General features: G+C 44.1%; 4 protein-coding genes and 1 non-coding gene across 11 annotated transcripts in view; all 5 read right to left on the reverse strand.

The window, feature by feature from the left end:
* Nucleotides 1–7,286: 7,286 nt before the first annotated feature.
* On the reverse strand, nucleotides 7,287–14,632 carry LOC100194682 (40S ribosomal protein S17). Its single transcript, XM_014176246.2, has 5 exons — nucleotides 14,537–14,632; nucleotides 13,573–13,724; nucleotides 11,709–11,814; nucleotides 11,120–11,185; nucleotides 7,287–7,407 (listed from the first exon to the last, which is right to left on the reverse strand). Exons 1-5 carry the CDS (start codon nucleotides 14,537–14,539, stop codon nucleotides 7,330–7,332), a joined length of 405 nt encoding a protein of 134 aa, XP_014031721.1. The 5' UTR covers nucleotides 14,540–14,632; the 3' UTR covers nucleotides 7,287–7,329.
* LOC123725297 (small nucleolar RNA SNORA71) lies at nucleotides 11,277–11,404 on the reverse strand. Its single transcript, XR_006757795.1, has one exon. It is a non-coding gene; the product is annotated as a small nucleolar RNA SNORA71 (small nucleolar RNA).
* Nucleotides 14,633–15,494: 862 nt separating the features above from the next.
* Nucleotides 15,495–65,868, reverse strand: LOC106587660 (casein kinase I). 5 transcript variants are annotated; one of them, XM_045689530.1, is made up of 14 exons: nucleotides 65,641–65,868; nucleotides 49,945–50,309; nucleotides 47,385–47,425; nucleotides 44,753–44,822; nucleotides 30,904–31,055; nucleotides 30,316–30,550; nucleotides 29,839–29,924; nucleotides 29,669–29,753; nucleotides 29,291–29,439; nucleotides 29,083–29,190; nucleotides 25,936–26,043; nucleotides 23,696–23,802; nucleotides 21,540–21,563; nucleotides 15,495–19,715 (listed from the first exon to the last, which is right to left on the reverse strand). In XM_045689530.1, the coding sequence occupies exons 2-14, from the start codon at nucleotides 50,117–50,119 to the stop codon at nucleotides 19,661–19,663; spliced, it is 1,395 nt and encodes a 464-aa protein (XP_045545486.1). In that variant the 5' UTR covers nucleotides 50,120–50,309; nucleotides 65,641–65,868; the 3' UTR covers nucleotides 15,495–19,660. The 5 variants fall into 5 exon arrangements, with proteins under 5 accessions (XP_045545486.1, XP_045545488.1, XP_045545487.1 ...); XM_045689532.1 differs by lacking the exon at nucleotides 25,936–26,043; XM_045689531.1 differs by lacking the exon at nucleotides 21,540–21,563.
* A 283-nt stretch (nucleotides 65,869–66,151) lies between these two features.
* Nucleotides 66,152–78,912, reverse strand: LOC100380673 (sorting nexin-1). Of its 3 annotated transcripts, none has more exons than XM_045689535.1 (15): nucleotides 78,760–78,912; nucleotides 72,867–73,026; nucleotides 72,123–72,772; nucleotides 71,763–71,829; nucleotides 71,073–71,116; nucleotides 70,688–70,829; nucleotides 70,443–70,521; nucleotides 70,145–70,220; nucleotides 69,927–70,040; nucleotides 69,566–69,659; nucleotides 69,239–69,444; nucleotides 68,460–68,603; nucleotides 68,274–68,354; nucleotides 68,094–68,165; nucleotides 66,152–67,952 (listed from the first exon to the last, which is right to left on the reverse strand). In XM_045689535.1, the coding sequence occupies exons 1-15, from the start codon at nucleotides 78,874–78,876 to the stop codon at nucleotides 67,902–67,904; spliced, it is 2,097 nt and encodes a 698-aa protein (XP_045545491.1). In that variant the 5' UTR covers nucleotides 78,877–78,912; the 3' UTR covers nucleotides 66,152–67,901. The 3 variants fall into 3 exon arrangements, with proteins under 3 accessions (XP_045545491.1, XP_045545493.1, XP_045545492.1); XM_045689537.1 differs by having other exon boundaries at nucleotides 72,651–72,772; nucleotides 78,760–78,894; XM_045689536.1 differs by having other exon boundaries at nucleotides 72,507–72,772; nucleotides 78,760–78,894.
* Nucleotides 78,913–81,952: 3,040 nt separating this feature from the next.
* LOC106568778 (neogenin-like) overlaps nucleotides 81,953–144,179 on the reverse strand; it is a gene marked incomplete at its 5' end in the record, with an annotated part of 185,749 nt that continues 123,522 nt past the window's right edge. The window contains 20 exon segments of the mRNA XM_045688863.1: nucleotides 81,953–84,341; nucleotides 85,156–85,286; nucleotides 86,571–86,849; nucleotides 88,965–89,138; nucleotides 89,740–89,832; nucleotides 90,138–90,376; nucleotides 91,991–92,129; nucleotides 94,629–94,697; nucleotides 94,882–94,914; nucleotides 95,672–95,866; nucleotides 96,509–96,616; nucleotides 97,153–97,291; nucleotides 102,242–102,474; nucleotides 109,623–109,718; nucleotides 110,307–110,501; nucleotides 118,430–118,540; nucleotides 120,058–120,202; nucleotides 132,659–132,708; nucleotides 132,873–133,011; nucleotides 139,433–139,581. Of these exon segments, the coding sequence (XP_045544819.1) occupies nucleotides 84,192–84,341; nucleotides 85,156–85,286; nucleotides 86,571–86,849; nucleotides 88,965–89,138; nucleotides 89,740–89,832; nucleotides 90,138–90,376; nucleotides 91,991–92,129; nucleotides 94,629–94,697; nucleotides 94,882–94,914; nucleotides 95,672–95,866; nucleotides 96,509–96,616; nucleotides 97,153–97,291; nucleotides 102,242–102,474; nucleotides 109,623–109,718; nucleotides 110,307–110,501; nucleotides 118,430–118,540; nucleotides 120,058–120,202; nucleotides 132,659–132,708; nucleotides 132,873–133,011; nucleotides 139,433–139,581 (2,867 nt within the window).

Raw genomic sequence — 144,179 nt, forward strand, 5'->3', positions numbered from 1 at the left:
TGCAGAAAAGCATCCCCATAGCATGATGCTGCCACCACCATGCTTCAGGGTAGGGATGGTGTTAGATGGGTGAGCTGTGCAGTAGCGGTGCGTGGGTAAAATACTGAGGAAGCCAAGGCTCCCCCCCCAAAAAAGCCATATAATCTGTGTTGTGATAATTGTGTTTGCTCGAACCTGTTCATGTGCCTTGTGATGGCATATATGCCTCTACAGCCAGAGATGTGGCAGAATTGTTTGTGTAAAGTATTTGGCCACAAGAATAAATAAAAAAATCACTCATTTCAATGGTCTTAACATTGCAATAGTAACATATCCTTAATTTAAAAAATATGGGCAGTGTTCATAATGGGAAATAAGCATTTTGCAAGGTTTTTCCAGAATTCTGACCCAAATTTACATTCAAAGAACAAATGAGACAGATTCTCACCGTTTTCACAGAATGCAGATATCAATAGCCACAAATTTGGATATCATAGAATTACATGGATATATCTTATGTAAAATTTTAAAGTGCACTTAACTGTTTGGTATACAATATTTGTAAGGCCTTAACCATGCATTTTTTCCATTAAATGTCAGGAATAAGCATGTTCCAGAAAAATGTTGGTTTTGTGAAGGAAGAATGAATGCAACAAGATTTCTCCTTCCAATCTGAGTTCTGGATAAACTTTGATCTTAACTCATCTTAGCTTTGGTATTCATTCGTGTCGTTAGACCACTGGGAAGGGCTTTGATCACAGAAATAAACTCTCTGAAAGGTATTGGAAACTCTTTAAATGTTATAAATTGTTCATATGTGAAAATATTACCCTTGTCAAACAAGAACAAAGTCAATATTCATGACAGCTGGGGTAGAACAATGACTTATTCCTTCAAGTTATGCCTGAATTATTCCACAAAAGAGCTTTGTGGGGAGAAATTGTGCAGGAAACATATTATCCAGGCCATTGAAGCTTGTTGGTGAAACCTTGCCAATATAGCGGGTAATCTTTAGGGAATATAATTATATTTCAGTAAAAATTGAAGACCTCCCAAATTATTAAACGCATTACTTGGAATGAAATACCATATTGAATCAGTATTCATCAAACATCTTTTCCACCAGTTGATCTTGAGTGTTATGTCAAAGTCCAACACTTCCAGACCGCCTTCAGCTCTTTTATTAGAGAGGACTGACTTAGTTTGAGACTCATTTTTCCAGATGACGTCAAAGGTCTTATTGATCTCTTTACAAGTAGCAGGATTAACAAATAATGATGAGCGGTACACAAAACGAGACAGTCCTTCTGCCTTGGACAGAAGTACTCTCCCAAGTATAGAAATCTGTTTTGTAGCCAATTAAATGTATTTTTGGTTTTCTTAATTTTAGGAGAGAAATTCATATGTTGTCAGTGTATTTTGACAGATGTATTTCTTTATCATCAGTCAAATAAACATAAGATTTGACATTTAGAAACATTCAGTTTTAATCCTGATGCAATAGAAAATGCAGTTATAGCATTAAGGGCGACCTGGTCTTTGTCTCTTAAAAGAATAGTATCATCAGCCAGTTGGAAATTCTGATTTCTTTGTTAAAAATGGTTAAGCCATATACATTTACATTATTCAGAATATCTAGAGAGAAGTTCCACAACCAAAATGGTGAAATTGGGCAACCCTGTCGTACACTTCTGTTGATACTGAATCTTTTCAAAGTATTAAGGTTTAGTAACACACAACTATTTATCTTTGTAAAACATGCGAATGGCTTTGATAAACTTCTTGGATTTGGTGAAAATGTTGAGTGACCTAAAGAGATTCATGTTCAATTGTGTCAAAGGCTTTACAGAAGTCAGCAATAAGACAACCGCATCTGAGTCAATTGCATCTGAATAATCTATAGGGTCTAAGACTAAACAAATGTTAGACCTTCTGTGACGACCCTTCATAAATCCTGTTTGAGTCTCATATAATGGTATCTATTCCTTTAATAGTTTGGCATAAACCAGAGCAATCAATTTGTAATCAATATTTAATAAAGTAATTGTTCTCCAATTGTCAATGAGAGAGGGGTCTTTATCGGCCTTCGGAATCAATGAAATAAGGCCGTTTCATAGTGGAGACCATTTCCCCACTTTTGATGCATTCTTGAAACATCAAAAATCGGGTCTTCTAGTAACTCAAACTGTGTATAGAATTAAACTGATAGGCCATCGGGGCCAGGTGATTTCCCTTTTTTCATTGAATTCAGAGCCTCTAATTTCTTCAATTGACACAGGTGAATCGCAAACTGAGTGGAAATCATCCTCAATTACAGGGACATAATTCCGAATGTAGCTTTTACAACCATCTTCCTGAAATTGAGAGCTGTAAATGTTTTCATAAAAGGAATTGACAAAGGATGTTATTGTAATGGGATCTTTGCATAAAACATTGTTAATTTTGAGTGCAGTTCTAGATTTTCTTTTGTTGTTTCTCTTTTCAAGTGCAAAAAAGTAGTGTTTCTTTCCCCCTCTTCAATCCATTTTGCTCTTGACCTTACAAAGGCACCCTTTGATCTGTGTAAAGCTGTTGTAATTCTAGTTGTAAAGACTTGAACACTCTTCTTCAGACAGATTCTTTCTTTAGAAAACTGTCAAGCTTGCTCATCTCTTTTTCTCTAAGGTTCTTTAAGTGTATCAGCTCTCTGGCACGTTTAATGGCTACAACTCTGACTTTATATTTGAAAAATTCCCATCTACTTCCATGACCCAAGTCTTGTTTCCAATGAGAGTAGGATCTTTGAGAAGTGTTTAATTTCCAATATCCTCGAGTACCTTTTGATTTTCTAGTAGCTTGTGAATTCAGGAAAATCAAGTGGTGATCAGAAAGGGGAGCCAACTGATTATCTACATCTATAACAAACTAACAAAATGGGGGAAATTAGGAATAAATCTATTCTAGATTTACCTGACATAGTTTTGTTGGTCCGGGTATAGCCCTTTGCATCCGGATTGAAATAACGCCAGGCATCATCAACACAGAGATCCTTGCATAATGTAGTGATGATAATGCTATTTTGAAGGCTTTGACTCGTTCTAGGAGGAAAACGATCAGCAGATGCATCAGGTGTTTCATTAAAATCCCCTGAAATAATTAGAAAAGCCTCTGATTATTTGTTGCTTAAATCCTGTACTTTCCTGGTAAATTGGGTAAAAAGGGTCTAATTTGGTGCATGTGGGTTATGTCCATATACATTACAAATGATGAAAATAGCATTGTCAAGTTTAACAGTTACTATGACCCATCTCCCATCTTGTGAAGATGTGGATTCTAGAATGTCACCTTTAAACTTGTGAATAAGTGTCAAAAGACCAACAGAATGGTTTGATCCATGACTGAAATAGGCTGTCTCCCCATTGTGATTTCCAAAATGTCAAATCACTTTCACCCGAATGAGTTTCCTGAAGGACAAAATCTGCATTACTGCGTTTACAATATAACAATAAGGCTTTCCTTTTTGTAAGATCTCTCAAACTCCTAGCATTCAGACTAACGATATTGAGTGAGTTGAAAACGAACTCCTGCATTAAAAAAGAAAGAACACAAATTAGATAACAGAAGTAGTAACGTGAACAATAAAACAGTGAACCTTGAGAGGGTTACTCCGACGGAAAACTACGCTCAGCTGAGGTAGCGGTGGTTAACACTATAACACATCTATTTCTTTTTTTTGTTGGCAAGTGTTCATCAGTTGTAGTTCGAACTGTACATTTACTCGTGGCAGTACATTACTCTTGGCAGTACTCACAGTTCCAGTTTGGTTAATGTCAACAGTGTTACCCAGTAATCATTCTTCCTTCGATAAACGCGTGTGGGCCCTTGAACCCAGCCTTCTTTCCCTCTTGTCGAGCCTTCTGTATAAGCGGCCACAGTTTCTCCCTGGCAGTCTGATCCTGCCGTATCAGAGCTGCTTTGATGCGGTGCTTCTTCTCGTCCAGAAACATGTTCCCCTTGCCCATTTTCCAAATGATGTCCCTGTAATGGCGCATAGTTAAGCGCAAAATGATATTGCGAGGGGGTCCATCAGATCTTCGTTTCCAAAGTCGATGTACCACGTCGATCACGTCTCAGCTTGTCTTTGATGCCCGGAGCCACCTTTCCCAGGATATTAATGACTGCTTCCCTAATATCCTCTCCCTCTTTTACACCTTGGATTTTCAGATTCCACCTACGAGAGTACCTTATGAAGTTCAGCTACATTCTCACACAGCTCATTATTTTGGGATTGCAGTTTATTCAACTCATTATCTAGGAACGTCAACTTTTCCTTGTTCTCGCTCACAATTGTGTGTAGCTGACTTAGTTTCTGACAAATTATCGATCTTTGACGTTTCTTCGGTAGCGCGCTCTATGATGGACACTTTGGAGAGCGTGGCGTCTTGTTTAGTAGACAGGGACTGGATTGCAGAGTAAAGTTCAGACATGGAAATGTCATCTCAACAACACAACGAGAAAAATTCAAGTTCTGTCAGTGACGTATGCTCTCAATGGGATTTGATGAGTGACGCCATATCCAATCTGGCTTTCCATTACACTTTTTTTTTATGCCCCAGGACCATTCATAGTTGAGCTCGCTCAGTTTAGCTCCATGCTGATTGGCTTTAAAATATATATATATATATATATATATATATAATCTTTTTGTCAAGTGAGGCCAGATCCTCGCTGGCTTCCCTTGCCTTCAATGTTATAGGTGGCAACAATGTCAGAGTCGTTTGGATCAGATAGCTGGCCAACAAGTAGAGACAGTGGCACTGCTTCTCTCACTCTGACGCTTTCTCCTGTGAGATATTCAGCCTCTTGTGAATTGAAGGAAAATGATGAAACAGAGAGCAAAGAAACATTTTTGGGGAAGCCTGGCATCACTTGGTATCCATGACTACACAAGAGCTGTGCCTGGTTTTGGAGCTTTGCATTGAGGCCTAAGTGTTATATTGGTTGTCTCAGACCAGTCTTTCATGTGCCTTTTTGCAAACCAAGCGTGTGGTCATGTGCCTTTTTCTCAGGAGTGACTTGTCTGGCCACTCTCCTATCAAGCCCAGATTGGTCAAGTGCTGTAGACTTGTTCTCCCATCTCAGTCAAGGAACTCTGTAGTGTTGTCACTGGGTTGTTGGTCACCTCACTGACCAAGATCCTCCTTGCTCAGTTTGGTCGGACGGCTAGGCAGTCTGAGTAGTCCTATTTTTTTCAATTTTCCAATTATGGAGGACACTGCTCTTGGAAACTTTCCCGATATGACTCATCACAATTCTCTCAGATCTAGGGACAGTTCCTTGGACTTCACGGTAGTTTCTGCTCTGACATGTGCTGTCAACTGTGGGACCTTATATTGTACTGACAGGTGTTACTTTATAAATCATGTCAAAACAATTGCATTGGCTACAGGTGGACTCCAATCAAGTTGTAGAAACATCTCAACTATGATCAAAGGCAATTGGATGCTCAATTTGGAGTGTCATAGTAAAGGGGTGTGAAAACATTTCTAAAAACATGTTTTCACTGTCATTATTAGTTAGTGTGTAGATGGGCGAGGCGAAACACTTGTTTAAATTCAGGCTGTAACAATGTGGATTAAGTCTGAAGGCACATCCTCTTCTAGATAATGAGATGGATCCTCTGAGGGTGTTTTCACATAGTCCTCTTCAGAGGACTGAGATCAGTTCTTTTAAAGTGAACTCTTGAGGGGGATTTTTTTGGGGGAAAATAGCTGTTCTCTATTCACACTGCCCTTGAATTTGAATGAGGACTGAACTCTTTTGCCAGTTCACTTTTTTTTTTAGGTCATTCCTCTTTTCATTCACATTGCTATGTTTAGAAAGGAACATTCACTCAATGCACTTGTGGTTTTTACAAAGTGCAGGACAAGTCATTCCATCAGAACGTGTTATCGGACAGCTATATATAAACCTACTTATATGTTGCAAGCTAATAGATTGCATTTAGTTCAGATGCAACAGTAGTAATCAGAAGGTACTGTTAACATTGGCAACAATAAATAGAATAACTGCAGATTCAATAATGCTGTAATTGGGTGTACAATTTAATCTAGGCTACTGCCCCTTTAAGAGCTAGAATTGATTTTGTAACCTATGTTCTGATTCTCACCAAATATGTTGTCTTCTCACACTATTCAAACCCCACAATCTAATCAGTTTATGAAGCTCTCAGCCTATAGATCAAATATTCAAACCATTTTGGCCAACAATTCTGTGTGTGAGGGGTTATGGCAGGGGAAGCAGTGTTGCAGTAGTCTAGTAGGTGGTGCGGGAATAATGACAAGCCAACCTGGGGAGCTTTGTGTTCACATTGCCCTAAAAAAGGGAACTGGACTGAGGAATTCAAGCGAACCGAACTCGAGATGGTCTCAGTTCGGTTCACTTTTGAGAGGTCTGAGTTCCTTTGGCGTGTTCACACTGGACAAAAAATGAAGGGAACTGGCGGAGTTAACAAATTGTCTGAAAGGGACCCAGTGTGAAAACACCCTTAGACAATATTGAGATGGAGGCAGGTAGTGTGATTGTTTTAGCCTGGGATTCAATCCGATCACAGGTAATAAACGCTGCATAGGTCAGTTCAATTGGAAATTGCCTGTAAAAGCTGCAACATCTATTACCCACAATCGGATTGCATCCTGACCCTAGGGGTTTATTCAATCAGATCTGCTTTAGCTGACATCCACATAGCGGTTGTTTTGGCGGTGTCAGAAGTGGAAGTGCTTTAGGGTTGTCAAATCCACACGCGGCTCCTGGCATTACACCTAAAGCGAACATTGCTATTGGCCTGTACGGAGTCGAATTAACAGAAATCCCACGCAGCTCGATAATCTATACCTCGATTATTTAGGATGCTATAAATCCTAATTTTTCAAAGTGAGCGTAATTATTTCTATATATCCTACACTTTCTCGTTCTGAACTTAACGAGAGTGGGGCGAAGCGTGACGATTGTAAGAGCAGCTGCTCAAAGATTTGATGGCTCCAACACTTCTTCCTCCCAACCACTTTATTTGTATTATATTTGAGTCATTTAACAGACACTTATTCTGACCGACTTACAGTAGTGAGTGCATAATGATTTGTTTTCCTTTTTCACACTAGTCCTGCGTGGGAATCAAACCCACAATCCTGGCATGGCAAGCACCATGCTCTACCAACTGAGCCACAAGGGAGGTCTGCTACTGCTGGTTAACATTTGATCTGATTGAATCCCAGCCTTTGTTTAAGATATTGTGTGATTGTGACCTTGCAAAAGAGACCGTTACTGTGTTTCCTTTCCACTTGTCTTTATTGACAGAGATATGAAATGTATCTAGACTCCCCTGGGTGTTTTGAAGTTCATTCCAACGGTAGGCTGGGTGACCTGCAGGTTCGACAGGTTGCCGAAGTCCTAAAAGAGGAAAGATTTCAGATTTAGTCAAACAATTCCTCACCTAGCTCTAATGAGCATTACATTCTGAGGTCCATCATAGGAAGGTAACACTGACTGTGCCCAGCAAAGACGGGAAAGCTACCAATTACTAGGCAGCAGAAGTTGAGCTACAGTAATACAGAGCAATATATGATAAACTATAAGACACTATCAGAGAAACTGATTAACTAAAGTAGTTCACTACATCAAAACTAGTGTGAAAAATGATCATATCTAAATCTGATAGATGCATTTCTATTGGCCACAGACGATCTTGTGAAATCTCCCTTGTAGTGGTGTTAACACAGCAGGAAAAGTACAGAGCTACAACCAAAAATTCAGACAAAGTAGTCTTTAGGTCGGAAGCGACTTATTAACGTTCCAATACTGCACTAATCATTATGACCAGCCCAGTGTGTGTGTTTACATTCTGCTCTGTTAAGTTATGTCCAGTGTGTGTGTTTACATTCTGCTCTGTTAAGTTATGCCCAGTGTGTGTGTTTACATTCTGCTCTGTTAAGGTATGCCCAGTGTGTGTGTTTACATTCTGCTCTGTTAAGGTATGCCCAGTGTGTGTGTTTACATTCTGCTCTGTTAAGTTATGTCCAGTGTGTGTGTTTACATTCTGCTCTGTTAACCTGTTTAGGATAAGGGGCAGTATTTTCACGGCCGGATAAAAAACGTACCCGATTTAATCTGGTTATTACTCCTGCCCAGAAACTAGAATATGCATATAATTGTTTGATTTGGATAGAAAACACCCTAAAGTTTCTAAAACTGTTTGAATGGTGTCTGTGAGTATAACAGAACTCATATGGCAGGCCAAAACCTGAGATTCTATACAGGAAGTGCCCTCTCTGACCATTTCTTGGCCTTCTATAGCCTCTTTATCGAAAACAGAGGATCTCTGCTGTAACGTGACATTTTCTAAGGCTCCCAAACGGGGAATGATGACTCTGCAGTCCCTGAATGAAAAACAGTAGCGCATTTGGATAGTGGTCGATCTGAGAACAATGACACGGGTGCGCGCGAAGAGTCCATTTTACATTTTCAGTCTTTGAAAGAAAACATCTCCCGGTCGGAATATTATCGCTATTTTACGAGAAAAATAGCATAAAAATTGATTTTAAACAGCGTTTGACATGCTTCGAAGTACGGTAATTGAATATTTTGAATTTTTTGGTCACGATACGCGCCGGCGGGTCACCCTTCGGATAGTGTCTTGAATGCAAGAACAAAACGCTGCTATTTGGATATAACTATGGATTATTTGGAACCAAAACAACCTGGGAGTGCATTCTGACGACGAACAGCAAATGTAATCCAATTTTTTTTATAGTAAATCTGAGTTTGGTGAGAGCCAAACTTTGTGGGTGTCAAAATAGCTAGCCATGATGGCCGGGCAATCTACTCAGAATATTGCAAAATGTGCTTTCACCGAAAAACAATTTTAAAATCTGACATAGCGATTGCATAAAGGAGTTCTGTATCTATAATTCTTAAAATAATTGTTTTTTGTGAACGTTTATCGTGAATAATTTTAGTAAATTCACCGGAAGTTTCGGTGGGTATGCTAGTTCTGAACGTCACATGCTAATGTAAAAAGCAGTTTTTTGATATAAATATGAACTTGATTGAACAAAACGTCCTTGGAGTGTCATCTGATGAAGATCATCAAAGGTTAGTGCTACATTTAGCTGTGGTTTTGGTTTTTGTGACATTATATGCTAGCTTGAAAAATGGGTGTGTGATTATTTCTGGCTGGGTACTCTCCTGACATAATCTAATGTTTTGCTTTCGTTGTAAAGCCTTTTTGAAATCGGACAATGTGGTTAGATAAAGGAGAGTCTTGTCTTTAAAATGGTGTAAAATGTTTGAAAAATTGGATTTTTGAGGAGTTTGTAATTCGCGCCACGCCCTATCATTGGATATTGGAGCAGGTGTTCCGCTAGCGGAACATCTAGATGTAAGAGGTTTTAACCTGTTGGGTCTAGGGGGCAGCATTTGCACGTCTGGATAAAAAAAATGTACCCGATTTAATCTGGTTACTAATCCTACCCAGTAACTAGAATATGCATATACTTATTATATATGGATAGAAAACACTCTAAAGTTTCCAAAACTGTTTGAATGGTGTCTGTGAGTATAACAGAACTCATTTGGCAGGCAAAACCCTGAGACATTTTCTGACAGGAAGTGGATACCTGATGTGTTGTATTGACTTTAAACCTATCCCATTGAAAAACACAGGGGTTTAGGAATATTTTGGCACTTCCTATTGCTTCCACTAGATGTCACCAGCCTTTACAAAGTGTTTTGAGTCTTCTGGAGGGAGATCTGACCGAACAAGAGCCATGGAACGATGATGGCCCATTAGACACCTTGCGCCGCGAGTTCATGTTGGGTACCCTCGTTCCAATACGTTATAAAAGAGTATGCATTCGTCCACCTTGAATATTATTCATGTTCTGGTTAAAAAAGGCCCTAATGATTTATGCTATACAACGTTTGACATGTTTGAACGAACGGAAATATATTTTTTCCCCTCGTTCATGACGAAAGTCCGGCTGGCTTACATCATGTGCTAACGAGACGGAGATTTTTGGACATAAATAGCTTTCAAAACTACATTCGTTATGGACCTGTGATACCTGGAAGTGACATCTGATGAAGAGAATCAAAGGTAATGGATTATTTACATAGTATTTTCGATTTTAGATCTCCCCAACATGACGTCTAGTCTGTATCGCAACGCGTATTTTTCTGGGCGCAGTGCTCAGATTATTGCAAAGTGTGATTTCCCAGTAAGGTTATTTTTAAATCTGGCAAGTTGATTGCGTTCAAGAGATGTAAATCTATAATTCTTTAAATGACAATATAATATTTTACCAATGTTTTCTAATTTTAATTATTTAATTTGTTACGCTGACTTGACTGCCGGTTATTGGAGGGAAACGATTTCCTCAACATCAATGCCATAGTAAAACGCTGTTTTTGGATATAAATATGAACTTGATAGAACTAAAAATGCATGCATTGTCTAACATAATGTCCTAGGAGTGTCATCTGATGGAGATTGTAAAAGGTTAGTGCATCATTTTAGCTGGTTTTATGGTTTTGGTGACCCTGTCTTTGACTTGACAAAACATTACACACAACTCTTGTAAATGTACTGTCCTAACATACTCTAAATTTATGCTTTCGCCGTAAAACCTTTTTGAAATCGTAAAACGTGGTTAGATTAAGGAGATGTTTATCTTTCAAATGGTGTAACATAGTTGAATTTTGACATTTATTTGGATTCAAATTTGCCGCTCTTGAAATGCACCTGCTGTTGATGGAGTGCACCACGGGTGGCACGCTAGCGTCCCACCTAGCCCCAAGAGGTTAAGTTATGCCCAGTGTGTGTTTACATTCTGATCTGTTAAGTTATGCCCAGTGTGTGTGTTTACGTTCTGCTCTGTTAAGTTATGCCCAGTGTGTGTGTTTACATTCTGCTCTGTTAAGTTATGTCCAGTGTGTGAGTTTACATTCTGCTCTGTTAAGTTATGTCCAGTGTGAGATAGGCTACATGGTTGCTGGATGAGGTCAGAGTACTCAATCCACAAGCACGTCGTAACAAGAAAACATCACGTTTAGACTAAGACTGTAGGTAGGCAGTGAGATCTAAGAAGTGAGGTTTTGAACATACCAACAGCTTCAGCATCTCCTTGGTGTCGGGATCCACCTCGATGATCTCCTGGTCAAGAGCAGACACCTACAGGCACAAACAAAGACCATCAGCTTTACAGTGGATCTCATAGAAACCTATCAGGAGCCAGTGTTCTCAAGATAGACCCGAGCATGAGTGTCTGAAAGATACAGGGTTTGAGAGGGATAGACGGCCCAACAAACACAGGGAAAATCTGTCAGTTCCATCTTCCTGCATTATCAATGACCTGGCAACAACCATGCCACAGCCACTTTCGATACAGGTAGGCACCAAATTACAACCTTATAGATATCATCACAATCACTTATCAGTCAAGTTATCTGAAGCAAGATGAAGGACCAAACTGCAAGGTAAACCTGAGCCATATATTCAGAGAGTTGGGCCAACTGTTCTTAATTGTAGACATTCAGTTAGATAGTATTGTTTAAACATCCCTCATGTAATATTATTAAATCGGAGGCTAACGTGGAAACCATAGAATGTTGTAGTGTCATGTAAATGCATCGTAACGCAGGAACCTCAATGTCCCAACTCTCTAAATGCACGGCCACCGAGGAACCCCACTGACCTCTGGGACATAGTTGTCCCTCCTCTCCCTCTCCTCCTCCTGCAGCTTGATGGAGATGCCTCTGACGGGGCCCCTCTGGATACGCTTCATCAGATGGGTCACATACCTAGGGAGGGGACACGCATGGGAGAATACAGACGATACAGTGAGAGTTGGGCTCATATATGACTCTTTATGCTTAGGAATACTTGGGAAAAGATATCCTAAATAAAAAAATCACTGAGCTGATTTCCTGGTGATTTTACAGCCTGTTATGTCCAACAATGACAGAGATAAGCACTTGAGGGTGTACTGTACACAGATGGGTACTTAGAACAGTATAGAGTAGACGGAGGTCAGTAAACTAGCGCATGGATTTAGGGAATCTTTTTATTTGACCTTTATTTAACAATAAAGTCAGTTAAGAACAAATTTTTATTTACAATGACGGTCTACCAAAAGACAAAAAAGGGATGGGGGCTGCAGGGATGGGGGCTAGGATAAAAATAAATGTAATAATAATATAGGACAAAACACACATCACGACAAGAGAAACAACACAACACTACATAAAGAGACCTAAGACGACAACACAGCTTACCTCCTGGACTTGAAAACAATACATCTGACTCTAATAATCCCTTAATCATAGTTTGACGAGTGACATAACTAAGACCGAGTCCGTAAAACAACCTGAACATGTTTCATGATGTTTGATTAGACAGGGAGGACTTGCAGTGGTTTACTGACATTGTATCAATCAGCTTTGAAAATGATCTGATGTGAAAAAGACCAATTAGTGGCAAAAAGATCAGAATTGGGTTGCCCAAGTGGGCACCAACACACACTACAATTTGAGCGTCTCTTTCCAATCCCTTTTATTGGTAAGTGGCAAAGATCACTGACTATGGTCAACAACCACTAGGTCTACACCTACAGCACAGGGACAGTTCTCAAGCAGATGACAACCTCTCACCCCAGAAGCAGGCTGGGTCAATTTGAGAGAACAAACAAAACAATGCCACAAACACTAAGATAATCAGAATAAGACTTCAATCAGAAAGGCTTTTACCTACTTGTATATTTGCAACAAGAAAAAAGCCAATTTCTGCATGATGGCTCAGGAAGCAAATAACCTACATTGGGATCAGACAATTATTAAATGTGCAACAAGCCCAATATTGAAACACCACTTGTCTACAGTAAGGTCAAATATCTCTGACTTTGACATGGAGACTAGAGGTCAACTGTCATTGAGAATGAACTGAGCACAAGTGTTCAACTATTGAGCCAATACTAGTCCTTTAAATAATAGGGCTATACTTATAACATCTTAAACCACTGAACATCCGATGTGTTGTGTTCCTGTATGTTTGTGCACATCTATTACAAAGAGTTCTTCAAAGCAGTTCACAAGAAGTATATTATGTTTAAGATATCCATGCAGGAACTGAATCCACAACCTTGACATTGCCAGCGTCACGCTCCAGCTCCAACCAACTGAACCAAGAATAGCAACTTACCCTTTCTTTACATTATTCTGTCTGTAAGACAAAGCAAAAAAAGCCCCTGATTTAACAGACAGGAATGTTGGACGTGGAGCTAAGAAGCCTGCCGTGGTTCAGCAACACAAGCTCCTTGAAGCGACAAAATAGTAAGGCCTCATTTGGTCAGACTTGCACCCTTCCAAAAGTACTGAGACTAGCCGTACTGCACTGGCCTGGTTATGGATACGCCACAGACGCTGGAACCGTGCTGGAAACTACAATGTGTTAAGAAAATATCTGAGCAAGCACAGCACGATCATGTGACAGAGGTATTGGGTGGTTATTGGGTGGTCTGAGGCCTGAAAGTGACCCAAGCTTGTATTGGAGCATTCACTCACCCAGAGATCTTGTTGCGCAGCTTCTTGCTGGGGATGATGGCTATCTCCTCACACACCCTCTTGTTGACGTGGAAGTCACTGCCCAACCGGGTGTAGTACTTCTCAATGATGACCCTGGCGGCCTTTTTTACCGTCTTGGTCCTGACTCGTCCCTGTTAGGAAGACCATCAGCTTGTTAACGGCAGAATCACACCAGTTTCTTGAGACAATACCTCTAAATTGCCAACATTCTCTCACATATCTGTAACTACTACACAACATCACTGCAATTATACATGTTCACTTGGAATTGTTTCAACCTCTGACAACTGGTAGCTTAATGCAAACTACCCCGTAAAGCACAACTACAGGAACAGTATTCAACAGAATATGCATAGCTAGTTAGCTAGATGCATAGCGCCAACTGTTTCTTCTTGACAGCAGATAGCTAGAACTCCTTGAGTGACGAGTAACTGAATTTGACATCAACCAACATTAATTCCTGGCTGGCTAGCAGACCACCACAAGACTATTGACATAAAATAACTGTAGTTAACTACACTGGTCTGTATGGCAAGATAGCTAGCTAAGCAGCTAGTTAGCTAATAACATTTCTAGCCAAACAACCTTAGCTATATCCAGCTAACTCATTCTTACCAGACGCGAGGAACAGATGACCTACGTACAACACGACCCGTAAACACAACTAGCCAGCTAGTTGATATAATGGTCCGCTCGATAGACCAGTGACTAGATTGAAAGATCTTGTGCTAGCTACCGGCAAGCTAGCTTGCCTACATTCACAACATAGCTAGGGAAACGACACAATAAACTGGTAAATAAAATGCAACAAATCACAAATAAATATCTGTGAAAATGTGTCGTATTTTAATTAATATTTGATATGCTTGTAGACGTTTCTGGAACTGATAAGAGACAAAGATTGAAACAGATTGTGATGTATTCAATTTTGTTAAATACCCACCATGTTGGCTTGGGCTGGCGGAAAAGAACTGGGGAAGATGTGACCGGAAGTTAATCTGCGAAGCAGGAAGAAAATGCTGCAGACATTTGTTTTTGTAGCTTTGCAACACTGCCCCTACTGGTTGTCTACCTTTGACACACTAAAAACAAATGTACTGATCCAGTCCACTTCGTTGTACAATAGGCTCCCGAGTGGCGCAGTGGTCTAAGGCACGGCATCTCAGTGCTAGAGGTGTTACAAGACCCTGTTTTGATCCCGGGCTGTATCACAACCGGCCGTTATCGTCAGTCCCATAGGGTGGCGTCCGGGTTAGGGGGAGGGGGTTTGGCAGCGGTAGGATGTCATTGTAAAATAATAATTTGTTCTTAACCGACTTGCCTAGTTAAATCAAATTTGTTTTAATGTAATTTAAGATTCACTGAGTGTAACAATGTATTCTTACTGGTGTGGAAGAAGTAGGCTATACATTATGTTCAACGTTTTGTCAACACTTAATTACGTGAACCACATAAGGTTGTTTTCTCACGTTTAGGCCTACATAGCATGACATTGCAGGAACTGTTGCAAAAATGTATTGTATTAAATTATACAGCTTAGTAGTAATGTATGATCAAGGGTACGGCCCACAAAACTGAAGCAGTGCAGCTGCAACCTAGCAGGGAAAAGTCACAGGGAGATTCAATTGTGAGTCCCCTCACCTCGCCTCCTCAAACCCCATTGGAGAACGTCAGAGGGGATGAACCTCTGGCTCTCTCTCATCCAATGGGCTTTAGAGGAGACGAGGATGTAAGGAGTAGCAATTGAGATTTTCCCAAAGGTTGAAGTGACCTGAGAAGATGCTGTGACCATAAAAATATCATTTTCTATGGGTGACATGCTGTCTCAGCAATTCTTAGATGGCTCATTAGAATGTAATGTGACACTGTACTAGAATAAAAACAGACCCATATTGACAAGAAAAGGTTAAGAGAGATTTTTTTATTTTTACCCCCCCCCCCAAAAAAAGGGCGCAAACTTGAGTTTCCCCTTTAAAGCGTGGAGGGAATAAAAAGTGAATTTGTAAGGATACATGTGACACGTCTCACACGAATCCATAGGAAAATAGGCCTTTCAGATAAAAAGTCTGGTCATTTATCTTTCTGTACTTAAAATTAAATTATAATTAAATCAAATATAATAAAAAGAAATAAATCAAAAGATGGGTCCTTCATTCATGAAGCCCTTAACTAGGTTAAACCATTCAAATAGATTTGAAGTAACATTCATATTTCAACACAATATTCATAATACAGTTGTAGGATTCATTTCTAAAATCATAGCTTTGAAAATAATTGCCAGAGCAAGAGAAGGGGGATAAACTTGTGGTACTGTACAATTCTACTTTCCACAGTTTGAAAGAAAAAACATCTTTATATTCTTTAACAGAATCCAACTGACAAAAACAAAAAAAAATATAATGAACTCTGTAAAACTTAAAAGAATTAAAACATTGCAGTCATGTGTCACACCCAACTTCTCTCCCAGACATATTACACAACCAACCCAAGACAACTCTACAGTACAACGACAGGAAGAAAGTGCCAGAGAACCCCCCCCCTCCCCCCCCAAAAAGACTCCATCTCTTTCCATTCATTCTCCTCTACGCTGCTATAAGGATTTACATGCCATTTGGACATGCAGGAAATAAAATGGTGAATAACACAAGAAACAAGTCAATTGAAAGCAATGAGGTCTGACTGACAGGCAAGATGTAGTACTGTATAAGCAATGACACCTGAAATTGGAATGTGCTCTGGGTAGGACTTATCAAGCCAATGGGAGGACTTTGTAGAGCTCCATTATGACCAGAGAATAACTTTGTACGGGTGGCTTAGCTTCATACATCCACCTCAGGAAGCCTTGCCATTAAAACAGGCAGACATCTGCTCCAGATAAGCCATGCAAATACACACTTATAGCAAATATTCCTCATTCTAGACAGGCTGTGGAAAGGCTTGAGGAAACTAGAATGCACATATCAATTTGTAGTATTCATGTTTATCAGCTGTAAAGCCAAAATTGCAGGAAGGAAATGAATTTCAACAGTGATACAACACCTGCATTAAGACCACTGTTAACAGTAGGATACAGATACATCAAAGTATACAAGTGACGTTCCACTCCAAAATAAAAGTGGTCCACTGAAATGGAAATGTATGGTTGAGGAGTGAAAGTTAATTAAAACAATTAATTGACAAGTGGTTCAATAATTATGGTATTACTCTCAGCCACATTAAGAACACAATATAGACTTTAAATCGCTAGTTCCAAACCTCAATGTTCTCTCAACATTACAGGTGGGTGAAACAAATATAAAAAAAGGGCAGTGGGATACGAGGTGGAATTCCATCAGAGTTCTAGTTGACATTTTCCTGGCACAGGTGACGGATAGTAGTAGTCCATAGGATGGCATTAGGAACAGAAGGAACCATTCAAGGCCATTCTCTGGATGTCTGTCTCACTAGATTCAACAATACCTTACACTTTCAAAGTGAACTTGTATGTCACAGTGTAACTGTAATGGCTAGTCTAATGTGGGTCAATTAAAAGTAGTGCTTCTCAAAACATCCTCAGGAGACAGCCAGAGGATGCACATTATTGTTCCAGCCCTGCACTAACACACAATGACTCCAATATTCAAGGAGTTAGTGATTGGCTGAATGAGGTGTTAGCGCTGGGCTACAACACCCCACCCCAACAGACTGAGCAACACTGGATTGAAGTCCTGACAGAAAAGCCTTCATACACCCAGCAGGTGGAGCCATTCTGCTGACATGCTTGACATGAACCCCGACCCTGTTGTGCAGCAGCGACTGATGTCCCTGAACGACAGAATGCCAATCCAACCCTAGGCTAAATCACTCACCCAGAGACATCCAACAGAGGCAAGCTAGACAGCAATGCCAAACCCCTCCCTCAAAACACCCATTCAAGAGGCACTATGAGGAATTCCCGTCACTCAAAAACACCTTTTCCTCACCAGTTATTCCCTCAAAGACATCTCAGAGGAATACCGTACTGACCTATAAAATGTAAAAGACAACAGAAGACCAATAGATGTATCATATTCGAGTACTCTCAACACAATAACTTAGACCCCAGAGGAACTAGTTCAAGTCACAATGGTGGGAAAAAAGAAAACATAAAAATATACAATATCATTATGCACATACAAGCATGCCTGCTCATAGAGGTCTGTTGAGCCGGTTGGCATCCCCTCAGGCATTGTGCCTCCATATGGGACGACCAACCTGGGTCATGTTCAGCAGGGAGAAAAAAAGTTTCCAAAGCGCAGAGGTACTACCTGACCTTGTACAATAACACAGCTTATTGATTAAAGTTGCAAAATGTTTGGCAACAGTGTGCCCTACTGAACACAACCATGGTCACCAGGACATCAGTATCCAACACCCCACCAGGAGGCGACATCACATCATACATTAATGTCTAGGTTGTGTATGTCTGTGTGGGTTTACATACATCATGGCACAGGGGTTAAACAAGGAGGGGGGTTAAAGCCAGAATTGGTTAAGTGTATTGTTAGAACAGACCTAGCACACAAGGCTGCTACAATTAAGTATATTGAGCACATCCATCAATACAGTACGGGGAAAGCAAGGTCTAATGTCAATAACAGTGGGTCAACAAATGTAGTGCAGTCAAAAGTCTAGCTTTTTGTCCCCCTCTGTCCATTTCTCATACTTCATGGCTATTTGAAAGAGAAAAATACATTTGCTCACATTTGAAATTCACATTAGCTATATATTTAACAAAAAAATCTACATAATTACATAAAACCCAAAATGTCACTCCTATGGAATTAATGCTGTGAAGAGGATAGGCATGGTGACATTGTCAACAGTTTGTTGGTTCAAGGCAATACTCCATGACATTTGCAAGGAAAAACAAAAAGTGATATTGAAAAAAACACCGTAGACAGATTTTCACCAGGTACTTCTTAATATCCTTTTGAGGCAATCCCATGTTTTCCATTTGGGACTTGGCATTTGGGATCAAATCATCATTAATGGTCTCACAGATGATGCTTTGCAGCACAGGGCAAATACACCGGAAACAGAGGGGCAGAAAATGTGAAAGAGCATTCTCTCAACGACACAGAACATGAGATCATTCTAAGAGACCAGGGGCTTACACAGTGTGCTGCAACGTTATGAACATTGCAGATAGAGACTGAATGCACAAAGCTGACATGGCACTGAATTTTACATGACAGTTCACTGACAAACATCCAAATTAACCCTAAAAGTGTTGCCCCTAGTCAACATTATTTCTGAACCACCTATTCTATAGATACTGTACCACCAGTGGGGAACTGAACTCCACATTGGGTGGCATGTTATGTCATTACATTAAGCAGGGACCATAGATATCCTCTCAGTATGGAGAGCCTGGCCTCCTGCGTCACCCTCTCCTGGCTCTGTGGGGTGCTGGTTTGGTTAAGGCATTGGACAGTAGCAGTAAAGACGACAGTCAAGCCACCACCTCCCTCTCTTCTGTCCTTAGCGTGCAGTGTGAAGGAAAGCCCACTCGGTTGCTACCATGTGGACATTGTTATGCTGAAGTCCAAATCGTTTATAGAAGTGTACCAGTTCCAACTGATATTGGTCCATTATTTACATGTAGTCAGTCAGTAGCCAACAAGCTTTCCTCTCCCAGGACTTGTCCCATCTACTAAATTCTCCCATAGACATTTAACTTCCCGCCCATACATTCAGTGTGTGTTTATGAAAGAGCAGGAGGCTGACAGTCTGTTGTGTTTCCATTGTCCAGCCCATCAATCAAGCTTAAACTAATTGCAAAAGCCAAGATCCCAATCCCGGCAACAACGGGGCCTGCCAAATATTCCCAAGCATCGTGGAGGAAAAATGAATCAATTCAAAAAGGAATTCCCATCGACAGACAGCCACACTTGTTTGGGTGTGTGTGTGTGTGTGTGTGTGTGCGCGCACATCGCCTCATCACTCTCCCGTGGTCTTCTTCGTTGGTCTGAATGGGACTTCATTGATTTTCTCGATTAAGAACCTTATCGAGCAAGACTTGTGAGCGATCTAGGCGTGCTGCTGATCATTTGTGTCGCGGGGTGTTCTTCTTCCGTTTTCTTTTGAAGAAGCAACAGCACCTTTAGATGGGGAGAGAGACTGGTTAGAGGCAAGCCAACACCGGATACTATGACTGGGTCATGTCCATTAGGCACCAAACGGAAGAAAACAGACTAAAGCAGTGATGGGTCTAACCTAAACTTGTCCAAAACGTTGTTTTAAAACGTGCCCTAATGAACACCATCCTGGTAAAGTGAGAAGTAATTTCATTTCAACAGCTAGAGGACAAGAGGAGAAATGTGTTACACGATAGCTGTGTTTACACAGGCAGCCCAATTCTGATCTTTTGCCCAATTATTGGCAAAATATCTGATCTGATTGAACAAAAGAGCAATTAGTGGCATAAGATCAGAATTGGGCTACCTGTGTAAAGGCAGCCAATGACAATCAGTGTACACAGATTATACTGGCCTCAAGGGTTAGCAACAATAGCCTGGTCCCATGCCTGTATGTGCAGTCTTCTGACTAGCCTTGCCATGCCTGAATGGAACACTGGAAATGGCATCGCTAGACAGAGGAACTGACCTGAAGCCAGGTTACAAGAACATAGATGAGTGGATGGATGCCATGAGATACATTTAAGTCATTTAGCAGACGCTCTTATCCAGAGCGACTTACAAATTGGTGGATTCACCTTATGATATCCAGTGGAACAACCACTTTACAATAGTGCATCTAAATCTTTAAAGGGGGGGGGGGGTTAGAAGGATTACTTTATCCTATCCTAGGTATTCCTTAAAGAGGAATGAGATGTTAATTTGTTAGATCCATTCCTACTAACCAACATCAGAACATCTCTAGGAGTAGAATCAACATGAAGAGACTGACTCAGAGCATTAGAAGAAATAAGAACTACGGTGATGGTAGAAGAAAAACACACATTATGCCAAGATCCCTGACAGAGTGGAGTCAAAACAGTTCTAAGAAGAACCTACAGAGGGCGTCTGAGGTAAAAGGACAAGTGTGTTTAGTACAGTGGTGTGATTAACAACAGTGGTGGAGACACAGAGCACAGGACAGAGTGAGCCTAATGAGATGATTATTACAGCATGCAGTGAGTGGCCATAGGTCAGCCACAGCTCTACAAACAACACAGTGACTGGCTACAAAGAAAAAACATGAAAGTCTTTTTAAAAGGCACAACGTTGAGATGAACCCTAAGGAAGTCATTTGCTATTCTCAGGTGCCCTGTCAGTAGGTTTTAGTAGATATTAAAAGGTGCCCTGCTAGCTAGTAGGTTTTAGTAGATATTAAAAGGTGCCCTGCTAGCTAGTAGGTTTTAGTAGATATTAAAAGGTGCCCTGCTAGCTAGTAGGTTTTAGTAGTAAATATTTAAGGTGCCCTGCTAGCTAGTAGGTTTTAGTAGTAAATATTTAAGGTGCCCTGCTAGCTAGTAGGTTTTAGTAGATATTAAAAGGTGCCCTGCTAGCTAGTAGGTTTTAGTCGATATTTAAGGCTGCCTCCATAACAGAAAACAAGGAATTGACAGCATTTCCAAATATATATATATACTTTTTTAAAGAAAGTACTCAATAGCCTATATTAAAGTCAATGTATGAAAAGCAGTTTTATTTAAAGAATGATATCATTAGATATTACCTAACTCATACAGCTGATCTGTAGCATCAGTATCAGTGAGAAGACAGATTGCCTGAAAAGGATTTTATAACCCACTGGCCTATATCAGTAGTGGAAATATGGACCATTCTTTTTAATCAGTTTTTCACAGTATAAGAGCAGGGTCCCTTCACAGTGTGTACTCGTCAACTACACTAGCAGCCTAGGCTGGTCCACTCCCTGTCCTGTCCCATGGGTATGGTATGGACTAGGAGAGAGGGACTCACCACAGGTTGAGCATTTTCACGCAGCTACAGAGAAGAAAGAGTGTAGAGAGAAAAGACAGATTAATACAGCAGTCGATGGGACAGAACATGCCACACAGACTACATACACAAGTGGACACAGAGGGCAGGGTTCAAAAGGTTGAAGACTCAATGGCTTAGACTCTTAGGTTCTAGAGCTAACTACACCTGTTTAGTTCTAAGGACACTATTCAACTGATGTATAACCTCACTCTACTTCAACATACTGTATCACGGACGCTCATTACCACAAGCAAGACTTCTAAAATCCTTTCGGAACGGATGCAGAAAGGATTACCAGAGAGCGAGGGAGGGAGAGAAACAAGAGAAAAATAGATCTTTACACCTCATTGCTATGGAAACCCTGTTGTCAGATTAATTGAACTGTCTTCTGGGGCCCTGGCTTTCAACGCAGTGGGATCATATCAAAGAGGAAGTCTATTGATGACAGGAAAATCAAAGGGCCAGCGGAAAACAGATCAAAAGGGTATTAGAATGAACAAGTGGGAGACAAACCAATCCCCTAACAATTTCAAACATATTTTATGAAGCCCTTTATGTCAGCAATGCCAAAGAGCAAGCAATGCAGACGCACGGTGGCTAGGAAAAACTCCATAGAAAGGCAGGAACCTAGGAAGAAACCTAGAGAGGAACCAGGCTGGGGGACAACAGACACTGGTGGATTATATCGAAGGACAAAACACTCAATGTTGGCATTCACTATGCTGAGTATGTTACAGGGATTTCATTCACCAAAAAATATCAGTAGGTCCATCTAATTTTGGGTAATCCTAGAGATGATATTACATGATATGCACTGAGTTTTGATATGCTCATTGCATTCTAGGAGTTTTCATTTGTTCTTCTCTTGCTGCACTGAGCCTATGAGAAGTGAGAGGACATCTGATGGGGGGGGGATAAAGGAGCAGTCCCAACCTTACCAAGACAAAGGATTGTAATAGGGACACGCAGGACACAGGCTTAGAAAGTACACAACCAAGAAGCAACACACACAGAGGGGACAGTGTAGGGAGAGAGGTGAAGCAGAGGGAGTTGGAGAGAGAGATGAGGAAGAGGAGAGGTAAAGCAGAGGGAGTTGGAGAGAGAGATGAGGAAGAGGAGAGGTAAAGCAGAGGGAGTTGGAGAGAGAGATGAGGAAGAGGAGAGGTGAAGCAGAGGGAGTTGGAGAGAGAGATGAGGAAGAGGAGAGGTAAAGCAGAGAGAGATGAGGAAGAGGAGAGGTGAAGCAGAGGGAGTTGGAGAGAGAGATGAGGAAGAGGAGAGGTAAAGCAGAGGGAGTTGGAGAGAGAGATGAGGAAGAGGAGAGGTAAAGCAGAGGGAGTTGGAGAGAGAGATGAGGAAGAGGAGAGGTAAAGCAGAGGGAGTTGGAGAGAGAGAGGTGAGGAAGAGGAGAGGTGAAGCAGAGGGAGTTGGAGAGAGAAAGATGAGGAGGAGGTAAAGCAGAGGGAGTTGGAGAGAGAGATGAGGAAGAGGAGAGGTGAAGCAGAGGGAGTTGGAGAGAGAGATGAGGAAGAGGAGTGGTGAAGCAGAGGGAGTTGGAGAGAGAGAGGTGAAGAAGAGGAGAGGTGAAGCAGAGGGAGTTAGAGAGATGAGGAAGAGGAGAGGTAAAGCAGAGGGAGTTGGAGAGAGAGATGAGGAAGAGGAGTGGTGAAGCAGAGGGAGTTGGAGAGAGAGAGGTGAAGCAGAGGGAGTTGGAGAGAGAGGTGAAGAAGAGGAGAGGTGAAGCAGAGGGAGTTAGAGAGATGAGGAAGAGGAGAGGTAAAGCAGAGGGAGTTGGAGAGAGAGATGAGGAAAAGAGGAGTGGTGAAGCAGAGGGAGTTGGAGAGAGAGAGGTGAGGAAGAGGAGAGGTGAAGCAGAGGGAGTTAGAGAGATGAGGAAGAGGAGAGGTAAAGCAGAGGGAGTTGGAGAGAGAAAGATGAGGAGGAGGTAAAGCAGAGGGAGTTGGAGAGAGAGAGGTGAGGAAGAGGAGAGGTGAAGCAGAGGGAGTTGGAGAGAGAAAGATGAGGAGGAGGTAAAGCAGAGGGAGTTGGAGAGAGAGGTGAGGAAGAGGTAAAGCAGAGGGAGTAGATTTGGAGAGAGATGGAAAAGGGGTGGGGGGGGTTGAGCTGATACATACTTGGCCTCATCCACCACCTCCACCTCAGCCTGGACTGTGATTGGTGCGTTGGAGTGGGTTGCCAGAGGGTCATCGGCATTCAGCTCCCCATTTGTTGAACTGACCACCTGTGGCACACGGAGAGAGGGTTGATTCAGGTGGAGTCAATGACCGTTACCACAACTTCACCGCTCAAAAACTGGGCCAGTCCATGACGCTCGCACGAACACAACCACACACACACGATGTATACTGCAAGTAATACCATCTATTGTGTTCTGTATCAAAATCGTATTTATTGAAATCTTATCAAGCTTTGTCAAGCAGTTTTAGCTTTTCACATTTTAAAGAAATTAATGTACTTTTCAATCTTAAATGAACCTTTCCGAATATTTATCAAGAGGTGTGAGTAAAATGTGCGGCATAAACGTATTAGACCATCCATTAAATCACACTATTCTGAAGCCCTAAAATACAGGGGCATTATTTGATGATGAATTACCCTATTTAGGATTGATTTAATCAAAAACATGCATTGCTAAACCAAGTCAACTCAACCTGCATTCTTATCACTGCACCAAACACAACAAGGATCAACCTGGTTGTATAATGTCAGTTTGTCATGGTTATTAGGTTATTTAGTCATTTCATCTGAGCTCCTAGAGTGTGGCTCTCCTTATCTTTTTCAAGTGTTCTACTCCGCCAGCCAGCACCTCCCCTAAACAGATGTTCTACTCCGCCAGCCAGCGCCTCCCCTAAACAGATGTTCTACTCCGCCAGCCAGCGCCTCACCTAATAAACAGGTGTTCTACTCCGCTAGCCAGCGCCTCACCTAATAAACAGGTGTTCTACTCCGCTAGCCAGCGCCTCACCTAATAAACAGGTGTTCTACTCCGCCAGCCAGCGCCTCACCTAATAAACAGGTGTTCTACTCCGCTAGCCAGCGCCTCACCTAATAAACATGTGTTCTACTCCGCTAGCCAGCGCCTCACCTAATAAACAGGTGTTCTACTCTGCTAGCCAGCACCTCACCTAAACAGATGTTCTACTCCGCCAGCCAGCACCTCACCTAATAAACAGGTGTTCTACTCTGCTAGCCAGCACCTCACCTAAACAGATGTTCTACTCCGCCAGCCAGCACCTCACCTAAACAGATGTTCTACTCCGCCAGCCAGCACCTCACCTAATAAACAGGTGTTCTACTCCGCCAGCCAGCGCCTCACCTAATAAACAGGTGTTCTACTCCGCCAGCCAGCGCCTCACCTAATAAACAGGTGTTCTACTCCGCTAGCCAGCGCCTCACCTAATAAACAGGTGTTCTACTCCGCTAGCCAGCGCCTCACCTAATAAACAGGTGTTCTACTTTGCTAGCCAGCACCTCACCTAATAAACAGGTGTTCTACTCTGCTAGCCAGCGCCTCACCTAATAAACAGGTGTTCTACTCCGCTAGCCAGCACCTCACCTAATAAACAGGTGTTCTACTCCGCTAGCCAGCACCTCACCTAATAAACAGGTGTTCTACTCTGCTAGCCAGCGCCTCACCTAATAAACAGGTGTTCTACTCTGCTAGCCAGCACCTCACCTAATAAACAGGTGTTCTACTCTGCTAGCCAGCGCCTCACCTAATAAACAGGTGTTCTACTCCGCTAGCCAGCGCCTCACCTAATAAACAGGTGTTCTACTCCGCTAGCCAGCGCCTCACCTAATAAACAGGTGTTCTACTTTGCTAGCCAGCACCTCACCTAATAAACAGGTGTTCTACTCCGCTAGCCAGCGCCTCACCTAATAAACAGGTGTTCTACTTTGCTAGCCAGCACCTCACCTAATAAACAGGTGTTCTACTCTGCTAGCCAGCGCCTCACCTAATAAACAGGTGTTCTACTCTGCTAGCCAGCACCTCACCTAATAAACAGGTGTTCTACTCCAGCAGCCAGCGCCTCACCTAATGAACAGGTGTTTGTTTCTTTCGCCTCCAGATTAGTTTGTCATAACCAGTCGTGACCTGTTTCGAAGCTCGTCTTTCCAAAAACACAGGGAAAGAAGACCAAGGGCCATCAGCTTTAGGACAAAAGATGTGTGAGCACACACACACCAAATCTCTAGCTCTCGCACACACACCTCCAGACTCAAGTATGCCACTGATGTGTAACATATGCCATGGACATACTTGTGGTGGACCCCGGCACACCATGTGAGGAAACAGGGGGCGGAGGGGGAAGTGGACAACGGACTGATGGGTCAACGTGGAGTTGTAGTGTACCTGCACTGAGCCCCCGTGCCTGTCCGATGCCAGGTGGGAGGCCATGTAGGAGGAGTTTGTCCGACTGGGCTGCACTTCCCATGCTCCCCTCCGGTCAGAAGCTGCCGTCTGCTCAGGGAGTTGTGGTAGTGATGGAAGGGAAAGGGAGTGAGGGTGGGATGGGTCGTTGCGAGTTTGGGTGGAATGGGTGGGGGCGTGCCCAGGTGTCATGCAAAGCGGCACGAGAAAAGAAACAAAGCAGAGATGAATAAAAAAGGCGAAGCAGGAAACTGCATTAGTGACCGAGGGCCGGATACTAACTTGGCGCTACGCACATTCCACTCAAACATTTGCTTAAATCTCCCCCACTGAAATCAATGGGTGCTATACACAAAACTAAGTTAGAGTAAGGCGTGCGCTTCACAAGTTGGGATTTGGCCCTGAGTGAACCAGTCATCACACGACAGAATAAACACAGGGCAGTTGACTACATGAAGGATTCAATCAACGGGACTGTAATACATGAATACAGTGGCAAGAAAAAGTATGTAAACCCTTTGGAATTATCTGGATTTCTGCATAAATTGGTCAATTTTTTAAATCTGATTTTTATCTAAGTCACCACAGACAAACACAGTCTGCTTAAACTAATAACACACAAATTATTGTATTTTTCTTGTCTATATAGAATACATAATTGAAACATTCACAGTGTAGGTTGGAAAAAGTATGTGAACCCCTAGGCTAATTACTTCTCCAAAAGCTAATTGGAGTCAGGAGTTAACTAACCTGGAGAACAATCATTGAGATGAGATTGGAGATATTGGTTAGAGCTGCCCTGCCCTATAAAAAGCACATACAAAATTTGAGTTTGCTATTGACAAGAAGCATTGCCTGATGTGAACCATGCCTCGGACAAAAGAGATCTCAGAAGACCCAAGATTAAGAATGGTTGACATGCATAAAGCTGGAAAGGGTTAAAAAAGTATCTCTAAAAGCCTTGGTGTTCATCAGTCCACGGTAAGACAAAATGTTTATAAATGGAGAAAGTTCAGCACTGTTGCTACTCTCTCTAGGAGTGGCCGTCCTGCAAAGATGACTGCAAGAGCACAGCGCAGAATGTTCAATGAGGTTAAGAAGAATCTTAGTGTCAGCTAAAGACTTAAAGAAATCTAACATGCTAACATCTCTGTGGACGAGTCTACAATAAGTAAAACACTAAACAAGAACGGTGTTCATGGGATGACACCACGGAAGAAGCCACTGCTGTCCAAAAAAACATTGCTGCACATCTGAAGGCAAAAAAGCATCTGGATGTTCCACAGCACTACTGGCAAAATATTCTGTGGACAGATTAAACTAAAGTTGAGTTGTTTGGAAGGAACACACAACACTATGTGTGGAGAAAAAAAGGCACAGCACACCAACATCAAAACCTCATGCCAACTGTAAAGTATGGTGGAGGGAGCATCATGGTTTGGGACTGCTTTGCTGCCTCAGGGCCTGGACAGCTTGCTATTATCAAGAGAAAAATGAATTCCCAAGTTTATCAAGACATTTTGCAGGAGAATGTAAGGCTACCTGTCCGCCAATTAAACCTCAACAGAAGTTGGGTGATGCAACAGGACAACTACAAAAAACACAGAAGTAATTTAACAGCATGGCGTCAACAGAAGAAAATATGCCTTCTGGAGTGGCTCAGTCAGAGTCCTGACCTCAACCCGATTTGAGATGATGTGGCATGACCTTAAAAAAAGCAGTTCACACCAGTCAACCCAAGAATATTGCTGATCTGAAACAGTTTTGTTAAGAGGAATGGTCCAAAATTACTCCTGACCGTTGTGCAGGTCTGATCTGCAACTACAGAAAACTTCGGTTGAGGTTATTGCTGCCAAAGGAGGGTCAACCAGTTATTAAATCCAAGGGTTCACATACTTTTCCCACCCTGCACTGTGAATGTTTATACGGTGTGTTCAATAGACATGAAAACGTATAATTCTTTGTTATTAGTTTAAGCATACTGCGTTTGTCTATTGTTGTGACTTAGATGAAGATCAGATCAAATTGTATGACCAATTTATGGCGAAATACAGGTAATTCCAAAGGGTTCACATACTTTTTCTTGCCACTGTACGTCTCTTTTGGCAGTTTATTTAACAGTAAGAACGATAGAAGTGTCTGCATATCAACTAGCAACATTCAGCGTGTGAGCTAGGTTCAGACTGCGATTTCCCATTGTGATGTGACTGTGGTGAGGTGATGGTTAACTTCCTCAAAGCCTGATTGCCCTCTCTGGTATTTGGCCAGTGTTGAAGAATGCATGCAGAGGTGGCATGTGCAAAAGGTTAAAGGTAGTCCCTTATGAATCAAATGCTTGTCAAAGGGTTCAAAGCCACTGTGCACTGGCAAATAAAGTTAGCATTAAACTTAATTTCGTAAGGAACACAATTATACATAACATTTTGAACCAGGAAATACAAAAAAGTTCAATCCCAGATATACCTTTAATGTTCCGTTAAATGCCAGGAGATTTATACACATGCATCTTTGCCATTATGTGCGTCAAACAAGCCCCCCAGTCTTGCATGCATAATAAGCGTTGCAGTTGGCTGCAGCTGTGGGATCCAACCACCATTGTTTATTTAACAGAGTAAGAATGATGAGTCTGACTCAGTGGGTTACGGCCTGGAGCTGCTGTTGTTCCACCACACCCAAGGGAGATTGGGATTCTAAAACTTGCTCTTCAGTGAGGAGGAGGAGGGTTCAGTGTTGGAGGATGTAAGTTACTCTAATCAAATCAAGCTTTATTTATATAGACATGGATGCAATGCGCTTTACAGAAAAAAAATAGTACAAATGAAATATTTACAACAGAGGGTAAAAAAAACTGAAAGACTAAAAAGTACCCTAAGGAAAAGCAGTTAAATGTGTTTTAAGATCCCTTTAAAATATGTCCACAGTTTCGGTCCCCCTCAGGTTCTCCGGCAGGCTATTCCAGAGGCTAGGTGCATAGTAACTAAAGGGGTAACGTAGCAGCCGTTATGGTGCTTGCGCCTTAATTGAAAAATACTGTGGTTAGGGCACTCCCTTGTCAAATCATCAGTGTGGATCAGGGGTCTCCAGAGCCAGTTGAACTGGCAGCTCTGGGAAAGTGGAGGTCCAGCTTACCTGATTCCTCATGGGTTGGTGCTGCGAGGGCCGGTCTCTGTGCGGGTGGCTCTCTCTCGTGATGGCAGATGCCCCAGAGTCCATGTTGACAGTCCCCACTGGTGTTGGCTATGCGGTACAACAGTAAACCAGTGTTAAATTGTAGCTAAAATACTTAGGCCTGCTCTATGTTCCCCCCCAATATTAGTCAGTGAGTGGAGATACATACTATCTGCCTGCCGACCCAGTCGTAGGTGTAATCGAAGGTGTATCCTTTCCGTTCAAACAGCTCTGTAAACAGGGTCCTCAGGTATTCGTAGTCAGGCTTTTCAAAGAAATCCAACCGTCTTACATAACGCAAATAGGTGGCCATCTCCTCTGTAACAGCAAACACCCAATGTAGATGTAGATTTGAATGAGTCATCTGCACCATTGTGTAATGTGAGGAACAATACAACATCCTGAAGCATAGTCATGGGGCTCCAAAAGCACTCTGGCCTACAACTAGCTAAATTACCATCATCAAATTGTATTAAAAAAAAAAATACAGAACATGTTGCATTGAAAACAACTTTAGATTTGGATGAGAGAAATGGTCAGGCTGTACCTGGGAAGCTCTCACAGAGAACCTCAACGGGAGTGTTTCTTTTCGTGTCTCCGATCTTCTGGTATCGTTCTTTCAGTGTATCAGCCTGTGAAAGAACCACAAAGTTTAACATCTGTACGTTGCTACAAACACAGCACAAGTGGGAAATCTCAGAGGACCTGCTGACATACCTTTAGTCCTTGCCACGGTAGACTCCCACGGAGGAAGTACATGAACATGTGACCCAAGGCTTCCAGGTCGTCTCGACGACTTTGTTCTATTAACAAAAACCAGTGAGAGTCACTTCAAAAGGAAGAAAACGCAGTGAGCCATGATTAGAATTTCCTTAACTTGATTTAACCCCAACCTTTTTCTGGGAAGCTGCCTCCCTTTTTGTGATAACAGTCCAAGGGCCCTAGTCACTCATAAATCCTGGCTAAGTTATACTTAGTATTTGCAACCTTGCCAACCTTATATGAAAAAAAAAAAGAAAAAAAAAAGCTCTTGACAAAGAAATGTTGCCTACTCACTGGCCAAATCCAAGCAGACATGATTTATCGAAAAGTAAACACCTCATAACCAAGTTTCACAACACTAGCATGCTGACAAAGCAGTGTCTAACATTTATGTAAATCATCCCTTCGAAATTCTTGGCAAACCAGACATACCTTTTCCCAAATGTGTGTTGATGGACATGTATCGGGCCGTCCCGGTTAAGCTCTTGTGCTCCCGGTACGGGATGTGTTTTTTGGTTTCAGGGTCGATGTACTCTTTGGCCAGGCCAAAGTCAATGATGTGGATAATGTGGTCTTTTTTGCATCCTCCGCGTCCGATGAGAAAGTTTTCAGGCTTTACGTCTCTGTAGATGAGGTTTTTAGAGTGCACATACTCCATCCGGGAGATCTGAATAGGAAAGTCACAGGACAGTCAGTAACAGAGTGGCCTACTGAACTCTGCATGGGTACACACAGACTAGACCAATAAGTTAATCAATCAGGAAACAGAAACTCGACCAAAAAAAAATCTGATCTCAGCAGGATTGGGGTAAATTATTATCCAATTATTTTCCAGGGATGAATTCATGATTTAAAAAAAAGCCCCTTTCCAAATCATGAATTGGGAAAAAACATTTAAATTACCACATTTTAAGTTCTCCTAAATTGTCCAATTTACATGAAATTGACCTCAACCTTTGAATTGTAGACCAGTTTGAACACATCTTGTAAATATAGCATTATTTGATGTTGGGAACTCACCAGCTGAATGGCAATCATTAATACAGTCTTTAGTGAGAAGGTCCTGTCACAAAGGTCAAAGAGGTCTTCTAAACTGGGGCCCAGCAGCTCTAGAACCATGGCATTATACTTCCCACAGGGCCCAAAGTAGAACACCTGGGGCAGGCCTTCCGCTGAAAGAGACCGCGGGAGAAGAGGACTATTAAAACAATACAAAGGCAGCTTCTAGTTATTGCCTTGTTGCCCGCTGACATAGTAAACCACATGTAGGTCGGTCTGACCAGTTTTCAATAGACCATTTGAATTGTGTTACACTCCTGTGGACCCACGCACTAAAAGCAGCATTGAAGTCCTGGGAATGAGAGGCGCTGTAGAGTGGCCTTGTAGGGGGAAAGCCTTGCATGTTATTTCTACCTCGCCTGACAATGATGAGAGGTTGAACCCAGGGCAGCCACAGTCATCATGGATCTCAGATCAGCCAGATGGGAGGAGTAGCACTGACACGGAGGTTCAGAGTTCAGAGACCGATGCCTGCCAGGTATGCACTAACCAGAGGAAAAGGAGTAGTCTAAACCCAAACAGCCTGCAGAGATGGATGGCACTGTTCTAACAGGGTCAACTGACTGCAGTGTGTTGAGACTAATGCTCTATGTAGGCTACAGATGTAGGATCTTAAATTTGATGACTCTGTTGCATGAGAACTTTCCCACAATGTAGGAGATTTACAATGTCTAGTGTATTTGATGTGTAACTTCTCTAGGGTAGGGGGCAGTATTTTGACGTCCGGATGAAAGGCGTGCCCGTAGTAAACTGCCTGCTACTCAGGCTCAGAAGGTAGGATATGCATATTATCAGTAGATTTGGATAGAAAACACTCTGAAGTTTCTAAAACTGTTTGAATGATGTCTGAGTATAACAGAACTCATATGGCAGGCAAAAACCTAAGAAAGATTTCCACACTTCCTGGTTGGATTTGAGGTTTGTGGTTTTTCAAGTGATTGCCTATACAGTGACTTTGGGTTCATTTTGCACTACCTAAGGCTTCCACTAGATGTCAAGTCTTTAGAACGTTGTTTCATGCTTCTACTGTGAATAGGGAGAGAATAAGAGCTCCTGGAAGTAGACGACTGACATGAGCTCAGTGGTGCGCACTCACGTGAGAGTTAGCTGTGTTCCTTTTCTTTTTTGAAGACATTGGAATTGTCCAGTTGGAATATTACTGAAGATTTATGATAAAAACATCCTAAAGATTGATGCTATACATCGTAGTAGTGGACTAAACGCGTGAACAAAAAGAAAGTATTTGGACATAAATGGACTTTATCGAACAAAACTAACATTTATTCTGGAACTGGGATTCCTGGGAGTGCATTCCGATGAAGATCAAAGGTAAATTAATAATTATAATGTAATTTTTGTCATTTGTGTTGACTCCAAAATGGCGGGTATCTGTATGGCTTGTTTTGATATCTGAGCGCTGTACTCAGATTATTACAAAATTAGCTTTCGCCGTAAAGCTTTTTTGAAATCTGACACAGCGGTTGCATTAAGGAGAAGTGTATCTATAATTCTTTGAATAACTGTTGAATATTTTATTAACGTTTATGATGAGTATTTCGGTGTCATTCACCGGAAGTATTGGGAGGCAAAACATTTCTGAACATTACACGCCAATGTAAAATGTTTTTTTTTGGATACAAATATGAACTTTATCGAGCAAAAACATACATGTATTGTGTAACATGAAGTCCTATGAGTGCCATCTGATGAAGATCAAAGGTTAGTGATTAATTTTAGCTGTATTTCTGGTTTTTGTGACGCCTCTCCTTGCTTGGAAAATGGCTGTGTGGTTTTTCTTTTCTAGGCACTATCCTAACATAATCTAATGTTATGCTTTTGCCGTAAAGCCTTTTTGAAGTCGGAAAATGTGGTTGGATTAACTAGAAGTGCATCTTTAAAATGGGATATAATAGTTGTATGTTTGAGAAATTTGAATTAGCCGCCTTACTATTTCACTGGCTGTTGAATAGTGTGTCCCGCAGGTGGGACGCTAGCGTCCCACATACCCCAGAGAGGTTAAAAAGGCTTCTAAAGTTTGTAATTTCCACTTTGAAATTTCAGACTTGATTTTCCCTTACGAAAAACATATCAACCACTACAAAAATGTCCATTAATAATTCTATAATATTAATAATCCACACTTCCCATTGCTGCAGGATAATTTGCCTGCTTTAGCAAACTGGCTCAAATTAAGATTATACACCTGTATATAAAGGTACTGAACCTAATACAGTATATACTAGGCAGTAGGTTTTGTAGTGAGGTGGTTCCCAAACTGTGTTTGAAATAACTCAGTTATGCTTTCAACTTACTCTTGAAAGTTGTAATAGTAGAACGCAAAAAGGTTCAATTTAGAAATTGGGTAGTGCATAATCAGTTTTCCTCTTGACATGTCAGTCATTGCATTCCTCAGAGAGATATTTAAAACATGTAAGAAATCTGCAGATCAACTAGCCCATGTCAGGTAACATTTTTCTGTTACCCCCAAGATTTTGTTGTAATGTTTGAGTCACTCTAACACATGAATACACATTAGGCAGAATGGCAACGTGTAAAATTGCAGGAAATAAGCTTTAAACCTGCTAAATGTTCTCTCCGCCAACAAGAGGTGTGTGAACAATGTGTGTCATGAACAGTGCTTGTGCCAATAGAAATAGACGTGGGATGTTCCAATGCTGGAAGGAGGGGCCCGAGTGAAAAACATTTGGGAACCCCTGTTGTAGAGGGCTCATATGTTGACTTTCTAAAGGTTGTGTGATGAACACATCTTTAGGTTGTGTATGGCCAGTGTGAGGAGCGATGTATTCAGCACTGGTGGAAAAGGTACCCAGTTGTCATACTTGAGTAAAAGATACCTTTATAGTTAATAACTCAATTAAAAAAGTGAAAGTCACCCAGCAAAATACTATACGAGTAAAAGTATTTGGTTTTAAATATACGTAAGTATCAAAAGTAAATGTAATTGCTAAAATATACTGAAGTATCAAAAGTAAAAGTTGAAATCATTTCCCATTAGTTATAATAAGCAAACCAGATGGCACAATTACATTTTCTTTCTTTTTTTACAGATAGCCAGAAGTAATTTTGGTTTAGTGAGTCCGCCTGCTCCGAGGCAGTAGGGATGTTCTCTTGATAAGTGTTTGAATTGGACCATTTTCCTGTCCTGCTAAGCATTCGAAATGTTACGAGTACTTTTGGGCGTCAGGGAAAATGTATGGAGTAAAAAGTACATTCTTTTCTTTAGGAATGTAGTGGATTAACAGTAAAAAAAAAAATCTAAAATCTAAATAGTAAAGCACAGTACAGATAGCCCAAAAACTACTTAAGCAGTACTTTAAATTATTTTACACCACTGGTATTGAGCATCGACACTGGTAAAAGTCACAAAGGAGTTAATGTGTAGGCTGTGAGTTGATTCTGTGAAGAACTCAAACTCTTAACGAAAATACAAAGCATTCAATTGACTCAGTTAAATATTGCATAGGCAACATTTTTCAAATCAACACAAGTATTTTCTAAATCTCTAAAAGCTGTAGAGGTGAAAATTCTCAAAATTCAATGGTTGAATGAGAATGTCTGACATTCAATGTTGGCAGTGTTCTCCATTTTAACAGATGACAAACATTTCCCAGTCACGAGTCAAATCATAATATTGGGAAGTAGGCTATTGCTGCCCAGACGGTGACCTCTACACAACAGACAAAACAATCCAGTCAAACAATTCAAAACAAAAACCATACAACCAAACTTCAAGCAACAAAAAAATGTAAAATGCTTTCCCATCCAGTTCAATCTGATACTGTATAATGATTTGTTCATTATTCATGGCTAACCCCCAGTAGAGATTGGTCACCTGAATTCAAAATACCTGAGAAAGTGAACTTTTAAGAACCAGCACAATCACTGCCAACCCCTGATTGGTAAATTAGATAACGATGACAAGATCCAATGACACAGGGAAAGAAGAAATCTGACAGAATGAGTGAGTTTTATCAGCTAGCATCTACAGCGCCTTCAGAAAGTAGTCACACCCCTTTACTTTTGCCTCATTTGCTTGTGTTACAGCCTGAATTTAAAAATTTAGATTTTTTTTATCACTCACCTACACACAATAACCCATATTATGAAAGTGGAATGAACATTTCATTTTATACAAATTAATTAAAAATGAAAAGCTGAAATATCTTGAGTCAATTAGTATTCAACCCCTTTATGGCGAGCCTAAATAAGTTCAGGAGTAAAAATGTGCTTAACAAGTCACATAAGTTGAAAGGACTCGCTGTGTGCAACAATAGCATTTAACATGATCTTTGAATGACTACCTCATCTATGTACCCCACACATACAATTATCTGTAAGGTCCCTCAGTTGAGCAGTGAATTTCAAACACAGATTCAACCACAAAGACCAGGGAGGTTTTCCAATGCCTCGCAAAGGGCAGATGGGTCAAATAAAAAAAGAAGACATCGAATATCCCTTTGAGCATGGTGAAGTTATTAATTACACTTCGGATGGTGTATCAACACACCCAGTCACTACAAAGATACAGAGATCCTTCCTAAGTCAGCTGCCGAAGAGGAAGGAAACCGCTCAGGGATATCACTGAGGCCAATGGTGACTTTAAACAGTTAGAGTTTATTAATGGCTGTGATAGGAGAAAACTGAGTATGGATCATCAATATCCACAATACTAACCTAATTGAGTGAAAAGGAAGCCTGTACAGAATCAAAAATATTTAAAAAAAAATGCATCCTGTTTGCAACAAGGCACTAAAGTAATACTGCAAAGAATGTGGCAGGGCAATTAACTTTATGTCCTGAATCAAAGTGATATGTTTGGGGCAAATCCAATACATTACTGTGCACCACTCCTCATATTTTCAAGCATAGTGGTGTCTGCATCATGTTATGGGTACGCTTCTAAATGTTAAGGACTGGGGAGTTTCAGGATAAAAAATAAACTGAATGGAGCTAAGCACAGGCAAAGTCCTAGAGGAAAACCTGGTTCAGTTTGCTTTCCACCAGACACTGGGAGATAAATTCACCTTTCAGCAGGCCAATAAAGTAAAACACTAGGCCAAATCTACATTGGAGTTGCTTACCAAGAAGACTGTGAAGACTTCAATCTGTTTGAAAATGTATGGCAAGACCTGTTGTCTAGTAATGATCAACAACCAACGGGGCCTAAAATGAACACCCGCTACCTGCGGGTAGATCTTGACATTGGCGGGTAAGATGTCTATTTCACCAGACACGTTGGCGGGTGGTCAGGGCTCCACAGTGCGAGCATTTCACTCGCATTTGTCAATAAAAATCGTACTTAACTATCACATTTACAGTCAAATAAAAGCTGCAGCAGCTGTTTTCAAAGTATTTCTGCTGTTTTGGATCATAGCTGGCAAATTAATCGCACAAAGTCAAAGTACTATGAATCCTATATAGCCTATTCCATCTTGCGCAGCAACACTGCCTGGCTGGCGGCTATGCGCACGTGAAGAGCTGCGCACAGGCATAAACCGGATGTCTGCTGAAGTGAGACTTTGTCCTTGTGTTTCTTGGCTAATTATGTTGTTTTATTCACAAGCTAGGTTGTTTTTCTGTTTGCATTTCAACTGCTAGAGAAGAGAAGACAATGCTTCTACTAAGACTAAATCTCACAGGCACAAACATGACTGGAGGTGTGGAAAGCTCTTAGAGACTTTCCCTGAAAGACTCACTGCTGTAATCACTGCCAAAGGTGATTCTAATGTATTGACACAGGGGGTTGAATACTTAACGAATCAAGATAGTGTTTGATTTTTCAGTACTTTATTTCTAATGTTAGAAAAAAAAAAAACACTTTGACTGACTACTTTTGGTAGATCGTTGACAAAAATTGACAATTAAACCAATTTTTAACCCACTTTGTAACAGAACAAAATGTGGAAAAAGTCAAGGGGTGTGAATATTTTCTGAAGTAACTGTACACTAGGGGGGAAAAAACAGCTGGAACAGGTTCTATTTTGTGCTGTGTCGGGGGCCAATTAGCCTGTTTTGTAGGTTGCCAATTCTGAAACAGGAGTAGGCATTGACATCTCGGGTGCTCGCGGGGAGCCAAGACAGGAGTGAAAAACCAAGTGGCACCATGGGGATGAGCTGTGAACAAGGGCTAATAAGAGGCTTCAAACAGGACCTCCCATTTCACTGCCAAGGGGCAGAAGATGCATGGTGGAGTAGATTTAGCTAACTGGGACATTTTGATCCTGCTGTAGACTGATGTTCAGTTCTGTCAATGACATATCATAATCAGGGAGACCATAAAGGACAGGTTTACCTCACCAAATCTAGTTTGTCAGGCCTAAAATACGAGCGACACAGGTGGCCAAACAAGTCATTACTGCAGCGGAAGCAGACTTCATCCATCCTGGACAGATGACTGAGCAGCCTGGGCCTTACGGCAATAAAACACGAATTTATGGGAAGGATTGGCTGGCGGGAGAGCGCTTTGATGAACCATTAGTATCCACTTTCAAGCCATTGTGCACATCAGATATTCTCCTAACACTGCAGCACTGTGCTTATAATTCTGAACAAGGTGCTCCTGTTCTCTACTCATGGTATTGAGATGTTTTACAAACCAAATAAAAATGTATCAACTGTTGCACCATTTTAAAAACTACTACCATATGCCAACCTTGCCTGACGACTCAAACTGAATTTTTCCACTGCTCTTTGTTCGCTACAGTCTGAGATTGCTATCATTAAAGTTGTTTGTGGGGGATGTCAAAATGAGGGGTGTTGTACAAAACAGTCATCAGCCATTAGATGATTTCAAACCAAATCAGAGTATCAAAGCCAGTGACATTCTCAAAACGCTGTTTTACCCACGTGTGTTCTGGCTCTGGTCCAACCCATCGGTTTAGAGACCAATCCAAACGGTTAGAATGTGTTTGCATTCTAGAAATCATTGGGGAGGTGCTTAGATCCAGACTCATTGCGGAGAAGCAACTAATGTCCGTGGGCGTGTCGTAGCGTTTGGCCGGAGAAAAGAGTTTGGGTAGCCTGGAAAATGCCAACCACCAATAGCTGACAAGGAAACTCTTGTTCTCTCCGAAACAAGTCCAGACATGCCCACAGGGATTTTCTGATATGCAGGGGAATTTCCAAACTTACTGAACTCCCAGAGAGAAAAGAACTTCATACTGTGAAGCTGTCGTAGGCCTATATCAAGCAGCGTTGTGTGTTATTACAGTCAATATTTATTAAGTCCATGGAAGAGAAAGATCCTCAACCCTCAATAGTGTTGGGCAATATCTGGACACATCCAGCCATCCACCTGTCCAAACATCGTTGATATACGATTGTATTACCTTTTCTTTCTTTTTCCCCCGGGGCTGGGGAGAGCACTTCATTGCAACCCTTACCCTCACAATTAAATATTAAGTTGAAGCTGGTACTTCTTTGAGACAAAGGAAGATATTATATTAAGGGCACATATTAAGTATAACTAAAACATTCAGTATTTTGAGAATCACCGTAGAAACGGTCCCGTGTTTAGGTCCTGTGGTGAACGAGCGAGAGGAAGATGTGCAGAGCAAAAGCCAATTTAACAGCAACCTGTCCCTGTCAACCTGTCCCAGCCAGTCAGCCCTAGAGCACCATTGAGTGCCTGCAGACACGCCTACAGAGTTGTCATATGACTGATCCATCTATACCGGTGTATGTCATGCCTACAGACCAGTCATGTGACTGATCCATCTATGCCGGTGTATGACACACCTACAGACCAGTCATATGACTGATCCATCTATACCTGTGTATGTCATGCCTACAGACCAGTCATATGACTGATCCATCTATGCCGGTGTATGACACGCCTACAGACCAGTCATATGACTGATCCATCTATACCGGTGTATGGGGAAAAGGGCTACAGACCAGTCATATGACTGATCCATCTATACCGGTGTATGACACGCCTACAGACCAGTCATATGACTGATCCATCTATACCGGTGTATGTCACGCCTACAGACCAGTCATGTGACTGATCCATCTATACCGGTGTATGACACACCTACAGACCAGTCATATGACTGATCCATCTATACCGGTGTATGACACGCCTACAGACCAGTCATATGACTGATCCATCTATGCCGGTGTATGACACGCCTACAGACCAGTCATATGACTGATCCATCTATACCGGTGTATGAAACGCCTACAGACCAGTCATATGACTGATCCATCTATACCGGTGTATGACACGCCTACAGACCAGTCATATGACTGATCCATCTATGCCGGTGTATGACATGCCTACAGACCAGTCATGTGACTGATCCATCTATACCGGTGTATGGGGAACACACCTACAGACCAGTCATATGACTGATCCATCTATACCGGTGTATGACACGCCTACAGACCAGTCATATGACTGATCCATCTATACCGGTGTATGACACGCCTACAGACCAGTCATATGACTGATCCATCTATGCCGGTGTATGACACACCTACAGACCAGTCATGTGACTGATCCATCTATACCGGTGTATGACACGCCTACAGACCAGTCATATGACTGATCCATCTATACCGGTGTATGACACGCCTACAGACCAGTCATATGTCTGATCCATCTATACCGGTGTATGACACGCCTACAGACCAGTCATATGACTGATCCATCTATGCCGGTGTATGACACACCTACAGACCAGTCATGTGACTGATCCATCTATACCGGTGTATGACACACCTACAGACCAGTCATATGACTGATCCATCTATACCGGTGTATGACACGCCTACAGACCAGTCATATGACTGATCCATCTATACCGGTGTATGACACACCTACAGACCAGTCATGTGACTGATTCATCTATACCGGTGTATGGGGAAAAGGGCTACAGATAATGTTGCTCTGGAACAAAGTTCTTTCAATAAACACATGAGAGGACGGGGGAGGTCTCTCCTCTCATCTCTTCTCTGGGAGCAGCGGTGCTTGTAAGACTAGGTCGGTTGGAGGCTGCAGCTAAGAGGCAGTCATGCTGAAAGCCATAGGAGGAACACGTCATGGTTATTTCTGGAAATGAAAAATGAGTAGCCCAACCCTCCCACGCTACAAATGCTCCCAAGCAAACATTTACTTGACAAAACTTTGGATAATATTGTGTTTGAGTTTGTTTGGACAAGTCAAATAGAATCGGGGTGCTTTTCGCCTACAATTTCTCCTTGCTCAGCACCAAGTGACATGGACTGGGTGTGTAGAGAGTAGCTTTTGCTGTACATCTCAGTGGCAAGTCTTGATCCTCTTCTTACTACCTTTAGAACCATCCACCCAGAAACATTAGGTGTACCATGTCACTGTGAAGGACCTCACAGCAAGATATGCTAAGGGATTTAGTCTTCTATACAACAACGACCGCACACAGCCCCAATCTGAAAGGGCAGAGATTAAGCTGCTCTCTTTCTTTAAGAAGAACAGCAGCTTTCCACCAAACAGGATGCTTCCATTCATCTCAATTAGATGTGGTTGAATCATTAATCCATCTGGTTATCCCTCACATCTAGAGCCAACATCTGCTCTCAATAATGATCCTGAGGGGAGTCGGGATCTAAATGTGCAAGTGCATGTTGAGACGTATGCAGAGCTATACTAGTTAGCTCGTTCTCCCATAAATCCCTAGACTTATTGAAGTCAGTAGGGACAAACGGGGAACATTTTATTGAACAAATTCAGCTCTGTTTAAATTTCATTTAACTTTTCTGCTGAGTCACATTCAGATGATAGGCCGTTTGGTTTATGGAATAGGTGTCTCCTGGCCTGATCCAATCAGAGACTTTAGTGGTGACCAGACAGCCAATTCAGAGGCTGTAGTGGTGACCAGAGAGCTGGTGTAGTGGTACAGTGCTGGGCCTGGGCGTGGCATCTGCCAGGGCCTTTACTTGGCACGCTGGATGAAAAGCCGAAATGAGTGTGACATGGCATTTAAAGCATATAACATTTCCACATACACAAAAAGCCTGGGTTGGAGGTAGAAAAAAGAAAAGATAAAAAGCGGAATTTGTCTTTTCCCCACTAGCACAGACTTTGCTGATAAAGGGAAAAATGTACTACGATTGCAATATGTTGTCCCACCAAGCGATCTCAGGATGAATGCACTAATTGTAAGTCGCTCTGGATAAGGGCGTCTGCTAAATGACTAAAATGTAATATGAGGTAAGTTAGTGCTTAGACAGGCAGTCCCACTAAATAATGAATGAGTTTCCGCATGGTTGGCTTTTTCCACTCTTTACGTCTGCGAGCGTGACAGTAGACGCGGCATGCTCTTTGTTGGACTACCCCAAGGGTGGGCAACATATGGCCATGCAGTCCAGATCCCATTCAATCTGGCCTGCGGGAGTTATTTTTTTGGGGGGTGGGGGACTGATTATTTTGGGTAATAAATAAACATCAGGCCACTCTTGATCGTCTAAAACTAGATCGAAAGTATGTAGAAATAATGGACCTGTACGCTTTCAAATAACCGTAAATTCCGGACTATAAGCCGCAACTTTTTTCCCAGGCTTTGAACCTTGTGGCTTAAACAATGACGCGGCTAATACATGGATTTTTCCCACTTTCAATTTTATTTTTTTCTCCAAAAAAACACATTCTGTGACGTGTCAGTTTTTTGTGGCATGAAGCTTTCATTAGACCAATGAAATTGCTGAACGGGTTAAGGTCAAACAACTTTTAGTTTACTGTTTAGATTAAATCGAGCGCTCTAAAACTTCCCATCATTCTGATTACGTAGTCATTTTGTCACCCTCATCATGGCAAAGACACGGAGAAATGCATATGATGCAGCTTTCAAGTTGAAGGTGATTGATCTGGCTGTTGGAAAAGGAAATAGAGCTGCTGCACGGGAGCTTGGTCTTAATGAGTCGATGATAAGACGTTGGAAACAGCAGCGTGAGGAATTGACTCAGTGCAAAAAGACAACTAAAGCTTACTGCAAATTTTTTATTTTAAGCCGTGTTTCGTTAAAGCCTATTTATTTTTGTTACAAGCCGTGTTTCGGTAAAGCCTATTTATTTTTGTTGCAAGCCGTGTTTCGTTAAAGCCTGTGTAAAGTTAATTTGTTTCAATGTACCGGTAGGCACCTGCGGCTTATAGACATGTGCGGCTTATTTATGTTCAAAATAATATATATTTTTAATTCAGTGGGTGCGGCTTATATTTAGGTGCGCTTAATAGTCCGGAAATTACGGAACTTCCCTTTTTCTGGTCCGCAAACTGCTTTTGACGAAATAAATATTATTCGAATTTGGAAATCCCAATGGGGCCCTTGAGCCAAAATTATTTCTCACCCCTGGACTAGACAATACTCACACCAACCGGTCTACTCTGTATGGCAAAGGCACTAGGCAGTGCCTTCAGAGAGCTGTGACCTGTGCAAAAGAACAAGACATAACTTCACATTCCAACCCAGACGTAAGAATTGGAGAACAAACTGGTTGTACATCTCTTGAAGGACAATGGAAGTCCAATAGGAAGTTGTTCTGTACTTGAAAGATAATGGAAGTCCAATAGGAAGTGGTTCTGTACTTGAAAGATAATGGAAGTCCAATAGGAAGTATTTCTGTATTATTAAAAACTGATGTGCTTCAGCTTTGAAGCCTAATCTTAAAACACCTGATGATGAAACAAAGAGCAACCTACTCCTCAGTTGCAATTGATGTTGTCTAGTCTGATGTTGTCTAGTCTGATGTTGTCTAGTCTGATGTTGTCTAGTCTGATGTTGTCTAGTCTGATGTTGTCTAGTCTGCTCCAGAGTTGGCTGGCGTGAGTCTGACAAGGACATATCCTATCTCCATTTCTGGAAAAATGACCTTCGGTAGAGCTTTACTGCTTTCCCAACAAACCAAAAAACACCAATGAAAAAGCACTGTTTTCACCATGGTTTAATAGGAGCTTCTTAGAGCAGCTATTAAAAGATCCCTTCAATTATTTTGTATCTCAGCGTGTGGGTTTCCACCCATTTCCTCAGATACTCAGGGAGGGGAAAAAGCTAGTGTTTCCCTTAATCTAATGTTCTCCACAAGATTCCTGACAGTGGCTGGTGTAAGGGGGGGGGTTGAGGGAAATGGAGTCACGGACAGTTGAAGAGGTGTCATGAATACTATTTGATGAGAAATGGAGTCACTTTTTCAACCTCCTGGATGTCTGGGTGGGGATGGAGGTATTATTTGGGGAATTGTGTGCCTGTATGTGAAACCTGCGTGAACCTTTGGGGATACCATTTCTGCCATGGGCTGTACAGCATTAACTAGTAACTGTTCTACACAGAAATGCAACAGCAGCGAGCATCTTTTAAATGTTTAGGCAAGTTTGAACAAACTCAAATTCCTCCTCTTCTGAAGTTGATTCAAGCAGTGTGAAACATAAGCATCAAGACAGGCACCAATGACTATGTGGAAATTCTTTTTTTGTCTGATGTCCAAATCGTTTAGGCCTATTTGCTTAATAAAAAAACACACTTTTTAATTTTTTTTTAAATCATGTTATCTGAATGCAGAACTTGTTAGTTGGAGACCTTTAGACAAAAACAAGCAATTCATACAATTCCAGATTTTGTTGTATTAACAGGTCTCAGGTGTCCTCCTCCCCCCCCCCTTTTTTACGGGTGTAAAATATGAGGCGTCACACAGAAAAGGCCTCCATGGTAGCAACCAGAACTGAGAGCTAAAATTCGTCCACAGCATCGCACACTTTCTCTCTAAACATTGAGGTAGTGCTTAGCAATGACCCGTAGCTAGCACGGCTTGCATTTAAACTTGACACCTGTAAACTGTAAAGGGTCACATCTCTGCTAGGTGTTGGCGAATGACAGCACTTCCTGTATGGGGGGGATGCAAATGCAGAGATCAAACACCACCGGCGGCTCACACAGACAAAGGAGAGGGCTTGTCGTAGCCATGCATCCACGGTCACTTATCTTCCTCCCCAGAGAACACACACACAAACAATCAGGGCAGTTGTTCCCAGGAACATTAGGCCAGAGGAGTCTTATCAGCACTGGGGAAAGGAAGTTGCTTTCTGCTGCACCTGGTGGTGGGGGGCTTCAAGTTGTATGGGCGAGAAATATGGAGATAGCCTTTCCTTCCTGTTGTGGATTCTCCCTCCCTGGTAAACCAACATCCTAGTGTCAAAACCAACATATGAGGTATAGTGGTAGCCTAGTGGTTAGAGCATTGGGCCAGTAAGCGAAAGGTTGCTGGATCGAATCCCCGAGCTGACAAGGTAAAAATCTGTCGTTCTGCCCCTGAGCAAGGCAGTCGATAAAGACAGCCCCCCACACCTCTTTGATTCAGAGGGGCTGGGTTAAATGTGGAAGACACATTTCAGTTGAAGGCATTCCGTTCTAAAACTGACTAGGTATCCCCCTTTCCCTTAGTGCCCGTCTTGCAAATATTGTCTCTTGTGCTTCATGTGTCCTACAAGCCCAAACTCCCATTGCAGGCGTGTGCACCTTTCAACTAGGTTAAGATCATAGTCTCGGCTGATGACACCAACCACAACGGATTTTAATCATTTATAGTCGAGACGTCCAACCAATTTACAGGTCAAACTAGTCCCTTGCATGAAATGAAGCTGAAATATTCTCTAAATGAATGTCAAAGCTTATCGTTGTCATCTAGAGGGAGTAATCACTTATTGTGGAAATGCGGTAATCTTTTTGTTAAATCAACCAAAAACAGTTGCGTGATTGTCATGCAGCAACACAAGAACACCAGGGAACAGGAATGAAGATAATCCAGAGCGTGACCTTACCTGTACTGCCTAATGTTTTGTAGAACCGGTACTCCAAATGTAACTGTGGTGCCCTCGACTTGACGGGTTCCTGCGCGACAGGGTACAACAAAGCACTTCAATTAACAATATGGGGGGGAAATACACTTTTACTGACTAGCAGTTTCCCCCCCTCAGCATTTGGGTTCAAATTGCTGACTTAAATTGGAATGAGACTTTTGCGAGCTTCATATTTTTTGGTAGTACAGCAATTTATAGCCGTCTGGAGAGCTATTAGAATGGCATGAGTCATTTCCCGTGCCACAGCTTTTAGAGGCACACCTAAGCTGGCATTTCCACCAGCTACTATTTATCTGCTTGTCCAGAACAGTCCTGCCAGGCAACCATCGTTCCACACATATCCCAGCTTAGCTTGTGATGTATGAAGAGCATTAGGAATATTAACTTCAATACATGTTAGCAGGTATCCTTTACAGGGGTCGCGTTAAGAGCTCAGAAATCTGCATTTTCAAAAAATATGTTTAAATCATTTCACCTGGGTTTTATATTGAAAGTCAAGTGTTTTGTCTTTCAATATAAATAAAGTGGTCCGGGGAGTGCAACTATAGTTTTCCTTCACCAAAAATACATGAATGCAACACATTTGGCAGAAAATAGCTTCATTTTCATCAGATGACAACAGAAGCACAACACTATTTGGCTGGCAGCCACACAAGTAAATGAGCTTACAATGAATAAGCAACTTTTTTTGGTGTGCAAAAAACAATGCATGGCCATCAAATTTCTAATGTTTATTACAGAAAGAATGCAGCCAGCTACATTTCCTAATGTTTTGCTTGAAGTTAATCTTGCATTTTACCAGAGAAAAGTAGGCTACATGGAGAATAGTACCTGAGAAAAGTAGCTACACATCAGTCAGAGCGCTGTCGGCTGATAGAATGCCCGTACGTGTGAATTCTCACCGAGAGGAGAATTGCAACTGAAGCACAAAATTTGTCTGATGACAGCAGAAATTACAATAGGGTTTACAAAAATGTAGTAATATATTTGTGTTTTATAATAAAAATAAAACAATTAGGTGAAAAACAGAGAATTCTGCGTTACATGCTAACCACGTTAGATGCGCGAGCGTACCGCTGTGACACTCGGGAGCCCAAAATCTATGGTTTCGACCATGATTAAATAATAATGGACTGGATTTATGTAGTATCTTTCTACCAACTGAGATATTAAAAGCGCTTTACATAGTAATGAGGAAACAACCATTTTGTGCCAGAATGCTCACCACACATCAGCTAGCATTGTGGAGCGGTGAAGCATGATACATGCCAATTAGGAATGAGGTGGATGATTTGGTGGCCATGATGGAAATGGGGCAGGTTGGGAATTTAGCAAGGACACAGAGGTTAACACCTGGGATAAGTGCCATGGGATTTTTAATGACCACAGAGAGTCAGGACATCTGTTTAATATCACATCAGGAAGACGGCACCCTATGCAGGGCAATGTCCCCTTCACTGCCCTGGAGAATTGGGATTCGATCATAAGACCAAAGGGCCCTCCAACACCACTTCCAACAGCATCTGGTCTCCCATCCAGGGACTTACTAGGGGCAACCTGTTTAGCTTCAGAGGCAAGCCAGCAGTGGGATGCAGGATGGCATGCTGACAATTAGGCCTAGTCACTTCCACATAAAAAAGGACAAGTCTAATTTCCCTTTCAGTATCAATCCTCAGAAATCTTAGTTTGTAAACAAAGACTTCAGTAGCCTACAATTGATATGCATTCGTTCTGCCCCGATTCTAAGCATACAGAGCAGTGCTGCTGTCAAGTGCCTCATACGACAGCCCCCAAACTCCTCTAGACCCGTCCTCCAGAGAAATGACTGCCAGGGCTCACCATGTTGACTGTCAACAACTAAAAAACAGTCTTCTGCTTCAAAGGCAGTCTGATGTTTTTCAGGCGACGTGTCCTCTGGGAGTGTAAAAGCGAGCCTGGTCGCATGCGTGCCTCACTAGGCCTTTGCTCAATTATTGATGAGTGACAGATTATGCGTGTAGCCTACATCAGGCCTTTGGGTCACCGCTAACTGTGTTCGTTGTTCGCAGCTTATGCCTGCCCATACCATAACCCCGCTGCTACCATTGGGCACTGTTATACACGCTGTCTGGCATCTGCCCTGTACAGTCGAAACCAGGATTCATCTGTGAAGAGCACACCTCTCCAGCGTGCCAGTGTTCATCATAGCTAAGCATTTGCCCACCGAAGTTGGTTACGACGCCGAACTACAGCCAGGTCAAGACCCTGACTGAGCACGCAGATGAGCTTCCCCGAGACGGTTTCTGACAGTTTGTGCAGAAATTATTCGGTTGTGCAAACCCACAGTTTTATCAGCTGTCCGGGTGGTTGGTCTCAGACGATGCAGCATGTGAAGAAGCTTCTTGATATGCCACACCTGTCAGGTGGATGGATTATCTTGGCAAAGGAGAAATGCTCACTAAACGGGATGTAAATAAATATGTGCAACAAATTGAGAAATAAGCTTTTTCTGTGTATGGAAATGTTCCATAATCTTTTATTTCAGCTCATGAAACCAACACGTGTTTATATTTTTGTTCAGCTCAGTTTATTTTTTACAGGAGAGAGTACTTACCAGTTTAATAGCTACATACTCGTTGGTATAGAGATTTTTACCTGAAACAAAGCAGAGAGAGAGAGAGAGAGAGGTGGCATTCAGATAAGAGCACTTTGGTTATTACTCAACCTACTGAAGGGCTTGCCTAAATACAGTGTTTTGGTGTTTAGCCTAGTAGACAGCAAATGACCATCTCCAAAAGCAGTTTCAGAGCAGGACAAAAAAAAGCTATAGAAAAATAGTGAGCTCTGTGTTGCTCAGGGACACTTCAGTCCAGCCTCAAGAAAGGAGTGTGTATGCATCAATCTCTCTCTAGACAGAGGTTTGTGTGACCCAATTATTTACAGTTGAAGTCAGAAGTTTACATACACTTTAGCCAAATACATTTAAACTCGTTTTTTCACAATTCCTGACATTTAATCCTAGTAAAAATTACCTGTTTTAGGTCAGTTAGGATCACCACTTTATTTTAAGAATGTGAAATGTCAGAATAATAGTAGAGAGAATCACGGTTGGGATGGTGTTCTTCGGCTTGCAAGTCTCTCCCCTTTTCCGGCTAACATAACGATGGTCATTATTGCCAAACAGTTCTATTTTTGTTTCATCAGACCAGAGGACATTTCTCCAAAAAGTATGATCTTTGTCCCCATGTGTAGTTGCAAACCGTAGTCTGGATTTTTTAATGGCGGTTTTGGAGCAGTGGCTTCTTCCTTGCTGAGCGGCCTATCAGGTTATGTCGATATATGACTCGTTTTACTGTGGATATAGATACTTTTGTACCTGTTTCCTACAGCATCATCACAAGTTCCTTTGCTGTTGTTCTGGGATTGATTTGCACTTTTCACACCAAAGTATATTCATCTCTAGGAGACAGAACGAGTCTCCTTCCTGATCGGTATGACGGCTGCGTGGTCCCATGGTGTTTATACTTGCGTACTATTGTTTGTACAGACGAATGTGGTACCTTCAGGCGTTTGGAAATTGCTCCCAAGGATGAACCAGACTTGGGGAGGTCAACAATAATTTTTCTGAGGTCTTGGCGGATTTCTTTTGATTTTCCCATGATGTCAAGCAAAGAGGCACTGAGTTTGAAGGTAGGCCTTGAAATACATCAACAGGTACACCCCCAATTGACTCAAATAATGTCAATTAGCCTATCAGAAGCTTCCAAAGCCATGACAATTTTCTGGAATTTTCCAAGATGTTTAAAGGCACAGTCAACTTTGTGTATGTAAACTTCTGACCCACTGGAATTGTGATACAGTGAAATAATCTGTCTGTAAACAATTGTTGGAAAAATTACTTGTGTCATGCACAAAGTAGATGTCTTAACCGACTTGCCAAAACTATAGTTTGTTAACAAGACCTTTGTGGAGTGGTTGAAGAACGAATTTTAATGACTCCAACCTAAGTGTAATGTAAACTTCCGACTTAAACTGTATATATACACACACTAGATTACTAATGCGTGGGCGCTGTGTTGAAGCCACCACGCTGACATTTTGGCTCTCCCCCACAATTGTCAAAAATATTTAGAAAGCTATAGAAATTAATTTATTAATGTCTATATTCGTTTTAACCACATTATATTTCAGAAACCTTATGCAAACTTTCAAATTATATTATGTGAGCTAAAAATAAAATATAACATTTTCCTTAGTATATATTTTTTTAGATAACTAATGTTATGGACGAAAACAAAATAGTTAAATAAATGTAATGTCATTTTTTGAAATTGAAATAATGTAGAATTCCAGTCATTCCTATGGAGGACCGCTCTTAAATGGGCAGCGCCAATATGGCCGACCGGTGGTTTCAAAGCCTCTCAATGGCCAATACCAGGTTTTATAAACATCATTGGTGTGACCCCAGTATGCTCCATTCAGCAAGCAGGCCCCGCCTATGGCCATCACGTGTACTAGCTAATCTACTCAATTAAGAGAAATGCATTGATTATTGGTACAGCAGCATAGCAGAGTGCCACATGTACTACTACAATGGTATTCAGTTCACAGACACAATGTTAGTGCTGATGGGTCTCAGACAGTTGTTGTGTCGGTCTTGTGTTGCTGTGGGAGGTTATAATATAACCAGTTATAACAGCACACGTTGAAGCTGATAAACCTTCTCAGTCCTCCGTGTCATTGGATTTTCAGAATGTCATGAATTTAGCATCTGAAATATGGCTTTTATGTTCCTGGCCATGATAGGCCAAGCCACTGAAATCCTGTACATTATTTATGTGATTACTATGAAGCAGGCATGAATAAATCACTATCAATATATGCCTATCCCCTTGAGCCCAAAATAAAAGCACTATGGACAACATAAGCGATGCTGGGTCTGGGAGGCTTGTGTGGCCAATAGTGATGCACGGTATACCGGTACCTCGGTAATATACTACTCAGTATGGTGATACTTGGTCTGGTATTGTAAGTAAAACGTTGGTATCATGACAACACTAGTGGCCAACACATCAAAGAGCAGTTCATGTTACCCCATGTAAACCGAGTGTCCTTGGGTGGTTCAATATGAAATACAGTCCTACCATTATAAAGATTACATTAACTCCTCTTACCCAGCTTCAGTTCGCCGAAGTTGCCGCAGCCGATCTTCTTGCCAACGCGGAAGTTGGGTCCCACCATGAGAACCCCGGAGGAGGCTGAGGAGCTGGAGGGTCTGGAGTGCCCGCTGCGCCCCTGTGCCACCTTGCTGCTCCTCGCCGGCCGCTCACCCTCTTTTGGATGGTCCATGGCACTGCGGGCACCGCCGGGCGGCTGCTGCTGCTTCGAGGGATCCAGTTAGAGGCCTCGGGCCGTGCCCACCACAGCCCCGTCACTGGCACAGGGCCGCTGGCTGCCCCTTCGCCCCCCTCTACCACTCACTTTGGTGGCTGGCCGATGTGCTCGACATCGGGGTCGGACCAGGGAAGAGATAGGAGACCTGGGGAGCAAGCAGGAAGTAAACACGTTAGGAGAAGTCTCTCACTACAATGTTATTGAGTGAATGAGGACAATGGTGGTTTAAAGAGGTGATCTATGACTCAGCACTTTGGTTTCACCAGCAGGCCATTAACTAATCTAGCCAACCTGGCCAATATGGGCTCCCGAGTGGCGCAGTGGTCTATGGCACTGCATCTCAGTGCTAGAGGCGTCACTACAGACCCTGGTTCGATTCCAGGCTGTATCACAACCGGCCGTGACTGGGGCGGCGCACAATTGGCCCTGCGTCGTTGGGTTAAGCCGGGGTAGGCAGTCATTGTAAATAAGAATTTGTTCTTAACTGACTTGCCCAGTTAAATTTAAAAAACGTAATTAAAATGAAAATATAGCTAGTGAGATCATTTGTCTGGCTGAACGGGACATACTTAATCAGAGCATGCTGGACTGTTAGCTACCATTCTTATTAAAGCTAGGAATCCTTAGTTGCTACAGCAATGTTTTTAACTGAATGATTTTTACCCATTGATTTGATGACTATAAACGTAAAATGCAGTGTTTAGATCAACTGTCATACCCATTCAGAGCACAAAATAAACTTCTTATTTTACTGTAAACAAACACCTTATAGCCTCAAAATGTAAATATCATTTTGATATCATGGATGGTCAGGTCTTGTGTACATAGCTCTGCCTATGAATTTGAGTGTTTACATTTCTCTAGGCCCATCCCTAAGCTTTTTACCAAAACAGAGGCAAGGTAATACTTTGTTATTGTTTTAACTAAGGATTCTAGCCTTAAGGAGACAAATAATATGTTGGGTAGTACAAAGTCGAGCACATGAACTACAGTCAATTTCTTATCATTGTCTACTATTAGAAAGGTGAACACAATAGTACACTGTTGTACGTCTCGCTCTACCACCGAAGACTTGCTAGAGAGATACTAACCAACATGAAATGTAGTCAAGAGGTTTGACCCTGGAGACAAAGTGAAAGTCGTGATTTTAATCATCTTAGATTACACCCACTGGCTGTATTCAAGGATGTGGGTAGTGAGATTATTATGTAAACCATTACATAAAGTTGTCTCACAGCAGGGAAACAGAATAACAACTTTACACACAGCCTGGACTTCATCAACACAATGTCTTGCCCATGAGAGTCTGTGTTAGCAGGCCTAATCATTGTAAACCCAATCACACTTTCTTGAGACAGCCTGATTGTCAGTAATGATTTCTTGCTCATTAATTACAATAGCACACCAGTGGCGTGTAACAAATTTATAAAATGATCGGTCAGGAGACAAAAGTAGTGAAAACAGATGTAGCCTAGGCCTACATTCAATGGACCTACAAAGCTAGCTCCCTTTCCCAAGAGCCACCAGTGCTGTCCTCAACCAAATTATGTTGGCACATCAACTAAATTATGTTGGCACATCCATAACTGCTCAATGTATGTTTTATGCCAACACAATGAATCCTGAAAAGCATAGATGATTTGCTGAGACATGGCGGCATGGGTGAAGCTGGAGAAGTGGGTGTGCGCCCCGGTGACTCATGTTCCGTTTCTCAGATTCCATCTCAGCATCAAAGACAGTCAGTCTCTCCCAAGGGCAGCTCCACAGCCTACCCATTACATAAACCCCCAAACAGTACATGACTACAAAACAGGGAGAGCACAGCACAGCAAAGACAGCAGTGGTGTTGGTGAGGTGACAACTTATCCAGTCCCAGCCAGGGCAATCATTGCCATCTATCTGGCTGCACAACCGTCATGCTGGATCTTGTGCATACATGGTGGTATTAGACCTAAATGACTCGTGTTATTGCCTTAGATGAATGAGTGTGCTACTTTTTTCCAGTCCAATAATCAAATTGGAAATTGGCCTTCATGTGTGTTTTTAGGGGGTCGATATTTACTAAATGCTGCTAACCTAGTGGTGGGTATAACATTAACTTGCATTAATACTGTCATCTAATAAAAGTTAACAGTGTAGGTTACCTTAAAGTAAGTCTATATGACCTTAGCCATATGTTAAGCCATCTGTGCATTACAACCATTAACTTCAACACAGGATTTCCCACATCCCGGTATCTGAAATACACTTCTGTTGGTGTCATGCACACGATGCCAAAAAAACATAACATTGATGGCTTTCCTGCTAAGTAGTTTTTTTGGCATCGTGTGTGTGCATGACACCATCAGAAGTGTTTTTCAGACACCAGGCAGTGGGAAATCCTGTAATAGGAGTATATAGTATATTCTTACTCATAGCCATCAGGCTTTGAATGTGATGATTTATGATTACGTCCATGAAACGAATGTTATTGCTTGTTTCCCCAGAAAAGGACAGACTAAAAGCATTTATTAGCTAAAAAAAAAGGACTCTTTTAATGGTCCTGAGGTGCAGTTGTCTTAATATCGGTTAATCATCATGTGTAGGCTGTGGTATTGATACTTGTCTGTGGTGATAAAAAAAAAATCCAAGTAAGGGATCAATAAAGTACTACTCTACTCTCTTGTAGGTGATACAGTTGAGGTAGCTCAGACAACAGGCCGCATTATCTCTCTGGTAGGCGATACAGTTGAGGTAGCTCAGACAACAGGCTGCACTATAATGATCAAGACTGGTGACAAACGGCTACAATAACACTGCGGCGACTGTGTGGACAGGGTTAGCTACAATAACACTGCGGCGACTGTGTGGGGACAGGGTTAGCTACAATAACACTGCGGCGACTGTGTGGGGACAGGGTTAGCTACAATAACACTGCGGCGACTGTGTGGGGACAGGGTTAGCTACAATAACACTGCGGCGACTGTGTGGGGACAGGGTTAGCTACAATAACACTGCGGCGACTGTGGGGACAGGGTTAGCTACAATTACACTGGTGTCAAACTCATATGCAGGGCCGAGTATCTGTGGGTTCACTCCTCCCTTATACTTTATAGATAAACTAGGGTCCCTGATTGGTTAAAAACTCCTCACCTTGTCATCTAGGTCTTATTTGGCCAAATGAAAAAGGAAATAACAAAACTAGTAGACACAGTCCTCCATGGAATGAGTTTGACACCCCTGCTCTAAAAAGGAGTCATTAACCTTTGGTGGAAAGATCAGCTCGGGTGGGGGGGGTGTTCAGGCAATACGGAGGGATTCCCACTGTGGCAGTGCCAGATAGCAGCTGGTTCTCCCACTGTCTGCTCTCATGCACAGTTTCTCAGCCCTTTTGACTTCCTTTCAAAGTTCTCCATACAACAACACAGGCCAACTCAACTTTTCCAAGCAGGCCTTCAAAGAAAACTTGCCGGGACACGGCAAGAGTTGTTTGAGTTGTCACGATACCAGTATCGCGATACTAGGAAGTAAGGAAGCAAAGGCAACAAAACATGAAGCAGACTTAATTTCTTGAGGTTAACAGTCCTAATGTTTGAAAAATAAAATAAAAAAATAAAACAGTCTTATGTTGTCACTCAGTCACTTTTGTTTATTTTGCAAACTACAAAACACAATATTTTACATAAAGTAGGATTTTAAAGGACCATCGAGTTTAGTCTATTTTGTACCAAGGAAAATCTGGTTTCGTAGTACTGGTATCGTGACAACACTGGATGGAACAGAAAGAATGTTGCATCCTTAAACCCACAATTCATACTGTGGTCTTTTTTTCCAGTTTGAGACAATTAACAATCATTTCCAGTAATCGTACACATTTGGTGGAGGGGAGTTCTGTCATAAATAAAAGGGTAAAAGGAAGTGGGTTGAGAACAACCCTGGCACCTTGCTGGGCCTGGTGCCTCCTCTAGGCCTTGTGGTTAACCTGAGACCCTGGCACCTTGCTGGGCCTGGTGCCTCCTATAGGCCTTGTGGTTAACCTGAGACCCTGGCACCTTGCTGGGCCTGGTGCCCCCTATAGGCCTTGTGGTTAACCTGAGACCCTGGCACCTTGCTGGGCCTGGTGCCTCCTATAGACCTTGTGGTTAACCTGAGACCCTGGCTGGGCCTGGTGCCTCCTATAGGCCTTGTGGTTAACCTGAGACCCTGGCTGGGCCTGGTGCCTCCTATAGACCTTGTGGTTAAACTGAGACCCTGGCTGGGCCTGGTGCCTCCTATAGGCCTTGTGGTTAACCTGAGACCCTGGCACCTGGCTGGGCCTGGTGCCTCCTATAGGCCTTGTGGTTAACCTGAGACCCTGGCACCTTGCTGGGCCTGGTGCCTCCTATAGACCTTGTGGTTAACCTGAGACCCTGGCACCTTGCTGGGCCTGGTGCCTCCTATAGGCCTTGTGGTTAACCTGAGACCCTGGCTGGGCCTGGTGCCTCCTATAGGCCTTGTGGTTAACCTGAGACCCTGGCTGGGCCTGGTGCCTCCTATAGGCCTTGTGGCTAACCTGAGACCCTGGCTGGGCCTGGTGCCTCCTATAGGCCTTGTGGCTAACCTGAGACCCTGGCTGGGCCTGGTGCCTCCTGTAGGCCTTGTGGTTAACCTGAGACCCTGGCTGGGCCTGGTGCCTCCTATAGACCTTGTGGTTAACCTGAGACCCTGGCTGGGCCTGGTGCCTCCTATAGGCCTTGTGGTTAACCTGAGACCCTGGCTGGGCCTGGTGCCTCCTATAGGCCTTGTGGTTAACCTGAGACCCTGGCACCACATCACACCTTCTCCTCCATGCTTCACGGTGGGAACCACACATGCAGAGATCATCCTTTCACCTACTCTGCGTCTCACAAATACATTGCGGTTGGACCCAAAAAAAATTCACATTTGGACTCGGTCTAATGCCCATTGCTCGTGATTCTTGGCCCAAGCAAGTTTCTCCTTCTTATGTGTCCTTTAGTAGTGGTTTCTTTGCAGCAATTCGACCATGAAGGCCTGATTCACGCAGTCTCCTCTGAACAGTTGATGTTGAGATGTGTCTGTTACTTGAACTCTGTGAAGCATTTATTTGGGCTGCAATTTCTGAGGTGTAGTTAACTCTAATGAACGTATCCTCTGCAGCAGAGGTAACTCTGGGTCTTCCTTTCATGTGGCGGTCCTCAGAGCCAGTTTCATCATAACACTTGATGGTTTTTGTGACTGCACTTGAAGAAACGTTAAAAGTTCATGAAAATGGAGACACGTGATGCCGCGGAGCTGAACAGACGTTGACAAACCGAGCTCTTGAAATTTATCCTATTATTACTTAAATAACAACGTTGAAACAATATTCTAACATCGGCTGATAAATTGTCAAATACTTACCTTCCCAAAGAGCCATGGACCACCGACCGAGAGGCAAGAAGGACGACCAAAACGTCGTTGAATCCCAAGACAACGATAACGCCACAGCTAGCAAGTTTAGCATTAGCCCTCATATCTCAGACGACGGTTCCAGACTATTGCTCTCGGCAGCCTCGCGAGACATGCTGGCTACTCTCCTCCGGGAAATTCAGGATGGTAACAAAGGTCTTTCTATGAAAATTGACAAGAAATCGGCTGAACTCCATTCTTCCATCGACGACCTGAAATCCTCCATGAATGATCTCCTTCTGAGAACGACTGAGGCCGAGATGCGCATTAGCACAGTTGAGGACACTGTCGCTCGACATGACCAGGTTCTGATAGAACTGCAGAAGGATAATGCCTACCTCAAAAACAAAGTAGACCAGATGGAGAACCAGAGCAGACGCAGTAATATCCGTGTGGTGGGATTGAAAGAGGACAGCGAGGGCCGTGACCCGGTCCGCTTCTTCACTCAATGGATCCCGGATGTCCTAGGCATAATCAACTTCACCAAGCCGCTGGAAATCGAACGCGCCCACAGAACATCAGCGCCGAAACCCCGGCCAGAGGAGCCCCCACGTGCCGTTCTGGTCAGGTTCCTCCGTTTCCAAGACAGAGAGAAGATACTGCAACTCGCAAGAGCCAAAGGGGATATCACCTTCGATGGCAAGAGGGTCAGCCTTTTCCCGGATATGAGTGCCGATCTCGCCAGACGTCGCAAGCAGTTCAGACCTGCCGCCAAAGCACTGAAGGAGAAGAACATCACCGGCTACCTCATCCACCCTGCGCGGATGAAAGTTCAGTACAAAGGCCGATGCCATATCTTCAACACACCGGGAGAAGTATTCACTTTTCTCAAAGAACCGAACCGCGACTGAAAAACGGTCTCTCTGGGGGATAAGATCCAATCTGTTTGTTTTCTCTTATCTGATCTGCTGATATCGGATCCGTCTACCCCGCTATCCGGTCGCTATAATTGATTTGTACATTTTCAACTAACCGTTTTTCCCCGGGGTGAGTTCTATTACATTTACAGGAGACTATATTTTGGTTTAGTCAATATCCACTGGACGAAGCAATAAGTGGGTTTAGGCCCACCGCTTCCCCCCCATTTATGTTTCTCCTCTCCCGAAAAGAGACTCAAGCAGCCCTTACCGTGGGCAGTAATTATTCAGCCATAAATGCCTATTCACAACGTTTGTTTTCAATTTAGAGAGCTCGCAGGTTTTAGTTTACGCCAAGGTTTAGCTAGTAAGAGTAAGGTGGAAAGCGAGCAGCAACGTATCTCTACAAGTGGATTCATGTTTGATTGTTGGGATTGTTGTTTTAGTCTGACGATCGGGGTGGGTGGTTTTTTTTCCCCCTTTTTTCCCATGTTTATTGTTGTTTCCTTCCTAAAGAGGCACATTGGTTTGAACACAGAAGTGACCTAAGTTGAAACATTTCCTGACTATTTACATATGAGAGATTTCCATTCGGTTACATATTTCAAACCCAACCTATGCTTAATCCACTAAAATGTCACATTCAACGTAAAAGGCCTTAACAGCCCGATTAAAAGGAAAAGAGTCTATACATACCTTAAGAAATTAAAGGCCGATATTGTGTTTCTACAAGAAACACATCTTACAGCCAGCGAACACAAGAAATTGAAGAGGGAATGGGTAGGTCAAGTTTTTGCGTCCTCTTTTAACTCCAAAGCAAGAGGAACTGCAATTTTGATAAGTAGACACATCCCCTTCTGCGTCAACAACACCATCTCTGATCCCTCGGGCAGGTTTGTTTTGGTGCAGGGGCATATGTTTTCAGAGTCTTGGACCCTGTTGAATATTTATGCTCCTAACTTTGATGACCATATGTTTATACAGAATGCCTTCCTTCAGGTCGCTCAAGCACCACCAGAATGGCTACTGGTTGGAGGAGATCTACATTTTTGTTTAGATACAGTTCTTGATAGGTCCTCTGATAAACCCTCCCTTCTTACCAAAGCCGCCAAGCTCACCATGTCATTCATGAAAGATCTTAATTTACTAGACATCTGGATGCACCCACAGATGCACCCACAGGATAGGGACTACTCTTTTTATTCACACCCACACAAGACACACACACGCATAGATAACTTTTTACTATCGACCCAACTGTTTCATAGAGTGTTAGATATCGAGTATCTCCCCAGATTGCTTAGCGACCATTCTCCTCTGGTATTATCAATCTCCATTCCTAACAAGGTAAATGGAGCATATAGATGGAGACTAAATCCTACACTCCTAAAGCAACCAGAATTTTGTGCATTTATCAAAGAGCAGATCAATATTTTTACTTTGACAAACAAACCCTCCGCTCCTGACAGTTTCATTCTTTGGGACACATTGAAAGCCTATCTGAGGGGACAGATCATTTCCTATACTAAAGGGTTGAAGAGAAAATACGGTGCGGAACTGAATGTCCTTGAATCTGAAATCTCTGAGCTGGAGAAAACCTACCAAAGAGGCCCGACTAAAGATCTATATAGGCTTTTGGTAAATAAAAAACTGAAATATAATATTCTGAACACATATCAAGCTGAGAGGGCCATCACTAAATCAAAACAGCGTTATTACGAGCTTGGAGAGAAAGCTCACAAAGTACTGGCATGGCAACTGAAAGCAGAGGAAAGTAAGAGGACAATTAATGCTATAGAAACCCTTACTAACGAGATATCTTTCGACCCTACCGAAATTAATAATACCTTTAAGAAATACTATGAAGACCTCTACACTTCCCAATCAAGCGATGATCTATCAGAGATCGACTCCTTTCTCTCCCCTCTCAACCTCCCATGCCTGTCAGAGGAAGACAGAGAGCGCCTGAGTGAAAACTTCTCTGTTTCTGAATTGGTGGAAGCCATCAAATCCTTACCTTCTAATAAATCTCCTGGGGAGGATGGCTTCCCTCCAGAGTTCTATAAAGAATTTAGGGAGCTGTTGGTCCCCTACCTCATGGAGGTACTTAAAAAAGCCGGGGAAGACAACTGCTTTCCAGAGTCTTTCTCTCAAGCAGTGATTACTGTAATCCACAAGAAAGGGAAAAACCCGCTAAAGTGCGCCTCCTATAGACCAATCTCTCTCCTTAACACAGATTGTAATCTGGTCACCAAGATGCTATCTAAGAGACTGGAGTCATGTCTTCCCCTGTTGGTCAACCCAGATCAGACTGGCTTCATAATTAATAGACTGTCCTCCAATAATCTCAGAAGGTTCTTTGATATAATTCACCTTGCTAACAAAAACAAAATACCTAGTGTCGCAGTCTCCCTCGACGCTGAAAAGGCCTTTGATAGGGTTGAATGGCCATACCTCTTTCGCGTCTTGGAAAAGTTTGGTTTAGGTACCGTTTTTGTAAATTTGATAAAAATCACTCTACAAATCTCCTAAAGCTAGGATTGCTACCAATGGGATTACTTCCTCCTCTTTCCCTCTCTATAGGGGGAACAGACAAGGTTGCCCAATTAGCCCCCACCTCTTTGCCCTCGCCATCGAACCGTTGGCTGAGGCTATTAGATCGTGCCCTGACATACATGGCTTTGAGGTGGGCCCCCATACCCATAAACTATCACTCTTTGCGGACAACCTTATCTTATTTCTAACAAACCCAGAACACTCCCTCTCTCACTTGCAGATCCTACTACAGTGTTATAGCTCTTTCTCTGGATATAAGGTTAACTTCGATAAAAGCGAAATCTTACCGCTGTCTGTCTTTGACCATCATACCATCAAGCACAAGTTTCCTTTTCGATGGTCGCCTCTGGGCTTCACATATTTGGGCATAATGGTGGATGGTAACCTGAACAACCTCTATAAACTCAATCTGGCCGGTTTGTTGCAGAAGGTGGAGGGTGACCTGTGTAGGTGGATGGACTTGCCTCTCACCCTACTGGGTAGAATCAATGTGATTAAAATGAATATCCTGCCCAGATTTCTATATTTGTTTCAATCTCTCCCTATCCCTGTGCCCGCAGCATTCTTTTCCTCTCTTGACAAGCTGACCAGACGGTTTATCTGGCATGGCAAAACCCCGAGGGTTAGCCTGGACAAACTGACCCTGGATTACGGTCAAGGGGGCTTAAACATCCCCAATTTTAGAATGTACTACTGGGCTGCTCAGTCTAGGTTTCTAGCTCAGAGGTTTGACAATGGTCCCTCTCACTCATGGTTGAACATTGAAAAGCTTGAGATGAATGATGACACGGGGGCAGAATTGTTTTACAAATGGGACAGAAAATCTATAAAAACCATCACAGACAACCCTTTAATCATACATTCTGTCCTGGCATGGTGTAAACTGCATGAGCTGTTCGGACGAGGGGGATTTCTCTCCCCTAAAACCCCTTTATGGAACAATAGATTGATCCCTATGTTTTTCCAGAATAGTAACTTTAGACCATGGTCTGATAAGGGGATCACTCTTCTGGAACACTGTTATGAGGAGGGAGTTCTTATGTCTTTTGAACAGCTGAAACAGAAATACCACTTGTCTAACAGGGACTTCTTTAGCTACCTACAACTACGAGACTTTATTAGGGTGACTCAAGGGACAATGGAACCTACCTAAGATGTCACCTATTGAACAATTCTGCCATGCAGACCAACCACTACTCAAGACCATTTCCCGTGTTTACGATGCTCTAATGTCAGTACTAACACTGCCTGAGCTAGATAAACCCCGACTTAGATGGGAAAAAGATCTGGGTATTGATCTTGATGAGGGCCTATGGAGTGACCTATGCAGGGATGGTGTTACATCCACATTGAACTCCAGATACAGATTGATCCAGTTTAATTTCCTCCATCAGCTCTATATCACCCCATCTAGACTGCACAAGTTCAATCCTGATATCTCCTCCCTATGTTTTAGATGTGGCTCAGATGAAGGAACATTCCTCCATTCCACTTGGCAGTGTTCAAAACTGCAGGGTTTCTGGCAGGGGGTATGCGATACCATATTCTCAATCCACGGGGTTGCATTCCCTTTAGACCCCGAGGTCTGCCTACTGGGTAACTATACTAACACCAATCTTAGGCAAAGTCATACTATAAAGATAACAGAAATATTGAAATGGAAATCGGATTCCACCCTACCAGTGGCAATGTGGCTATCGGAAGTTAATAGTTGTATCCCACTGGAGAAAATCACTTACTGCTTGAGGAATAAGTTAAAGACATTTTACAGAATTTGGCAACCTTTTATTGACTATATGGAGAATCTCCCCCCACACCACATTGATTGAATCTCTATATAATTCTTATATAATGTTTCACACGTAATGTATAATATGTAGCTTACAGCAGGTGACCATATGAATCAATGTCTCATTATTATTATTAATATTTATTTTATTATGATTTATGTATCATGTATGTTTTTTATGTATTATGTATGCCCGTATATATAATTTTTATTTTTTATTACGCTCGTCTGTTACCGTCACTTTGTCCTTTGTTGTCTAACATATTTTCACTTTTGTTTTGAATGTTCTTAATTGGAAAATGCAAAAATAAAATATTCAAAAAAAAAAAAAGTTCATGAAAATGTTGAGATTGACTAACCGTCATCTCTTAAACTTCTAAGGGATAGGGGGCAGTATTCAGAAATTTGGATGACTGAGGTGCCCAAAGTAAACTGCCTGTTACTCAGGCCCAGAAGCTAGGACATGCATATGCATGGTAGTATTGGATAGAAAACACTAAAGTTTCTAAAACTGTTAAAATAATGTCCGAGTATAACAGAACTGATTTGGCAGGCGAAACCCTGAGGACAATCCATCCAGGAATCTTTTTTTTTTTTAGGTCATTGGATTTTCCAATGCTTTTCTATGGAGAAGCCAAATTATTAGGACCCAGATTGCAGTTCCTATGGCTTCCACTAGATGTAAACAGTCTTTAGAAATTGTTTGATGTTTTTTGGGGTAAAAATGAAGAAGTACTCGTATTCTTTCTAAGTGTCACTCAGGTGGACTCTAGTCTTTTGGTGCGCGTGAATGAGGGCGCGCTCCATGTTGTTTTTCTCCGGTATTGGAAACAGTTTATTCCGTCTTAAATTTTATCGATTATTTCCATTTTAGGGTACCTGAGGTTGGATTAGAAACGTTGTTTGAAATGTTTGGACCAAGTTTACAGGTAACTTATTAGATCCTTTGTGGGCATGTTGGGCGAGTTGGAACCGGTGTATTTCTGAATCAAACACGCCAAATAAACAGACATTTTTAGGATATAAAGAAGGACTTTATCGAACAAAATGACCATTCATTGTGTAACAGAACTTTGGGATTGCAAAAAGATGAAGATCTTCAAAGGTAAGCGATTTATTTTATCGCTATTTCTGACTTTCGTGATGCATCTGATGCTTTTGTATGCGGGGCGCTGTCCTCATAATTGCATGGTATGCTTTCGCCGTAAAGCCATTTTGAAATCTGACAAAGCGGCTGGATTAACAAGAAGTTAATCTTAAAGCCGATGTATAACACTGATATTTTTTATGAATGTTTATTATGACTTTCTGTATTTTTAATTTGGCGCTCTGCAATTTCACCGTATGTTGTCGAGGTGGGTCGCTAGCGGAACGCATGTGCCAGAAAGGTTAAAGTAATGATGTACTGTCGTTTCTCTTTGCTTATTTGAGCTGTTCTTGCCATAATATGGACTCGGCCTTTTACCAAATAGGGCTATCTTCTGTATAGGACCCCTACCTTGTCACAACACAAATGATTGGCTCAAACGCATTAAGGAGGATAGAAATTCCACAAATGAACTTGTAACAAGGCACACCTGTTAATTTAAATGCATTCCAGTAATGATGTGCACAACTGAGAGCATCCTGTCGGACTGTATCACCACCTGGTACAGCAACTGCACCAACGACAACCGCAAACCTATCCAGAGGGTGGTGTGGTCTGCCCAACGCATTACCGGGGAAAAACGTCCTGCCCTCCTGGACACCTACAGCACCCAATGCCATAGGAAGGCCAAAAAGATCATCAAGGACATCAACCACCCGAGCCACTGCCTGTTCACCCCGCTATCATCCAGAAGGCGAGGTCAGTACAGGTGCATCAAAGCTGGGACTGAGAGACTGAAAAACAGCTTCTATCTCAAGGCTATCAGACTGCTAAACAGCCATCACTAGCACATCAAAGGCGGCTGCCTATAGCCATAGATCAGGAATCCCTGACCACTTTTAGAAATGGATCACTAGATACTTTAATAATTTCTGCATCTAGCATTACTCATCTCATATGTATAAACTGCACTCTATACTAGTCTACGGTATCTTAGTCCAATGCCACTCTGACATATGTATATATATTCTTAATCCATTCCTTACTTAGATTTATGTGTATATTGGGTATATGTTGTGAAACTTAGATATTACTTGTTAGATATTACTGCACTGTCGGAGCCAGAAGCACAAGCATTTTTGCTACACCCGCAATAATCTGCTAAACACGTGTATGTGACCAATAAATTGAAAAAAAATTATTTGATACCTCATGAAGCTGGTTGACAGAATACCAACAGATCCACAGATGATGCAATCTATTGCACTCCACACTGCCCTTTCCCACCTGGACAAAAGGAACATGCTATTAATTGACTACAGCTCAACATGTGGGCCCCTCAGGGGTGCGTGCTCAGTCCCCTCTTCACCCATGACTGCATGGCCAGGCACGACTCCACCATCATCAAGTTTGCCGACGACAAAACAGTGGGAGGCCTGATCACCGACAACGATGAGACAGCCTATAGGGAGGTCAGAGACCTGGCTGTGTGGTGCCAGGACAACAACCTCTCCCTCAACGTGACCAAGACAAAGGAGATGATTGTGGACTACAGGAAAAGGAGGACCAAGCATTCCACCATTCACATCAGCAGGGCTGTAGTAGAGCAGGTTGAGAGCTTCAAGTTCCTTGGTGTCCACATCCACATCACCAACAAATTACCACGGTCTAAACACACCAAGACAGTCGTGAAGAGCGCATGACAAAGCCTATTCCCCCTCGGGAGCCTGAAAAGATTTGGCATGGGTCCTCAGATCCTCAAAAATGTATACAGCTGCACCATCGAGAGCATCCTGACCGGTTGCATCACTGCCTGGTATGGCAACTGCTCGGCCTCTGACCGCAAGGCACTACAGCGGGTAGTGCGTACGGCCCAGTACATCACCGGGGTCAAGCTCCCTGCCATCCAGGAACTCCATACCAAGCGGTGTCAGAGGAAGGCCCAAAAAAAAGTGTCAAAGACTCCAGCCACCCTAGTCATAGACTGTTCTCTCTGCTGCCGCGCGGCAAGCAGTACTGGAGCACCAAGTCTAGGTCCAAAAGGCTTCTTAATACAGTGGGGCAAAAAAGTATTTAGTCAGCCTCCAATTGTGCAAGTTCTCCCTCTTAAAAATATGAGGCCTGTAATTTTCATCATAGGTACACTTCAACTATGACAGACAAAATGATAATTTTTCTTTCCAGAAAATCACATTGTAGGATTTTTAATGAATTTATTTGCAAATTATTGTGGAAAATAAGTAGCCAGCCACACCAATGTGTCAGAGGAAACACCGTATACCTGGTGACCGTGTCAGCTTGCATGCACCCAGCCCGCCACAGGAGTTGCCGAACCCTCCCCTAACCCGGACGACGCTGGGCCAATGGTGCGCCAGCCCATGGGTCTCCCAGTTGCGGCAGGCTGCGACAGAGCCTGGACTCGAACCAGGATCTTTAGTGGCACAGCTAGCAACTGCGATGCAGTGCCTTAGACCACTGCGCCACTCAGGAGGCCATAGTCACTTTAATAGCTCTACCTACATGTACATATTACCTCAATTACCTCGACTAATCGGTGCCCCCGCACATTGACTCTGTACCGGTACCCCTTGTATATAGCCTCACTACTGTTATTTTACTGCTACTCTTTAACTATTTGTTATCAATTTTTTACTTAATTATTTTTCTTCAAACTGCATCGTTGGTTAAGGGCTTGTAAGTAAGCATTTCACTAAGGTCTGTCGTATTCGGCGCATGTGACAAACCAACATTTGATTTGAAGCTATCATCAAGGCAAAGGGTGGCTATTTTGAAGAAGCTCAAATATATTTTGTTTTGTTTAACACTTTTTGGTTACTACATGATTCCATCTGTGTTACTTCATAGTTGTGACGTCTTCACTATTATTATACTATGTAGAAAATAGAAAAATAAAGAAAAACCCTTCAATGAGTAGGTGTGTCCAAACTTGACTGGTACTGTGTGTCCATATATACTGTAAATAATGTCTTTTAAATTATATACACATGTCAATATATTTTGTCTCAGATAGCCAGATTAACATCAAATGAGGAATCATTCTACTGTAGGTCTAATCTTTTTCGCCAAAAAATAATGGCTATATCTAGGCCTACACAATTTAATAACAATACATAACGTTACCTAGCTAACAGGGACAATACTAATTTAACGTTAACTGCCGAGATGCTTTTCCACAAGCTAAAAAACGATGCCAGCAGCGACGTTTGTTATTATAGCCTTCTTCCATAGACAAAAGATACTTCCTGACAATGTGGACATAACGAATAGCTAGCCACCTACAGTAGATGTGTAAACTAGTTACTTAGCTTTCACACACTGAGCCAATGATGGGAATGTCCATAACGTTAGTTAGCTAGATAGTTAGCGTTTGTTTTGTCAAAAGTAAGCACCCCATAATGTTAAATTGGGCAATTTTATCCAACCATAACTTTCATTTATCCAGCTAACAGCTAGTTAGCTAACGTTAGGTTATACAAAACAAATTGGATGAAAAAGCAATAACGTTACTTGCTTGGATACGTTAGCTACCTAGCAGGCCAACTAATAGCGCCATTTATTTCATTGATATTTAGTTATAGCCGCCTCATTGACATGGAACCACATTTGTTTCAGGGAGAACGACATTTCGGTTAAGACAAATTAGGTGGAACGAGGAAATGGAAAATAGCTAACGTTAGCTAGTAGTTATCGTCATTAGCAACGAGGCTAGCTATCATCATGCAAACAACCAGCGACTTACTTTAGCTGTGGTGCTCCTGCTGTTGATTCGGACGCCTCTTGCGATTCACCTAAGTGTTCAAATGTATTTAATTCTATCAAATATAAATATTGTATAATTATCAGTCAATATAGACAGACTAGCAACCCTTTCATTATTTTTATTCTTCTTGCTATCTCGCTGTTCGTGAAAGGTTTACGTTCTCCGGAAGTACAGGCAATCGCACCATTGAGCTATGAACGACACACCCGCTTGCGTCAACACTTCCAGGTTGCACAGGGCTCGATACATTTTTTGGGGGTACCCAAGTTTTTTTGGTTTTTTTGATAATGGTGATTAATTATTTGAGTATATGACTTCAAATTATGTAACTCAATGGTTTTAACAATGCAATACATCTATACAATGTATATTATGTGGATGGACTATGTTTGAAACGATGCATCAAATAATCTCCATATGATATTCCCTGTCCTACATTTCTGGATACTGATAACATTTTATGGACAAAAAAACTGCCTCAAACATTAAACGAAGTTCAATCAATCATCTTTATTACTCCCTTCTATAGAATTTTCAGGAATATCTTATCTAAATGTGAGTGGTTACAAAAATAAAGCACATCTTGAGGAAAAAGAACAGATACTCATATAAATGTTGGGTAAGAAAACTAAAGGAGTCAACACTTGTTATCACTATGCTTTCATCATCATTACACACTGCTAGTCAGTGCTGGATTTGGGTATAACCCCAACCGGAACTGAATACCGGCACCTAATTTTCTACTGCTTGAGTTCCTGCACCTTATATAGAATATTTAGTTCAAAAGTATTATGGAGTTCCTGCACCTTAACAGTACCAGCACCCAAAATGAGTACTGACACCTATTTCAGTCCAAGTCAAGCACTGTTGCTAGTTTATCAAAATTGTGAGGAAACATGACCAGTGGTTTAAAGTACATAATAAAAAAATACTTGGGTATGTGTACATAACTTTTTATATTTGACTACTTTTACTCCACAACATTCCTAAAGATATGTACTACTCACATACATTTACCCCGACACCCAAAAGAACTCGTTACATTTTGAATGCTGAGGCAGGATAGAATTATGGTCCAATTCACACACCTATCTATATAATGCATTGTCTCCCCTACTGCCTCTGATCTGGCAGACTCATTAAGCACAAATACTGCTTTTGTAGATTATGTCTGAGTGTTGGAGTGTGCCACAGTCTGTCTGTAAACAAATAAAAAACAAGAAAATCGTGCTGTCTGGTTTGCTTAATATAAGGAATTTTATGTATAGCATTGACTTTTACTCAAGTATGAACATTTAGTACTTTTTCGACCACTTGTACTTAAGTACATTTAAAACCAGATACCTTTAGACTTTTACTCAAGTAGTATTTTACTGGGTGACGTTTACTTTTATTTGAGTAATTTTTTATTGATTAATCTTCACTTTTACTCAAGTAGGACGATTGAGTACTTTTTCCAACACTGAACATGACACATTTCACAATCACACTGAATTCAATGAGGCTACATGTTAGAACACAGATGTAAAAATATACTGATGGTTAGTTCAGAAAGACTGTTGTTGATCCTAATTATTTGAGGTCACAGATGTATATCAACTGATGATCAAACAATGGTGAACACGCACAAAGACACCGGCAGGCACACTCATCTGATGGGCCACCATAAACATACACTCCGTGCTTCCATTATTTTGTCCCTTCACTGTAATTCTGGAAATGCACAAATTGAGGACCGTTGGTATTAGTCCGTCTATCAGTTTGAATGAGCTCTCTAGTCAAAGTGGTATTTCACACGACACACACAATTTACTACATTCCCCCATGCGTTTGTGGATCCAAAAGTTATTTCATGAGCTTTTGTAAACAGTTATGAACTGCCCTCCACTGTAAACAAACACTACTACTGTAGGGAAGTACCTCAAAATGTGAACACTTTAGGATTAGAAAGTCAAACTCTTCCTATCTGAGTAAGGGTGGCCCAAGAACACAGAGTAAAAAATATCCCACTTACATGTTTACATAGACAAGCTATACTGTCAAATTAATCTCTGTTGAATCGATACATTGTGCCGATGTAGAGCATACTGAAAAGCTGGAAAATAAATCACTAATGCGAAAATAATATGGTTGAGCTGTAGAGTAGTTGTCTCCTCTGTTGCATTGTCTTCTGGGTACATAGTCAAGAGGTAAAGTGTTCAAAAAGGCAGTCGTTCTCTTCCTAACGTCCCCAAGCCTCATCATGCTATCGCTTTTGCTTCAGGCAGGAATGCTTCCCAGAACTTTACGAGCTAGATCCAAGAGGGAGAAAAGTGAAAAGAGACCACATCAATATCTGGAGTATAAAGGCCAACATTTCAAGCAAACAGTTACATGAACACACACATATTTGAAGAGAGAGATTTAAATAATTATAGAAGAGTACAGATTACCCGCTGTTGAGACTGTAGAAGAGACTCCAGATATTTCACTATCTGGCTTTTGAAGTCCTTGGACTTCTCTTTCTGTTAGATGGAGGGGAAGAAAATAACTGTCATGTAGATTTTCTCATGCAAAACTATCCTGAATACAGCAGCACGATGTTGCTCAAAAGCAAAAAAAACTAGCCTTACCTCAAACCTGAGGAATTCCTTGCGAACGGTTACAGAGATCCTATCAAAATCCCTCTCGTACTGAGTGACTTTACCCTCCCACTGTGAAAGACATGAGGGGAATAAGGAGAGTTTCAGGTGGAAATAGAAGTCAAAGCAATACCACCTCCCTTTAAGCATGCATTACCACAGTGCTGGCTCCTGTACCTCAGTGATCTCCTCTTTGGCCTGTTGTAGTTTGTCAGGCTTGTTGGCCCACAGAAGCTTTGCCTCAACCTCCCTCTTCTTCTGCAGGGTGCTCTGAGCCTCCTGCCAGCGCTGCCACGTTTTCATGCGCTGCTCAAAACAGCCCTGTGGACAACATAACGAGAATGCCCAAATTTGGCGCACAGCACAAGTTCAGGACAAAATCTGTGCAACATCAATTTCACATCGAGGGCACACAGATTTTAGCTAGTAGCTACCCAATTTAGCACCAAAGCTAGCAATGTTTGAACTAATCTTCCATTGACATTTTGGATTTACTCATCCAGTCAATGTAGTCGTAGTGTTCTATTTAAAATTCAGGCCATAGAATGAAGTTTCCGTACCCTGACGGCCCCTAGTAGGCGGATATAGAATGAAGTTTCCATACCCTGACGGCCCCTAGTAGGCGGATGTAGAATGAAGTTTCCGTACCCTGACGGCCCCTAGTAGGCGGATGTAGAATGAAGTTTCCGTACCCTGACGGCCCCTAGTAGGCGGATGTAGAATGAAGTTTCCGTACCCTGACGGCCCCTAGTAGGCGGATATAGAATGAAGTTTCCGTACCCTGACGGCCCCTAGTAGGCGGATGTAGAATGAAGTTTCCGTACCCTGACGGCCACTAGTAGGCGGATGTAGAATGAAGTTTCCGTACCCTGACGGCCCCTAGTAGGCGGATGTAGAATGACGTTTCCGTACCCTGACGGCCCCTAGTAGGCGGATGTAGAATGAAGTTTCCGTACCCTGACGGCTCCAAGTAGGCGGATGTAGTCGGCCAGCAGCTCGGCCAAGATGAAAAAGTCACTGGCCGCCTGCTCCTGGTGTAGTGTCTCCATCTTGTCCTCCACCTCGGCCAGTTGGGAGAGGGCCCGGGACAGAGCTGTGTTGTCCTCCGAGTTGCCCAGCATGGCCATGCTCTTGGCGAACACTGCTGTGTTTCCGCAGAGCTCTGACGAAACAACAGATATACCAGGGTCACAAATAAAAAAAATAACGTCTGCTCTGCTTTAAAGCTCCAATCTTATCAAAAGGGTTTTAAAGCAGACATCTCTTTTTTCTGTGAATCTCACCCTTTCTGTGGTTGACCAGGGAGTCCACCACTGCATGGAGTTTCCTCAGCTGCAGCTCCTCGCTCTCCACCTCCTGCAGTTTGTTGTCAAACCACTGGAACACAAAGCAACGTGGGAGGAACAATCAGGCAACCAATCAACACCAATTAAACTAATTTGAATGACAAAGGGGACTTATCAACCCAAAGCTTTACAGAGGCATACGCATCCTTTTTAGCAGACAGTAAAGAAAAAGCTCATATTTTTACAGAAGAAAAAAAAAAAATGCAAAAGCTCCAACATTAATTTAGATAACTGACTTTATTGCTATGATTTCATGTTTGGCATTTGAGTAAATCAACCAGAACAGTGATTGTCTTACAGCGTCCGAGTCGCTGATCTTGATGGTCATCTTACTGACAGCATCAGATGCTCTGTTGATCATCTTCAGGAAGCCAGCTCCACTCAGTGTGTGTGTACCCACCGCCCTAGGCAGCTGACACAGACACACACACGCACATACGCAGACACACACAAATTAATGCATGATTCCAGTAGTCTGTGAAAAGTATTGACAGCTAATGACTGAAGAGCACCTACCTCGTCCCTTTCCAGGAACTCTCTGACATCAGGGTCTTGTAACAGGGACGGGTGACACACTACTCTCTGCAGGTACCTAGAAAATCCCACAAATATTAACGGGCTAGACTACAGGGAGGAAACAATGCAATGCCTGCCATAGCAATGAAGATACAGCAATACATTCTTAACAAAAGCAAAGGAATATGACAAATATCAACAGGCTAATATAAAACGCAATCTGAACATGATACTTCACCATACTGTACATGCAAAGTCTGAGTACAATAATGGTAAAAGGTGCTGCTTCAGGTTCTACCTCTCCAGAGCTGCTCTCCTCCTCTCCACAAAGTCAGCCGAGGAAGAGTCCTCCTTTCCCACCTTCACTTTGGTCATCCCTAGGGAGTCAAAACATGGTGTTACTAGTGTCTTTCTGTATTTTATGTGCCGTGATCAATACCCTGCACCTGTGAAATCTACCGGGTTTGCATACTATGCCTGCAACCGGTGGTTTTGTTTTTGAGACTGGCTGGCAGACGTGAACTGACAAATGTAGTTCCATACCCACAACGCTCTTCTCTGGTGGTGGAGGGATGATACAGCCGTTCAGGGAGTGCTTCACCGACAGCTTCTCATACAGCCCAAGGAAATCACTGAACCTCCTCCACACCGAGAATGTCCTGTTTCTGAACATGGGTAATGTAGTCTAGGGGGTGGAATTAGCGAGGCTTGGTATCAGTTTGCGCAAGACAAAATCACAAGTTTGATTTCATAGAGGACACTGGCAGAAGTAGGCCTACTCAAAACAAGCAGAGTAATTCCTTCAAATTGTTCATGGTCACAGTGCAAAGTATAGAAGAAATGTTTTGAGAGTACTACTATAAACATGACCAAAACAAAAACGAGTTGTTTAAAAAGTCCTGATTTTGCTACTGCAGAAGTTACATACCCGAGTGGACACCTTGTAGGCCATGTAAGCGTTCATGCCATCTCCTAAAAGGGAAGATCAAATTGTCAGGTTACAGAGGTTGAGACAAAGTTTAGTGTCAAATATGAAATCAGAGACAGGAAAATGACACACAAACTGTAAAATAAGCAAAAACAGGCATATCCTGTCTACAACCCTCCAGGACCAAGAGTGAACAACATTTAAAAACTAAACTGAGGTAAAGAGGTTTCAAGGATCTGGTCCTGGTCCGTCTTGAGCTCGCGGCATCTTGTGTATCCATGCTGTTCTGGCTCTTGTCGTAGCTAGCTAGCATGCCTGCCGTCTTCTGTGAGGCTTTGATATTCCGTCTTCTGTTGTCTTTCTGTTGTGTTCTTCCCATTCAACTTGACAAAAACAAAACTCTCAACTTGCCATGTGTAGCTAAAGCTATAGTTCGTTTCTTGCTACATTGATAGCCAATATTAGACTCCTAACCACCTAACCCTCAAAGTTGCTTGGACAAGCAAGAAAACACTCCCTCTCACAGCGACGCCATCTTGGCTTCCTACTTTAAAAACGAAACTCAATTGAGAGGAAGATGAGATAATTACATCATAGCTTCCATGGATTCAACCACAATACACACTTCCAATGCTTCTAAATGGTTGCTAAACATTAGTTCAAAGATAGTGAGAAAAAAATATTCCTTACCAATTTTCTCTGGATTGGTGACAGCAACGTCCATGTCAAAGCTGTCCTCATCCTTTTCCTCTTCCAACTGAATTGGTGGAAATGAGCTGGTGAACAACAAGACTTCGGGAAATTGCACTTACATTTACTGTAATTACTCTCTCTCTTTTGCTAATGCTGCATAGAGAAACAATGGTGAAAACGTTTGGGGTTTTGCTAGTCTCATAAGGTCAGCAGTGTTCCCTATCCCCTATATCTGTCTTTTGAGGGCTGATAATAATTATGGTACGGCATAATGGCCCTCCAAAGCAACAGACAACACCATATTACATTAAACTCAACTGTGGTGGAATTTGTTGGGCATGTCCTGTTGTAGCCTACCTGCTCCATAGACCTGGGTTGTGTTGCTGATGTCCTATTGTAGCCTACCTGCTCCATAGACCTGGGTTGTGTTGCTGATGTCCTGTTGTAGCCTACCTGCTCCATAGACCTGGATTGTGTTGCTGATGTCCTGTTGTAGCCTACCTGCTCCATAGACCTGGATTGTGTTGCTGATGTCCTGTTGTAACCTACCTGCTCCATAGACCTGGATTGTGTTGCTGATGTCCTGTTGTAGCCTACCTGCTCCATAGACCTGGATTGTGTTGCTGATGTCCTGTTGTAGCCTACCTGCTCCATAGACCTGGATTGTGTTGCTGATGTCCTGTTGTAGCCTACCTGCTCCATAGACCTGGATTGTGTTGCTGATGTCCTGTTGTAGCCTACCTGCTCCATAGACTTGGGTTGTGTTGCTGATGTCCTGTTGTAGCCTACCTGCTCCATAGACCTGGATTGTGTTGCTGATGTCCTGTTGTAGCCTACCTGCTCCATAGACTTGGGTTGTGTTGCTGATGTCCTGTTGTAGCCTACCTGCTCCATAGACCTGGGTTGTGTTGCTGATAGTGTAAGTGACGGGGTGAATTCAGCTCCAGAGGTCTTGGCTGTGGTGCTGGGGTTCTCCCTGGACAGCTCCACCGAGGCCTCTGAGTGGACTTACAACATAAGCAAGGACGTCACAGGGAGATGAACCAATTCTGCTCTTCAGTCTAGTAGGGGTAATAATAAAAGATAAAAATGATAACATACCTGCAAATAGATCATTCTCATTGTCTGAATGGACACCGTTGGACTTAGAGGTTGTGATGGAACTGTTGACAGCGGTGCTGGTTTCTTCTTCACTGAAGAGGTCAGCTGGTTCTTCACCATTGGCTGTGTCAGGCTGAAATGACTCTGCAACAGGGTTGCTCTGAAGGGTAATACGAAAATATCAATAAAGAGTATAGCAGTTAGAATTGAGGGTATTTAAACAGGTCACTTTTTTAGTGCCGGCATTTAAACCTTTCACATACAAGGAGAAGCCCAAACCACAATATTTGTGTGAGGTGGACTTGGGTTATCAGTGAAAAGGGGCCAGGTCAGTTGACTGTGACAAAAGCAATTATTTAAAAAAAAACGTAACTTCATATTCATCTCCAGCACCAGCCCGACATCAACATATGAAAAAGGTGCATTTGTGTTTGAAGTAAATGAGAGAAGGAAGATAAGTGTTTTTTTGACTCAAAAACATATAAACCCACCATGTTCACATGTTGATGTTGGGGGTGGTGTTGGAGATGATGAATTTAGTGTTGTCCCTTTAGTTATGTATTACATTGCTGTACTACAATGATGCAACAGAATACATGGGCCTACATAGCCACAGGTCCATTACTATCAAACTCATTTTTGATGTCCACTATGGAATTTGAAGACAATTTCTCCTATTTTCCTTTATTTGGGTGGAAACAAGTGTGTGTCCAACTGAAGTTAGATACAGTGGGGAGAACAAGTATTTGATAACCTGCAAAATCGGCAGTGTTTCCTACTTACAAAGCATGTACTTACAAAGCATGTAGAGGTCTGTAATTTTTTATCATAGGTACACTTCAACTGTGAGAGACGGAATCTAAAACAAAAATCCCGAAAAATCACATTGTATGATTTTTAAGTAATTAATTTGCATTTTATTGCATGACATAATTATTTGATCACCTACCAACCAGTAAGAATTACAGCTCTCACAGACCTGTTCGTTTTTCTTTAAGAAGCCCTCATGTGTTCCACTCATTACCTGTATTAACTGCACCTGTTTGAACTCGTTACCTGTATAAAAGACACCTGTCCACACACTCAATCAAACAGACTCTAACCTCTCCACAATGGCCAAGACCAGAGAGCTGTGTAAGGACATCAGGGATAAAATTGTAGACCTGCACAAGGTTGGGATGGGCTACAGGCAGGCAAGCAGCTTGGTGAGAAGGCAACAACTGTTGGTGCAATTATTAGAAAATGGAAGAAGTTCAAGATGACGGTCAATCACCCTCGGTCTGGGGCTCCATGCAAGATCTCACCTCGTGGGGCATCAATGATCATGAGGAAGGTGAGGGATCAGCCCAGAACTACACGGCAGGACCTGGTCAATGACCTGAAGAGAGCTGGGACCACAGTCTCAAAGAAAACCATTAGTAACACACTATGCCGTCATGGATTAAAATCCTGCAGAACACGCAAGGTCCCTCCTGCTCAAGCCAGCGCATGTCCAGGCCCGTCTGAAGTTTGCCAATGACCATCTGGATGATCCAGAGGAGGAATGGGGAGAAGGTCATGTGGTCTGATGAGACAAAATAGATCTTTTTGGTCTAAACTCCACTCGCCGTGTTTGGAGGAAGAAGAAGGATGAGTACAACCCCAAGAACACCATCCCAACCCTGAAGCATGGAGGTGAAACATCATTCTTCGGGGATGCTTTTCTGCAAAGGGGACAGGACGACTGCACCGTATTGAGGGGAGGATGGATGGGGCCATGTATCGCGAGATCTTGGCCAACAACCTCCTTCCCTCAGTAAGAGCATTGAAGATGGGTCGTGGCTGGGTCTTACAGCATGACAACGACACGAAACACACAGCCAGGGCAACTAAGGAGTGGCTTCGTAAGAAGCATCTCAAGGTCCTGGAGTGGCCTAGCCAGTCTCCAGACCTGAACCCAATAGAAAATCTTTGGAGGGAGCTGAAAGTCCGTATTGCCCAGCGACAGCCCCGAAACCTGAAGGATCTGGAAAAGGTCTGTATGGAGCAGTGGGCCAAAATCCCTGCTGCAGGGTGTGCAAACCTGGTCAAGAACTACAGGAAACGTATGATCTCTGTAATTGCAAACAAAGGTTTCTGTACCAAATATTAAGTTCTGCTTTTCTGATGTATCAAATACTTATGTCATGCAATAAAATGCAAATTACTTAAAAATCATAATGTGATTTTCTGGATTTTTGTTTTAGATTCCGTCTCTCACAGTTGAAGTGTACCTATGATAAAAATTAGACCTCTACATGCTTTGTAAGTAGGAAAACCTGCAAAATCAGCAGTGTATCAAATGCTTGTTCTCCCCACTGTATTAGTAGAACTAGCTAGCCAACGTGCAGTGAAGTTGTAAAAATAGAGCCGATTTAACAAGCTAGTTAGTTACGTTATCAGCTGCCCCGGTCCTGGACAAGAGGTCAATCATTGCCCAGATATGATTTTAGCCTAACAGAATTAGCCACCTTGGCTAGCTACACCTGTGTGAAGCTAGCCACACTAAGGATTAGCAACAATAGCATCAGCTGTTCCGGACGACTTTGTGATCACGCTCTCCGTAGCCGACGTGAGTAAGACCTTTAAACAGGTCAACATACACAAGGCTGCAGGGCCAGACGGATTACCAGGACGTGTGCTCCGGGCATGTGCTGACCAACTGGCAGGGGTCTTCACTGACATTTTCAACATGTCCCTGATTGAGTCTGTAATACCAACTGTTTCAAGCAGACCACCATAGTCCCTGTGCCCAAGAACACAAAGGCAACCTGCCTAAATGACTACAGACCCGTAGCACTCAGGTTCGTAGCCATGAAGTGCTTTGAAAGGTTGGTAATGGCTCACATCAACAGCATTATCCCAGAAACCCTAGACCCACTCCAATTTGCATACCGCCCAAACAGGTCCACAGATGATGCAATCTCTATTGCACTCCACACTGCCCTTTCCCACCTGGACAAATTGAACACTTATGTGAGAATGCTATTCGTTGACTACAGCTCAGCGTTCAACACCATAGTACCCTCAAAGCTCATCACTAAGCTAAGGATCCTGGGACTAAACACCTCCCTCTGCAACTGGACTTCCTGACGGGCCGCCCCCAGGTGGTGAGGGTAGGTAGCAACACATCTGCCACGCTGATCCTCAACACTGGAGCTCCCCAAGGGTGCGTGCTCAGTCCCCTCCTGTACTCCCTGTTCACCCACGACTGCGTGGCCAGGCACGACTCCAACACCATCATTAATGTTTGCAGACAACACAACAGTGGTAGGCCTGATCACCGACAACAACGAGACAGCCTATAGGGAAGAGGTCAGAGACCTGGCCGGGTGGTGCCAGAATAACAACCTATCCCTCAACGTAACCAAGACTAAGGAGATAATTGTGGACTACAGGAAAAGAAGGACCGAGCACGCCCCCATTCTCATCGACGGGGCTGTAGTGCAGCAGGTTGAGAGCTTCAAGTTCCTTGGTGTCCACATCAACAACAAACTAGAATGGTCCAAACACACCAAGACAGTCGTGAAGAGGGCACGACAAAGCCTATTCCCCCTTAGGAAACTAAAAAGATTTCGCATGGGTCCCCAGATCCTCAAAAGGTTCTACAGGTGCAACATCGAGAGCATCCTGATTGGTTGCATCACTTCCTGGTACGGCAATTGCTCGGCCTCTGACCGCAAGGCACTACAGACCAGGCGGTGTCAGAGGAAGGCCCTAAAAATTGTCAAAGACCCCAGCCACCCCAGTCATAGACTGTTCTCTCTACTACGGCATGGCAAGCGGTACCGGAGTGCCAAGTCTAGGACAAAAAGGCTTCTCAACAGTTTTTACCCCCAAGCCATAAGACTCCTAAACAGGTAATCAAATGGCTACCCAGACTATTTGCATTGTGTGCCTCCCCAACCCCTTTTTTACACTGCTCTGTTTATCATATGCTTAGTCACTTTAACTATACATTCATGTACATACTACCTCAATTGGGCCGACCAACCAGTGCTCCCGCACATTGGCTAACCAGGCTATCTGCATTGTGTCCCACCCACCACCCCCTCTTTTACGCTACCGCTACTCTCGGTTCATCATATATGCATAGTCACTTTAACCATATGTACATACTACCTCAATCAGCCTAACCAGTGTCTATGTAGCCACGCTACTTTTATTGCCTCGCTACGGTATATAGCCTGTCTTTTTACTGTTGTTTTATTTCTTTTACTTACCTATTGTTCACCTAATACCTTTTTTGCACTATTGGTTAGAGTCTGTAAGTAAGCATTTCACTGTAAGGTCTACACCTGTTGTATTCGGAGCACGTGACAAAAACTTTGATTTGAGAATTAGCCACCTTGGCTAGCTACACCTGTGTGAAGCTAGCCACACTAAGGATTAGCAACAATAGTGGAATTTGCGTTTAAAAATAAAAGTGCCCCATTAAAAGAGATTCAAACGAATACAAATAGTGGAATAATGCCATATTTGGACTAGTTAATTCTAAACAAGGTCGGATGTTATACAGATTCAAGACAATAATTAGTTAATTTGACCCAAAGCAATACAAATCAGTTGAAATCGCACTGTGGTAGACTTTAGAATTGCATTTGTGGCATACTTATATGCACTATACAGCCTAACTTAAGGATGTTGCACCCATGAAATGGGGTATCAGCCTACTGAGTGACACTCACAGAATACAACTGTGTAGCGTTTACACACATATTAGCGTTCTGTGAATGTCACTGAGTAGGCTGATACTCCATTTCATGGGTGCAACATCCTTAGGTTAGGCTGTACATAGCCTCTACGAATCTGAGCGTGTCAGCCTTCTCTCATCTCTAACATGTAGGCTCACTTTTTGTGAACAGTCATAAGACAAGTCAGAACGTTGAATAAACTTAATTTAAACATACTTTACCTAATTTTCTCCTTATATAGGAGGTAATCTGAGACAGACTATCCACTGAGTAGTGTTATTAACCCGACTTTCAGTACACTGGTCTGAATATCGGTTTGTATTTCTGGATTGTATTTCCAATACTGACGCAATTCGCATGACTTGGACAATATATCAACAATGGCCGAGCTTAACCGAAGCATAGACCGGACGTTGGGACGGGACGTGCTTTATTCGACAATGTTCGATTACATTCGGCTATTGTTTACAGATTGTGCATCACGTGAAATGCTAAGGAGATGGAAAATACAAGTGACAGAATTTACAGTTGCAGGAAAAAGTTGTGGAGATCAAATGTCCACAGTAAATAATTGTTTACTTGACTTTTTGCTGCGCCGGTAGGTTCTGCACGGACAACCGGTAAAGTAACCTCATATCATTTTATTCAACATTCCAGTTTACATAGATTTGCATATTTTTTACAGCGACTAATTTCAGACGGATTATCCATGGAATAACCATGGTAACAATGATGTTTAGCATTATCTAGCTAGTCCAAATTTAGCACGTTTCCACTATTTGTATCACTTTTATTTTGAAAGCGAACCGAAAATTCCACTATTATGGTTAATCCTTTTTGTGACTAGCTTCACACAGGTAGATATCTAGGCTGGAGTGCAGCGCTTAATAAGTTAGTAATGGTTTGAGTGAGTGCAGCTTGCAGACTGCATTCAAAAAACAAAAGGAGTTAACGTCAGTAAGCTATCTACTGGATTGTACCAGAATGGAGACTTGAAGAGTTGTGCTTGACAGGTAGCTAGCTAATGTTAGCCTAGCTAGCTGGCTAAACGCCGTTCTGTAGTGTACAGGGCTACTAGCTTAGCTAGCAAGCTAACATTAGCATGCTATGGAATGGTGTACAGATCCGGCTTCAGTCAGGACAAGCTGTAGCTGGTATCATCTGATATGTCTAGTTCTTACATTGCCAACGAATATATCCTCCCCTTCGTCACTGTCTTCATCTGCCATTTCGGAAAGTGGGTCTTGGTTCTCTGCTCCAGGTACAGGAGGGGGATTCCGCGGTGAGCTAGCCGCCATGATACTTCTGTAAGCGGAAGTTGACAAGTGCAAAGTACTGTCTGGAGCGACACCTGCTGGCGATTAAACGGCAACAAGGAACGTCACAGACCTGTATTCTTTCTACTGTACTGTGTGACCAACTGTAAATGATGAAGCACATTGTAGAAAATATCTAGCCTATATAATGTATTTCAACCGCCATTCTGTATTATATGTGATGTTTTTTAATTACCATGTGGCTCCAGGTGTTAGGTTAGGCATGGGCTAAAGTGGCTGGCTGGGCCATAGTCAGAGTTTTTAAAAATGCACCTCTACCTTCTCCTTGAATTAATCACTAATTTGGACAGATGAAAGCGAGGGTCCTTACACCCTTCACCAATCCAGTCATGTATTATCAGTCACAACTTCTAGGAAGGACTCAAAGAAGCATGTATTTAAAAAGTATTCTGACAGAGCCATAAGGAAATTGGACTGTGAAAGAGATCCTCTACATGTATTTGTTAGAAGAGAAACTCCCTCTGTCCCCTAGAGTCCTGACAAATTAACAGTTTGATAGTTTTTATATGGCTATCAAATATGGCTAAGGGAACAATAGCTCCAAAATGATCATTCAAAATCGTTTTATTTTATTTTTGATAGTCTAATTTACTGAACAATGATTATTATTGATGACAGAAGTGTGTCCTTTGAAAACAGATACAAGTTCAAATGTAGACTTACAGTCTAAGAGAAAACAAATTAAAAAGTCATAAAAAAAAATGTAATCAGACTGAGTGAGCCTAACCAGACTCCCTTTGTAGAAGCATTGGCCATGTTTTGTGTTTGTATGGTTTTTAATCAGAGGACATCCATTATCTTTCTTCCATGTATATCTTCATATGCCCATCAGTGTACTGTTGTCTAAAGAATTTGACACATTTATGACAGCAATATATTTTCTCCTCTTTGTCGATCTTGATATTTTTATGAAGGTTCTTCTTGTTGTGGAAGAGTTTGCCACAGTCATGGCAACAAAGTAATTTCTCTTCAGTGAATTAACTGATGGCAATTTAGTGGCTGATATGAACCATTTTCCACACATAAAGCACAAAATGCTTTTTCTTCATATGCGCTTTTAAGACTTGAATTTCTGGTGTAGCATGAACCACATTCACTGCAGCAAAACGGTTTCTCCCGTTTGAAATGTCGTATGCTTGACCAAATGCCCGCTCTGACTACAAGGCCAAGGCCGTACTGACCCGTGGAGAATGGACACCAAATTAAAACGGATGCATTTTGGTCCGTGTGGAGTGTGTGACGTGAAACGCCTGCTCTTTTCTAATTCGCTAAACGGATGGTTACGTATCCGTCGGCCCGTCCAAAGTTCAACTCAGATATTTTTGTACGTGAAAAATGGATTGAAATTGTATGGTTATGGACGCGTCATCTCCGCTGACCGTAAACGTACGACTTCCATTGAGAAACCATTGACAAGTACAGATACGGATAGAAATCAAAGGGCCAGTCTGGCCTCGCCCTCAATGATTTGCCACTTTATTCGCATTGATGTGATTTGTCACCTGTGTGAGTTTACATGTTTGACCTCGTGACTGAAGGATTTGCTACATCGTTTTACACCGATATATGTTTTACCTGTGTGAATTCTATGATGAATTTTCAAATAACTTGCTTTAGAAATGCTTTTGCTGCACTCTGGACATCTGTATGATTTCTTCCCTGTGTGAGTCCTCATGACCGACCAGTTTTGTCTTGCAGATGAAGGATTTGTCACGTTCTACGCATTTATATCTGGCCAACACTATTAATAGATGTAATAATTGATAGGTAAAATACAGTATTGTTATGCTAGCCAAATAATTTGGGGGGGTTAATATAGAATTGCCTGGTGAAGTTAAGATCAATAGATCAAATTTAACAGTCCTCGATTTTCAGAGGAAGCAAGGAAGAGAACAATTTAATTTTCATTCATTTGCATAGAATGTGCTTTAAAAAGTCACCATAAGTGACGTCATTCAACAACAAAATCCCCCCACCCCAGTATAGACGGAAGAGCTTTGTCCTTTCTCTCTCTTTGACTTGAGTATCTTCGGTCCTGACAGTCCTCTTCCTTCACTCTCCTACCCATTAACACTTACAATGTTGTCACTGAGCTTCACAGAGATCTGGATTTACTGCCGAGAGTCACTGGTTAGTTCTGAAACTGATCTTCAGCCCCATAAATGTGCACATCTTTTTACCTGTACCCATCTCACGTATTCCACTGGCTTGGTTAATTTAAAATGTAAAAAGTATTAGCCTCATTTGTCTGGCTTGGTTCATGTAAAAAGTATTAGCCTCATTGGGCTGGCTTGGTTCATGTAAAAGCTATTAACCTCATTGGGCTGGCTTGGTTCATGTAAAAGCTATTAGCCTCATTTGGCTGGCTTGGTTCATGCAAAAGGTATTAACCTAATTTGGCTGGCTTGACAAGTTTATGCGGCTTTCTTTTATTTGGTTCATTTTTAAAAAGGGAAGTTGGGCTTGACAATGGCTGCAAAGACATTGCTAAGCGTATTTTCAGATCTAGGACCAGGCTAAGTAAACACGTCTAGCGTCTCTTTGATCAAAGTGGCAATGTCTCCTCAGGTCACCTCCCTCCATTGACAATTACACCCCAGCCTATATATGGTTGACTCTCAGTATATGAAAGTGTTGCCTGTGCCAACAGGTCAATGACTGGTTACTGGTATTAAGCAGAGCTACAGTGAGTAGTATAGAGAATAAGTAAGGCAGGGTGTGTACATCAACCTGATCCTAGAGCATTTCCTATTTTTCTGTGCGTAAATCCTAGACGTTATAACGCCCATCCATCAACCCTCCTTTTGTTTTTACCTTAACTAACCACCTGTCTTGTTTCCATACAAACGTAACATATACTCATTTGAGTGTTCTGGATTTACATTTACTATGTTACACCTAGTCTATGAGGGCAGGCAGTAAGTCACCCATTAAAAAGTCTCATGGAGAAATAGATTGACGCCCACACACACACACGCATGTACGACAAACACACACAACCAAGAAAATACGACATACATGAGAAAACAGACAAGTACAAACTTCAACTTTGTTAGTATTCATAATAGTTGGATACACAATGTATAAGAGCACCAATAAAAAAAAAAAATAACTTGTCAAATATTTAGATGTTTTTTTTAAAGTTTTTTTTTTAAGCCACAGAATATTCTACAGAAAGCAAAGAGATCTCTGTACAGAAACAAGCAACAGAATACCTCATCAGCAGCACAGTAAAACCTGCCACTCAATTTCATATCTCAAAAGCAAATGAACATTAAAACAAGACCAGCTGCCTGCTGCTAACCTAGGACACTACGTTACAGAAACATCGCTTTTATATTTAAAACACAAGATATGGAAGATTTTTTTTTTTTTTTTCAAAAATTGTGAAAAAGTGCAATACAGGCTTGACTGTCTACAACTTAATAGGTTATTCCCAACGGGTTAGCGTCCTGTCATTTTTTCCTACGGTCCACTTGTTTTTTTTTGGTTTTTTTTTTACATGTTCCTTTTGTATCCATAAGTAAAATCTCTTACAGTTATATTGACATTCATGACGATGTACATTATGAGAAACATGGTATTCACAAAAGTAGAGCATGTAACTAGGATTGCAATTACATTTCTTTGGGTAAGAGGGCAGATGAAAAACTAGCTTCTTACATTATCATATTTAATTTTTTACATTGGAATTGTGTACAGAACAAGTTTATTTTTTCTTCATACAAAACAAACTACATGTAAAAAAAAATCTGAATCTGGGAGTCCCATTCAATAGGCCAACATCGTTGCAAGTAGCATTTAAAAAGAGCGATGAGTGTTTATTTAAGAGACCTCAGATAACAGTAAACACTTATCCTTGATTGAAAAACCTGGTTTTCACATGACAGAGAGAGATAAAGAGCAAAAAACAGACCTCTTCAACCAAATATTGGCTCTTGGAAACATGACATCCATTTCATAGCACTTTCATATGATATATTGCCATTCCATTGAAACGACTGACTGGGTAGGATGTGTGATTGCTGGGTGAGGCACTCCGAGTCCAGCAGCCTCCGGAGGGTTCATGTCCCACAGATGGTTCTGAAGGGTCACCAGCTAACAAGCCCTACTACTTGGCACTCCAAGGCCAGTCTGGCCTGAGAGTGGTGACGCTGCGTGTCAGAGGGATCACAGTGTAACTGGAAAATGTCCACAGAGGGCAGTCATCTCCAATGTAAACGTACAGACACGTTTCGTAAGGCTTTTTGAAACGGAGCCCCCATAAACAAAAAAAGACTGAACATTTCAATGTACAAAGGGGCAACACAATGCCAGAGAATGCAAGAATCCATTCAAATGTAATGTACTAACACGCAAGGCATCTCCCCACAAGATATGAAAAGCGAGCGTTTGAGGGTCTATTTTGTCACTCTCCTCCCAAATAAAATGAAATGATTGGCTAGGCTAGGGGGGGAATAGAATGAGGTCGTTTTTTAAAAACATATGTACATATCTATACGGATATGTAAAAAAATACATGGCATATTAGAGAATAATAAGAGACTTGGCACAATATATAACACAGAGTAGGGAAAACAGACGTCATTGGATCAAAATGATAGCTATAAAATTACCGCTTTTATGGAAATGGAGGGGACTGTTGTCCAATGTTCACTTCACTGAAACAGGGCAATAGATATACAAAAACGCACAAATAAGTGACACTAATTAAACAAACACTGTGTTTAGATTGTGTTTCGTGAGCACCAACATGAAATACCGGCATATTTGACTCTTCCTCTTGACTTGGAATCACAATATGATGTCTGTCGGAGCAACCATAGGAGCGGTCTCCCCGGCAACCATAGGAGCGGTCTCCCCGGCAACCATAGGAGCGGTCTCCCCGGCAACCATAGGAGCGGTCTCCCCGGCAATCAAAGTATGAGAACAACCTTTGATGCATTTCAGTTTTTTGCTGAGAAAATTCACAATCTTCTGGTTGAAAGCGACCAATGTTAGATATCGTCTCTGAGAATGTTTCTTCATAAAAAGGTGAACTGTGTTTTTTTTAAATGGCCATCTCCTTCCTGAGACTGAGCAAGGTAAGCCAAAAGTTGAAAAGTTTCAGTTTAGATTTTTTGTTTGTCTTGAGTGGGGTGTGTAGGATCCATTGACGGTATACATTTTGTATCCGGGCATCAGGCTCCCAGTTTTCTGAGGGCCGGCAGTGTGTGTGTGTGTGTGTGTGTCTGCCTGTATGTGTGTGAGCAGCGTGGTGAGTGGGCGTGTGGTTCTCAGGCTGTGGTTATAGCGTTCAGGTCCTTCATCAGGTCCTCTAGGTGGGCCATCTCCTCTGTCAACTCATCAGGCTCGTAGCTCTGAGGGAAAGGAACAGGGTTACTGCGGGGAGCAAGGGAGGAACAGGAGGGGAGGGAGGCAAGGACCTGGGGAAGGGAGAGGAGAGGGTCAGTTTGTTTTTGGAGGGGGTGGGAGTAATGAGGTTACAAAATAAAGGGTGGGTGGGGTGGGGAATTGGTCAATGGGACTGCAGCATGAAGCAAAGTCCAAGACAAACAAAGCAGCATCAACAGCCAACCAATATGTTAAGGCATTGAAAGGGGGCAAGACATCAATGTATGTGCAAAACCATTCCAATGGGTTAAGGGAAATTATCATGGGCAAAACCATTCCAATGGGTTAAGGGGAATTATCATGGGCAAAACCATTCCAATGGGTTAAGGGGAATTATCATGGGCAAAACCATTCCAATGGGTTAAGGGGAATTATCATGGGCAAAACCATTCCAATGGGTTAAGGGGAATTATCATGGGCAAAACCATTCCAATGGGTTTAGAGGAATTATTAGAAATTGAATGCAATAATATCAATGATCACAAGCAGCCAACGTTAACACCATGAAACAGTGAGGGAGGCAACAAGTTGCAAAGAATAAAGAGAGAAAGGAAACAGAAATGTGATTAAAATCCATGTCAATGTCATTTGGATTGTGTCCAAAATGAAACATGACATGCTCTTGGAATGTATTCACTAGTTCAATGGGCTTGATTGATCTATGACCAGGTTTTTACCCCAACATGACATGACATAGTAATTCATGTGTACTTCCTGTATTTAAAGTGTGTACAAACTACAATAACAACCAACAATACATGATATGCCAGCTGATTTAACAGTCATAATCAGACATTGGCATGTTGTAGCCTTTCTACACTAAGACCTGGGGGGAGCAGTACTCACACTGTCTACATCCTCCAGCATCTTGCTGGTCTCGGGCACGTCTGGCGCACTGGGCACCGTGACTGGCATGGGGGGGCGTACCCTGCCCAGGGTGCCGATGGAGGCTGTCTTTACTGAGTGGAGCTGGGGCCCTGAGATACAGACAGAAAGAGAGAGAGACACAGGGATACAGACAGAGAGAGAGAGAGAGACACAGAGAGACAGAGACAGAGACAGAGAGACAGACAGGACAGACAGTTCCAAATGGATTGATAGTTAGAGGGAATCACAAGTCATCTTCTTTAAATGCGTTTCCTTTCCTTTCTCAAGAAGCTCTACCTACAGTGTATGTTCATCTGCAGTTTGGGAGTGTAAAACACATGTACAGGTAACTACCCAAATAAAGGAAACACTTGAGTAAATGAGGGATACAAAGTAGATTGAAAGTAGGTGCTCCCACACAGGCGTGGTTCCTGAGTTAATTAAGCAATTAACATCCCATCATTCTTAGGGTGTCTATAAATGACCAGTTGCCCGTTATTTTGGCTACCATGGATGGAAGAAGAGATCTCAGTGACTTTGAAACAGGTGTGGTGTGTGTGTGTGTCAGTCACCAGATCTCAACCCAATCCAACACTTATGGGAGATTCTGGAGCGGCACCTGACAGCGTTTTCCACCATCAACAAAACACCAAACGATTGAATTTCTAGTGGAATAATGGTGTCACGCCTCCCGGGTGGCGCAGTGGTCCAAGGCTCTGCATCGCAGTGCTAGCTGTACTGCTAGAGATTCTGGGTTCGAGTCCAGGCTCTGTCGCAGCCGGCCGCAACCGGGAGGTCCATGGGGGCAACGCACAATTGGCCCAGCGTCGTCCGGGTTAGGGGAGGGTTTGGCCGGCAGGGATGTCCTTGTCCCATCACGCACTAGCGACTCCTGTGGCGGGCCGGGCTCAGTGCACGCTGACACGGTCGCCAGGTGTACGGTGTTTCCTCCGACACATTGGTGCGGCTGGCTTCCGGGTTAAGTGGGCATTGTGTCAAGAAGCAGTGCGGATTGCATTGGGTTGCGTTTCGGAGGAAGCACGGCTCTCGACCTTCGCCTCTCCAGAGTCCATACGGGAGTTGCAGCGATGAGACAAGACTGTAACTACCAATTGAATACCACGAAATTGGGGGGGAAAAAAGGGTTAAAAAAGAAAAAAGAACGGTGTCACATCCCTCCAATAGAGTTCCAGACACTTGTGGAATCTTGTACAATCTATGTCACCAGAAGCTGTTCTGGTGGCCCTATTAAGACACTATGTTGGTGTTTCCTTTATTTTGGCAGTTACCTTTATTTGTACATACACCTGGTGTGCATTGTGTGTGTGTGTATATATATATATATATATATATATATGTGTGTGTGTGTACATGTATGTGTGTGCGCTCCTCACCAGTCTGAGTAAGCAGCGGCGTGCTGGGCAGGGCAGGCGACTCGAAGTTGGCAGCGGGGTTGGCGGGTACGGCAAAGCTCTTGAGGGGGTGAGTGGGGCGCACGTGGGCGGTGGGGGGCTGGCCGGCGCTGCAGTAGCTGCCGCTGGCGCTGGGCTCATCGTCAGTGGCCGTGGAGCCTTGGTAGCTGCCCTCGGGGTCCGGGTGCTGGTGCTCGGCTTGGCAGGGGGGCTGGGCCTGGGGCGGGAGGGGCTCTGTGCTGGGGGTGTTCCTCACCGACTCTGCAGTCACAAAAGGAGTGTGGGGGGACAGGTCAGTGGATGGTGTGTTTGATACAGTATGTGTATAGCCTGGGTTCTAGCGTGGTAGTGTCCATAAACAAGAGGAGTGTGGGGGGGACAGGTCAGTGGATGGTGTGTTTGATACAGTATGAGTATAGCCTGGGTTCTAGCGTGGTAGTGTCCATAAACAAGAGGAGTGTGGGGGGGACAGGTCAGTGGATGGTGTGTTTGATACAGTATGAGTATAGCCTGGGTTCTAGCGTGGTAGTGTCCATAAACAAGAGATACAGTATGTGTATAGCCTGGGTTCTAGCGTGGTAGTGTCCATAAACAAGAGGAGTGTGGGGGGAACAGGTCAGTGGATGGTGTGTTTGATACAGTATGAGTATAGCCTGGGTTCTAGCGTGGTAGTGTCCATAAACAAGAGGAGTGTGGGGGGGACAGGTCAGTGGATGGTGTGTTTGATACAGTATGTGTATAGCCTGTGTTCTAGCGTGGTACTGTCCATAAACAAGAGATACAGTATGTGTATAGCCTGGGTTCTAGCGTGGTAGTGTCCATAAACAAGAGGAGTGTGGGGGGGACAGGTCAGTGGATGGTGTGTTTGATACAGTATGAGTATAGCCTGGGTTCTAGCGTGGTAGTGTCCATAAACAAGAGGAGTGTGGGGGGGACAGGTCAGTGGATGGTGTGTTTGATACAGTATGAGTATAGCCTGGGTTCTAGCGTGGTAGTGTCCATAAACAAGAGGAGTGTGGGGGGGACAGGTCAGTGGATGGTGTGTTTGATACAGTATGAGTATAGCCTGGGTTCTAGCGTGGTAGTGTCCATAAACAAGAGGAGTGTGGGGGACAGGTCAGTGGATGGTGTGTTTGATACAGTATGAGTATAGCCTGGGTTCTAGCGTGGTAGTGTCCATAAACAAGAGGAGTGTGGGGGGGACAGGTCAGTGGATGGTGTGTTTGATACAGTATGTGTATAGCCTGGGTTCTAGCGTGGTAGTGTCCATAAACAAGAGGAGTGTGGGGGAACAGGTTAGTGGATGGTGTGTTTGATACAGTATGAGTATAGCCTGGGTTCTAGCGTGGTACTGTCCATAAACAAGAGGAGTGTGGGGGGGACAGGTCAGTGGATGGTGTGTTTGATACAGTATGTGTATAGCCTGGGTTCTAGCGTGGTAGTGTCCATAAACAAGAGGAGTGTGGGGGGACATGTCAGTGGATGGTGTGTTTGATACAGTATGAGTATAGCCTGGGTTCTAGCGTGGTAGTGTCCATAAACAAGAGGAGTGTGGGGGAACAGGTCAGTGGATGGTGTGTTTGATACAGTATGAGTATAGCCTGGGTTCTAGCGTGGTAGTGTCCATAAACAAGAGGAGTGTGGGGGAACAGGTCAGTGGATGGTGTGTTTGATACAGTATGAGTATAGCCTGGGTTCTAGCGTGGTACTGTCCATAAACAAGAGGAGTGTGGGGGAACAGGTCAGTGGATGGTGTGTTTGATACAGTATGAGTATAGCCTGGGTTCTAGCGTGGTACTGTCCATAAACAAGAGGTGTTAGTATCAACGTCAGGATGAAGCCTGATGAGTTTGGTGGAAAATATGGAATAAATGTGTTAAAGTTTGTTTGGTTCTGCAACACTCAAAGGTGTCATGACTGGTTTCATGTATTATAAATGAATATTGTTTTACCTTTAACTAGGCAAGTCACACACTAATGAGTATGGGTGAGTGAATAGTGGACAAGGCCATAAGAACAATAAAATGAGACAGCTCCACAGATAAGAGGATGTGACAGCCCCACAGATAAGAGGATGTGACAGCCCCACAGATAAGAGGATGTGACAGCCCCACAGATAAGAGGATGTGACAGCCCCACAGATAAGAGGATGTGACAGCCCCACAGATAAGAGGATGTGACAGCCCCACAGATAAGAGGATGTGACAGCCCCACAGTGGACCCACAGATAAGAGGATGGACATGAAGATGAAAGATAATGCTCCTGTGTTCTTCCTCGAAATCAGGCCAGAAAGACAGACAGAACGACCAGGTGGGCCCTTGGCGCTGCCAGCTTGTAATCCCTCCTCCATCCTACGGGTGGCAGCGGTCTCTCACCTGTGGAGCCCACCATGTCTAGACAGGAGATGGGGGTGGCGCAGGCATGCGGGCGCAGGTGGGCACTGCCCTGGTGGTGATGGAGGTAGCTGCGTGTCGGGGATGCCAGGCTGCCCGTGTGATAATGGTGGTGATGGTTATCAAGGGAATGGATGGGGTGAGCGCTAATCACAGCTGTGAATGGACACACACACACACACACACACACACACACACACACACACACACACACACACACACACACACACACACACACACACACACACACACACACACAGAGAGACAACAACATTTAACCAGCCGCGCTGACCAAGGGCTGGGGAAGCACTGCTGTTCAAATACACACACATGCTTTCGCTCGTGCAAGCACACACACACACGCCAGGTTCATAGTGACACCATAAAGCAGTAGTATTTAACCATACACATGTATACAATAACTCCACAGAGTGCGTCTGATGTACATTTGAATTGGCAGCGTAATTTGGTAGCCATGAATGTGTTAAACTGAAATGAGATGAAGGCTAAAATATAGAAACAGATCCTATAGAACCACATGTTGACTGTAGTGCTCTCAGTCTATTGACTGTAGTGCATTATCACGGGAGGGAGAAACCAGCATATTATTTTCCTTTCAGCTGAACAGTACGATAGTCTGAGTGGTAAATAGTCTATTGACCTCAGTGTATTGACCGGTGAGAGTACAGATCCCAAGCACACACACATTCACAAGGCGTGTGCGCGCACGCACACACACACACACACACACACTTACGCTGGGGGGGCTGCGTATCGAAGGGCATCATCATTTTAGGCCGCATCCCCCGGCGCCCTGCCAGTGCAGATATGCTGTCTTCTGATTCGTGGCCTGCAAGTCAGAGTTTTTCCTTGATCACTATTGGTAGTGACTCTGAATGAAGAACGTCTGAAAATGTAACTAATTGTCCTTGGATTGACAGGAACAATCGAAGGATTTGGTAATCTGGCCCCTGAGAGAAATCTGTGACTCAGTCATGAGGCTGTGTTTGGTTAGTGGTGATTCTTCCCTCTAAACACAATGTATGAAATGTTAAATGTATGAAAAGCAGGAAATGTTTAGCATGACAACGACAAAGACATTGCCTCTTCAAAACACAGACAAAGGAATCCCCAAAGTGACTACATTAATCTGACCTCGGTAGGAGTTCCGTCTCTGCAGCAGGCTGTTGTCCAGGCTGGGGTCCACGGGGTTGATGTCCTGCGAGGTGCGGGGGATGGGGGTGTCAGTCATCACCGGGTTGGGCTCGGGGGACTTGTCAATGGGCTTGAGCTCCAGCCGCTCATGGTGGATCCATAGGTCTGGAGGCTTCAGGTCCTTGGAGTTGCCCTTGTACTTGTGGGAGCTGTTGGACGACTTGGAGGCCGCCCGCTTCCTATGAGGTAGAGAAGAGGAACATTTGGGGTTGAGATGTCGGTTGAAAAGGGGAGGTGGATCCCCGTTAACTGTTGCAAAAGCAGCAGCTACTCTTCCTGTGGTCCACAGAAAATATGAAACATAATACAGAATGACAAAATACAGAACATCATTAGACAAGAACAGCTCAAGGACAGAACTACATACATTTTTAAAAAGGCACACTTACATATCAATGCATACACACAAACTATCTAGGTCAAATAGGAGAGAGGCGTTGTGCCGCGAGGTGTTGCTTTATCTGTTTTTTGAAACCAGGTTTGCTGTTTATTTGAGCAATCTGAGATGGAAGGAAGTTCCATGCAATAAGGGCTCTATATAATATTGTACGCTTTCTTGAATTTGTTCTGGATTTGGGGACTGTGAAAAGACCCCTGGTGGCATGTCTGGTGGGGTAAGTGTGTGTGTCAGAGCTGTGTGTAAGTTGACTATGCAAACAATTTGGAATTTCAACACATTAATGTTTCTTATAAAAACTCTTGGCCAAGAGACACTGGCATGCATAGTATTTATATCAGCCCTCTGATTACAATGAAGAGCAAAACGTGCCGCTCTGTTCTGGGCCAGCTGCAGCTTAACTAGGTCTTTCCTTTCTGCACTGGACCACACGACTGGACAATAATCAAGATTAGACAAAACTAGAGCCTGCAGAACTTGCTTTTTGGAGTGTGGTGTCAAAAAAGCAGAGCATCTCTTTATTACGGAAAGACCTCTCCCCATCTTTACAACCATTGAATCTATATGTTTTGACCATGATAGATTGTAAACTAAGGTAACGCCAAGTAATTTAGTCTCCTCAACTTGTTCAACAGCCACACCATTAAATGATCAGATTCAGCTGAGGTCTAGAACTTAGGGAAGGATTTGTACCAAATACAATGCTCTTGTTTTAGAGATGTTCAGGACCGGTTTATTACTGGCCACCAGTAATAAAGGGGGGAGGGGTGATGTCGGTTAAAGGGGGGGGTGATGTCGGTTGAAGGGGGGAGGGGTGATGTCGGTTAAAGGGGGGGGTGATGTCGGTTGAAGGGGGAGGGGTGATGTCGGTTAAAGGGGGAGGGGTGATGTCGGTTGAAAGGGGGGAGGGGTGATGTCGGTTAAAGGGGGAGGGGTGATGTCGGTTGAAAAGGGGGGAGGGGTGATGTCGGTTAAAGGGGGAGGGGTGATGTCGGTTGAAAAGGGGGAGGGGTGATGTTGGTTGAAGGGGGGAGGGGTGATGTTGGTTGAAGGGGGAGGGGTGATGTCGGTTGAAAAGGGGGAGGGGTGATGTCGGTTGAAAAGGGGGAGGGGTGATGTTGGTTGAAAAGGGGGAGGGGTGATGTTGGTTGAAAAGGGGGAGGGGTGATGTTGGTTGAAAAGGGGGAGGGGTGATGTTGGTTGAAAAGGGGGAATAAAATGAAGTGGCAGGGAAAGGAAAGTGAAAGACGACAGAAGGTAGGTGGAAAAAGGAAAGGAGACATTCCTGCTCATCTCAGATGTTCTGTGTGTGTGTTATAACCCTGTGTTGTTGGTCTGGTATTGGCTGGGACATTAGTGACCTAAGAGACATTATTGCTGCGGCGGACCAGCTCACTTTTTCTGGTGGGAGGTGGTGCGTCGTGTACAGAGGAAGGCCCCCACAACCACCACGATGATGGTGAACGCTCCCACAGAGATGATGACAACGATGACCAGGATGTGGTTGTCCCCACTTCCTGTAATTCCTGGTTTTCCTGGAACAAAGTGGACCAGAGAGGTGAGAAAGAAAATCCTATTTATCCACATAAGAATTAATGTCCTCATTGGAGATCAATAGCGTATTTAACAATGAATTTGTTTGTGTGTTCATTCATTCATTTCCCATTACACTTCTTTTAGAATGATGACTAATATTTCAGACCAATAGGAGACTTGTATAAGGGGTTTGGCATAGATTAAATCTCATGAATTACTTCCCACCCACAGATGGTCACACTGTCAACAAACTATCTGTTGATAAGCAACTGCTTGCCTAAAGTTAGGGTTAGGTTTAGAATGAGGGTTAGGGTAAATGTTAGGGTAAGGGTTAAGTTTAGGGTTAGGATAAGGGCTAGGGTAAGGATTAAAGTAAAGGTTAAGTTTAGGGCTAGGGTAAGGGTTAAGGTAAAGGTTAAGTTTAGGGTTAGGATAAGGGTTAGGGCAAGGGTTAAGTTTAGAGTTAGGTCTAGGGTAAGGTAAAGGTTAAGTTTAGGATAAGGGTTAGGGCTATGGTAAGGTTGCACCCCTTCTGAAAAAACCTACACTCGATCCCTCCGATGTCAACAACTACAGACCAGTATCCCTTCTTTGTTTTCTCTCCAAAACTCTTGAACGTGCCGTCCTTGGCCAGCTCTCCTGCTATCTCTCTCAGAATGACCTTCTTGATCCTAATCAGTCAGGTTTCAAGACTGGGCATTCAACTGAGACTGCTCTTCTCTGTGTCACGGAGGCTCTCCGCACTGCTAAAGCTAACTCTCTCTCCTCTGCTCTCATCCTTCTAGACCTATCTGCTGCCTTTGATACTGTGAACCATCAGATTCTCCTCTCCACCCTCTCCGAGTTGGGCATCTCCGGCGCGGCCCACGCTTGGATTGCGTCCTACCTGACAGGTCGCTCCTACCAGGTGGCGTGGCGAGAATCTGTCTCCGCACCATGCGCTCTCACCACTGGTGTCCCCCAGGGCTCTGTTCTAGGCCCTCTCCTATTCTCGCTATACACCAAGTCACTTGGCTCTGTCATATCCTCACATGGTCTCTCCTATCATTGCTATGCAGACGACACACAATTAATCTTCTCCTTTCCCCCTTCTGATAACCAGGCGGCGAATCGCATCTCTGCATGTCTGTCAGACATATCAGTGTGGATGACGGATCACCACCTCAAGCTGAACCTCGGCAAGACGGAGCTGCTCTTCCTCCCGGGGAAGGACTGCCCGTTCCATGATCTCGCCATCACGGTTGACAACTCCCTTGTGTCCTCCTCCCAGAGTGCTAAGAACCTTGGCGTGATCCTGGACAACACCCTGTCGTTCTCCACTAACATCAAGGCGGTGACCCGATCCTGTAGGTTCATGCTCTACAACATTCGCAGAGTACGACCCTGCCTCACACAGGAAGCGGCGCAGGTCCTAATCCAGGCACTTGTCATCTCCCGTCTGGATTACTGCAACTCACTGTTGGCTGGGCTCCCTGCCTGTGCCATTAAACCCCTACAACTCATCCAGAACGCCGCAGCCCGTCTGGTGTTCAACCTTCCCAAGTTCTCTCACGTCACCCCGCTCCTCCGCTCTCTCCACTGGCTTCCAGTTGAAGCTCGCATCCGCTACAAGACCATGGTGATTGCCTACGGAGCTGTGAAGGGAACGGCACCTCCATACCTTCAGGCTCTGATCAGGCCCTACACCCAAACAAGGGCACTGCGTTCATCCACCTCTGGCCTGCTGGCCCCCCTACCTCTGAGGAAGCACAGTTCCCGCTCAGCCCAGTCAAAACTGTTCGCTGCTCTGGCACCCCAATGGTGGAACAAGCTCCCTCACGACGCCAGGACAGCGGAGTCAATCACCACCTTCCAGAGACACCTGAAACCCCACCTCTTCAAGGAATACCTGGGATAGGATAAAGTAATCCTTCTAACCCCCCCCCTTAAAAGATTTAGATGCACTATTGTAAAGTGGTTGTTCCACTGGATATCATAAGGTGAATGCACCAATTTGTAAGTCGCTCTGGATAACAGCGTCTGCTAAATGACTTAAATATAAATGTAAATGTAATGTAAATGTAAGGGTTAAGGTAATGGTTAAGTTTAAGGTAAAGGGTAAAGGTTAGGGTTAGGGCTAGAGTAAGGGTTAAGTTTAGGGTTAGGAAAAGGGTAAGGGTTAAGGTAAAGGTTAAGTTAGGATAAGGGTTAGTTCAGATGTTGAGAGTTATTGAACATCTACAAACCATCTACTTAGAACTATCCAAATAAAAAGTGGTACTTATGTGAATAGGGGATTGTTCAGTTCCTGCACACTATCTTAACTGAGAAAGACATTGGTGTCAATTCCATTTCAGCTTCGGTCCAGAAATGAATCCAATGTACCATGGAACAGGAACTGAACAAAGCCCTATTCACACTAAAATCCATTTATGGAGGTGGAATGAAATGGACCCACACTGCAGCCAATTGAGTTGATCAAATCAGAATGGACAATGGTGACCTGAAAAGGCCATTACCGTGTGGAGACCCAAAGCCATGGTCAAGAGGTGGTTGGTTACTTCCTGGTTTAACTGGCAAATTGGAGGCTGAAAGAGGAGACAAAACCACCAGTTATTACACCCAGTTAATTAAATACTACCCGACTTATTTCACCTTACCAGAACGCAGATGAAGGGCTTTAGGCACGTGAGTGAGGAAAAAGAACACACAATCTGCACAGTCAATCAGTCATCATTGAGAAGAAGTGAATGGAAGGGAAGAGGGAATTACCTTGGTCATTAGCCATTTTGTCAGAGGATTCAGCTAAACAGGCCAAAGGAGACAGTAGCCAGGGAGAGAAAATACAAAGCAAACACTGGTTAGAGGAGTTAAGGAGAGCAGTGGGAGAAGGAGAGAGAGAGGGGTAGAGAGAGCGAGAGAGAGGGGTAGAGAGAGCGAGAGAGAGGGGTAGAGAGAGCGAGAGAGAGGGGTAGAGAGAGCGAGAGGGGTAGAGAGAGCGAGAGGGGTAGAGCGAGAGAGAGGGGTAGAGCGAGAGAGAGGGGTAGAGCGAGAGAGAGGGGGTAGAGCGAGAGAGAGGGGTAGAGCGAGAGAGAGGGGTAGAGCGAGAGAGAGGGGTAGAGCGAGAGAGAGGGGTAGAGCGAGAGAGAGGGGTAGAGCGAGAGAGAGGGGTAGAGCGAGAGAGAGGGGCAAAGGGTGCAGCATTGAAGGGATAGGCAAGCAGGTGTGAGCACTAATAAAGGAAAGAGAGAAAGGGAGAGGGAGAGAGAGAGAGAGGGAGAGCTTGAGAAAGAAAGAGAGCGAAAGAAAGAGCGAGAAAGAAAGAGCGAGAGAGAGGGCAGGCTCGGCCCAATAGAATGGTATGTTCTTTGCCAGCATCTATAGAAAAGGGATTGAGAATGCAGCCAGCTACAGTGAAGAGAAGATAATTATTTGAATCTTGACCATTCAGCCCATCATAACGCATACTAATAACTCAACCAATAAGAACCATTTAATACAATCATCCCAATGTTCAACCTTTCAGAGCCTATCAACCTCCAGGGATTTCCCCCCCACTTACTCTTGGGGGTGCGGAAGTGTACGGCCTCTGACATTGGGCCCATGCCCTTGGAGTTACGGGCCTGGATCTTGAAGTAGTAGGTGGTGTCCAAAGTCAGCTCCTGGATCTGATGGGTCAACCTGTTGCCCACCACCGGCTCTATCACCCAGTCATGCACCTCCGCATTCACATCAGTACTGTAGTAGATTATGTAGCCTAGTGGAGCGATAGGGGGAGAGAGATGGGGAAAGGAGCGAGAGTGAGATGGGTGGAAAGGAGTGAGAGAGATCGGAGGAGAGGAGATAGAGAAAGAGGTAGATGGGGAGAGAGAGATGGGGGAAAGGAGTGAGAGAGATCGGAGGAGAGGAGATAGAGAAAGAGGTAGATGGGGAGAGAGATGGGGGAAAGGAGTGAGAGAGATCGGAGGAGAGGAGATAGAGAAAGAGGTAGATGGGGAGAGAGATGGGGAAAGGAGTGAGAGAGATCGGAGGAGAGGAGATAGAGAAAGAGGTAGATGGGGAGAGAGAGATGGGGGAAAGGAGTGAGAGAGATCGGAGGAGAGGAGATAGAGAAAGAGGTAGATGGGGAGAGAGAGATGGGGGAAAGGAGTGAGAGAGATCGGAGGAGAGGAGATAGAGAAAGAGGTAGATGGGGAGAGAGAGATGGGGGAAAGGAGTGAGAGAGATCGGAGGAGAGGAGATAGGGAGAGAGAGATGGGGGAAAGGAGTGAGAGAGATCGGAGGAGAGGAGATAGAGAAAGAGGTAGATGGGGAAAGGAGAAGGTTAGAGAACTGTTTCAGACCACTTGTTTCTCTGACTCTGAATAAACCTGATAACAGAGTGTGTGTGTGATCTCACCTGTGATTTTCCCATTGGCCTCTGAGGGGGGCTGCCAGTTGACTATGATGGTACGTGGTTTCAGCTCCTTGCTCACCACAGTCACATCTTTGGGGGACGAGCTGGGAACTGTGAAAGTCAAACAACAGAAAGTCAGTATGGGAACAAGGCCATTAATGAGGGAACGCTTGGCTTTGACATCAAATAGGGGCTGCTTATATTAGTCCTGTTTGACACCTGTACCAGTGTGTGTAACCTGTACCAGTGTGTGTAACCTGTACCAGTGTGTGTAACCTGTACCAGTGTATGGTGAAATGGAAAAGTGTTTTTTGCATATCCCACTCCCCCTGAGACACCCTCAGCGAGTGGGGTCACGGCATGGGATCAGACATTATTGACGGCGACCCGGGAGCAATTAGGGGTAAGTGCCTTGCTCAAGGGCAGATTAGATTTTTTTTTGCCTCTGGGACATGAACTAGCAACCTATACGTTACTGGCCCAATGCTCTAATCACTAGGAGACCTGCCGCATATCAGAGAACAGCAGTCAATGACAAAACGCCCACTACAATCAGCTTTGACAGAACCAGGATATTCTGTGTAGTCATGTTAAAAAACACAAACTTCACTCAAGATGCTTCCATGTGTGTGTATGTGTGCTCTTACTGGTCTCAAAGGTGGTTCCCTGGGCCGTCATGCTCCAGGTGCTGGTCCTCCGGCCCTTGGTCACCATGACAGAGAACTCATAGAGTGTGTTGGGCTTCAGGCCCGTCACCATGTGGCTCAGGTTGGTGGTGTTGGCCGTCTGAAAACACACACACGCAGGCGCACGCACGCACGGCACGGCACACCCGGCACACCCACGGCACACACACCCATGGCACACACGGCACACACACCCACACGGCACACACACAGAAAAACAGCTCATAATGGAAGGTACAGACTTTGACCACAAAGTGGCACTCAAGACCAACATAACTAGAGTGCTTCAAAGCAGAAACCTGCTCCATGCATCTTTAACATAAACAGCCATGAATAATACATGGACTTCAAAGTATTCACACCCCTGTACCTGATCCATATTTTGTTGTTACAGCCTGAATTTAAAATGGATTACATTGAGATGTTTTGTCACTGGCCTAACACACCAGAGTGTTTCCACCCCATAATGTCAAAGTACAAATTCATTAAATTAAAAGCTGAAAGCTTGATAGTCTAAGTATTCAATGTTTTTGTTATGGCGAGCCTAAATAAGTTTAGGAGTAAAAATGTGCTTAATAAGTCATATAAGTTGAAAGGACTCACTGTGTGCAGTAATAGTGTCTAACATGATCGTTTAATGACTACCTCATCTCTGTACCTCACACATACAATTATCTGTAAGGTCCCTCAGGTCGGCAGTGAATTTCAAACACAGATTCAAACACAAAGACCAGGGAGGTTTTCCAATGCCTCGCAAAGAATGGCACCTATTGGTAGATGAGTAAATAAAAAAAAAAGATTGAATATACCTTTGAGCATGGTGAAGTTATTAATTACACTTTGGATGGTGTATCAACACACCCAGTCACTACAAAGATACAGGCGTCCTTCCTAACTCAGTTGCCGGAGAGGAAGGAAACCGCTCAGGGATTTCACCATGACAATGGTGACTTTAAAACAGTAACAGAGTTTTAATGGCTGTGATAGGAGAAAACTGAGGATGGATCAACAACGTTGTAGTTACTCCACAATACTAACCTAAATTATAGAGTGAAAAGAAGGAAGCCTGTACAGAATACAAATATTCCAAAACATGCATCCTGTACGCAACAAGGCACTAAAGTAATACTGCAAAAAATGTGGCAAAGTAATTATATTTTTGTCCTGAGTATAAAGTGTTGTATTGGATTTGCCCCAAAAATATTACTGAGTACCACTCTCCATATTTTCAAGCATAGTGGTGGCTGCATCATGTTATGGTTATGCTAGTAATTGTTAAGGACTGGGGAGTTTTTTAGGATAAAAAAGAAACTGAATGAAGCTAAGCACAGGAAAAATCCTAGAGGAAAACCTGGTTCAGCCTGCTTTCCACCAGACACTGGGAGATGAACTCACCTTTCAGCAGGACAATAACTTAAAACACAAGGCCAAATCTACAAGAGTTACTTATCAAGAAGACTGTTAATGTTCCTGAGTGGCCGAGTTGCAGCTTTGACTTAAATCTATAGTACTTCAAAATCTAAATGGCAAGACCTGAAAATGGTTGTCTAGCAATGATCAACAACCAATTTGACAGATCTTGAAGAATTTAGAAAATAATACATGGGTAAATGTTATACAATCCAGGTGTGGAAAGCTCTTAGAGACTTACCCAGAAACACTCACAGCTGTAATCACTGCCAAAGGTGACACTACAAAAGTACTGACTCAGGGGTGTGAATACTTATGTAAATGTAAGCAACATTTCTAAAAAACAGTTTTCACTTTGTCATTATGGGTAAGTATGTATAAAAAAAAATATAGATATATTTTATCCATTTTGAATTCAGGCTGTAACAACAAAATGTGGAGTAAGTCAAGGGGAGTGAATACTTTCTGTACATAAAAAATGCCGGATAATCTAAATGAAGGCGATTTATCCCAAAATAATACTTGAAACGTAGTAGGTATAACATGAGACCAGTGGACACCATTTGAATAAAGACTAGATGACATGCAGCGATGAAAATACTTTATTAAGCCCATTTCCTCACTATGCCCAACAGACTGTCTAATCTAGTACCTGGATAGTCTTAGTCTCCTGGTGAAGGCCAGTTCAGGTCCTAGCTTTCTAAATAGCCTGTCCCAGTGATGCTAGCCACATCCTGTAGTGTACTAAACAAGACAAATCTGTCATCCAGGATGTCACAGAGAGAAAAACATCCTATCCTTTTAGTTGAGTGGAGAGGAGCCATCTGTTTAATAATGTAGGTACACGCTGTGTGTGTATGTGTGTGAGAAACAGGAAGGCATTTCTGACAGCTGGGACGAGCACATCAAGGTGAGAATAATTGTCCAGTGTGAACAATGTCTTCCTACAAAACAACACAGGGTGACTAACAGGTTTGGGGTCAATTCCATTTCAATCCAGCCAATTCGGGAGATGAGTCAAAATGTTAATTTCAGACTTGAAAATCTCCATTTATTTTCACTGGATTTTTAGCAATTCTCAAATTCAATTCACTTCCTGGATAGACCGAATTGAAATGCAATTGACCCCAACCCCTAATTAGCTCATTAGCATCACCTGGTTGTCCTAAATGTGTTCCATTGCGCTAACAGTGACTGCAGTCGCTCCAGACTAGCATTTAAGCATCTACATGAGCTTTCAAGAACCAGACTAGCCTTTTAGCATCTACATGAGCTTACAATAACCAGACTAACCTTTTAGCACCTCTATGTTGGGGGGAGGCAGGTAGCCTAGTGGTTAGAGAGTTGGGCCAGTAACCGAAAGGTTGCTGGATCGAATCCCCGACAAGATAAAAATGTGTCCTTCTGCCCCTGAACAAGGCAGTTAACCCACTGTTCCCCGGTAGGCCGTCATTGTAAACAAGAATTTGTTCTTAACTGTCCTTGTCCAATTTGTAAGTCGCTCTGGATAAGAGTGTCTGCTAAATGACTTAAATGTAAATGTTGTTGAATCACAGCCCTTTATTCTTTTTCTGCCCCCCCCCGTCACACACCTAATCTTGTTGAGGGAGATAAGTAATGATCTTAATTGAGCTAGGGCAGGATGCTATAGCCTGGATGAGCATCTCTTACACCTAGTTGAAGGGTTTGTCTTTCTGCCCCATTCACAACCTGAGTGAATGCAGTGCACTGACTAATGACAGTGCAATCAATGCAATTTATTTGTTAAAGATATTCCCTTTTTCAGAGAGACTATAAACGTCAGTGCTGAACATCTCTGTTGTGTAGCATGTAGATGGAGAAGGACAGTGGGAAGGACTGTGGCGCGTAGATGGGGAAGGACTGTGGCGCGTAGATGGGGAAGGACTGTGGGAAGGACTGTGGCGCGTAGATGGGGAAGGACTGTGGCGCGTAGATGGGGAAGGACTGTGGGAAGGACTGTGGCGCGTAGATGGGGAAGGACTGTGGGAAGGACTGTGGCGCGTAGATGGGGAAGGACTGTGGCCTGAGAAGGACTGTGGCGCGTAGATGGGGAAGGACTGTGGGAAGGACTGTGGCGCGTAGATGGGAAGGACTGTGGGAAGGACTGTGGCGCGTAGATGGGGAAGGACTGTGGGAAGGACTGTGGCGCGTAGATGGGGAAGGACTGTGGGAAGGACTGTGGGAAGGACTGTGGCGCGTAGATGGGGAAGGACTGTGGGAAGGACTGTGGCGCGTAGATGGGGAAGGACTGTGGGAAGGACTGTAGCACGTAGATGGGAAGAACTGTGGCACGTAGATGGGGAAGGACTGTGGGAAGGACTGTGGCGCGTAGATGGGGAAGGACTGTGGGAAGGACTGTGGCACGTAGATGGGGAAGGACTGTGGGAAGGACTGTAGCACGTAGATGGGGAAGAACTGTGGCACGTGATGGGGAAGGACTGTGGCACGTAGATGGGGAAGGACTGTGGGAAGGACTGTGGCACGTAGATGGGGAAGGACTGTGGGAAGGACTGTAGCATGTAGATGGGAAGGACTGTGGCACGTAGATGGGGAAGGACTGTAGCACGTAGATGGGAAGGACTGTAGCACGTAGATGGGGAAGGACTGTGGCACGTAGATGGGGAAGGACTGTGGCACGTAGATGGGAAGGACTGTAGCACGTAGATGGGGAAGGACTGTAGCACGTAGATGGGAAGGACTGTGGCACGTAGATGGGGAAGGACTGTAGCACGTAGATGGGAAGGACTGTAGCACGTAGATGGGAAGGACTGTAGCACGTAGATGGGAAGGACTGTAGCACGTAGATGGGAAGGACTGTAGCACGTAGATGGGAAGGACTGTAGCACGTAGATGGGAAGGACTGTAGCACGTAGATGGGAAGGACTGTAGCACGTAGATGGGAAGGACTGTAGCACGTAGATGGGAAGGACTGTAGCACGTAGATGGGAAGGACTGTAGCACGTAGATGGGAAGGACTGTAGCACGTAGATGGGAAGGACTGTAGCACGTAGATGGGAAGGACTGTAGCACGTAGATGGGAAGGACTGTAGCACGTAGATGGGAAGGACTGTGGCATGTAGATGGGAAGGACTGTAGCACGTAGATGGGGAAGGACTGTGGCACGTAGATGGGAAGGACTGTAGCACGTAGATGGGAAGGACTGTGGCACGTAGATGGGAAGGACTGTAGCATGTAGATGGGAAGGACTGTAGCACGTAGATGGGAAGGACTGTAGCACGTAGATGGGAAGGACTGTGGCACGTAGATGGGAAGGACTGTAGCATGTAGATGGGAAGGACTGTAGCACGTAGATGGGGAAGGACTGTGGCACGTAGATGGGAAGGACTGTGGCACGTAGATGGGAAGGACTGTGAGAAGGACTGTGAGACATTTGAACCTCATGTAATTAGTGGGTGGGATAATTTTACATTGATTCATTACCCTGATAGTGGGATAGCTGAACACACTGACGATTAGAATGGCATAGTGGTAGGATACATATAATATGCTGTGCTCTGATGACACCTTCTACTTTAAAATGAACCGTGAGGGAATAATAAAGCTGTGTTGTTTTGAACGGGGCCCTGTGGGCAATGCTGCTGCGTCACCGTGACTGTACCTTGAGCTTGGTGTTGGCGGGGATGTTGGTCTTCCAGCGCACCGTGTAGTAGCGTGCGTCCGTGATCTTCTGGTTCTTGGGCAGAGAGTTGTCGGCCCAGGTCACCTTGATGGTGTCGTGGCTGAGCACCGAGGCCTGTACGCCCACGGGAGGTAGCATGGGGGTGGGGTCTGGTACTGGTGTGTATGGAGCATGGAAGAGTTCATACAAATCAACATCAGGGTCTATGGGGTCTGCCAGCAGTTACCAACACACCAGGTTCACAACAGATGGCAAACAGAACATGGTGCAAAAGAGGGAAGAAATTACAAACCAAAAAAGTGTGTTTTGTGGCAAGGTAAAAAAAAAAGCAAGACCGGTCAAAACGAAACAGGGTGGCGGGGTGGAGAGAGAGAGCGAGGGGGGTATGAATAAGGGTAGAAAATATGTTAATGAGTTATTAAAATGAGGGAGGAGGAGAGGGGATTGGGAAGGGTGAAGAGAAAGAGAGAAAATTCTATTAGATCAACAGACATGGCTATTGGCTACATCAAGGTTTTCTACTGTCTATACAAGGGCTGTTGTCGATCAGACTTGGGTCAAATACCAATTTATTGTCATGTATTTGATCCAGGGCTGTTGTGTTCAACTCACATTATCAACACTAAGTAAAGATGGATAATCACTCAAAGGAAAGCTACAACTAGAAGGAACGTGCAACAGAGTAATCTCTAGTAAAGGTCAACAGAGTAATCTCTAGTAAAGGTCAACAGAGTAATCTCTAGTAAAGGTCAACAGAGTAATCTCTAGTAAAGGTCAACAGAGTAATCTCTAGTAAAGGTCAACAGAGTAATCTCTAGTAAAGGTCAACAGAGTAATCTCTAGTAAAGGTCAACAGAGTAACATTTAGCCACCTGACTTCAGAAAAAAAATTGGAAAGACAACAGTGCAACAAGATCAAAAATACAAATACCATACTGACTTACCACACCTTTAAAGAAGAATGCTTTCTTTCATTATTGATAAGAAGGTCTCGGACTGCAAGGCTAAACAGTGACTGTGAATACAGGCACCCCTTTACAGTGTCTCTGTGAATACAGGCACCCCTTTACAGTGTCTCTGTGAATACAGGCACCCCTTTACAGTGTCTCTGTGAATACAGGCACCCCTTTACAGTGTCTCTGTGAATACAGGCACCCCTTTACAGTGTCTCTGTGAATACAGGCACCCCTTTACAGTGTCTCTGTGAATACAGGCACCCCTTTACAGTGTCTCTGTGAATACAGGCACCACTTTACAGTGTCTCTGTGAATACAGGCACCACTTTACAGTGTCTCTGTGAATACAGGCACCCCTTTACAGTGTCTCTGTGAATACAGGCACCCCTTTACAGTGTCTCTGTGAATACAGGCACCCCTTTACAGTGTCTCTGTGAATACAGGCACCACTTTACAGTGTCTCTGTGAATACAGGCACCACTTTACAGTGTCTCTGTGAATACAGGCACTACCTTACAGTGTCTCTGTGAATACAGGCACTACTTTACAGTGTCTCTGTGAATAGAAGTACTACTGTATGCAGCATTGCAACAGAACATTTACTATAGCTGAATCACAATAGGACTGTATATAGCGCTATGTCAGTCACAAGGACAAGCCCTACACTGATGCTGTGTTCAAACTCTGTATGTAAGACATGAAATGTGGGAATTATCCATCTGTTCATTGTTGCTTATGTAGCCTATCAGCGGATCTCGTGTGTCAAGGGCGAGGGATATTAAACGTCACAACTCCCTTTCATTGGCAACTTCACAAATGGATTGACTTGGTCTTTACCTATGAGTAATGTAGTGATGTTTGATCTATCTGGGATTGATTAGATCAATTATATCTGATCTATCTGGGATTGATTAGTGATGTCTGATCTATCTGGGATTGATTAGATTAGTGATGTCTGATCTTTCTGAGATTAATTAGATTAGTGATGTCTGTTCTATCTGGGATTGATTAGCATCATCTATGTCTGTGTTACTTAATGATATAGTTGCTCCCTACTGAATGTTACCCTGGTCACGTCTCTTTACAGATGGAGGATACCTCCCTACTGAATGTTACCCTGGTCACGTCTCTTTACAGATGGAGGATACCTCCCTACTGAATGTTACCCTGGTCACGTCTCTTTACAGATGGAGGATACCTCCCTACTGAATGTTACCCTGGTCACGTCTCTTTACAGATGGAGGATACCTCCCTACTGAATGTTATCCTGGTCACGTCTCTTTACAGATGGAGTTGCTCCCTACTGAATGTTACCCTGGTCACGTCTCTTTATAGATAGAGGATACCTCCCTACTGAATGTTACCCTGGTCACGTCTCTTTACAGATGGAGGATACCTCTCTACTGAATGTTACCCTGGTCACGTCTCTTTACAGATGGAGGATACCTCTCTACTGAATGTTACCCTGGTCACGTCTCTTTACAGATGGAGGATACCTCCCTACTGAATGTTACCCTGGTCACGTCTCTTTACAGATGGAGGATACCTCCCTACTGAATGTTACCCTGGTCACGTCTCTTTACAGATGGAGGATACCTCTCTACTGAATGTTACCCTGGTCACGTCTCTTTACAGATGGAGGATACCTCTCTACTGAATGTTACCCTGGTCACGTCTCTTTACAGATGGAGGATACCTCTCTACTGAATGTTACCCTGGTCACGTCTCTTTACAGATGGAGTTGCACCCTACTGAATGTTACCCTGGTCACGTCTCTTTACAGATGGAGGATACCACCCTACTGAATGTTACACTGGTCACGTCTCTTTACAGATGGAGGATACCTCTGTTATCTAACTAAACACAGTAACCCACTGTGAGCACATGTCCAACCACCTGCTTCCCTCACTACAATGTCCTCCAGGGGGTTGCTGAGGTGTGTGTACTCATTATGGACGCATGGTAAACACTGGTGTTGTGAGAGAGGCAGAAACAAGTGGTTCCCTGGCTCAAGTCGCCACAATGCCAACTAAACACTTCAAGATGGCAGCAATGAGTGGACTGGCCAGGCTTCTCTGCTAGCTATGTTACGCCATGCTCTGCGCCAGCCCTGGACTCCAGATTTTGACCAGGGTCCAGCAGTAATTAGAAAAAGCTCTGGTCATTTGGTGTAGCCTACCTCCCCCAAACTCGCCCCCTCTATCCAGCTCTCTCTCTCCACCCCGCTCCATTTTACAAGTCATTGTGCATGCTCATTATTGCACTGTTGTGTGTGTGTGTGCTCTCTTTTTCTGGGAAGCATGGAGGTGGTCCAGGAAACACGGTGTGGTTTTAGGTGGCATGCAAACGGCATCTGTTTTACACTCTGAGAACTGTGTGTCTGCAGCAGTAGTCTGTACCAGCCTGGGTTTAGTAGCCTACAGTGCTCGGAATTAAATGTTCATACCTGTCAAAAAGAATATCCCCCTCCACGCATTTCAGTCAGTTATCAGATGCCACATATAGGAGAAGATTTTTATTCTGCTTTGGTTTGATTTATGCTTTATAAAGGAAAGTCACGTTGAGATTGAAAATCTCCTTTTCCTGCATATGTTTTGCACCAAGGTTATCTTCCCACTGGATATTTACTATAATACATCAGTCCCTAAACAACACTCCTACATTTCTTCCAACTTCTCCCAACTTCTTTTAAGTCAAAACATTTTCTAGGTCAACCAGTCTTTTTTATTCCAAACTTTTTCATCCAATGAACATGCTTGTGGAGCAACTCACTGGTGTATTCAAACTGCAGACTGTATTGGAGGGCTTTGGTTCTGTGTTGAGAGGAGAGCTGGATCTGACAGAGGGTTGCCAAAGCCACAGCAGGGGTGTGTGTGTGTACGTGTGCACTTCTGCACAGTGCTATGCATGTATGTGTGTGTTCTGTGTGCACGCATGTGTGTGTGTGTGTGTGTGTGTGTGTGTGTGTGTGTGTGTGTGTGTGTGTTGCCCCCCTGCAGCATGTTGATGCCATTTCAGTCATCCGGTATCCTGTCCCTGCACAGCAGTGCATGCTGGGATAGTGGAGTGCAAGTACAGACAAACTGGCTGATCAAAACAGAGAGGGGGTGACGAGGGGTTGGCTTAAAGTCGACATGGGTTCCCTGGGGGTGCCTCGGCACAGGGTACAGCCAACACTCCTAGTTCCCTGGGGGTGCCTCGACACAGGGTACAGCCAACACTCCTAGTTCCCTGGGGGTGCCTCGGCACAGGGTACAGCCAACACTTCTAGTTCCCTGGAGGTGCCTCGACACAGGGTACAGACTACACTCCTAGTTCCCTGGGGGTGCCTCGACACAGGGTACAGACTACACTCCTAGTTCCCTGGGGGTGCCTCGACACAGGGTACAGCCTACACTCCTAGTTCCCTGGGGGTGCCTCGACACAGGGTACAGACTACACTCCTAGTTCCCTGGGGGTGCCTCGACACAGGGTACAGACTACACTCCTAGTTCCCTGGGGGTGCCTCGACACAGGGTACAGACTACACTCCTAGTTCCCTGGGGGTGCCTCGGCACAGGGTACAGCCAACACTCCTAGTTCCCTGGGGGTGCCTCGGCACAGGGTACAGCCAACACTCCTAGTTCCCTGGGGGTGCCTCGGCACAGGGTACAGCCTACACTCCTAGTTCCCTGGGGGTGCCTCGACACAGGGTCCAGCCTACACTCCTAGTTCCCTGGGGTGCCTCGGCACAGGGTACAGACTACACTCCTAGTTCCCTGGGGGTGCCTCGACACAGGGTACAGACTACACTCCTAGTTCCCTGGGGGTGCCTCGACACAGGGTACAGACTACACTCCAAGTTCCCTGGGGGTGCCTCGACACAGGGTACAGACTACACTCCTAGTTCCCTGGGGGTGCCTCGGCACAGGGTACAGCCAACACTCCTAGTTCCCTGAGGGTGCCTCGACACAGGGTACAGCCAACACTCCTAGTTCCCTGGGGGTGCCTCGACACAGGGTACAGCCTACACTCCTAGTTCCCTGGGGGTGCCTCGGCACAGGGTACAGACTACACTCCTAGTTCCCTGGGGGTGCCTCGACACAGGGTACAGACTACACTCCTAGTTCCCTGGGGGTGCCTCGACACAGGGTACAGACTACACTCCTAGTTCCCTGGGGGTGCCTCGACACAGGGTACAGACTACACTCCTAGTTCCCTGGGGGGTGCCTCGGCACAGGGTACAGCCAACACTCCTAGTTCCCTGGGGGTGCCTCGACACAGGGTACAGCCAACACTCCTAGTTCCCTGGGGGTGCCTCGACACAGGGTACAGCCTACACTCCTAGTTCCCTGGGGGTGCCTCGACAAAGGGTCCAGCCTACACTCCTAGTTCCCTGGGGGTGCCTCGACACAGGGTACAGCCTACACTCCTAGTTCCCTGGGGGTGCCTCGACAAAGGGTCCAGCCTACACTCCTAGTTCCCTGGGGGTGCCTCGACACAGGGTACAGACTACACTCCTAGTTCCCTGGGGGTGCCTCGACACAGGGTACAGCCTACACTCCTAGTTCCCTGGGGGTGCCTCGACACAGGGTACAGCCTACACTCCTAGTTCCCTGGGGGTGCCTCGACACAGGGTACAGCCTACACTCCTCGATCCCTGGGGGTGCCTCGACACAGGGTACAGACTACACTCCTCGTTCCCTGGGGGTGCCTCGACACAGGGTACAGCTTACACTCCTCGTTCCCTGGGGGTGCCTCGACACAGGGTACAGCCTACACTCCTCGTTCCCAGGGGGTGCCTCGACACAGGGTACAGCCTACACTCCTAGTTCCCTGGGGGTGCCTCGACACAGGGTACAGACTACACGCCTAGTTCCCTGGGGGTGCCTCGACACAGGGTACAGACTACACGCCTAGTTCCCTGGGGGTGCCTCGACACAGGGTACAGACTACACTCCTAGTTCCCTGGGGGTGCCTCGACACAGGGTACAGCCTACACTCCTAGTTCCCTGGGGGTGCCTCGACACAGGGTACAGCCTACACTCCTAGTTCCCTGGGGGTGCCTCGACACAGGGTCCAGCCTACACTCCTAGTTCCCTGGAGGTGCCTCGACACAGGGTACAGCCTACACTCCTAGTTCCCTGGGGGTGCCTCGACACAGGGTCCAGCCTACACTCCTAGTTCCCTGGGGGTGCCTCGACACAGGGTACAGCCTACACTCCTAGTTCCCTGGGGGTGCCTCGACACAGGGTACAGACTACACTCCTAGTTCCCTGGGGGTGCCTCGACACAGGGTCCAGACTACACTCCTAGTTCCCTGGGGGTGCCTCGACACAGGGTACAGACTACACTCCTAGTTCCCTGGGGGTGCCTCGACACAGGGTACAGACTACACTCCTAGTTCCCTGGGGGTGCCTCGACACAGGGTACAGCCTACACTCCTAGTTCCCTGGGGGTGCCTCGACACAGGGTACAGCCTACACTCCTAGTTCCCTGGGGGTGCCTCGACACAGGGTCCAGCCTACACTCCTAGTTCCCTGGGGGTGCCTCGACACAGGGTACAGCCTACACTCCTAGTTCCCTGGGGGTGCCTCGACACAGGGTACAGACTACACTCCTAGTTCCCTGGGGGTGCCTCGACACAGGGTACAGACTACACTCCTAGTTCCCTCATCTTACGGTTGTCAAAAAATGTGGCATACTCTACAGAGCTATGTTGAGCAGCGACTTCCTGCTAGCAATTCATACTTTGTGTTCAATTGTTGGCATTTGGTATTGTGACCTAAATATCAGCTAATTGTCTGAGTAGCTGTCCTCGGATTAGAGAAATCTGGATTGGAGGATATTGCCTTATTATTCTCTAGGAGACAGGCCTGAGATGAGCAGGGACCACTTGTTTTGTGCAGTGATATTTGTGACAAAGGGAAAGTCAATTACCACAGAGAGAATGGCAGGTAAGAGATGCTCTGACAAGTTGATCCTAACGATCAGGTCTGATGGAAGGTAAACTGCACCATATGAATGCAGGAGGAATCATATCTAATATAACGTCAAGGCTCTAGTTGGTCAAATAAAAACACATTAGGTTTTAGTAAGCGGATCTCAAGTTATTTTGAGTCAAGCCACGTCAGGGTATATTTATTGATGGTGCTGGTGATGTAACATTGGTCAAAGACTAGTGTCAGATTCCTTTTTTAAGGGAGTTAAATGACTATTCTCACTCCCCACTGAAATATGGCATCAATCAGCCAAAAACGACACCAGCATACGTTTTTATGGATGAAACAATTACTTCATTAAAATACAATTTCACCGGTCCAGTATGGAGGGTATCAGTGACCATCTCATTGGTAAGGCTATGTCCATGAGACCGTTCTATTGCTCCAGTATTCAGGGTGTAGGGGTATGTGTAGGTGTCCTACCTGACTGTGGCCTGGTGATGGCGCTCTCGTATACAGGGATCCCCTCCCCCACGTTGTTGAAGGCCTTCAGGGTTATCACATAGTGGGAGCTGGGGTCTGAGGGGGCAGGGAGAGAGGGGGCAGGGAGCGAGAGGGAGAGAGAGGAGCAGGGAGCGAGAGGGGCAGGGAGGCAGGGAGCGAGAGGGGCAGGGAGGCAGGGAGCGAGACAGAGGGGGAGAGAGAGCGTTATGAAATAATGTAGCTAATCAAGTCCAGACTCCTGAGACCCTCTCCTCATAGGATCGGGATATTCATCATCTTGACAAAAGGTGAATATTGAAACCCAGTCTCTTGTTGGGATTTTAATGAAAAGCTAAATTATGCAACATTATCATAGCGATTCCCCCTAACCATGTTGTAATTACAGTAGGCTACAGGACACTATGAAGCACAGCCAGCCATGCCGTCAAAGACTGTTCAATCATGCATCAAGAACATGGTTTCACAACAACACACAGATGACCAAACAAATATGAAAATAGTCAAAAACGATCAACTATGATGACAACAACGCAGAGGGCAACAACCCAGACGACAACAACCCAGAGGGCAACAACCCAGAGGGCAACAACCCAGAGGGCAACAACCCAGAGGGCAACAACCCAGAGGGCAACAACCCAGAGGGCAACAACAGGGTGTGCTCACCTAGGTTCTCAATGCTGTAGTAGCGCTGCTTGTAGTCCACCTTGATGGTCTGGGCGTGGGGGCTGCCGATGCCGTAGCCGATGGTGTAGCCTCGTACCACCATGTCCTGGTTCTCCGGCGGCGTCCAGCTCACTACAATGCTGTTGACCAGCGGGCGCACATGTAGCGAGCTGGGGATGTCCGGCACCCTGGACTCTGGAGGTAGGAAAACTCAGGGGATCAAACTTATATCAAATTATAACACAATAAACACAAATATAACTTGTGTTTAAAGCCTCTCCATATACTTTAGACTAGAATCAAGACAATAAACAACATTAAAACCAAACCATAAATCTAAGGTAGCAGTGAGACCACATTAATAGAAGTCTTAAGAGGGTTTGAAGGTATTTATGATGCTTCTAAACCAACAAGTAAAACAAAACATGTTGGCTCTGAACAATTCAGACTAGGTGAAAGTAGTCCAGGGATTTGACTGGTCAGTGTATTAACGGAAGACTAGGTGAAAGTAGTCCAGGGATTTGACTGGTCAGTATATTAAGGGAAGACTAGGTGAAAGTAGTCCAGGGATTTGACTGGTCAGTATATTAAGGGAAGACTAGGTGAAAGTAGTCCAGGGATTTGACTGGTCAGTATATTAAGGGAAGACTAGGTGAAAGTAGTCCAGGGATTTGACTGGTCAGTATATTAAGGGAAGACTAGGTGAAAGTAGTCCAGGGATTTGACTGGTCAGTGTATTAAGGGAAGACTAGGTGAAAGTAGTCCAGGGATTTGACTGGTCAGTATATTAAGGGAAGACTAGGTGAAAGTAGTCCAGGGATTTGACTGGTCAGTATATTAAGGGAAGACTAGGTGAAAGTAGTCCAGGGATTTGACTGGTCAGTATATTAAGGGAAGACTAGGTGAAAGTAGTCCAGGGATTTGACTGGTCAGTATATTAAGGGAAGACTAGGTGAAAGTAGTCCAGGGATTTGACTGGTCAGTATATTAAGGGAAGACTAGGTGAAAGTAGTCCAGGGATTTGACTGGTCAGTATATTAAGGGAAGACTAGGTGAAAGTAGTCCAGGGATTTGACTGGTCAGTATATTAAGGGAAGACTAGGTGAAAGTAGTCCAGGGATTTGACTGGTCAGTATATTAAGGGAAGACTAGGTGAAAGTAGTCCAGGAATTTGACTGGTCAGTATATTAAGGGAAGACTAGGTGAAAGTAGTCCAGGGATTTGACTGGTCAGTATATTAAGGGAAGACTAGGTGAAAGTAGTCCAGGGATTTGACTGGTCAGTGTATTAAGGGAAGACTAGGTGAAAGTAGTCCAGGGATTTGACTGGTCAGTATATTAAGGGAAGACTAGGTGAAAGTAGTCCAGGGATTTGACTGGTCAGTATATTAAGGGAAGACTAGGTGAAAGTAGTCCAGGGATTTGACTGGTCAGTATATTAAGGGAAGACTAGGTGAAAGAAGTCCAGGGATTTGACTGGTCAGTATATTAAGGGAAGACTAGGTGAAAGTAGTCCAGGGATTTGACTGGTCAGTGTATTAAGGGAAGAGAGGTAAGGATCAGGGCTGAGGTAGAGGGATTTGACTGGTCAGTGTATTAAGGGAAGAGATGTAAGGATCAGGGCTGAGGTAGAGGGATTTGACTGGTCAGTGTATTAAGGCAAGAGGTAAGGATCAGGGCTGAGGTAGAGGGATTTGACTGGTCAGTGTATTAAGGCAAGAGAGGTAAGGATCAGGGCTGAGGTAGAGGGATTTGACTGGTCAGTGTATTAAGGGAAGAGAGGTAAGGATCAGGGCTGAGGTAGAGGGATTTGACTGGTCAGTGTATTAAGGGAAGAGAGGTAAGGATCAGGGCTGAGGTAGAGGGATTTGACTGGTCAGTATATTAAGGGAAGAGAGGTAAGGATCAGGGCTGAGGTAGAGGGATTTGACTGGTCAGTGTATTAAGGGAAGAGAGGTAAGGATCAGGGCTGAGGTAGAGGGATTTGACTGGTCAGTGTATTAAGGGAAGAGAGGTAAGGATCAGGGCTGAGGTAGAGGGATTTGACTGGTCAGTATATTAAGGGAAGAGAGGTAAGGATCAGGGCTGAGGTAGAGGGATTTGACTGGTCAGTGTATTAAGGGAAGAGAGGTAAGGATCAGGGCTGAGGTAGAGGGATTTGACTGGTCAGTATATTAAGGAAAGAGAGGTAAGGATCAGGGCTGAGGTAGAGGGATTTGACTGGTCAGTGTATTAAGGGAAGAGAGGTAAGGATCAGGGCTGAGGTAGAGGGATTTGACTGGTCAGTGTATTAAGGGAAGAGAGGTAAGGATCAGGGCTGAGGTAGAGGGATTTGACTGGTCAGTATATTAAGGGAAGAGAGGTAAGGATCAGGGCTGAGGTAGAGGGATTTGACTGGTCAGTGTATTAAGGGAAGAGAGGTAAGGATCAGGGCTGAGGTAGAGGGATTTGACTGGTCAGTGTATTAAGGGAAGAGAGGTAAGGATCAGGGCTGAGGTAGAGGGATTTGACTGGTCAGTATATTAAGGCAAGAGGTAAGGATCAGGGCTGAGGTAGAGGGATTTGACTGGTCAGTATATTAAGGGAAGAGAGGTAAGGATCAGGGCTGAGGTAGAGGGATTTGACTGGTCAGTATATTAAGGGAAGAGAGGTAAGGATCAGGGCTGAGGTAGAGGGATTTGACTGGTCAGTGTATTAAGGGAAGAGAGGTAAGGATCAGGGCTGAGGTAGAGGGATTTGACTGGTCAGTGTATAAAGGGAAGAGAGGTAAGGATCAGGGCTGAGGTAGAGGGATTTGACTGGTCAGTGTATTAAGGGAAGAGAGGTAAGGATCAGGGTTGAGGTAGAGGGATTTGACTGGTCAGTGTATTAAGGGAAGAGAGGTAAGGATCAGGGCTGAGGTAGAGGGATTTGACTGGTCAGTGTATTAAGGGAAGAGAGGTAAGGATCAGGGCTGAGGTAGAGGGATTTGACTGGTCAGTGTATTAAGGGAAGAGAGGTAAGGATCAGGGCTGAGGTAGAGGGATTTGACTGGTCAGTGTATTAAGGGAAGAGAGGTAAGGATCAGGGCTGAGGTAGAGGGATTTGACTGGTCAGTATATTAAGGGAAGAGAGGTAAGGATCAGGGCTGAGGTAGAGGGATTTGACTGGTCAGTATATTAAGGGAAGAGAGGTAAGGATCAGGGCTGAGGTAGAGGGATTTGACTGGTCAGTGTATTAAGGGAAGAGAGGTAAGGATCAGGGCTGAGGTAGAGGGATTTGACTGGTCAGTATATTAAGGGAAGAGAGGTAAGGATCAGGGCTGAGGTAGAGGGATTTGACTGGTCAGTGTATTAAGGGAAGAGAGGTAAGGATCAGGGCTGAGGTAGAGGGATTTGACTGGTCAGTATATTAAGGCAAGAGGTAAGGATCAGGGCTGAGGTAGAGGGATTTGACTGGTCAGTATATTAAGGGAAGAGAGGTAAGGATCAGGGCTGAGGTAGAGGGATTTGACTGGTCAGTATATTAAGGGAAGAGAGGTAAGGATCAGGGCTGAGGTAGAGGGATTTGACTGGTCAGTGTATTAAGGGAAGAGAGGTAAGGATCAGGGCTGAGGTAGAGGGATTTGACTGGTCAGTATATTAAGGGAAGAGAGGTAAGGATCAGGGCTGAGGTAGAGGGATTTGACTGGTCAGTGTATTAAGGGAAGAGAGGTAAGGATCAGGGCTGAGGTAGAGGGATTTGACTGGTCAGTGTATTAAGGGAAGAGAGGTAAGGATCAGGGCTGAGGTAGAGGGATTTGACTGGTCAGTGTATTAAGGGAAGAGAGGTAAGGATCAGGGCTAAGGTAGAGGGATTTGACTGGTCAGTGTATTAAGGGAAGAGAGGTAAGGATCAGGGCTGAGGTAGAGGGATTTGACTGGTCAGTATATTAAGGGAAGAGAGGTAAGGATCAGGGCTGAGGTAGAGGGATTTGACTGGTCAGTGTATTAAGGGAAGAGATGTAAGGATCAGGGCTGAGGTAGAGGGATTTGACTGGTCAGTATATTAAGGGAAGAGAGGTAAGGATCAGGGCTGAGGTAGAGGGATTTGACTGGTCAGTATATTAAGGAAAGAGAGGTAAGGATCAGGGCTGAGGTAGAGGGATTTGACTGGTCAGTGTATTAAGGGAAGAGAGGTAAGGATCAGGGCTGAGGTAGACGGATTTGACTGGTCAGTGTATTAAGGGAAGAGAGGTAAGGATCAGGGCTGAGGTAGAGGGATTTGACTGGTCAGTATATTAAGGGAAGAGAGGTAAGGATCAGGGCTGAGGTAGAGGGATTTGACTGGTCAGTGTATTAACCTGTTAGGGCTAGGGGGCAGTATTGACACGGCTGGATAAAAAAACATACCCGATTTAATCTGGTTACCACTCCTACCCAGTAACTAGAATATGCATATACTTATTACATATGGATAGAAAACACCCTAAATTTTCTAAAACTGTTTGAATGGTGTCTGTGAGTATAACAGAACTCATTTGGCAGGCAAAACCCTGAGACATTTTCTGACAGGAAGTGGATACCTGATGTGTTGTATTACCTTTAAACCTATCCCATTGAAAAACACAGGGGCTGAGGAATATTTTGGCACTTCCTATTGCTTCCACTAGATGTCACCAGCCTTTACAAAGTGTTTTGAGTCTTCTGGAGGGAGATCTGACCGAACAAGAGCCATGGAACGATGATGGCCCATTAGACACCTGGCGCGCGAGTTCATGTTGGGTACCCTCGTTCCAATACGTTATAAAAGAGTATGCATTCGTCCACCTTGAATATTATTCATGTTCTGGTTAAAAAAGGCCCTAATGATTTATGCTATACAACGTTTGACATGTTTGAACGAACGTAAATATATTTTTCCCCTCGTTCATGACGAGAAGTCCGGCTGGCTTAGATCATGTGCTAACAAGACGGAGATTTTTGGACATAAATGATGAGCTTTTTTGAACAAAACTACATTCGTTATGGACCTGTGATACCTGGAAGTGACATCTGATGAAGAGAATCAAAGGTAATGGATTATTTACATAGTATTTTCGATTTTAGATCTCCCCAACATGACGTCTAGTCTATCGCAACGCCGTATTTTTCTGGGCGCAGTGCTCAGATTATTGCAAAGTGTGATTTCCCAGTAAGGTTATTTTTAAATCTGGCAAGTTGATTGCGTTCAAGAGATGTAAATCTATAATTCTTTAAATGACAATATAATATTTTACCAATGTTTTCTAATTTTAATTATTTAATTAGTGGTGCTGACTTGACTGCCGGTTATTGGAGGGAAACGATTTCCTCAACATCAATGCCATAGTAAAACGCTGTTTTTGGATATAAATATGAACTTGATAGAACTAAAAATGCATGCATTGTCTAACATAATGTCCTAGGAGTGTCATCTGATGGAGATTGTAAAAGGCTAGTGCATCATTTTAGCTGGTTTTATGGTTTTGGTGACCCTGTCTTTGAATTGACAAAACATTACACACAACTCTTGTAAATGTACTGTCCTAACATACTCTAAATTTATGCTTTCGCCGTAAAACCTTTTTGAAATCGTAAAACGTGGTTAGATTAAGGAGATGTTTATCTTTCAAAGGGTGTAAAATAGTTGTATGTTTGAAAAATTTGAATTTTGACATTTATTTGGATTCAAATTTGCCGCTCTTGAAATGCACCTGCTGTTGATGGAGTGCACCACGGGTGGCACGCTAGCGTCCCACCTAGCCCATAGAGGTTAAGGGAAGAGAGGTAAGGATCAGGGCTGAGGTAGAGGGATTTGACTGGTCAGTGTATTAAGGGAAGAGAGGTAAGGATCAGGGCTGAGGTAGAGGGATTTGACTGGTCAGTGTATTAAGGGAAGAGAGGTAAGGATCAGGGCTGAGGTAGAGGGATTTGACTGGTCAGTATATTAAGGGAAGAGAGGTAAGGATCAGGGCTGAGGTAGAGGGATTTGACTGGTCAGTGTATTAAGGGAAGAGAGGTAAGGATCAGGGCTGAGGTAGAGGGATTTGACTGGTCAGTATATTAAGGGAAGAGAGGTAAGGATCAGGGCTGAGGTAGAGGGATTTGACTGGTCAGTATATTAAGGGAAGAGAGGTAAGGATCAGGGCTGAGGTAGAGGGATTTGACTGGTCAGTGTATTAAGGGAAGAGAGGTAAGGATCAGGGCTGAGGTAGAGGGATTTGACTGGTCAGTGTATTAACCTGTTGGGTCTAGGGGGCAGCATTTGCACGTCTGGATAAAAAAAATGTACCCGATTTAATCTGGTTACTAATCCTACCCAGTAACTAGAATATGCATATACTTATTATATATGGATAGAAAACACTCTAAAGTTTCCAAAACTGTTTGAATGGTGTCTGTGAGTATAACAGAACTCATTTGGCAGGCAAAACCCTGAGACATTTTCTGACAGGAAGTGGATACCTGATGTGTTGTATTGACTTTAAACCTATCCCATTGAAAAACACAGGGGTTTAGGAATATTTTGGCACTTCCTATTGCTTCCACTAGATGTCACCAGCCTTTACAAAGTGTTTTGAGTCTTCTGGAGGGAGATCTGACCGAACAAGAGCCATGGAACGATGATGGCCCATTAGACACCTGGCGCGCGAGTTCATGTTGGGTACCCTCGTTCCAATACGTTATAAAAGAGTATGCATTCGTCCACCTTGAATATTATTCATGTTCTGGTTAAAAAAGGCCCTAATGATTTATGCTATACAACGTTTGACATGTTTGAACGAACGGAAATATATTTTTTCCCCTCGTTCATGACGAGAAGTCCGGCTGGCTTACATCATGTGCTAACGAGACGGAGATTTTTGGACATAAATTATGAGCTTTTTTGAACAAAACTACATTCGTTATGGACCTGTGATACCTGGAAGTGACATCTGATGAAGAGAATCAAAGGTAATGGATTATTTACATAGTATTTTCGATTTTAGATCTCCCCAACATGACGTCTAGTCTGTATCGCAACGCGTATTTTTCTGGGCGCAGTGCTCAGATTATTGCAAAGTGTGATTTCCCAGTAAGGTTATTTTTAAATCTGGCAAGTTGATTGCGTTCAAGAGATGTAAATCTATAATTCTTTAAATGACAATATAATATTTTACCAATGTTTTCTAATTTTAATTATTTAATTTGTTACGCTGACTTGACTGCCGGTTATTGGAGGGAAACGATTTCCTCAACATCAATGCCATAGTAAAACGCTGTTTTTGGATATAAATATGAACTTGATAGAACTAAAAATGCATGCATTGTCTAACATAATGTCCTAGGAGTGTCATCTGATGGAGATTGTAAAAGGTTAGTGCATCATTTTAGCTGGTTTTATGGTTTTGGTGACCCTGTCTTTGACTTGACAAAACATTACACACAACTCTTGTAAATGTACTGTCCTAACATACTCTAAATTTATGCTTTCGCCGTAAAACCTTTTTGAAATCGTAAAACGTGGTTAGATTAAGGAGATGTTTATCTTTCAAATGGTGTAACATAGTTGTATTTTTGAAAAATTTGAATTTTGACATTTATTTGGATTCAAATTTGCCGCTCTTGAAATGCACCTGCTGTTGATGGAGTGCACCACGGGTGGCACGCTAGCGTCCCACCTAGCCCCAAGAGGTTAAGGGAAGAGATGTAAGGATCAGGGCTGAGGTAGAGGGATTTGACTGGTCAGTATATTAAGGAAAGAGAGGTAAGGATCAGGGCTGAGGTAGAGGGATTTGACTGGTCAGTGTATTAAGGGAAGAGGTAAGGATCAGGGCTGAGGTAGAGGGATTTGACTGGTCAGTGTATTAAGGGAAGAGGTAAGGATCAGGGCTGAGGTAGAGGGATTTGACTGGTCAGTGTATTAAGGGAAGAGGTAAGGATCAGGGCTGAGGTAGAGGGATTTGACTGGTCAGTGTATTAAGGGAAGAGGTAAGGATCAGGGCTGAGGTAGAGGGATTTGACTGGTCAGTGTATTAAGGGAAGAGGTAAGGATCAGGGCTGAGGTAGAGGGATTTGACTGGTCAGTATATTAAGGGAAGAGAGGTAAGGATCAGGGCTGAGGTAGAGGGATTTGACTGGTCAGTGTATTAAGGGAAAGTTTTACCGTCCAGGTCGCTCTCGAAGGTCTCTGCGGTGCTCCACTCTGTGGCGGGCCCTGAGCCGTTCACTGTGATGGCTGACACTCTGAACGTGTACTCTGTCCCCCGCTCCAGACCTGACCACAACAACACACAGATAGAAAATCAGTCAAGAAGAGTCAGACAGGAAACCCAGTTCTATTCCTCCCTCTTCTACCCAAAGTGTACCCTCGTCTTGTTCACTCCCCCCCCAATCAAGTGCTTTTAAATGTTTGAGGCGAAGTGAACAAGTAGTGCGGTCTTCTGACAGGCAGACCAAGAAATGGAATTGGGTTTGTGTGCAGAATCAGCCATAGGCTACGTCCATCAGTTTCTGCAGTTAGAAAACTGTCCCCAAACTTTCCTTCCAGTGGGCTTCTTAAAGGATGTTACTAGCAGTGCATCCCTCACTCCACCACTCAATCGAGCTGGGCATGCAGACACACTAAATATTTGAAGCCATAATATTTCAAGAGGAAGTCCAATATTTCTCTGCTTGAGTGAAGGGAAAATCTATAACTCTGTCAGGGGTGGGATCAAGAGAGAGCTCGTCGTCGTGGCGCAATTAACATTTTCCTCTTTCCAATCCAATGGGTTTGATAGAGATGAACGTTCTGCCATTGATCACGATGCGTCTGTGGAGGAATTTACACATGAGCAGTTTGAATGTAGCCCAAGCAAGCCCTTCCCGATAGAAAACTCAAAGCTGAGAAGAAAGACCACGTACTCTTCACTCCTGGAGGTGTGTGTGGAGCTGGATTCCTGCTTGGCCCACCATCCTAGCCACATTTCTGGGTAGGCTATATCACCGCCACGGGCGAGTTTTGGAAATTCAAAGTCGTGGGAACCGCCCGCTGTCTTTAAAGAACATGTAGCCGCGCTAACTGGTGCAAACATTTTCTTAAGAGTCGGATTGGACTTATCTGTTTGGACGCTAAATGCTAATCATGTCGTCTCTCCCTTCACTACTACGGGCTGTCCCTGAGGCAGACTGCTAAAAACCACCCAGACACTCCAGGCCTCCAAGGCTCTAGAAAGAAAATCTCCAGCTTAAATGCCTTTGAACCAACAAACATTCCCATTGCACCCCAAATATAATCGGGTTTGACTTTCAAGTGTGTATTCTCTTTGATGCTGTACCACACAGCGTGAGACGGGGCCAGAAAAGTTGCTGAGATGACATGTAATATTCATTGCCGTCGCTACGGTCTCTGATGATATCTATTGTACTACAGTAACAGTATAATATCAGTTTGGATGTGAGATGAGATGTTGAGAACAGGTGACTGTCTGAAGTAACACAGACGATGAAGGAAAATGATGATTCCAAACAACACGCCAGACAAAAGGCTCAGATGAAAAGCGCTCCAGTGATACAATATCTGGTCCTAAGGGACAACAGTATTCAACTTAGAGACTTCCAATTGGCTCCAAAAGCTAAACTAGCAGCAGTAGCCACAGAACCGTCGGCCTATCTGAAAACGAGACTTGTTTAAGTACATGCTAATCACTAATTACATGACTTCCCATGGAAGATACTGCATGTGCATGACTACTTCAACTCCACAATGAGTCATGTGATGAGTATGTGATTTGGTATTATAGGAGAGCTTACCGTCAATGAGTTGGAAGAGCTGGGTGCCTCCCGTGGTTTCTGCCGCCTCGCTCTTCCGCGTTCCTTTCCGGTAACGGATCTTATACCCAGTGATCTCGCCATTCTGGGCGCCTGGTGGCGGGGGCTGCCACCGGACCATGATGCTCTGGGTAGGGGGGTGGAACGACACACAGTGAGTACATAGACTAAGACACGGGGGGTTACAGTTTCTACTGCTGAACCACAGGGAAATGGTCCTATTCACAGAAAACTGACCCTTTGTTTTCAATGTCAACTTTTTCCATTCACAAATTTCATTTCACTTCCTGAATTGCAATGGAATCGAGCCCAACCCAAGGACAATACTGAATAATCTCTAGCTACTACCATTGACTTTAGAGGTGGAATGACAACCCCAGGACTTTGCAGATAAAATCACACCAGGGCAATGAGTGGGTGGTTATGGCAATACACACCATTGGTGTCCAGTAACACCACTCGCTGTGACATTGACGTCACAGGGCTAACCTGACCAAGGCTGGTGTAAGGTCAAAAGGCGACATTACACCTGCCTCACAAAGCCTTGCACCAGTCTTATACCAGTCTCACAAAGCCTTGCACCAGTCTTATACCAGTCTCACAAAGCCTTGCACCAGTCTTATACCAGTCTCACAAAGCCTTGCACCAGTCTTATACCAGTCTCACAAAGCCTTGCACCAGTCTTATACCAGTCTCACAAAGCCTTGCACCAGTCTTATACCAGCCTCACAAAGCCTTGCACCAGTCTTATACCAGCCTCACAAAGCCTTGCACCAGTCTTATACCAGTCTCACAAAGCCTTGCACCGGCCTTAAAGCAGACTGATGTTAGGAGGATAATGTAGTGGTGAAGGAGAAAAGTACAGGCTGTCTGTTGGAGAAAGGAGGAAATAAAGACATTAATAATAAATAAAGAGTGGAGGAGAGGAGCCCTGGTGAGAGGAGTGGCTCCCAGCGAGAGAGAGAGAGAGAGAGAGAAACCGCGATGGATTAAGGTCCTTAGCTGCAGGCCCTGCAGTGCACTGTGGGATGGTGTGGAGGGAGGGAGGAGAGATACTGTAGTGTGTGTGTGTGTGTGTAGGGACCGGTGGGGGGAACTCAGCGTGAGAGAGGAGTTAATTAACACTAACCCACTGTCGCTCACACACACACACAAAAACACACACAGGCGCGCCAACACTAACACACATCCGTGAGTTGGGGGAACAGTACGAATGAAATCTGTGTTCAATTAGTTTATTTCCATTTTCTTATAGTGCGTTCTGATTTCAGCGACATTCTTTCCCCTCACCCCTTCCCCCGTTCTCTAAAATATAAGTTAAATTGAGGGGGGCGGGGGGTTTGTGGTTAACATGTTGAGACTACACTTCCCCTTGTATGTTAGTTTCACCCCTCAGGCCTGGCTAGCTGACACGGCCCACAGGACAGAGCAAATTAAACAATTAAAATGAGAAATTGCATTTTGTGTTTTAATCCAATTAAAAATGTATTTTATAATGATATTCATAATGTATTCATCAATATAAAGCCATTCATTACTGGGTATCAAACAGTAACATACAGTACAAGTCTGACAAAGAAAGAATAACGCAAAACCTGATCTGATTGACCAGTAAATAGAACCAATAAGGTCACAAACCAGTTCTAGATGCAAGTCAGACTGAATCCATTTCTAAATACGTGGTACTATAGTGGTACTAAAAACACCCCCCATCTCTATAGTGGTACTAAATACAACCCCCATCTCTATAGTGGTACTAAATACAACCCCCATCTCTATAGTGGTCCTAAATACACCCCCCATCTCTATAGTGGTCCTAAATACACCCCCCATCTCTATAGTGGTACTAAATACAACCCCCATCTCTATAGTGGTACTAAATACAACCCCCATCTCTATAGTGGTCCTAAATACACCCCCCATCTCTATAGTGGTACTAAATACACCCCCCATCTCTATAGTGGTACTAAATACACCCCGCCCATCTCTATAGTGGTACTAAATACACCCCCCATCTCTATAGTGGTACTAAATACACCCCCCATCTCTATAGTGGTACTAAATACACCCCCCCATCTCTATAGTGGTACTAAATACACCCCGCCCATCTCTATAGTGTTACTAAATACACCCCGCCCATCTCTATAGTGTTACTAAATACACCCCGCCCATCTCTATAGTGTTACTAAATACACCCCGCCCATCTCTATAGTGGTACTAAATACACCCCGCCCATCTCTATAGTGGTACTAAATACACCCCGCCCATCTCTATAGTGGTACTAAATACACCCCGCCCATCTCTATAGTGTTACTAAATACACCCCGCCCATCTCTATAGTGGTACTAAATACACCCCGCCCATCTCTATAGTGGCACTAAATACACCCCGCCCATCTCTATAGTGGCACTAAATACACCCCGCCCATCTCTATAGTGGTACTAAATACACCCCCCATATCTCTATAGTGGTACTAAATACACCCCCCATCTCTATAGTGGTACTAAATACACCCCGCCCATCTCTATAGTGGTACTAAATACACCCCCATCTCTATAGTGGTACTAAATACACCCCCCATCTCTATAGTGGTACTAAATACACCCCCCATCTCTATAGTGGTACTAAATACACCCCCTATCTCTATAGTGGTACTAAATACACCCCGCCCATCTCTAAAGTGGTACTAAATACACCCCGCCCATCTCTATAGTGGTACTAAATACACCCCGCCCATCTCTATAGTGGTACTAAATACACCCCCCATCTCTATAGTGGTACTAAATACACCCCGCCCATCTCTATAGTGGTACTAAATACACCCCGCCCATCTCTATAGTGGTACTAAATACACCCCCATCTCTATAGTGGTACTAAATACACCCCCCATCTCTATAGTGGTACTAAATACACCCCGCCCATCTCTAAAGTGGTACTAAATACACCCCGCCCATCTCTATAGTGGTACTAAATACACCCCGCCCATCTCTATAGTGGTACTAAATACACCGCCCATCTCTATAGTGGTACTAAATACACCGCCCATCTCTATAGTGGTACTAAATACACCCCCCATCTCTATAGTGGTACTAAATACACCCCGCCATCTCTATAGTGTTACTAAATACACCCCGCCCATCTCTATAGTGTTACTAAATACACCCCGCCCATCTCTATAGTGTTACTAAATACACCCCGCCCATCTCTACAGTGTTACTAAATACACCCCGCCCATCTCTACAGTGTTACTAAATACACCCCGCCCATCTCTACAGTGTTACTAAATACACCCCGCCCATCTCTACAGTGTTACTAAATACACCCCGCCCATCTCTACAGTGTTACTAAATACACCCCGCCCATCTCTACAGTGGTACTAAATACACCCCGCCCATCTCTACAGTGGTACTAAATACACCCCGCCCATCTCTACAGTGGTACTAAATACACCCCGCCCATCTCTACAGTGGCACTAAATACACCCCGCCCATCTCTACAGTGGCACTAAATACACCCCGCCCATCTCTACAGTGGTACTAAATACACCCCGCCCATCTCTACAGTGGTACTAAATACACCCCGCCCATCTCTATAGTGGTACTAAATACACCCCGCCCATCTCTATAGTGGTACTAAATACACCCCCCCATCTCTATAGTGGTACTAAATACACCCCGCCCATCTCTATAGTGGTACTAAATACACCCGCCCATCTCTATAGTGGTACTAAATACACCCCGCCCATCTCTATAGTGGTACTAAATACACCCCCCATCTCTATAGTGGTACTAAATACACCCCCCCATCTCTATAGTGGTACTAAATACACCCCCCCCATCTCTATAGTGTTAACTAAATACACCCCGCCCATCTCTATAGTGTTACTAAATACACCCCGCCCATCTCTATAGTGTTACTAAATACACCCCGCCCATCTCTATAGTGTTACTAAATACACCCCGCCCATCTCTATAGTGTTACTAAATACACCCCGCCCATCTCTATAGTGTTACTAAATACACCCCGCCCATCTCTATAGTGTTACTAAATACACCCCGCCCATCTCTATAGTGTTACTAAATACACCCCGCCCATCTCTACAGTGGTACTAAATACACCCCGCCCATCTCTACAGTGGTACTAAATACACCCCGCCCATCTCTACAGTGGTACTAAATACACCCCGCCCATCTCTACAGTGGCACTAAATACACCCCGCCCATCTCTACAGTGGCACTAAATACACCCCGCCCATCTCTATAGTGGTACTAAATACACCCCCCATATCTCTATAGTGGTACTAAATACACCCCCCATCTCTATAGTGGTACTAAATACACCCCGCCCATCTCTATAGTGGTACTAAATACACCCCGCCCATCTCTATAGTGGTACTAAATACACCCCCCATCTCTATAGTGGTACTAAATACACCCCCCATCTCTATAGTGGTACTAAATACACCCCGCCCATCTCTAAAGTGGTACTAAATACACCCCGCCCATCTCTATAGTGGTACTAAATACACCCCGCCCATCTCTATAGTGGTACTAAATACACCGCCCATCTCTATAGTGGTACTAAATACACCGCCCATCTTTAGTGGTACTAAATACACCCCCCATCTCTATAGTGGTACTAAATACACCCCCCATCTCTATAGTGGTACTAAATACACCCCCCATCTCTATAGTGTTACTAAATACACCCCCCATCTCTATAGTGTTACTAAATACACCCCGCCCATCTCTATAGTGTTACTAAATACACCCCGCCCATCTCTATAGTGTTACTAAATACACCCCGCCCATCTCTATAGTGGTACTAAATACACCCCGCCCATCTCTATAGTGGTACTAAATACACCCCGCCCATCTCTATAGTGGTACTAAATACACCCCGCCCATCTCTATAGTGGTACTAAATACACCCCGCCCATCTCTATAGTGGTACTAAATACACCCCGCCCATCTCTATAGTGGCACTAAATACACCCCGCCCATCTCTATAGTGGCACTAAATACACCCCGCCCATCTCTATAGTGGCACTAAATACACCCCGCCCATCTCTATAGTGGCACTAAATACACCCCGCCCATCTCTATAGTGGCACTAAATACACCCCGCCCATCTCTATAGTGGCACTAAATACACCCCGCCCATCTCTATAGTGGCACTAAATACACCCCGCCCATCTCTATAGTGGTACTAAATACACCCCCCCATCTCTATAGTGGTACTAAATACACCCCGCCCATCTCTATAGTGGTACTAAATACACCCCGCCCATCTCTATAGTGGTACTAAATACACCCCGCCCATCTCTATAGTGGTACTAAATACACCCCCCCCCATCTCTATAGTGGTACTAAATACACCCCCCATCTCTATAGTGGTACTAAATACACCCCCGCCCATCTCTATAGTGGTACTAAATACACCCCGCCCATCTCTATAGTGGTACTAAATACACCCCGCCCATCTCTATAGTGGTACTAAATACACCCCCCATCTCTATAGTGGTACTAAATACACCCCGCCCATCTCTAAAGTGGTACTAAATACACCCCGCCCATCTCTATAGTGGTACTAAATACACCCCGCCCATCTCTATAGTGGTACTAAATACACCGCCCATCTCTATAGTGGTACTAAATACACCGCCCATCTCTATAGTGGTACTAAATACACCCCCCATCTGTATAGTGGTACTAAATACACCCCGCCATCTCTATAGTGTTAACAAAATACACCCCACCCATCTCTATAGTGTTACTAAATACACCCCGCCCATCTCTATAGTGTTACTAAATACACCCCGCCCATCTCTATAGTGTTACTAAATACACCCCGCCCATCTCTATAGTGTTACTAAATACACCCCGCCCATCTCTATAGTGTTACTAAATACACCCCGCCCATCTCTATAGTGTTACTAAATACACCCCGCCCATCTCTATAGTGTTACTAAATACACCCCGCCCATCTCTATAGTGTTACTAAATACACCCCGCCCATCTCTACAGTGTTACTAAATACACCCCGCCCATCTCTACAGTGGTACTAAATACACCCCGCCCATCTCTACAGTGGTACTAAATACACCCCGCCCATCTCTACAGTGGTACTAAATACACCCCGCCCATCTCTACAGTGGTACTAAATACACCCCGCCCATCTCTACAGTGGCACTAAATACACCCCGCCCATCTCTACAGTGGCACTAAATACACCCCCCATATCTCTATAGTGGTACTAAATACACCCCCCATCTCTCTATAGTGGTACTAAATACACCCCGCCCATCTCTATAGTGGTACTAAATACACCCCGCCCATCTCTATAGTGGTACTAAATACACCCCCCCATCTCTATAGTGGTACTAAATACACCCCCCATCTCTATAGTGGTACTAAATACACCCCGCCCATCTCTATAGTGTTACTAAATACACCCCGCCCATCTCTATAGTGTTACTAAATACACCCCGCCCATCTCTATAGTGTTACTAAATACACCCCGCCCATCTCTATAGTGTTACTAAATACACCCCGCCCATCTCTATAGTGTTACTAAATACACCCCGCCCATCTCTACAGTGTTACTAAATACACCCCGCCCATCTCTACAGTGTTACTAAATACACCCCGCCCATCTCTACAGTGGTACTAAATACACCCCGCCCATCTCTACAGTGGTACTAAATACACCCCGCCCATCTCTACAGTGGTACTAAATACACCCCGCCCATCTCTACAGTGGCACTAAATACACCCCGCCCATCTCTACAGTGGCACTAAATACACCCCGCCCATCTCTATAGTGGTACTAAATACACCCCCCCATCTCTATAGTGGTACTAAATACACCCCCGCCCATCTCTATAGTGGTACTAAATACACCCCGCCCATCTCTATAGTGGTACTAAATACACCCCCCCATCTCTATAGTGGTACTAAATACACCCCGCCCATCTCTATAGTGGTACTAAATACACCCCGCCCATCTCTATAGTGGTACTAAATACACCCCGCCCATCTCTATAGTGGTACTAAATACACCCCGCCCATCTCTATAGTGGTACTAAATACACCGCCCATCTCTATAGTGGTACTAAATACACCCCCCATCTCTATAGTGGTACTAAATACACCCCCCATCTCTATAGTGGTACTAAATACACCCCCCATCTCTATAGTGTTACTAAATACACCCCCATCTCTATAGTGTTACTAAATACACCCCCCCATCTCTATAGTGTTACTAAATACACCCCGCCCATCTCTATAGTGTTACTAAATACACCCCGCCCATCTCTATAGTGTTACTAAATACACCCCCGCCCATCTCTATAGTGGTACTAAATACACCCCGCCCATCTCTATAGTGGTACTAAATACACCCCGCCCATCTCTATAGTGGTACTAAATACACCCCGCCCATCTCTATAGTGGTACTAAATACACCCCGCCCATCTCTATAGTGGCACTAAATACACCCCGCCCATCTCTATAGTGGCACTAAATACACCCCGCCCATCTCTATAGTGGCACTAAATACACCCCGCCCATCTCTATAGTGGCACTAAATACACCCCGCCCATCTCTATAGTGGCACTAAATACACCCCGCCCATCTCTATAGTGGTACTAAATACACCCCGCCCATCTCTATAGTGGTACTAAATACACCCCGCCCATCTCTATAGTGGTACTAAATACACCCCGCCCATCTCTATAGTGGTACTAAATACACCCCGCCCATCTCTATAGTGGTACTAAATACACCCCGCCCATCTCTATAGTGGTACTAAATACACCCCGCCCATCTCTATAGTGGTACTAAATACACCCCCCCATCTCTATAGTGGTACTAAATACACCCCGCCCATCTCTATAGTGGTACTAAATACACCCCCGCCCATCTCTATAGTGGTACTAAATACACCCCGCCCATCTCTATAGTGGTACTAAATACACCCCCCATCTCTATAGTGGTACTAAATACACCCCCCATCTCTATAGTGGTACTAAATACACCCCGCCCATCTCTATAGTGGTACTAAATACACCCCGCCCATCTCTATAGTGGTACTAAATACACCCCCCATCTCTATAGTGGTACTAAATACACCCCCCATCTCTATAGTGGTACTAAATACACCCCCCATCTCTATAGTGGTCCTAAATACACCCCCCATCTCTATAGTGGTACTAAATACACCCCCATCTCTATAGTGGTACTAAATACACCCCCCCCATCTCTATAGTGGTACTAAATACAACCCCCATCTCTATAGTGGTACTAAATACACCCCCCATCTCTATAGTGGTACTAAATACACCCCCCCATCTCTATAGTGTTACTAAATACACCCCGCCCATCTCTATAGTGTTACTAAATACACCCCGCCCATCTCTATAGTGTTACTAAATACACCCCCCATCTCTATAGTGTTACTAAATACACCCCGCCCATCTCTATAGTGTTACTAAATACACCCCGCCCATCTCTATAGTGTTACTAAATACACCCCGCCCATCTCTATAGTGTTACTAAATACACCCCGCCCATCTCTATAGTGTTACTAAATACACCCCCCCATCTCTATAGTGGTACTAAATACACCCCGCCATCTCTATAGTGGTACTAAATACACCCCGCCCATCTCTATAGTGGTACTAAATACACCCCGCCCATCTCTATAGTGGTACTAAATACACCCCCCCATCTCTATAGTGGTACTAAATACACCCCCCATCTCTATAGTGGTACTAAATACACCCCGCCCATCTCTATAGTGGTACTAAATACACCCCGCCCATCTCTATAGTGGTACTAAATACACCCCCCCATCTCTATAGTGGTACTAAATACACCCCCCCATCTCTATAGTGGTACTAAATACACCCCGCCCATCTCTATAGTGGTACTAAATACACCCCGCCCATCTCTATAGTGGTACTAAATACACCCCGCCCATCTCTATAGTGGTACTAAATACACCCCCATCTCTATAGTGGTACTAAATACACCCCCCATCTCTATAGTGGTACTAAATACACCCCGCCCATCTCTATAGTGGTACTAAATACACCCCCCATCTCTATAGTGGTACTAAATACACCCCGCCCATCTCTATAGTGGTACTAAATACACCCCGCCCATCTCTATAGTGGTACTAAATACACCCCCCCATCTCTATAGTGGTACTAAATACACCCCGCCCATCTCTATAGTGGTACTAAATACACCCCGCCCATCTCTATAGTGGTACTAAATACACCCCGCCCATCTCTATAGTGGTACTAAATACACCCCCCATCTCTATAGTGTTACTAAATACACCCCGCCATCTCTACAGTGTTACTAAATACACCCCGCCCATCTCTACAGTGTTACTAAATACACCCCGCCCATCTCTACAGTGTTACTAAATACACCCCGCCCATCTCTACAGTGTTACTAAATACACCCCGCCCATCTCTACAGTGTTACTAAATACACCCCGCCCATCTCTACAGTGTTACTAAATACACCCCGCCCATCTCTACAGTGTTACTAAATACACCCCGCCCATCTCTACAGTGGTACTAAATACACCCCGCCCATCTCTACAGTGGTACTAAATACACCCCGCCCATCTCTACAGTGGTACTAAATACACCCCGCCCATCTCTACAGTGGTACTAAATACACCCCGCCCATCTCTACAGTGGTACTAAATACACCCCGCCCATCTCTATAGTGGTACTAAATACACCCCGCCCATCTCTATAGTGGTACTAAATACACCCCGCCCATCTCTATAGTGGTACTAAATACACCCCGCCCATCTCTATAGTGGTACTAAATACACCCCGCCCATCTCTATAGTGGTACTAAATACACCCGCCCATCTCTATAGTGGTACTAAATACACCCCGCCCATCTCTATAGTGGTACTAAATACACCCCGCCCATCTCTATAGTGGTACTAAATACACCCCCCCATCTCTATAGTGGTACTAAATACACCCCGCCCATCTCTATAGTGTTAACAAAATACACCCCACCCATCTCTATAGTGTTACTAAATACACCCCGCCCATCTCTATAGTGTTACTAAATACACCCCGCCCATCTCTATAGTGTTACTAAATACACCCCGCCCATCTCTATAGTGTTACTAAATACACCCCGCCCATCTCTATAGTGTTACTAAATACACCCCGCCCATCTCTATAGTGTTACTAAATACACCCCGCCCATCTCTATAGTGTTACTAAATACACCCCGCCCATCTCTAAAGTGGTACTAAATACACCCCGCCCATCTCTACAGTGGTACTAAATACACCCCGCCCATCTCTACAGTGGTACTAAATACACCCCGCCCATCTCTACAGTGGCACTAAATACACCCCGCCCATCTCTACAGTGGCACTAAATACACCCCGCCCATCTCTACAGTGGCACTAAATACACCCCGCCCATCTCTATAGTGGTACTAAATACACCCCCCATATCTCTATAGTGGTACTAAATACACCCCCCATCTCTATAGTGGTACTAAATACACCCCGCCCATCTCTATAGTGGTACTAAATACACCCCGCCCATCTCTATAGTGGTACTAAATACACCCCGCCCATCTCTATAGTGGTACTAAATACACCCCCCATCTCTATAGTGGTACTAAATACACCCCCATCTCTATAGTGGTACTAAATACACCCCGCCCATCTCTAAAGTGGTACTAAATACACCCCGCCCATCTCTATAGTGGTACTAAATACACCCCGCCCATCTCTATAGTGGTACTAAATACACCGCCCATCTCTATAGTGGTACTAAATACACCCCCCATCTCTATAGTGGTACTAAATACACCCCCCATCTCTATAGTGTTACTAAATACACCCCCATCTCTATAGTGTTACTAAATACACCCCCCCCATCTCTATAGTGTTACTAAATACACCCCGCCCATCTCTATAGTGTTACTAAATACACCCCGCCCATCTCTATAGTGTTACTAAATACACCCCGCCCATCTCTACAGTGGTACTAAATACACCCCGCCCATCTCTATAGTGGTACTAAATACACCCCGCCCATCTCTATAGTGGTACTAAATACACCCCGCCCATCTCTATAGTGGTACTAAATACACCCCGCCCATCTCTATAGTGGTACTAAATACACCCCGCCCATCTCTATAGTGGTACTAAATACACCCCGCCCATCTCTACAGTGGTACTAAATACACCCCGCCCATCTCTATAGTGGCACTAAATACACCCCGCCCATCTCTATAGTGGCACTAAATACACCCCGCCCATCTCTATAGTGGCACTAAATACACCCCGCCCATCTCTATAGTGGCACTAAATACACCCCGCCCATCTCTATAGTGGTACTAAATACACCCCCATCTCTATAGTGGTACTAAATACACCCCGCCCATCTCTATAGTGGTACTAAATACACCCCGCCCATCTCTATAGTGGTACTAAATACACCCCGCCCATCTCTATAGTGGTACTAAATACACCCCGCCCATCTCTATAGTGGTACTAAATACACCCCCCATCTCTATAGTGGTACTAAATACACCCCGCCCATCTCTAAAGTGGTACTAAATACACCCCGCCCATCTCTATAGTGGTACTAAATACACCCCGCCCATCTCTATAGTGTTACTAAATACACCCCGCCCATCTCTATAGTGGTACTAAATACACCGCCCATCTTTATAGTGGTACTAAATACACCGCCCATCTCTATAGTGGTACTAAATACACCCCCCATCTCTATAGTGGTACTAAATACACCCCCCATCTCTATAGTGGTACTAAATACACCCCCCATCTCTATAGTGGTACTAAATACACCGCCCATCTTTATACTGGTACTAAGAGATATTTACAACTAGCAACATCTAAACCTTTAAAGGAGGAGGCAGGTTAGAGATTGATTTTGCTACTATAGCCAGTGTAAAGGACGTCACGCTGCTTGCTTAGCGAGTACCACTTCCTCCTGATTGGGCTCATGTCGAGGCTCCAACCCAGGACCTCTGCCTTGATAGCACACGTGACCACCCTCCTGAAGCGTCTTACCAGTTGGCGACACGGTAAAACCTAGCTATTGGCTGGCTTCAGTGGGGACCCTTCAGGCTGAGGAGGAAGTTTAATATCTCCATGTGCTGCAGCAGCAAGAGGTCCTGACTCAGTTTAACACATCTCCATGTGCTGCAGCAGCAAGAGGTCCTGATTCCTGACTCATTCACAAACGGACACAAGTAAGCTGGATAGAAAGCCTTCCTGTGGGAGATGAGCCTCTAGATGGGTGAGGCTGTAGGAGTTGAACAGGAGGTGTGATAGAGAGAGAGAGACAAAAGCCTTCAGACAGGCCCAGTCTCCAGCCACTTGCTGGGTGGATCGATACAGGATTCAAGCACAACGCTAGCAGTCTGAGTATGAGCTGAGCCCACTGACAAGAGCTAATGGCATGGAAAACAGGGTTAGGCCCACAGCTATCACATCACCTGCGAGGTAAGGAGAGTGTCTGTGTGCTAAAGAGAAGTGCCTGACTAGTGCTTACCTTTGAGTTGTGAACTTCCACAGTGAGGTTTTGAGGAGGGGCACTGGGAACTGTAGGGGTAAAAACAAGGTGTTTTACTCTTTAGAACTCAAGAGAGATCACCTCAACACACCAGGTCTTTAACCTCTTCCTCTTCCAAAGGAGCCCGTTGTGATCTACCCATTTCTCCTATGAGAGAGGAAGAGTTCCGCTCCTTCATCTGTCCCCTGCTTACCATCAGACAGGGTGGTGACGGTGATGTCTCCTGTGGACACTCCCGGGCCGTGCTTGTTGAAGGCCACCACTCTGATGCTGTACTCTGTGAACTTCTTCAGACCCATCAAGGTGTAGGACAGAGCTCCAGCGTCTATGTCCTGAGAGGTTGAAAAGAGACGTGGTACACAAAGTTAAGTAGTGCTTCTATAGATTTATGTTTTGTACTACTACTACCACCATCACCACTACTACCACCACCACCACCACCACCACCACTACTACCACCATCATCACCATCACTACTATCACCACCGCTACTATTACTACCACCGCTACAACTACTACCACCGCCACTACTATCACCACCGCTACTATCACCACTAATACCACCGCTACAACTACTACTAACACCACTACCACTATCACCACTACCACCACTATCACCACTACCACCACTATCACCACTACCACTATCACACTATCACCATCACCACTACCACTATCACCACTACCACTATCACCACTACCTGGTCCCGTGTGGCTCAGTTGGTAGAGCATGGTGTTTGCAACGCCAGGGTTGTGGGTTCGATTCCCACGGGGGACCAGTATGCGGAAAAAATTTATGAAATGCATGTATTCACTACTGTAAGTCGCTCTGGATAAGAGCGTCTGCTAAATGCCTAAAATGTAAATGTAAAATGTACCACTACTACTACTACTATCACCACCACTACTACTACCACTTCTACTAGCCTTCCCTGTAGCTCAGTTGGTAGAGCAGTTGGTAGAGCATGGTGTTTGCAACACCAGGGTTGTGGGTTTGATTCCCACGGGGGGCCAGCACAGATAAAAAATGTATGAAATGTATGCATTCACTACTGTAAGTCGCTCTGGATAAGAGTGTCTGCTAAATGACGTAAATGTAATGTAAATGTACTATCACCCCTACCACTATCACCACCAATACTACTACTAGTACTACTACTACTACCACCCCTACCACAATCACCACAACTACTACTACTACCACCACAACTACTATCACCCCTACCACTATCACCACTACTACTACTACTACCACTACTACTACTATCACTACCATCACTACTACCACCACTAGTACTACTATCACCACTACCACAACTACTATCACCACCACTACTACTACTACTACCACAACAACTAGTACTACTACTACTACCACTACCATCACTACTACCACTACGACTACTATCACCACAACTAGTACTATCACCACTACTACTATCATCACTACCACCACGACTAGTACTACTACCACCACCACTACTACTACCACTATCACCACCACCACAACTAGTACTACTATCACCACTACTACTATCACCACCACAACTAGTACTACTATCACTGCTACCACCACCACTAGTACTACTATCACTACCACCACTACTACCACCACCACTAATACTAATACCACTGCTACTACTACTACCACTACTATCACCACAACTAGTACTACTATCACCACTACCTCTACTACTACTACCACCACAACTAGTACTACTATCACCACCACAACTAGTACTACTACTACCACCACCACCACCACCACTACTACTACTACCACCACCACCACCACTACTACCACCACCACTACTACTACTACCACCACCACTACTACTACTACCACCACAACTAGTACTACTACCACCACAACTAGTACTACTACCACCACAACTAGTACTACTACCACCACCACAACTAGTACTACTATCACCACAACTAGTACTACTATCACCACCGCCATCACCACTACTAACACCACCATCGCTACCACTACCACTACTATCATCACCCCTACTACCACCATCACCACCATTATTACTGTCACCACCACTATCATTATTACTACTACTACCACTATCACAATCACCACCACTACTACTATCATCACCACTACTACTACTATCACCACCACTACTACTGCCGCCACCACCACCACTACTACTACAGCTGCTACTGCCACACACATAACCCCCGCACCCGCATAAACCCACTCACCCACCATATCTAAAAATAAGCTAATTTTCATTCAGCCCTTTTGTATACTGTATAGTGACACTAACCAGGTCTCCATCCACCTTTTCATGCAGTAAAGTCCATGTTGGATACAAAATGTCACGACAGCCCTGATGGAAAGAGCTAATTTGTCGTTAAACTTTCCAAATGTCCAGAAAACAAAATTCGCTAGACAAGGTGGGATCTTTTTGTGTCAGTAAAATTAATTATGCGCGAAATGCTGGTGGAAACACCTTTATGCGCAAATATTGATATAATAGCAATCACATGACATGGAGAGGATCTGTGTCTGCACTACGTACTCACTACTGGTGTCCCCAAGGGCTCGGTTCTTGGCCCTCTTCTCTCTATACACCAAGTCACTCGGCTCCGTCATATCCTCACATGGTCTCTCCCACCATTGCCATGCGGATGACAACTACTTTTCTGCTTCCTCCCTTCTGACACCTACACTACCGTTCAAAAGTTTGGGGTCACTTAGAAATGTCCTTGTTTTGTCAATCAAAATCACATCAAATTGATCAGAAATAGTGTCGACTAGTGATGCACCGATGAGACACTTTTGGCCGATACGATACTGATATTTTCCTTGCCAAAAAAAACAATACCGATAAGCATTCTAGTACAGTTAAATAGTTAACACACACACATGGACGCAGCGGTCCAAGGCACTACATCTCAGTGCAAGAGGCTTCACTACAGTCCCTGATTCGAATCCAGGGTGTATCACATCGGGCCGTGAATGGGAGTCCTATCGGGCAGCGCACAATTGGCCCAGCATCGTCCGGGCCATTATTGTAAATAAGAATTTGTTCTTAACTGACTTGCCTAGTTAAATAAAGGTTACACACACACACACACCCAAAAGGTTATTTTGTTGGCATTTATGCATGTCCCATTACCAGTAAAACATAATCAAAACCTATTTCTTTCACTTACTTGATGTGCTGTTTCACTGTTCATTTGTTCAGTCGTTTCATTTTCAACAAAGATTTCCATGGAAAGCCGTTTGGGTCTTTGCGTGTCAAAAAGATATACACGTCAAATAACACTATTAGACGTGTCAAATAACACTATTAGACGTGTCAAATAACACTATTAGACGTGTCAAATAACATGACAATCTGTTTCAATAGCTAGCTACCACCTAAAACAACTAATTTATAAGACAGTTCTTATTTCATTAATGGTGGTCGGACCCATCTATGTGAAGCTAGCCACAATAAGGATTAGCCACAATAGTGGACTTTGCGATTATCCTTTAAAATAGATAGGCATAATTCTACTATTTGTATTCATTTGCATCACTGTCAATGACATACTTTTATTTTGAAGGAAAACCGCAAATTCCACTATTGTGCCTATGTAACAGTGTAGGTTCCGTCCCTCTCTTCGCCCCAACCCGGGCTCGAACCAGGGACCCTCTGCACACATCAACAACTGACACCCCACGAAGCATCGTTACCATCGCGCCACAAAAGCCGCGGCCCTTGCAAGGGGAAACCCTACTTCAAGTCTCAGAGCGAGTGACGTCACTGATTGAAACGCTATTAGCGCGCACCACCGCTAACTAACTAGCCATTTCACATCGGTTACACTTAATCCTTATTGTGGCTAGCTTCACAACACATAACCCGGTCAGGTCGAGCCTCACTAGCCAGATGAAGCTAGCTGGCTGCTTATAACGTTAGCTTTGGGCAACAGGGTTAAGTAGCTGGCTAGCTATTTATTTTCATGAACTGAAGTTCAATTTCAATAGGCGAACAACAAGTGGCAACCTAGCTAGTACGTACTCACAAGGATTCCTAAATCATTGCTAAGAATAATGAAAATGACTGCAGTTCTCAGGCTGGTTGTATTGGTGCTAGCTAGGTACCAAGCTAAAGCTAGCTACCCCAGAAGTTGCGGTCGAACAAATTATGCTTTATTACTAACGCGGTATTGTAAACACATCGTTCGTGGCCGATGTTTGCAGACTTTTTAGTACAGCTTTGACAGTGCTACTGTATATTTTTTGACACGCAAAGACCCAAACGGCGTTCCATAGTATGTCGTGAAGCTAATAGTGACGCTATTACTGTGTAACTCCGGTAGGGCAACATCTGAAAAATAGCGCACTTGGTAGTGTGTACCGGTGCTCGACCAGTCTGCGAAAGCTAACATCACCCACGACAGAGAACGGTTGATTGTCAAGGGCAATGAATTCCATTATATTGGCTTTAATGGATTTCGCCTTTGAGTTGTCTCACTGAAATGTTCTTACTTTTTCAAATGTCTTGTTGACTGCTCGATCCACACAGCAGAGATTGTGGGCTAGTTTAGGAATGCTATGTTGCACTTATAGCGCAAAATTTTACGTGGCACCATTACGTCATGTGCCTTCGTTAAATTGGTATGCATGTCAGCTTTGACATCAGTTTTGTACATCAGGTGTTAAACTAGACATAGGCCGATACCAATGTTGGCATTTTTAGCTAATATCGGCCTATTACAATATGTTCACCGATATATCGTGCATCCCTAGTGTAGACATTGTTAATGTTGTAAATGACTATTGTAGCTGGAAACGGCAGATTTTTAATGGAATATCGACATAGGCGTTCAGAGGCCCATTATCAGAAACTCCTGTGTTCCAATGGCAGGTTGTGTTAGCTAATCCAAGTTTATCATTTTAAAATTATGTTAGCACAGATAAAAACTTGTGCTGATTAAAGCAGCAATAAAACTGGCCTTCTTTAAACTAGTTGAGTATCTGGAGCATCAGCATTTGTGGGTTCGAGTACAGGCTCAAAATGTCCAGAAACAAAGGACTTGCTTCTGAAACTCATCAGTCTATTCTTGTTCTGAGAAATTAAGGCTATTCCATGTGAGAAATTGCCAAGAAACTGAAGATCTCGTACAACGCTGTGTACTACTCCCTTCACAGAACAGCGCAAACTGGCTCTAACCAGAATAGAAAGAGGAGTGGGAGGCACCGGTGCACAACTGAGCAAGAGGACAAGTACATTAGAGTGTCTAGTTTGAAAAAACAGACGCCTCACAAGTCCTCAACTGGCAGCTTCATTAAATAGTACCCACAAAACACCAGTCTCAACGTCAACAGTGAAGAGGCGACTCTGGGATGCTGGCCTTCTAGGCAGAGTTGTAAAGAAAAAGCCATATCTGAGACTGACCAATAAAAAGAAAAGATGAAAATGGGCAGAAGAACACAGACACTGGACAGAGGAACTCTGCCTTCAAGGCCAGTGTCTGTTCTTAATCTTTTCTTTTATGATGAACTTCACAGGGTGGTGAAAGCGCACGGTGATGAGCTTCATGCTCCTTTCCAATAAATATCAAGGGTCTAATTCTGATGACATGATAAAATAATCTTGCTCTTTTTGTCCATAATAATCTTATCATGTAGGCTATACACACATTGTATCTGCGAGCTGTTGTCTATAGTGCACATGCCAAGACCAGAGTTGGCACATTCACTATATAACGCAACCTTTTTTTGTGACAAAACCATCAGTCGTTGGAAATGCGATAGAAACACATTGAACTTTTTTTAAATTTTTTCGGTACATGGGAGTTTAACCGCAAAAGTTCTTTTATGGGCACTACGTCATCACGCACAGCCTTTTAACCGCAACAAGTACATTTGATAGAAACAGTTATCTGGTGTGAAAATGTGCATATTGTTCTGATGCAGATTTTTGAATATTTGCATAAAATCTGTTGCCAATTGGATGGAAACCTAACTACTTATTTTAAAGAGCCCCTTCTATTTGGGGACCGCCCTAATCTTCATCCCTGGGTAGTAAAACCACAGTGTCTAACTGTTCAACTGAAGTCAGGCGCGCCATTGTGACAGCTTCCTCCCTGTAGACATGCCACTTCCTGAAGCCTTCCCCGTCTCAATAATTCATCCACTCTAACACCCCGTTAGCTACCCTGTTCTCTGGATTCAACCTTTGTTCCTCTCTTCAGATAAAGAGATAAGTCTGATCAGCCTCTTCTCTTCCTGTCAGCCTCTCTCTCTCTCCTCTAGGGAGCGAGGGATGGCAGCAGCAACAGCATCATTACTCGTTGTGCTGGCTGACATTTCATCCATTATCATATTAAAGGCTCTTTAACGCCTGGCTGGTTGGGCTGGCAGGGCTGGATGACTCAGGAGGCTGTGCTGCGGTGCGCTGCACTGTGGCCTGCTGGGAGACTGGGGAATAGGGAGGGTGGTGCTGCCAGCTTTCTGATAGAGTGGGAATAGAGCAGAGGCTTTGGCGCTTTGGGGAACAGGAGTTTCAAGGCAGTCTACTGGGCTGTGACAGAGCTGGGACACTTCAATGGGCTATATGGTGCTGATATATCGCTGATGCTAATCCGGAAAAAGCAACGGTTAATTTCGCTGTTCTGTTTTGCTTGTTTGCAGTCTTCTTGTTACACCATCACAAAACTAATCTCTCTCACAGAATATGATGGATCACTATTTCAACATATAGGGCCATCTAACTCCCAACCCATCACACTGGGTCTTACCTGTTCCAGGTCCAGACCCTTCTCCATGTAGTAGACCTTGTAGGTGAGGACGTCGCCGTTGCCAGTGAGGGGCGTGTCCCAGCTGAGGGTGACGGAGGTGGGTGTGGTCGACACAGCCTGGAGGTTGGGGGCGGGGCCAGGAACCTGCACTGGAAACACCAAAGGAAACAGCGGACACTTAGTATGAATCCCAAAATAAAAAAGACACAGGAAGGCATTTTCCCCCCAAATCTCAATATTTGTATTTTTTTCATATGTAAGCCATATCATAAAACCACACTTGCACAAAACCACACTCTCATTCAATCACTTGGAGACAATTCGGTCCCAATTTGAAAGACTGACATTTTGGAATGTCCCCCTGTTTATTTCTGTAACCGCAAAGCCTGACACACATGCTGTGGTCATTCCCCCACATCATCCCACCAATCCCCCTAGCATGGTATTCCAGTAGGGGAGAGGGGGGAGCGGGGAGAGACAGGGTCATGCTTGGTTTACAGAGGAATTTATTTGAAGTATTAAGTTAATTGGAATTGGTTAGCAGAGAGAGAGAGGCTGGGACTAAACCAAGTGGTTGAGGAGGGAGGGGGGTGTTTCCATTGTTGTTTGCTCTACAGGGACGTGAGTCATTACATTCAATTAACAGCTCTGGTGCCGGCCGGCGTAGCTGTTTAACATGAGACTGTGGTAGCAGGTGTGGAGAGCCACACATCTACTAGAGGATGTAGTCTCTAGAGGGATAACGAAAGGGTCTGAGAAACTGAGCTGTGTGGCAAATGTAATGCATCATTAACCATACTTAGTCCTCAAGAGAGAACTTCTGTGGTGTTGAGGATGTTGTGTGAATGCATGTACACTACCGTTCAAAAGTGTGGGGTCACTTAGAAATGTCCTTGTTATTGAAAGAAAATCCAATTTTTGGTCCATTAAAATAACATCAAATTGATCAGAAATACAGTGTAGAGATTGTTAATGTTGTAAATGACTATTGTAGCTGGAAACGGCAGATTTTTAATGGAATATCTACATAGGCGTACAGAGGCCCCTTTTCAGCAACCATCACTCCTGTATTCCAATGGCACGTTGTGTTAGCTAATCCAAGTTCGTCATTTTAAAAGGCTAATTGAGCATTAGAAAACCCTTTTGCAATTATGTTAGCATAGCTGAAAACTGTTGTGCAGATTAAAGAAGCAATATAACTGGCCTTCTTTAGACTAGTTGAGTATCTGGAGCATCAGCATTTGTGGGTCCGATTACAGGCTCAAAATGTCCAGAAACAAAGACCTTTCTTCTGAAACTCGTCAGTCTATTCTTGTTCTAAGAAATGAAGGCTATTCCATGCGAGAAATTGTCAAGAAAGTGAAGATCTCGTACAACGCTGTGTGCTACTCCCTTCACAGAACAGCGCAAACTGGCTCTAACCAGAATAGAAAGAGGAGTGGGAGGGCCCAGGGCACAACTGAGCAAGAGGACAAGTACATTAGAGTGTCTAGTTTGAGAAACAGACACCTCACAAGTCCTCAACTGGCAGCTTCATTAAATAGTACCCACAAAATACCAGTCTCAACGTCAACAGTGAAGACAAGACTAATAGACAATTTTTAACATTTTCTTTCAAAAACAAGGACATTTCTAAGTGACCCCAAACTTTTGAATGGTAGAGTATATACAGTACCAGTCAAAAGTTTTAGAACACCTACTCATTCAAGGGTTTTTCTTTATTTTTACTATTTTCTACATTGTAGAATAGTGAAGACCTCAAAACTATGAAATAACACATATGGAATCATGGAGTAACCAAAAAAGTGTTAAACAAATCAAAATACACTGTATACACACACACACGGAACAAATAGCAGTGTTTTAACAGACAGACCATGTTGTTTCTATATGTAATACAAACTACGCCTTTGTCCAACAAACATGGAAAATACTTGAGACCCCAGTTTCACTGACAAATACCCCAATTCTTCTCTAAGGGAAAGGAACATGTACCTTCGCTGTGTGTTAGCTGCAGATATGCCCGGTAGTACACGGAGGATCTCATTTGTCAGTATATATAGTAGGTGTCTGGTGTGTGTAAACTATATACAGTGAGGGATGCAGTGTGGTTGGTCCAGGTCTGGTTCTTGGAATCAGGTCAACAGTTTAAACCTTCATTTCTAACCTAGAAGAGATGCTGTCAGACAGACAGACACATTTGTCCCTGGCACTGGCTGCCCCCTTTGCTATCCCCATGGGTAGTTAGGCTCCCGCCGGCACACATTATGGAGTGCCAGGTGCAAAGGACACAGGTAGAGAGGAAGAGACTGACCCAGAAACTGGGCAACGGCTGAGCCGTGATGGCGGGAGAGAGGAGGAGAGATTAATAGGCTGAGCAGTGACGGGGGAGAGAGAAGGAGAGATGAAAAGGCTGAGCCGTGACGAGGGAGAGAGAAGGAGAGATTAATAGGCTGAGCCGTGACGAGGGAGAGAGGAGACATTAATAGGCTGAGCCGTGACAAGGGAGAGAGGAGAGATTAATAGGCTGAGCCGTGACGAGGGAGAGAGAAGGAGAGATGAATAGGCTGAGCCGTGACGGGGGAGAGATGAATAGGCTGAGCCGTGGCGGGGGAGAGAGAAGGAGAGATGAATAGGCTGAGCCGTGGCGGGGGAGAGAGAAGGAGAGATTAATAGGCTGAGCCGTGACGAGGGAGAGAGAAGGAGAGATGAATAGGCTGAGCGGTAACGAGGGAGAGAGAAGGAGAGATGAATAGGCTGAGCCGTGATGGCGGGAGAGAGGAGGAGAGATGAATAGGCTGAGCCGTGATGGCGGGAGAGAGAAGGAGAGATGAATAGGCTGAGCCGTGACGAGGGAGAGATGAATAGGCTGAGCCGTGACGGGGGAGAGAGAAGGAGAGATGAATAGGCTGAGCCGTGACGAGGGAGAGATGAATAGGCTGAGCCGTGACGGGGGAGAGAGAAGGAGAGATGAATAGGCTGAGCCGTGACGAGGGAGAGATGAATAGGCTGAGCCGTGGCGGGGGAGAGAGAAGGCGAGATGAATAGGCTGAGCCGTGACGAGGGAGAGATGAATAGGCTGAGCCGTGGCGGGGGAGAGATGAATAGGCTGAGCCGTGGCGGGGAGAGAAGGAGAGATGAATAGGCTGAGCCGTGGCGGGGAGAGAATGAATAGGCTGAGCCGTGGCGGGGGAGAGAGAAGGAGAGATGAATAGGCTGAGCCGTGACGAGGGAGAGAGAAGGAGAGATGAATAGGCTGAGCCGTGACGGGGGAGAGAGAAGGAGAGATGAATAGGCTGAGCCGTGACGAGGGAGAGATGAATAGGCTGAGCCGTGGCGGGGGAGAGAGAAGGAGAGATTAATAGGCTGAGCCGTGACGAGGGAGAGATGAATAGGCTGAGCCGTGACGGGGAGAGAGAAGGAGAGATGAATAGGCTGAGCCGTGACGAGGGAGAGATGAATAGGCTGAGCCGTGACGGGGGAGAGAGAAGGAGAGATGAATAGGCTGAGCCGTGACGAGGGAGAGAGAAGGAGAGATGAATAGGCTGAGCCGTGACGAGGGAGAGAGAAGGAGAGATGAATAGGCTGAGCCGTGGCGAGGGAGAGAGAAGGAGAGATGAATAGGCTGAGCCGTGACGAGGGAGAGAGAAGGAGAGATGAATAGGCTGAGCCGTGACGAGGGAGAGATGAATAGGCTGAGCCGTGGCGGGGGAGAGAGAAGGAGAGATTAATAGGCTGAGCCGTGACGAGGGAGAGAGAAGGAGAGATGAATAGGCTGAGCCGTGACGGGGGAGAGAGAAGGAGAGATGAATAGGCTGAGCCGTGACGAGGGAGAGATGAATAGGCTGAGCCGTGACGGGGGAGAGAGAAGGAGAGATGAATAGGCTGAGCCGTGACGAGGGAGAGAGAAGGAGAGATGAATAGGCTGAGCCGTGACGAGGGAGAGAGAAGGAGAGATTAATAGGCTGAGCCGTGGCGGGGGAGAGAGAAGGAGAGATGAATAGGCTGAGCCGTGACGAGGGAGAGAAAGATGAATAGGCTGAGCCGTGACGAGGGAGAGAGAAGGAGAGATTAATAGGCTGAGCCGTGACGAGGGAGAGAGAAGGAGAGATGAATAGGCTGAGCCGTGACGGGGGAGAGATGAATAGGCTGAGCCGTGACGGGGAGAGAGAGAGATTAATAGGCTGAGCCGTGACGAGGGAGAGAGAAGGAGAGATGAATAGGCTGAGCCGTGACGAGGGAAGAAGGAGAGATGAATAGGCTGAGCCGTGACGAGGGAGAGAGAAGGAGAGATGAATAGGCTGAGCCGTGACGGGGAGAGAGAAGGAGAGATGAATAGGCTGAGCCGTGACGAAGGGAGAGATGAATAGGCTGAGCCGTGACGGGGGAGAGAGAAGGAGAGATGAATAGGCTGAGCCGTGACGAGGGAGAGAGAGATGAATAGGCTGAGCCGTGACGGGGGAGAGAGAAGGAGAGATGAATAGGCTGAGCCGTGGCGGGGGAGAGAGAAGGAGAGATGAATAGGCTGAGCCGTGACGAGGGAGAGATGAATAGGCTGAGCCGTGACGGGGGAGAGATGAATAGGCTGAGCCGTGACGGGGGAGAGAGAAGGAGAGATGAATAGGCTGAGCCGTGACGAGGGAGAGATGAATAGGCTGAGCCGTGACGGGGGAGAGAGAAGGAGAGATGAATAGGCTGAGCCGTGACGGGGAGGGAGAGATTAATAGGCTGAGCCGTGACGGGGAGA

This window comes from Salmo salar, chromosome ssa11, assembly GCF_905237065.1.
Source record: "Salmo salar chromosome ssa11, Ssal_v3.1, whole genome shotgun sequence".
In the NCBI taxonomy this organism is placed as follows: Eukaryota; Metazoa; Chordata; class Actinopteri; order Salmoniformes; family Salmonidae; genus Salmo; species Salmo salar.

Excerpts from the sequence above, each read along its gene's own strand:
- LOC100194682 (XM_014176246.2), bottom strand. Across the intron at positions 11,186-11,708 it reads GGGACAACTATGTCCCAGAG|GTGTCTGCTCTTGACCAGGA; the intron begins GTCAGTGGGGTT and ends TTGTGCCTGTAG. Across the intron at positions 7,408-11,119 it reads AGGAGATGCTGAAGCTGTTG|GACTTCGGCAACCTGTCGAA; the intron begins GTATGTTCAAAA and ends TTCCTCTTTTAG.
- LOC106587660 (XM_045689530.1), bottom strand. The coding sequence starts at position 50,119 with ATGGACCATCCAAAAGAGGGTGAGCGGCCGGCGAGGAGCAGCAAGGTG. Across the intron at positions 47,426-49,944 it reads CTTCGGCGAACTGAAGCTGG|GTAAAAATCTCTATACCAAC; the intron begins GTAAGAGGAGTT and ends GCTTTGTTTCAG. Across the intron at positions 44,823-47,384 it reads AGTATGTAGCTATTAAACTG|GAACCCGTCAAGTCGAGGGC; the intron begins GTAAGTACTCTC and ends CCTGTCGCGCAG.
- LOC100380673 (XM_045689535.1), bottom strand. The coding sequence starts at position 78,876 with ATGGCGGCTAGCTCACCGCGGAATCCCCCTCCTGTACCTGGAGCAGAG. Across the intron at positions 73,027-78,759 it reads AGGATATATTCGTTGGCAAT|AGCAACCCTGTTGCAGAGTC; the intron begins GTAAGAACTAGA and ends ATTACCCTTCAG. Across the intron at positions 71,830-72,122 it reads AACCCAGGTCTATGGAGCAG|TTGGAAGAGGAAAAGGATGA; the intron begins GTAGGCTACAAC and ends CCACCAATTCAG.